The following is a 144,179-nucleotide window of genomic DNA, read 5'->3' as shown; positions in this document are numbered from 1 at the left end:
TTTTTTGTTGTTATATGATTTTTCCTTCCAATTCTCTACTTATCAAAAATACCCGCGGCAAATGAACGAAAAATTATCGGCGAAATCAAATTCAGATAGCCAATAGGAAGGCGATCAATATGAAAGAGATATTTACTACACTGAACAAATGAAAAGCGAAGAATTAAACTAAGATCGCAACAAAAAGCACGAACATTTTCACTTTAGAAGAGGAAATACAAGTGAGGTTGATTACAGTTCGTTAATTACAGCTTTCGGAGTGAAAATAACCGGCGCCAGTATCGAGTTCCACCGGCTATGACCTCATCTTGCTGTTCGTGTTTCAAGTCTATTCTTTCTGTTTCATTTGTTCAGTACAGTAGAGCCAGCACTTCTAACGCAGATTTGGCGCATAAGATCTTGTGATCACTTGTACTCTTTTCTTGTTTCTAAGTTTCTTCGCCTATCCGTCTGTCACATCCTTACGGCGACTTTAAGCTCATTGTTTTGAGTTGGTCCTAAGAGGGCAGCTGCTAAAATGCTACGCATCCAGCACTGTTCCAGCCTCAGTTCCCTGAATTATGTGCATTACTTGCAACATGTACTATGCCCGGTTTTATCCAGCAGTGCAGACATTTTAATGGTGAGAAAAAGAAAGGAGGAATTCGAATAATATCAGTTGTTGGTCTGTCACCCTGTCTTCGAAGAAGAGCAGTGAATTTATTTTCGTGTTTATCTATCTGCAGGACACTAAACTTCTGAACAAACTGTAACGCGTAAGCAGACTGTTTTCCGCACACCTCTGTTACTGCCTTTCCATCCCCAAGACCCCTTCCCCTCAAACGTAAAGTAGAATGCCGGCTTTTTCTGTACGGAAGTAATAACGTATATTTTGTACACAAGTCCTCTTCATTTTCCCAGAATAGAAAAATTCTGAAACCGCAACACCAGTCCTGGAAGGGCTAGTCACTTGTTCTTTTATTGCTTTTGGGCACCTTCTTTCATGGCTGGAGGGCAATAGACAGGGATCGACTATTCCGTTGGGACAGCTAAAAATATTAGCAAATGATATGCCTGTGGCTGCAACACTCAGTATAAGAGGCTCATTAAACGCAGGAGTGGGCTTTTACTGCGTACTAGAATGCCGGTCCGTACGTGCACGATCTGGAAGTCAATAAACTTCTATTTCCTCTTCGACTAATGTAAGTGTCATTGCACCCCTCCCCCCCCCCCCCCCCCCCCTCCGCCGTAGCATCGCCTCCATGCGGCCTGCTTCCGCCAGATGGATGCGGTAAGAGTGAAAGGGAGCACGACGGCTTGACACGGGTATCATGACACAGAGTAGGGCTGCATGCAGCCTTGTTCTGTTCCGTTTTGTTCAAGTGCAGTCAGGTGGTCGGTCGTGGCTTCATCCGAACAACGTGCACAGCCATTGTACTCTTTCTTCTGCGCAATAAGCGGCCTTGGATGGCGGGTGAAACGTCCTTACTCACGTTACAAATTTCCAGTGAACACGGAATCGGCCGATGTATCGGCCGGAGTAGATTCTCAAAGAGACAGTGGCGACGAATGGGCGTCCAAAGGCACGCATAGTCGCCTAGTTGATATGTAACAAACGTCTACCTGCAATTGATGGATTATTCCGTCTTGCTACTTGCTGCTCTTTTTGCGCACGCTGAACAAAGTGTCGGCTCAAGGTCCGGTCCACTCTAACAGCCATAGTCAACGGCAGCATAGCATCCACCGGAGTATAAACTTAACGACCGAAGAGAAGCAGGAATGGGTTGAGCACCGGTGTCTCCTGCAGGGTCGTGCTTTAAGCGAACCTTACGCATGGAAGAATGTGGCGCAATGTTTAGTTCATATCAACATGCATGCACAGTATCTTGGCCTGGGTTCTGTTGAGCCGTTCCACCAGGTCATAAGTCTGTGAGCGGTACGCCGTTGTATTACGTATATTGCTGGTGTGCGTCAGATTTAGCAAACCTTGAGCTAGGCGCTCCGGGAAAGCAGCCCGATGGCCAGGAATTATAACTGCAAGGACGCCGTGAAGCAAGAAAATGCTCACCCCCCTGTGGCCGGACGACGGTTTGCCGCAAACGCTCAAGATATCTGGTCGTAGCTGTAATTGTGCAAGTACAAACGTCTTTTTGTTGCCGTAGAAGCTGGGCTAGTAGAGGACGCCACTTCTAAGACTGAAGGACTGCAGCCCACGAAGAAATTCACGCGGAGCATGGGCATTGAAGCCATCCGGTACTCGATGCGCGGCGCTACTTCCGTGTCTGTCCTTTGAAGCTGCGGTATTTGCGATGCGTTAACGGCACAAATAAAAGAGGAATCTTCAGTGATTTCTTGCGAAGCCAGGTCCACGGGCGCGCTTGGAAAGCAATCTGCATCTTGGTTCTTCCGCCCAAACTTGTATACAACCGTTACGTCATATTCTTGAGAACGAAGGCTCCATCTGGCCAATTACTCAGACTGCCCGGACATCAGCTTTGTGCTGATTCATCCCTTTCTGTGAAATACTTTGTTTCCCGAACATACAACGCCAGACACTCCGAGCAGCGTATTTTGTACAGAACGCCTTGGGCCATTTCTTTAGAATGATGGTCTTACGGGCGACTCAGGACGGTGGTGGTAATCGGCTTGAGTATTGTTCGCATCCCTTTCTTTCCGAGAACACAAGCCGGGGTTTCACTAACACCTCTTACTCGTGGAATGCATTCGCATCTTTCCCTCTTGCATACGCTTGGGCTGGACGTGGAATTGTTTTGGTTGCGACTTTTTTGGTCTCAGCTCATACGTGGAATGGACGAACTGCGGTATCATTTTCTTTGGAGGCCAGCAAAAAATAATCATCATAAACGCTTTTACACTTTTACAACACGATGGAAAGCTGCCACCTGCACTCAACTCAGAGTCGGATCTATATCGGCAGCTTCCCCGGTCCTCAGTGCGTCCCCACGAACTCTTGACCAATCAGAGGCGGTGGCGTGACCGACGATGTGACCCGCGGCTCCTGCTGCTCATTCCTGCTAAAAAAGACCATTCGCGGTTATTTTTGCCTAATATGAGTTCGATATTCGAGTACTCAGCTTGAAAACTGTAGCCCGATTTTCACAGAAAGTGCTTTAGTGTTCCTTTAATGGCGGGGTGCGTCACATGTAGGATCTGAGCTGCGGACAGCCCGAGAGCTCAGAGCGACTGGGCTTTGCGATCATCGTTCTTTTCAGCTCGCGAATCGTGCTTCAACGTCTTCGCGGCCGTTAGAATTTCCCCCTGCGCAGCGGAAGCTCATTTGTCGAGTTAGGCGGCTTTGCTAGAGTTGCAAGGCTTCAAAGAAACGAAGTGCAATCACTGTCTTTGAGGAACGGTGACAGGTTGCGCCGAGATGTGCTATCCATTAAGTCACATTACTGATTCCGGCGACAAACACATAAGGTACAGTGTCGGTCAAAAGTTCGTAGGCCACAGGGTCTGCTTTTGAGCAGTATAATCAAGCAGTCGCGACACCCCCGAAGCTCTATATATCTGTAGAGGGTATTAAAAAGGTCGTTCTAACCTCTTACAATCTTCACAGCTTTATCGGCATCTTAAGGGCCAGAATATAACACTGAAAAGCAGACCCTGTGGTCTGGGAACTTTTGACCGACACTGTACATAGTAGTAGGCCAGTAGCTTTTAGTGCAAGCCGTAGCGCCTGACCGGTCGCCAAAGTTAAACCGCGTCGCGTGAAGACATGCCGGAGACAGTCATGGTAGCAGGCTTTGAAGAGCTCTTCAGAAGCAATAGGCTGCAGATGGGGGAACCGGGGAGCTCCTTCGGCTAGTGAGGGCCTCGACGTTGCAAGGGTCGTCCTTGGTTGGAAAATAGCAAGATGGTGTCAGGGGTGCATCGTGGTGGGAGGGCGTACAAGAGGAAGAGTGGGCTGTATCTGCTCCTCTCATAAGTACTGGTAGTGAAGACTTAAGCGGTAAAGGGCAGGTGTCCCAATTTTTGAGGTCTGAGTCTACAAGCATGGCAAGCATGCTGGTGACAGTTCTGTTGATTCGTTCTGTGAAACAATTATTATACACGTTGTAGGGTGTTTTGTGCGGGAAATTTAATGGGCACAAATAAAAGAGCTGTCAAGGACAAAGACAGTGAACTGAATGCCTCGGGTACTGTTTACTACTCGGAGTGCCCATGGCGAACGATGACAGAGTGCACCGTAAATGCTCACTCCCCTCTGTATTGCACTTTGAGCCATGAGAGAACATGAATTAAATAAATAAGTCTTCACCACTTCTGGAAGTGACATTACTACTTCAAAACGGCACAAGTTTTGCCAAGGGTTTTTCATGAGGCAGCCACATGGGAGCAGGACCCTCGTGCTATCTGCGCTGGATCAAGAAAAGATACACTTGTGTAAAAACGCAGGTCAGCGGACCGTGCATTCGACCGCGAAACAAGTGCAGCTCTACGTGAGGCAAGTTAACCGCCGCGGTGGCTGAAGGGTTTTGCCGCTCGGCTGCTGACGCAGAAGACGCAGGCTTGATCCCGGCCGCGCTTGCCGAATTTCGACGGAGGCGAAATTCTAGAGGTCCGTGTACTGTGCGGTGTCAGTGCACGTTAAAGAACCTCTGGCGATTGAAATTTCCTCAGCCCTTCACTACGGCGTCCCTTATAGCCTGACTCGCTTTGGAACGTTAACCCCTCATAAATAAACATAAACATGTGAGGCAAGTCAGCATAGTATAGTCAGATGGAATCATCTGTGGTCTCCTGCTTCGCCTGCGGAATTTACGACGTCCGATGCAGCAGAATGTTTTATTGCTCTTTGTAACACAACCCGCAGCTGCAGCCTATCATAAAATGGTAAAAAAAAAACGTGACAGATAGGATTTCAGGCACGCGAGCGTTGGTTATTTAGGATACAAAAAATAATTGTTCCCAAAATGTTTTTACTGACGGCGCATTTGTGAACAGGTAAAGCAAAATGAGAAAGATCAGAGGCTGGCTGCTAAAGGAATTCTGTGCCTTCACATAGTACCTCATAACATTAAGAAAGTTGCAAAAAGATACAATGTAGACGTGCTCTTCTCCGCGCCAAGCAAGCTATCAAAAATTTGTTCAGTGGTGGTGAAAAAGGAAAAGCCGAATTGTACTATCGAACACCACCTTTTGTTCACCCGGTGCACTACCGAGGCAGTTCACAGCATTCCACTCACTTGTAATAGGCTCTACATTGGTCAAACCGGACGTTGTTTTGATCAGAGAGCCAAGGAACACTACGATCAGGTCAAAGAAGGAAAAGGTAGTAATCTTGCAATTCACTGCCGAGATTATAAGTGCAAACCCATTTCTCGGAAAAGTAAGTTTCTTCCACACGGAAAGGATCTTTTTGAAAGAGAGATCATTGATGCGTATCACATGAGAAAAGCGGCTAGTCCATATGTCAGCACCTCATCCTTGTTTCTTGCATCTTCGTGATAATGAAGTGGCCTTTTTGGAAACAAATGACTGACTGGCACGAAGCGATAATAGCGTTGTACTTAAACTTGTTTTTTTTTTTAAGAAATATTTCGTTAGAAGTACAGCATTCGTCCTCTCCTGTGTGTTTTCTTCGTGTCCCCGTTCTTTTCGTGCTTCGAACGTGTTTCAAGATGGCTTTACCAAGTGTAGTTTGTTACTTTAGTGTTGCAGGCGGACCGCCAATTTTTGGTTAATTTCTGATGTACTAGGTTCATGGAAACATTAAAGGGCATGTTAAGTTTCTTTACTTGCTTCCCATTTGCTCGAGCAGCACACAAGTCTGCTTTTTTGCTGCCTTTTATTCCGACATTACTCGGAGCCCAGCAGTTTTATGTGTTTACCTTGAGCTGTGCCTGTTAATATGTTGTTTATGATGTCACCAAGTAGCGGAGTGATTGCACTTCTGGAGTGAAGAGCTGTAAGTAGGCTTAGGGAGTCTGCGTATAGTGTCCATGAGGTACTCACTTAATATTTTCTACTGCTATACAGACGGCGTAACATTCGACAGTGAAGACACTGTGGAAGACTGATTCTTCCCCAATTCCCTCTTACTACTGACCTTCCCACATAAACATCTGTTTTAAAACCATCACTATAGAAGTTCTAAAAGCTATTATTTTTTTCTTTGAGTGCAGTTCGCTCTGCAGCTCGCAGTGCGGCTCGCTTCTTTGAGTGCAGTTCGTTGTGTAGCTCGCTCTTTACGGAACTGTGTAAGTGTAAAGCCGCAGATTGCAGGAAAATTGCACCATGGAGGTAGTGGATCTCTTATTCGCGAAATGCCAGATAATGTTCCATTACGCCAAGATTCTGGCACATCTCTTCAAATCGCAAGAACAGTGCCCTGGTAACTTTAGGTTTGTTGATGAATGTAACTTTAGAAGGACATTTCGTTACAATTGGAGAGCAGGTGTGCTTTCGTAGTGATCTTACTTTAAGGACATATGCACAAGTTCGAGTGCACAAGTTAGAGGCTTACTAGGGTGGATGTCCTGTATGCACCGTACAAGAGCCGCAGGCCTGATTTATGCACTGGATCTGATATTTCAGGCACGACGGTCTTGCTCAGCCGTACACAACACACCCACAGTCGAAAGAGGAGCGTACCAAAGAGCGATAAATGTGCAGAAGGCATGTTCTATCAGACCCCAGCGGTTCCTTGAAAGCACTTTCATGCCTCTTTTGAGAGAGAAAAGGACCGCTGCTCTTTGTTTCTTTTTGCGGGGAAAACTTAAATATCTGCCCCAATTGCTAGTCGGTTTAATGTGAGTTGTATCTCACTCTCACGGGTTGATAAGCTGGAGGATGTGCATGCAGTTTGAAAGCTATCGACATAGACGGAATACATAGTGGACTTAAATTATTTTGGGTTTGGAATTCATTTTTATCACAAAGAGCATAGTGCTTAAAATGCACCGCTGAGATACGGCATTTTCATGAATGAAGTTCCTCGAATGCGAGAAACCGAGGCGTAGATGAAATGAATGGTTGGACAAGAAATCTTTCAAGCAGTTCAGTATCTTACTGCGGATACCAAGTTCAATTAGGTCGCGGAGAATACCAAACCTCCAGGTGGTATCAAAAGTATTCCCCATATCAAAGAAAACTGCCAGACAGTGCTGTTTAGGTATGAAAACTTCACGGATTGTGTATTCGAAGCGGACAAGATGGTCACTTGGTGAGCACGCTTTCTTGAATCCACATTGGTGGACGACCAGAAGTTCATCAGTTTCGAGGATAAATATGAACCTATTATTCAACACACTTCCAAAAGATTTTGCAAGACAGCTCGTGAGTGCTATGGGCCTGTAATCACCAGGGGAGGTGGAAGACTTCCCTGGTTTCAGGAGTGGGACAATAACTGTTTTTTTTCCTGGCGTCCGGTGTTTTTTTGGACATCCATAGTTTGTAAAAAAAATCTCAAAAGTGCCTGTACGGCCGGTTGTGAGAGATGGACTAGCATTTCATAATGCATTTCTTCAGAGCCGGGTGCAGTCTGTTGATCGCTGGATAGTACTCTATGGATTTCTTGAAGCGCAATTGGGTTATTGTAAGGCTTGTTTGTACTGCTGTTTGTTGAAAGTCTGTTTTTCTAGCTGCGTTCTTATATTTAAAAAACGACTGTGTGTAATGCAAGGAACTGGAAATTGTAACTAAATGCTCTCCTAGTATGTCTGCCTATTCACCAATACTTGTTTTGGTACCAGGAGGTGTCAGGAAAGGAATTGTGAAAGGGAACAAGTTGCCATTGAGTTAACGAACTAGCTCCCATGTTTCTTTTTCGAAAGGACTATACTATTTATGGACGATACATAGTTCTGCCAGGAAGTTTTCTCAGCACCGCGACGTAAATGTCGTGATTTTGCCGTCGCCTTTTTAAAATTGACAAGGTTTTCCTGTGTCGTGTATCATCGAAAAATTCCCCAGGCTTTATTTTGTTTTTTTTCCTTCTCTACATTCTTGTGTATACAAAGGCTTGTGGTATTGTCTTACCACTTTTTAGGAGTGACGAATCGCTTGGCGCGCGGCATCTATGATACACGTAGTGAATATTTTATTATTTCATCGGCACTAAATTTATCGGAAAATGATTTATTCAGGCTGGCCTTTTCTCGAGAGAGTGACCAGTTAGGTGTAGTTTCCAACGACGATGTTTTCTTGGGATGACTAAACGTGAGGTTGGTATGCTGACAATGACCGGTAAATTTTCATTTCAATATGGGTTGCTCAGGACATCCCATTTAAAATCTCTAAAAACTAATGATGAACTGAACTCTCATTCTAAGAGGCTAGTTTTTCCAGTGCTTGGGGAGCACTACGTTTGCTTGCCCGTGTTCAGCAGGCAGCCGATATTGCTCACAATAAGATCTTCTAAAATGCGACGTCGAGTATCTGTTTGTTCCCTGCCCTAAAAAGATGAGCAGGCATTAAAATCGCCGGCTACCACCTGTGGCTCTGGTAGCCGTTTTGGATGCGCTTCCAAGTCGTGAAGTGTTACTCTTTTATGTAGTTCAAAGCGATGGAACATACTGTGATGTTTTAAAATGAAGAGTGACTGCAACAGCATCATAATTAGCCGTCTGTTTTAATTTCGCGAGCTTCATTACCCCTCTGAACGACAATAGCAGCGACTCCAGAGAGTCTACATGCTTGCTCAGGAGAGCAAGCTGCCGGGCTAGTTGGTGTTGCACGTTGTGAAGAAGTCAGCGCTCGTGAACGCTTTATGTGTACTCCTCTGTCCCTCGTGTGCTGTTTTGCGCTGCCTTCTTCACTACATGCTTGCTCTCGGTCTCGACGAAAGACTTCATACTTTCATCTTCATACCTTCATATCTTCATATCTTCATCTCTCCACCTTTCCCACGTCATATCTTCCACCACATTTCCGGCCTTCTCACCCTCTCCCTTTGTTCACCTTTTTTTTCTTCTTTTCCCCTAATCCCCTACTATCACTTCTCGGAAACCATGACATTCCTGTTACCCCCTCCGCCCCCACCTTTTGGCTTTCTCTGAACTCGAGCCATTGCCCCCCCCCCCCCCCCCCCCGCCTTGTCCTTCCTTAGAAATGCCCCCCCTTTCTTTCTCCTTCCAGTGCCAGCCTATTTTGTTTGCCTTGTTCTCATTTCCCTGTGCCACGCTAATACTCTTATCTGAGTTTTACAGGTCCACCCAGCGCCCCCCCCCCCCCGTCGCAGCCCCTTCAAAGCCTTTGTTCATTACACACCCCCGGATATAAGTTTTTCCACTATAGCAGCTTAACGAATCAAGATTCACCTCCCTCCCCTTGCTGACACGCATCCCCTCTCACACCACTTTCCTTCCCCCACCCGGGGCCTTCCTCCTCGGAGCGAAGGCCCTATTTAATCCCTGCCAATGATGAACGCTTTGCCCAGAGGAAGACAAGTCCTCTTGTCGAAACGTTGGCTCAAGCAACCTGAGGTTTTCCCCTCCCTTGTTCATTTTGTGATCGCCAAGGACCCTCTACCACACCCTCTCTCTACCATGGATTCATACTTTTTAGTATGTTTTTTCTGTTGCGGTCGCAAATTGGTATCTTGTAAACAAAAAACGACTGGGGAAGTTAATTTTAAAAATTTGTTACATCACTCTAAGAGAGAGAGAGACTCTTAATGAAGAGCAGAGAATTTAGCCGGCGTTTAAAAATCGCTGGCATGCTACTCTGCGTAGGGAGGGGAATTTGGGAGATAAAGACAGAAGGAGAGCAGAGTGGAAGAGGTAAAAAAAAACGAGGATAAAATGCGGCCATGAAATGGGTACTAAGGATGCAATGGCGACAATTGATGTAACCTATGGAGTGATGGAGTGCATAGTCCGTCAAATGGGCTGACGAAGTTCACTGCATGAAGAATGCATGAAGGTGACGTGCAAGTGAGTTTAAAGCTTATCAAGATGTCCAATGTCTTTTAAATATGTGAATAGAAAAGTCATTGCAAGTCTCTGTTGCCTAAGGCAGGCTAAGGGACCTAAAACTTTGTCCATTGTAAGGGGCACTGAGCAGAGCTTCTGCATGCAATGTTCATAGTACGCACGCTCGGTAGTATATGCAGGGCACTCAAGCAAGATATGCTCCACAGTTTCTATCGCGGCACAGTTGTCACAGTGCGGACTGTCCATTTGTCTAAAACGGTATCGTAAGCCGTTTGTATATGCAGCATTAAGACGAAGTCGATGATAAAGTGTTTCCAGATGTCGAGGAATTCTGGGTGAGAGTCTTGATCTAAGATGTGGGTCGATTGAGTGAAGAAATTGGTACTGATATGTCGGCAAACTCCAAAGCCGATACATTTCTTCGGAAGCAAAAATTTTGGCCACCTGGGACGCATCAGATTTCGTAAAAAAAGTTCTAATGTATCTCCGATGTTGATGGCCCTTACGGGCCGCTTCATCTGCTTTTTCATTAGCCTGAATGCCACAGTGAGCAGGTACCCACTGAAATGTTATGCAGTGGCCTGCGGCAATAGCTAAATGATGTAGATATCCGATGTCCAGGGAAACTGGCTGGTGATTCGTTTTCTTCAGCAGGTTGGCCAGGATCTGGAGAGATGCTTTCGAATCGGTGAAGATAACCCAACGGTCGGCGGTTCGGCGCAGGATGTAAGAAACAGCTTCCTTAATCGTGGTGGAGCAGCGCAAAGGACGGGACACAAGAAACAAGGAAAAACGTACACAGGCGCTTGCGCTGCTCCACCACGATGCAACAGCACCAACTAGCCCAGCAACTTGCTCTTCTAAGCTTCCTTAATGCCGTGAAGCTCAGCTGTCGTAGAGGATGTCCTCCGCTGCATCCGGTAAGAAAGGGCATGGCCTGTTGAGGGCACATAAAGGCCACATGAAGAGGTTTCTTTAGTAGTTGAACCATCGGTGAAGATATGGGTGTGCTGCCTATATTCCTCCGTTAAGTAGGCGAGAGTAGTTTGCAGAAGCGCTGCCTGTGGCATGCGGCTCCTTGCATTCACACCTGGAACAAACTTCTTCACCTTTAGAGGAGAGAGTGTCCATGGAGGAAAGGCCAGAGGTAGTAGTTTCTGTGGCTGATTAATAGTAGGGATGGGCAGGAGCTGCACTGCCTGGCCAAAGCTAGAGTTGCTGTGAGTTAGGTGGACACGGTACAGGAAGTGCTTCTTCCCTTGAAGAACATGGCGGAGATGGGTACGCATAGTTTCCTGGGCGGCAATCACCTCTAGTGGGAGACATCCTGCCTCCGCTACTGTTCCCGATGCAGAGGAACCCTTTGGGAGGCCAAGGCATATTCGCAGGCAGTTGTTCCGTGCGGCAACGAGAGACTTATTGCTTGATGTAGATAATCTTTGAAACACTGGTAGACAGTAGCGCAAGGTTCCTTCAACGTAGGCTTTTTCAAGCAGAAGCATTGATCGGCAGTTGCTACCCCACCTTGTTCCCGCCATGAACCTAAACACTTGCGATGCTGCAGTGATCCTCTCGCGGAGTTTTTTTATCTGAGGTGTCCATGACAGATTATAGTTGATTACAACACCCAGGAATCGCTGAGATCGTACATATGGTAGCGATCGTCCGCCTAGGAGCAGCGGATATCGGGTCATCGTTTTTCTTGTAAACGCCATTGCAACACTCTTTTCTGGCGAGAGACGAAGCCCTCTGGAAGCCAGGTACATCGAAATGTGCAATAGCGCTCTCTGTAGACGTTGCTTGGTGATATAGTGCGAGCGTGATGCGGTCCAGATGCAGATATCATCAGCATAAATTGTTATACGGACCCCTCGCGGAAGGTTTTTTCTTATGTGTATAAGGGCAATATTGAACAGGAGAGGGCTGAGCACCGCTCCCTGTGGTACGCCCCTCTACTGCGTGAAAGCGTGTTGGACCGTTTGGAGTGGTCATAAAAATTTGTCGTTCTTTCAAATAATGCCCAATCCATTTGTATAGCTTTCCTCCAAGGCCAAGACTGGCAAAGGCGGCGAGTATTGCATGGTGAAAGACAGAGTCAAAGGCGGCCTTGATGTCTAGGAAAACGGCTGTCGGGATGTACCCAGCATGAAGGTACTCCTCAATTGATGAGACGAGGGAGATGATATTGTCAGTCGCAGACCTGTTTTGACGGAACCCGTTCATTTCTTGGGGGAACTCATTTCGGCTTTCTAGGAACAAAGTTATGCGTTTGCAGATCATGCGCTCCATGCGCTTACCTACGCAGCTCAGTAGGGCAATGGGCCGGAATGATGCGTAGCTTGTTGGCTGCTTACAGGGTTTCAAAACAGGCACAATTTTCGCCAGCTTCCATTCCGTGGGGACCTCACCAGTCATCCAGGAAGAATTGTAATACTCCAGGAGTCGAAGACGGGAGGTGTGGGGTAGCTTTGCAATGGCTTCATAGGTCACCTCATCATGACCCGGAGACGTGTGTCTATTTGTCTCCGCGATAGCTGTGGATAGTTCTTCCATTGTGAAAGGCAGGTCTAACGCTGGCACTGCCGCCTTTGGGATGCCTGATTGACCATTTGCGGAGAGTGTCGAATGCCCTGACCCTGCCGACAGTAGCCTGCAGTATTCTTCTGAGACTTCTTTTATAGATTTTTGTTCGTGAAGGGAGAGTGCAGCGAAGGGGTGGAGTTGTTGAGGTGGCGTGCGCATACCTCTAACTATCCGCCAAATATTGGTTACTGGTTGGCGCACATCCAGCGTAGAACAAAAGTCACGCCACTTTTGCCGACTGAGTTTATCCATATAGCGTCGAATGTGACGTTGTGCCCGTCGGCATGCACGTAGGTCATCGAGGCTTTTTGTGCGCAGAGCTTTCCTTTCAGCTCGCCGGCGTATAGCGCAGAGCCTTTGAAATGTGTCATCATTTGAAGGTAGGCTATCATTTTTAGTTGTAATTTGTGTACTCGCTCTCAGGCAATGCGCCATTGTTGATGCTAATTCCTCATTGCGAGTTGCCGCAGTAATTCCTCTGCTTACAGCGCCCTTGTATGCGTCCCAGTCTGTAGATTTTGTAAGGAATTTCTTTGGGTTCCTCTGCGCATGGAAAGCCGATATGAGGATTGGGTAATGGTCGCTTCCGCGTGTCTCCAAATCAGTGCACCAGCCAAAGTTGTGGGCGAATGAACTTGTGACAAATGTCAAGTCGATGCTGCTAGTAGTCGTCGGGCCTCGGAGGTAGGTGATGCTGCCATCATTTAATGGCTGAACCGAATGCTTGGAGAGAAGTTTTGCAAGCTTGGCACCTAGGGCACATGTATGTGAGCTGCCCCAAATTTCATTATGAGCATTGAAGTCTCCGCAAATAATATGCGGTGAGGGCGTCCTTGCTATCAAGTTATCAAGTCTCATAGCATCAAATGGCGTGCCTGGCTCAAGATATACTCCAATCAGAGTGTACTGTTGTCCGGCAATAACTGTGACTGCGCACACGTATTCATTGTCGCTGTGAGGCGGGACATCAACCGATGAGGCCGGGATATCCTTGCGAAAGCCTATCAGCAATCTGCTGACGTTATCTGGTCGTTGTGAATGATGGAAATAGTATCCGTGGAGTCGGAAAGTTTCCTCGACGCGTGATTCACAGATGACTATGAAGGGGAAGCGGTACGCTCGCACGAGCTGTCGGAAATCTGAGAGTTTAGAGCGTAGCCCGCGAGCGTTCCACTGGAAAATGGTGCATGTACGAAAGATGTTGTGGATTGTCAGCTGCGGCGAAGTTCTCGCTGTTGAAGCCATGATTACTGAAGTGTGGTATTACGCCCCTGCGGAGCGTAGGAGAGCGACACCAACGGCTCCATTGCAAGGACAGCTTCTACTTCTGGGAGTCCTCCTGACGAGGGGTTTGCACGGATAAGAGCCTTGATGGCTGCAAACAGCATCGGAATGAGTAGGCTTGTGATATCTTGTTCAGAGTTTCCGGTTTGCTGCTTGTCGCTGATCTTCCTGTCATGTTGTGGCGCCTTAGGCTCAGAGCGAGCGACGCTGTTTGTCGGGTCTTGTGCAGTGCGCTGCAGCAGCTTTGGTGAAGGAGAAGAATCAACGGACTTCCCACGCTTCTTTTTTACTGCATCAGCGTAGGTATTGTCAGGTGCTTTCCCACGCTGTGTTGACTGATTCTCGGAAAGAGCTGCCGTAGTCGTGAAAACCACTTCAGGGTTAGGTGGTGGTTCATGGCGCTTAGGGGGTTTCCCTTGTGTTTGCTCTGCCGTGCGAGCAACTGTGGCTGCTTTCTTTTTATAACACCCACCATAGGAAGCAGGGTGAGGGCCACCGCAGTTAGCGCATTTAGGTTGTGCTCTCGAAGTGCATTCTTTGTGCGAGTGGGGGCCAGCACACACTTTGCAGCGCACGGGGCCGTTACAATGTCTTGATATGTGGCCATGCCTCTGACATTTATAGCACTGAGTTGCTGCTCCGACGTATTCAGTTATAGGGTAACTACAGAACCCAAGCGTTACTCTTTTTGGTAGCGGCGCATCTTTTGCGAATTGCAGTATAACTGCGCGACGGCGTACCTCTTTGATCTTTCCACCATCCTCAGGAGTGTAGGCGGTTAGCCTCCTTGCTGAAAGGACACCTTGGTCACGTAGATATTCCTTCAGATCTTCGTCTGTGTATGTGACAGGTACATCTTGTATTTTGCCATAGCTTGCCATGTAAGAGTATGGGACTCGGGCCTCTACGGCCACTCCAGCCAGCTTAGTTACCGTGAGCAGACGGTTGGCGGCGGGCAGCGTCGATACTGTAACCATCAGGCTTCCATCCTTGTGAATGCGATGGCTGAGGACTTTTTCTTGTGCCGATGCTACAACCGCCGAAGCCACAGTGTTGGGGTTGGCTTTCCATAGGCTTCCTCCTTCCTCGGTGGGCCTGAAGACTACAGGAACACCGGTAGCTCTCTATTTCTTGTACGAGACAACTGTGAACGATGCTTGGTCCATGTCCTCTGGATGATCGGTCAGAGGCTCGTTGCTTGCTTGGTCGTCACGCAGCCTCTTGTTTGCCGGGCCCTGGTCTGTAGCCGCAACTACAGGGGCCGCTGGACCCGCCGCTGCCGCTGCTGCCATCAGTGCAGCATGGAGTTCAGCTGGTGGTGATGTTCCGTGTCGGCGTTGATACGGCGCACAGCGCCGAGGAGGCCGCTTGACGTGCTTTTGCAGGCGGCCAGGGACCCCCGGTCGTCGCACGTCGAGAACACACGCCACAAAAAAGTGAAAAACCTCTGAAGTGAGAAAATAAAGCCGAAAATTACGGACCGGTGTCAGACAGCCGGCCCACTAATCATCGTCTTCTTCTTCTTCTCCTACACCACTCTACCTATTTATGATTCCTCCGGAGTTCCATTGGATTAAAATCGTCATTTTCTTTGTTTTCTTGTTTTTTTAAGGCCGAGCTGAAGCTTAAGTTTTTGGCTTTTCGGATCCCGTTATTCTGACCCCTCATTTGCTTCGATGCTGGCATGAGCTATGCCGCCCAAGCGGGACGGACGTGCTAGGGGTTGCATCCATCACATCAGAGGAGGCGCTGCAAGCCCGCGAGGAAACCACGCGTGCGCCGGATTCAGGCCTCCCACGATGGGGAGTAGACTGGTTGTCCGCTCACTCGAAGGACGGACGGACCTTCTTGGGGGATGACAAGGCAGCTTTAGCTGTCCCCGCCAGGGGCGTGGATGGCCCTGCGTGCGTCCCGGTAAACGGGGCGTGGGCAGGCACCGGATTACGGAGTGATGCGCCACTCCTGCGCTCCACATCCGCGAAGTTTCTCCTGGCTTTGAAGGCGAATGGATTGGAAAGTGGAAATCATTTACGGGTCTCTTTGAATTAAATGTTTTGCTTTATTTGCAATGTCGTTATTTCCTTTTCCATCTTCCACAATGAGCAGGGCAACGAATACGATGGGTGTTCCCTCGCAGTTTTTTAGTGCTGTTAAAATTAAAACAGCGACAGAGGTTTGGAATGTAGGTGCGGACGCAGATTTTGTCATAGCCAACTTCAATAGATTCAGGGAATGTGCTGCGGGCGAAAGTGCGTACTAGGTGTTTGGTCGCTATTTCTTCGTAATATTTTCGTATTTTTATTCTGTGCACATTTACGCCACTTTGGTCAGTCAGTCTTCCCAGGATTTCTTTTTCGTTGAGCAGGAGAAAATCATTCTCAGAAATTACGCCTCCGACTGTATTCAAGGATCGGTGTGCGGTGACAGAGACAGCGATGTATCTGAAAGACACAATGTTTGGGACTTTTCCCTGTTGCGTAATATCTTTGAATTCGAGCAGTACGTCACCACTTTGTAGTTTTGGAAACTTGTAGCCGGGGCCCATGGCATTTGTCAGACTGCATCTACGAATGGGGATATCTTTCTGGCTGGTTGCTCCGTTAGTTCACTCTGGATGACATGGTATTTTGGGAACGTTTCATGTTTTCTCGTGAGGAACTGCGCAGTTGCATCGGTCCGCCCACTGTTTGTGAGGGCAATCGTTTTGTGGAAGAGGGGAGCCATAAAATTATGTGTTGTTCGGCTGTGGTGCCAGCCACCGAATCCGAAGCCCAACGAGGGGACGGGATAGGAACTTTCAAGCACGTCCTGCCCACGCCAGCTGTACACCACGACTATAACCAAGCAACCAAGCATGGGGCATATCAGGGTAGCTACTCCACCCAAGGTTAACCCTAGCCGCCAGGAAAAAAAAACACGAAAAATCGAGTAGAGAGGATGATACAGGGAAGTTGCGAGAAAGAATATAGGGAAGTGAAAAGTGGAGGGTAGGATAGGAAGAGATGACTGCCGATTTCCTCCAGTGGGGCCAGGCCGGAGGTGCGTTTATGCATACGGTGCGAAAATACCAGAAAAGTCCTCAAGGCCTTCCTGGTCAGCGCTGTGCAACAGCAACGGCGCCAATCTTCTGATCTTTGGCTGCTTTCGGGCGACTCAGCTGATCTCCTTGTGCTCGGCACAAGCTTTAGTATTTCTGTATCAGCTTGGTTGTGTACGCAATGTCCATATCTTAAAGGATTTTATGCCCTTTTAGCCAAGGTCAATTTCAAAGCATCAATCGTTTCAGCTGTTTCAGCTCTTCTCTCAGTGAACGAGATAGCACTTTATGAAGCAGAAGTACACACTGGCGCAGGTTTCATTCCGTTCGAAGGGCCACATCCTCCACGGGAAGAGCTGAAAGTACAACGTTGAGATGGAGTCGCGCGCCGGTAAAGCTGCAGCTGGCCGGCGGATTAATGAGGAAAAATATAGTACCTTTCCAGCTAGGCGCCTATATTTATGCGTTTTTCTGTCAACTTAGAGAAGTGATCTGTTCTTTTCCGTTTTCGGCATTCCTGGAAACGGCGTTTTGACTTTTTTTTTTTGGTAGACAATGAACCCTTGCTATTTCTAAAACTCCCTTTTTTTGCGTTCAACTGCCTAGTCGCGCTCTTCACAAAAGAGAACAAGTGCATGAGACAGAGCAAATAACATTTCCAGCGATGGTCCGCATGCCACGCTAGCTTTCTCCCACGACCCGCTCGAGCACCCTAAAAGCGATGTTTGCAGCCCGCGCGTCAACCAGTGTGCCGGAGACCAATTAATCACGACTCTCTCGCTTTCTAGAGAACACTTAAAGCAAAAGTTTGCAACTAGATTGTAGATGAGCCCAAGAAACAAAAAAAAAAACAGAAATAAAAAACCTATTTTCTGACCAAAAGCGCCGTTTCTGTCCTGCGTACCCCCTAACAGCGCAGTCCGGAGGCTCCGCCGTCCAGAGTCACGCTCGTTTAGGCCTGCGCTAATCCGTTAGGGGAAGAACCGGTGCTGCCGTCGGCAACTCTAGCTTCGCTTCCTTATAAATGCGGGCATAAACTCTTTTGCTGACCAGACATTTTAGTGCGAAAGCAATCATGCGCTCACGAACACCGACCAGGAACCCTGTCATCGTACATACGTATTTACGTATACGTGCGTTCGACATTGAGCCGTTGGCTAGCAACCCGAGCTTACCCGAGGGAAAGCTCGGGTAAGTTCAGACGAGCGTTACGCCAGCTGCACAAAAGGTTTGTCGGGAAGAGCAGCATGGGTCGCACAATCCCTACCGGTGGTTTTGATGAAAACAGCCGTCTTAACCGCTGCGCCACTGCGCTGGTTGTGGTATGAGGACTCGCCGCCATTTATGAACGCTAAGTAGAAAATGACCAATTCTGCATATGTGGGCATTAACCCACTAAAGGTATCGTGTCACTCCTTTAAGTCGGAGCTTAAGAGTCTGTTTACTACGTGATACACCTGAGAGTTTTTATGAACCGTGCATTCAGCAATCTTGAGGCGCATTCTGCTACCTCAGGAAGCTTGGATAACTACGTCGTGGTTTAAGGTTCTACCCCACTGTGGATCCTTCTCGAAAAAGAGGAGAGAAATATTGAAGGGCACCATGCGCGTATTTCTCTGAATACAGTCTTCACTCTCTCTGCCATTCCTTGCATTCATGCTGCGTACTTTTTTTTTATTTCCACTCTGGCGATCGTAATGCATACGCGCTTTTTGGGAATGTTGTAGATGGACTACGCAATGGAAAACGAATAATAACGCTTCTGAGAGAACTGAATAATCGGCGGCTTGAGCGATTTCTGACTGCCTGTCGAGTAAAAACAATGCATGCGAAGGCGGAGAGACCTTCGATGAAGTGGGCGGCTTCGAATACGTTAGGGATCGCTGTGGTAGCCCTTGTTATAGTGCAGGGAGGCTATAGCGGCAGTATTACATATCAGGCTACCTAACAGGCCGCAAACACGCTACTGTGGGAAGCCATGTTCGGAGCGGACACTGCGGTTGCCAACCAATCTTCAGCATCAGCCTAACGATGTCGACTGCAGAACAAATGTTTCTCTCGTATTCCCCCAATCAACCCTGTCTTATGCCGCCAGCTGCGGCTAACTTATCCCTGCAAACTTCCTAATCTCACCGCCTGCTTGACTTTCTGCCACCCATTGCTACACTTTCTTCTCTTGGTATCCAGTCCGTTACCAATAACGACAATCAGTTAATCTTGTCTTCGCATTACATGCTCTGCCTGAGCCCATTCCTTCTTCTTGATTTTGACTGCGATGTCCTTAATTCTTGCTTGTTCCACGACGTCCTCAGCTTTCTTCCGGTCCCTTAACGTTAATCATGTCGTTTTACTTTCCATAGCTTGCTGTGTTGTCTCTTATTTAAGTTCAACCAGGCTTTTCGTTAGCCTCCACGGTTCTGCCTCATAGGTGAGTATCGGGGCGGTACAGATTTTATACACAACTACTGCTAGCTTTTAGTGAAATACAAATAGGAAAATATAAAACATTTACTGTTGTGAGCTCTCCACGTGCGTTGCAATTACGGTGACGTTGAACCATTGAGCGGAACTCAAATAAACAATAAACAATAAGTGCATCGCTTTCCTCGCACTGCGACACGTTGCAAAAGTGTTCTAAATCGTGCGGACGCTATATAAACTGCTGCACATCCTACAAACAACCTGTGTGCTGTAGAAAATTGTGAGCAAAGAGTTTCTCTGTTGTTCTGGCTGCGATTGCACTCACAGTTGCTAGCTCAGCTGCGAGCGATGCGAGACTTGACCTGAACCCTGCTCTGGGTGCCTATCAGGATGACAGAGACGTAAGTGGCTGTTTTTTGTGACCCGAAAAGAATTTGCTTCGTTAGCAATATGCTCCAAGAAGAGAAAAATCAAAGCTTGATGCATGACCGCGCAGTAGGCGTAGTCCTCGATGAAAATTAACTTTTGCTCTTTAACGCATCTGAAATGTAAAGACCTGAGTACTGGCGAGCCTTGCTACATGACCGTCACCAAAACGCCAGTCCGTAATCTTGCAGCTGCCAGAATCACCGCGTTATAGAAATTTTGTAGCCTATTTTCTGCACCAGATTTGTTTCAATCCAACGACTACGATTTTTTTTCATTGCTATCGAGTCAGTCACTTCGATAGACAACGAGCATTGCCTTTGGCCTGCTAATATCCGCGCCCCCTAGGTTTTTCTTTTTGCATTTTAAGGTACGTTAGAACACCAAGAGCCATAGTTTGTCCTCTATCCCACTTTCCTGTCTCTCTGTTTTGGATAGAGACCTCATTTCCCTTCCAATCACTCACTGGGCAAACCTCGTTCTTCATTCACTGTCGATTGATAAAACCAGCTGTGCCGTTGATATAGACGAACAATGCCTAAAGATCAGTGTGGCTAGACGAGAACCTGCAGCACAGGAACAGTAAGCTGGGTGAAATGAAAAGGGCGGCACACTGTTCTCACGCAATGATGAAACACAGAAAAATCACTTCCCACGTAGGTCTTAAGAATTTAAGGATTGTCTTGTTAACCACAGAGGCCCCCTGAAGACGCAGAGAAGAGCAAGAGTATATTGAAGCGTCAAGTAAAACGCGAACAACAAAATTGAAGCCCGAACTGCAAAGCTAGAAGATATTTCATTAATGAGCGGGAATGCTAGCCCAGTTGATTTTCGCAACGAAGGCACTAAGGCCGTCCTTTTGAAGTGTGAATAGGCTACACCTGTATTTCCTCTCCAGTCGCTAAAATTTTTGAGTATGCTCGCGTTTCAGTTTTTTTTTTTTTTTGCGCGCTTAATATTGATGCGGGTAGACGACGACGACAAAGAGTGATGGCATGAGTGAGAAGAGTAGAAGACGACAACGAAGTTCGGACTGTGTTCTCGCTGCCGCTCGCAGCTGTTCTTGTCTATTTGTAAATATCTGTAAATATATTCTTTCCCGCAACATATTTGGTGGAGGTGCGGATTTCCCCTACGTCTACCGACGACGGAGCTCCGCAGCGGCCGCCAGTTGCCTTCACTCATCATGACCCACGACGCCGCCCAGCAAACCTCAGCCCCGGCCATGACATCACTCGTTCTTTCTCCCCCTCGTGACCCTGGGAAATTTTCTGGAACCGACAACACTGACGTCGACGACTGGATCAACATGTACGAGCGAGTGAGTACCTACAACCGCTGGGATCCGACCCTTATGCTCGCAAATGTAATATTCTATCTAAAAGACACCGCCCGGGTCTGGTATGAGACACACGAAGACCATCTCACCAGCTGGGACGTGTGCAAAGAGAAACTCCGCGAATTGTTTGGACGGCCGCTCGGTCGAACGCTTGCCGCTAAGAAGGAACTCGCCTCCCGAGCTCAAACAACTACGGAGTCCTATGTGTCGTACATTCAAGATGTGCTGGCCCTCTGTAACAAAGTTGACGCCAACATGCCCGAGTCTGACAAAGTCGGCCACGTGTTAAAGGGAATCGCCGACGATGCCTTCAACTTGCTCGTATACAAGAGCTGCACTACAGTCGACGGAATTATTAAGGAATGTCGACGCTTCGAGGAAGCCAAAAGCAGGCGTATCAGCCAGCCGTACACACGCCTCCCCAACACGGCTGCGACTTCTTCATGTGAAGACCTGCGACACCGGGCAACTCCAGCGCCCCCAGAAAATGTGACCCGCATCATCCGACGCGAGCTCGAAGCTATGTCCCCTGCCCCCCTGCATCTACATGATGGCGACACCCGCTTACCTACCATCTCTCTGGTACAAGCTGTCGTCCGCCAAGAGCTTTCCAACCTTGGTTTCCCGCCCGTCAGTCCTGTACGGTCTTCACCACCACCCGAAATCACTGCGATTGCTCCTGGACGACCTTCGTCCCCCACTGACGTCTCCCACTGACGTCTCCCGCAACAATATGAAGCTTGTCGTACCTGCAGCGGCTGCATCTCTGTGGAAATAAATGCCAGAAATTCCGTGTTCTGAGGCTTCCCTGTGTACAGAACAAAAATTGTTCGAAGTTTGAATCAATCCACATCTCTGCATAGCAACAGGTCTCATGTGCCGGTGTGGATTAGTAGCAGTGTAGATTCGGCGTTTTTTCAGGGCCGCAGAACCTTCTAGGTTCAACGCAGTAAAAAGGGAAAAGATCAGCACTCCGGAAAGCGCTGCACTAAACAACCAGCCGCGCCTTGTCCTGCACTGCTTTATTATACATCCTGTATGTATCTTATATATTGCCGCGAATCTTTGTAGCGTTTGTTTGTTGTGTTTATTTGTTCATGCTTCAAGGCTGCCGGCACGCCGTTTTATCGCTTCGTTTGTGACGCAAGACGCGCCTAGAATTATCTCGATTGATCGCATCCAGGCAGAGCCCATTCTGCTTTGTGCTGGAAAGTTCTAGAACCTTCCACGCTTTATCTCAAAGGTTCCCTATCAGCTTTAAAAAGAGCACGGCCGACAGTGGCGGGCATTCTGTCCGACGACCGCCGAGCACGCTTGTTGCTACGCCGTCGCCGAGTGATTCAGTTCTTTGCGGGCGCAAGTCAGCCCGAATAAAGAGTTCCGTTTCGAAGACATCCTCGTTGTTTTCCTGTTCGCCGGACGACAATGAGGACGCCTTCCTGGGACCCATCAGCTCCAGCTCTTTTGCACAACAGCAACGCTCAGACCCCGACATAAAATGCCTCATCGAATACTTGAAAGACAAGGCTTGTTCACCCCCTGCCTCGGGCAAGTGAGGATTGTCTTCGTTCTGTTTACAGAACGATGTCCTCGTGAAGAACTTTGCAGCGAACAAGACAGCCTACCTCCTTGTTGTACCTGTAAGTCTGCGTGGAGAAGTTCTTCAGGCCTCACACGACGAGCCGACAGCTGGACATCTCGGGTTTTCTCGCACCCTCCGCGGCATTCAAGACAAGTATTACTGGCCCCGACTGTCTGCCGATGTCGCACATTATGTGAAAACCTGCCGAGATTGTCAGCGACGAAAGACCCCTCCAACCCGACCAGCAGGATTTCTGAACCCCATTGAACCCCCCTCAAGGCCCTTTCAGCAGATCGGCATGGACTTGCTTGGCTCTTTCCCGAGGTCAACATCTGGAAATAAGTGGATCATTATAGCGACCGACTACCTGACCCGCTACGCTGAGGCAAAAGCCCTACCTAACGGAACAGCAGCAGAAGTCGCCAAATTTTTCGTGGAGAACATTCTTCTGCGACACGGCGCCCCCGATGTGCTCATCACTTACAGAGCAACAGCATTCACGGCGGAACTGACGCAAGCCATCCTCCATTACAGCCAAACCAGCCACCGGAGAACTGCATACCACCCGCAGACCAACGGACTGACCGAGCGCCTCAACAAAACCATCGCCGATATGCTCGCGATGTATGTCGATGCCGAACACAAGACCTGGGACGTCATCTTGCCTTACGCAGTCTTCGCCTACAACAGCGCAGTGCAGGAGACCACCCAGATGACGCCTTTTAGGCTCGTCCATGGCATAGAGGCCACGACCACGCTAGACGCCATGCTGCCGAACGTTACCAAAGAAGATAACGTCGACGTCGCCGCCTACCTACAACGCGCAGAAGAAGCCCGAAGACTTGCCCGATAAAGGATAAAAGACCAGCAGCGGACCGACGCCGCACGCTACAACCTACGAAGACTCAACGCGGAATACAAGCCAGGAGACCAAGTCTGGGTTTGGACGCCCATTCGCCGCCGAGGATTGAGTGAAAAGCTTTTGCGACGCTATTTCGGCCCGTATAAGGTTCTTCGTCGGCTAGGTTAATTGGACTATGAAGTCGTCCCTGACGTAATGACTGCATCCCAGCGACGCCGCGTACGACCAGAAGTAGTCCATGTCGTACGCCTAAAGCCCTATAATGCACGCTAAAGGACGCCGTGCTTCCACATTCGGTGTTTATTTTTGCACAATCTGTTTTTGATTGTTGATAGCCGCATTATGTTCTAAAGCATCGAGTCGATGCTTCTTTGAGAGGGGAGTAATGCCCCGAATCTTTGTAGCGTTTGTTTGTTGTGTTTATTTGTTCATGCTTCAAGGCTGCCGGCATGCCGCTTTATCGCTTCTATTGTGACGCAAGACGCGCCTAGAATTATCGCGATTGATCGCATCCAGGCGGAGCCCATTCTGCTTTGTGCCGGAAAGTTCTAGAACCTTCCACGCTTTATCTCGAAGGTTCCCTATCAGCTTTAAATAGAGCACGGCCGACAGTGGCGGGCATTCTGTCCGACGACTGCCGGGCACGCTTGTTGCTACGCCGCCGCCGAGTGATTCAGTTCTTTGCGGGCGCAAGTCAGCCCGAATAAAGAGTTCCGTTTCGAAGACATCCTCGTTGTTTTCCTGTTCGCCGGACTACAGTCACCACTACGTGACAATATCCTGTATATGTCCTGTATGTCTAGAAATAAACTTTCTTCAGTTAGGTTCAATTTTTCAATTCAATTTAATATAAAATTACACACTCGCGCGTTGATCAGTTTCCACAAGTATGACGGGGAGGCGCTTAGATGAAAAGTTTAGCCAACCACGAGTAAAAGTATCAGTTCATAAACAAGCCAAGCAACTTCGGTCCTTATAGTGCCAAATACAAAATAAAAAATGGGTGGCAAGTTTGATGCATGTCGGTCCTGCTCCAGACAAAAAGCAAGTTAACTAGAAAGATTTGGGAGGCATATCGATGGTCTCGGGTACGGATGGCGTGGAAACAACGCGCAGTCGATCTGGCTTTCTGGGCAGCAGAAGAAATTAATTTCGTGACGGCTGCCGTGAGTGTTGTGAGTGCGTCGTGGAATTTTTGTTTCAAGCCTTCATTTTATGTTGTTTATTTATTTCTTCGTTCTTCGTTGTGAAAATGTACAGGCACAGATATGCATCGGCGAGAAATGAAGCCGCTTGAAAATCAGCGCTTTCTTATTACGTGCAATATTTTTCGTCGCTTTTTGAAGTTAGCACACTAGTACAAATAAATATTCTCTAGTATTTATTAATTATTACTTAACCTGGACGCATGTGGTCTCTGACTTGAGTCACTAACTTTTTTTATATTCATTTTCTATCTTTCAGTGCTTCCCCTTCAAGACCCGCATGTACCAGGTCTACCGCAATTACAAAAGCGACCCATTCTTCGGAGGTGAAACAAAGTGCATCAGAGTCGGTCCAACGGGACCGCTCGTTGATTCTCAAGTAAACGCGACTTTTCAATACGGCTCCGATGGTGTGCTGTGCGTACTCCGTTTCGTTTATTTTCGTTTTAGTACTTTTGAGTTTCGCTTCATAAGCCATGAGCATGCTGGAGATCGCAGCCTGATTATGTCGTGTTTGTTGGTTTATGTCGGTTCAGGTTGGTTCGTGTTTCAAAAAGGAGGGCTGGACCATAAATACAGAAACTGATTATTTGGTACTCTTCTATAGGCCACTAATTCTGACCAACTTAACACTACAGAATTTTTCGCCACGTGACTTAAACTTGTACCGACTATCCCCGCTTACCATTCCTGCACCAACCTGGAGTGTTATAAATATAGGGACTCCTACTTTCCAACCTAGTGTTCATATTATATTTTTTAGCTGCTAACTGTGCGCAAGGAACGACAAAAAAAGAAGGATATATTTGCTTCAGTGTTCTATAAATCACTTATTACGGCGCCGTTTTTCGCCGAGAATATCGGTTTTTGATTCCCGCAGCTTGTGACGTAAAACGTAAAACCAGCAAAGCAATCGCTACTCCGTCATCTGCATAAACTCCACAAGTCTTGTGCCTTAGTTAAAACCGACTGTTCTTGGAGAGCACGTGACTTGTTGCGACTCAGTGTATTGGCCTTCTACAACACAGCCCACGGAAACCAAAATGAATACGCTAGGCTTAAAAGAGTGCTGTAATAAAATCCCTAAAACATACAGCAGCACACCTTTTCCAGTTAAGTCGTTGCTAAGAACCCGTGCCCTGTCTTCAAAAAAAAAAAACAGAATGCGCGAAAACTTTGTTTCCCAGCACTTTAATAAACTGGCAGGTGCAAAGCTGTAGCAGTTCAGATTTGTGAGCGCGAAAGAAAAGGGAAGAAGATAAAGATAGCTATTGCGATTAAAACATAGATACTCCACTGCCATAAGCAATAAACATACGAAGAAAGATTTTTGTGCCCTCCTTTCATAAAAAAGATTAATAAGTTTGTTCGACTCATCGTCCCACCCTATTGCAAAGACGCAGCACTAGGGCGCAAAGACTCAAAACACGTTCCCTATAGGTGCCGCGGTGTGCAGTTGTGAGATAGCGGCGCTACAGCCTGCCTCTGCTCAGAAAAGCGGCAATCATGAGCAACAACAACCGCATGTCTTGTGTCTTTTCTTCTTAGTGTAACAGTCTTCTTTGTGACTGCATTCATGGTGTCGGGGATTGCAGCGCAACATTCCCACCTGTCGTAAATGCTACAGGCAATGCACGTCTTCTGTAATTCGCAACGTCTTTGGTTTCGGCACCCTAAAGAATGACAGCTCATTGAGTATCGTGAGCATGAAATGAAACGCGAACAAAATAACTGAAACGCGAGCACAGTGAAATATATTATTAGAGGTTGGAGAGTAAATGAATGCAGGTTTGGCGTATTAAAGGGGTCTGAAACACCTTATGACGAGAGTACACAAACTCGCTCAATCATTAAACTCTCTTCTCATGAGCACCTTAGCTAAATAATACACTTTACGCGCAGCAGAGATTGGACAATTGCGCGCTAAAGTTGGCGAGCCCTTTCCGGCAACCTTTTGATGCTCGCGGCCTTCATCGTCGCACGCTCCAAAGTAATTCTGTTCAGAGATGGCTGTTGGTTAGTTTCTTTCAGGCGTCACACAGCTAACATGACCGCGTCCAGTCAGTTTGCTCCGGCGGGTCAGGAAGCTCCTCCCCCAGGGGAATTACCGCGCGCTTCGACGGGCCGGAGGAGTAGCGCCGACATTTCAGCGCGTAAAGAAGTTTCGAGAGGAGATGGGAAGACGCGAAGAGGCTGAAACTCAAGTTTTGACAAAAGATAACTCAGCTTCTACAAAATGCGTTAAAAATACTCTTGTGGAGAATATCCGGGAAGCGGCGTCCTTTAACATCTCAGGAATAGCGCACCTTTATTGAGAGCCCCTTTCAAAGCCTCTTTAACTAACGAAAGGTCTTTACGCCTTCGACACTAAAATCAACCGCTCTAGTTTCCTCCCTCCCTAGTTTAATATCTTATAGTCACCGCGCTTCCAGCTCTGCAGTTTGCGTTTCAATTCTATTGTTCCCTTTTCATTTGGCGTTCATAGCACACTGCAAGCTGTAGGTCGATATTCCGCGAGACCGTGGCTAATGCCAGACTGCGCCGCCTACAAGCCTTTTCTGCTGAAACTGAACGCACTGTGTGCTGTGTGGAGTAATGCGCTAATAAGCGCGTCGGGAAACGACTTATGGTCGTCGTGCTTTCTGTGTACGTTCTATTGTTTTTTTTTCTTTTTAGAGACACGACCATTACTGTGGTATCTTCGCCTGGATACACAGTCGGAAACGTGCTCGAGGTTGCGCCGCAAGATGGTGAGGCTGCTCCTCAAACTGCCCTTTCTTCGAAAAAAAAGAGACAACGGGAAAACAACGAGAGAAAGAGTCTCGGTGAAGCTACAGTTCACGCCGCCGATTAGCGTATGAAGCTGGTCACGGTGCCGCCTGGACGGCAAGACGAGACCAGCGAAAAAGCAGGAAAGGCAGTAGGACAGGAAACATGGGGAGGGCGTCTAACTATTGAAGCGAACGGGGACACAGAGAATAAAGACAGGCTTTCGAGGTGAGAGCCGTAATATCTTCAATTAAACGCAGAAGCAGGAGTCTAGAATTGCTTTGACGTGCTTAATGAAAGTTCCATTGGATATCCGGAAAAAGAGTGGCGGTAGCGTGAGTTAGAGCAGCTTGAGTCGGGCGCTTCCGGACATGAGTAATGAATTAAGAGCAGTTGAGGTATGCGGATTTTGCAGAACTTGCTTTTCATTTGATCTAAAAGAACGGGTGGGCTCGTTAAACTGGACTGTCGATTCCTCATTCGACGTAATCTTTCTGCCTGTCTAAACTCGGCTTTGTGAGAACGTCGCAACCTCTTTTTTTTTTAGGTTCTGTCCCGCCAGTTAACCTCACTGTAGCATACAGGGAATGCTACAAGTGCAAGGTGTTCCGACACAGCTACGTCGATAACGGTAACCACAAACTTTTTACTCCAGCACATTAAGGTTTCTCGGCGTGAGCCGTTATAAGTACCTCACCACTAGGTGTCGGGTGGTTGAAGCCCATCTAAGGTTAACGATCGAAGCGGGCAGGAGAAAAGGATGACATAACAAATGGAGGGACGACGTTGGGAAAATGAGGGAAGAGGTAGGGGTAGAAAATGGAGGGATGCCATTTCCAACAGACAGACTGAAAGAAGAGATAAACGCAGCACTGCAGATCGCCGCTCCCTGTCCCCACCTCAAAGGCCATCGGCCACTTAAGCCGGTCAGTAGGTTCTTGTGGCTCTCTCTCGCCTTATGCGACTGCAGCTAGGAAGCGAAATTCTCAACCATGCATCCCTCTTCGGCCATCTGGTGAAACAAAATAACAAAGGAAGGAACCAGCGTGCGTAGATAGCGCAACACCTTCCCTTTAATTGCCCGTCTGTTATTCCTCTAAAAAAGAAAGCAGGAAATGTAAGTGAATGAAAGAACATCTAAGCGCTTATAGTTAATATAAAATGCAGTCCTGCTTCGTTAACATGGAGACTTAAGTTTCCAAGCAAAGGTGCCCTTAAAGTGAGTCATCCATTACTAGGAATAGTGAAGATAAGAAAGAAACACTTTATTTAGAAAAAGATCTGGGGATTTAAAGTATAGCTCGTGCATAGTGGTGGGCAGTGAGTTGAAAATAAACAATATTGGTAGTGCATAATCCATTATCCCGATCATCATTGCCTCTAAAATAATGCCACGTATTATTGTAGTGTTTGTTCGTTCATGCTCAAGGCTGCAGGAAAGGGCTGTTATCATTTTTGTTCGTGACACGAGAAGCGACCAGTCTAATCTCGATTGATCGCAGCCATGAAAGGCTGCATCTAGGTTTTTCCAGATTACTGTAGATGATCTTGTCCTGCTATCTGGAAGTTTCTTTGCCGGCTTTAAATTGAGCGATGCCGCGAGCGGCGGGCATTCGTAGTTTGACGACCGACGAGCACGTTTGTTGCTTACGCCGCCGCCGAGTGATTCAGTTCTTTTGTGGGCGCAAGTCAGCCCAAATAAAGAGCTTCGTTTGCAAGGCTTGTTGCTGTTTTCCTGACTGCTGGATTACCGTCACTACAACGTGACATCTGGTGGAGGTGCTGGGTAGCCTTCCATGTACCGGACACCCCCAGCAAGTCGCGACGCCAGCCCTTCGAGTCATTCACCGAAGGACCTGAGTCCAGTCCACCGCGCAAGCCGACGTCTGGTAGGAGACGCACCTGAGTTCGGGATTCTGCCTGACCCTACCCGGAAACGAAAGCCAGCAGGAACGTCCACCATGAGCTTGCCCCAGCCGACGGCTCCAATCATTCTTCACCAGCCCCGGGTGCCACCAACCTTGGACGCTTCGCCTGGCGCCGACCCCGAATAATGGCTGGAACAGTTCGACCGTGTGGCTGCCTTCAACAACTGGGATGATGCTACGAAACTTAGGTACGTCTTCTTCGTCTTGGAGGGACCAGCAAAAGTCTGGTTTGAGAATGAGGAAACTAACCTCACGAACTGGGAAACCTTCAAGGAGCAGCTTCTAAAGACCTTCACGAACGTTGTGCGAAAGGAGAGAGCCCAGCAGCTGCTACATTCTCGCATACAACACCCAAACGAGACCGTTGCTGTGTACACTGAGGAAATGAAGCGTCTCTTCCGGCGTGCCGACGCAAACATGAAGGAAGAAGAAAAAGTAAGGTTGCTCATGCGAGGAGTTAAAGAGCAACTCTTTGCCGGCCTCGTCCGCAACCCACCGAAAACTGTCGCGGAATTTGTAGAAGAGGCATCCACGATGGAAAAAACTCTGGATGCCCGAGCCCGCCAGTATGACCGCCAGCAGCGCATTTTCTCAGCAAGCTGCCTGGACACCGCTAACAGCAATGACCTGCGGGATGTTATACGTCAAGTTGTGCGAGAGGAGCTCCGACGATTGCTGCCAATGGGAACGCAGCCGCAAATTTTATCGCTCACTGACGTCATCCGGGACGAGGTTCAACAGGCCTTGGGTGTGACGCCGACACCCACGCAGCCTCTGCAGCCCCCAGCCATGACTTACGCCGCAGCTGTGCGCCGTCCTGCCCCTCGACGACGGGACCCAAGCCCCTATCGCCCTCAGCCAGCTGCGTTGGACCGCCGCCCACTCGCCCCAACCCGCCCGTCCTACGAGCGACGCGCGCAGCCGAGGAAATGCGACGAGTGGAGAACTCCCGACCAGCGCCGCCCACTATGCTTCCACTGTGGCGAAGCCGGTCACGTCCTCCGGCACTGCCCATACAGAAGACTGGGCATCCGAGGGTTCTCTTACGACGCTCCACGACCCCGACCCGGCCAGCGACCAGCGAGAAATTGAGAAATTTTTGCGTCGGGAAGAATGCTCACCACCCAGACACCTATCACGTTCCCCGTCGCCTTCGTCTCCGCGCTTCGTATCTCGGAGCCGAGGCTGCGCTGTGCGTGGACGCTCCCCCAGCCCCCGAAGGTTAAACTGAATAAAGCAGCCTCTGGAGGTGAGGTTGCTTCTAAGCGCAAGGACAAAGATCCTCCACCGACGATAACTCCGACGACACCTCCGACGACACCTCCGACGACACCTCCGACGACACCGACGACGACAACACCGACGACAACACCGACGACGACAACACCGACGACGACAGCTCCGACGACGACGACACCGACGACGACGACGACGTCGACGACGACGCGGCCAGACTTGAAGCTTTTACCGTTGCCCAGTGAAGTACCGTCGCAGTACGCCCACCGCAGCCTCACTACTCGACGAAGCCGAGATCGTACACCGAAGACAACGTGCAATGCGAAAACGCGAACAAGTGACCTTGAAGTTATGATCGACGATCACGCGGTTACTGCCTTGGTGGACACCGGAGCTGACTACTCCGTCATGAGTAGGCCACTCGCTGTCCGACTCAGGAAGGTAACAACAACTTGGGATGGCTCGCTGATCCGCACCGCAGGTGGTAACCTGATTACGCCGTCAGGACGCTGCACCGCGAGAGTTACTGTAAATGGGAGAACCTACGCGACAACCTTCCTGATCCTACAGCAATGCTCGCGAGACGTGATTTTAGGAATGGACTTCCTGAATGAACATCGGGCGATCATCGACCTTCGATCCAAGTCGATCAAGCTTTCCACGGACAAAGCCATATCTGCAGCGACGACAGCGACTCATCGCGTTGCCTTAAACGTCCTTGACGAAGTACTGAGCGTGCCGCCCCGATCAAGTGTCCTCGCCTGCATAGGTACTGGAGACGTCGAAACTGCCGAAGGCGTCGTCGAGGGGAACACCCAGTTACTCCTTGATCGAGGACTGGGCGTCGCAAGGGGAGTCGCCCAAATCCGAAATGGCCAAGCCCAGGTGCTGCTAACCAACTTCACCGAAGAATACCGGCATCTAAACAAAGGTACGACGATCGCTTTCCTCGACGAGCTGGCAGACATCAGAGACATATTTGCCCTACCCGACCAACCCGTAGAACCATCTAACCAAGGCCATCAACCAACGTTTGATATCAACCCGGCATTACCACGGAGCAGACAAGAACAAATACGCAGTCTTCTTCAAAAGTACAGCGATTGCTTCTCATCAGCATCGAATGTGCGAAGAACCCGGCTTGCCAAGCACCGCATTGTAACAGACGAACACGCCCGACCACTGCGGCAGAGCCCCTACCGCGTATCGCCGATAGAACGCCAAGCTATCCGCAAGCAAGTAGAGGAAATGCTACGTGACGACGTCATCCAGCCATCAAGGAGCCCCTGGGCAGCACCAGTGGTCCTAGTGAAAAAGAAAGACGGCACCCGTCGCTTCTGTGTCGATTACCGCCGCCTGAACAGCATTACGAAGAAGGATGTCTACCCCCTCCCCCGCATCGACGACACACTGGATCGGCTATGCAACGCTAAGTACTTCTCATCGATGGACCTGAAGAGCGGCTACTGGCAAATTGAAGTCGACGAAAGAGATCGCGAGAAGACTGCGTTCATCACGCCAGACGGACTCTTCGAGTTCAAGGTGATGCCATTCGGCCTCTGCTCTGCCCCAGCGACGTTCCAGCGAGTAATGGATACAGTGCTCGCAGGCTTGAAGTGGCAAATTTGTCTAGTCTACTTAGATGACGTTGTTGTCTTCTCCACAAGCTTTGAAGACCACCTCAGAAGGCTTCGGACAGTGCTGGAAACAATCAAGTCTTCGGGCCTAACACTGAAACCAGAGAAGTGCCACTTCGCCTACGAGGAGCTGCTGTTCCTTGGTCACGTCGTAAGCAAGGATGGAGTTCGCCCAGACCCTCAGAAGACGGCTGCGATCGCACAGTTTCCACAGCCTAATGACAAGAAAGCTATACGCAGATTTCTTGGATTGTGCGCTTATTACCGGCGATTCGTCAAGAACTTTTCGCGCATCGCTTAGCCTTTGACCCAACTTACCAAGGCGGACGTGCCTTTTAAATGGGAAACGCCGCAAGAGGAGGCTTTCAAAGAGCTAAAGCGCCAATTACAGTCCCCTCCTGTGCTCGAGCACTTTGATGAAAACGCCGAAACCGAAATCCATACCGATGCAAGCAGTGTGGGCTTAGGAGCGGTGCTCGTTCAGAAAAATGGTGGAGAGGAAAAAGTTATTGCGTACGCTAGCCGTTCACTGTCGAAAGCCGAAGCCAACTATTCGACGACCGAGAAAGAATGTCTCGCCATTATTTGGGCCACGTCGAAATTTCGACCTTACCTGTACGGACGACCATTCAAGGTTGTGAGCGATCACCATGCTCTGTGCTGGCTAGCCAATTTGAAAGATCCCTCCGGCCGCCTTGCCCGTTGGAGCCTGCGTCTTCAAGAATTCGACATAACTGTAGTCTACAAATCTGGCCGCAAGCATTCCGACGCAGACTGCTTGTCGCGAGCCCCCGTCGACGCAGCAAGCGAAGAAGAAGACGACGACGCTTTCTTAGGACCGGTAAGCGCCAGCAGTTTCGCGGAGCAGCAGCGCTCGGATCCTGACTTGCAAAGCCTAGTTGATTATCTGAAAGGCAAGACCGCATCGCCTCCCCGAGGGTTCAAGCGGCAACTGTCGTCCTTCGTCCTTCACAATAATGTCCTCCTGAAGAAGAACTTCGCGCCGAACAGGACAGTGCATCTTCTTGTCGTGCCCAAAAATCTCAGGCAAGAAATTATGCAGGCATGTCATGATGAGCCGACTGCCGGACATCTCGGGATTGCTCGCACGTTGCACCGCATCCAGGAGAAGTACTATTGGCCACGGCTAGCTACCGACGTTTCCCATTACGTGAAAACGTGCCGTGAGTGTCAGCGACGCAAAACGCCTCCGACTAGACCAGCCGGACTCCTGAACCCCATACCACCGCCAACTAAGCCCTTTCAGCAAATAGGGATGGACCTCTTCGGCCCCTTTCCGGCCTCTTCATCAGGAAACAAGTGGATCATCGTGGCCACCGTGGCCACCGACTACATGACCCGCTACGCCGAAGCAAAAGCGTTGCCTAGTGGTACCGCAACAGAAGTCGCAAAATTTTTTGTCGAACAAATTCTCCTGCGACACGGCGCCCCGGAAGTGTTCATCACAGACAGAGGAACGGCGTTTACAGCGGAGCTGACGCAAGCCATTTTAAACTACAGCCAGACAAGCCATCGGAGGACCACTGCCTATCATCCACAAACCAAAGCACTCACAGAGCGTCTGAACAAGACCATCGCAGACATGCTCTCCATGTACATCGACGCCGAACACAAGACATGGGACTCCATTCTGCCCTACGTGATCTTCGCTTATAATACTGCCGTCCAGGAGACAACCAGGTTTACCGCATTCCAGCTGGTATACGGCAGGAAGCCCACGACAACACTCGACGCAATGCTCCCGCATGTTTCCGACGAAGACAACCTCGACGTCGCCGCCTACCTTCATCGCGCCTAGGAAGCCCGAAGACTTGCGCGGCTTCGCATTCAAGACCAGCAGCACACCGACGTCCGACGCTACAATCTGCGCCGACGAGACACGCATTACAAGCCAGGTGATCGGGTTTGGATATGGACGCCAGTTCGCCGCCGTGGATTGAGCGAAAAGTTGCTGCGACGCTACTTTGGCCCGTACAGGGTTCTCCGTCGGATCGGTGACCTCGACTATGAAGTCATCCCCGACGCCACGACAGCATCTCAGCGACGCCGCCCACGCCCGGAAGTCGTACATGTCGTACGCCTGAAGCCATATTATGAACGCTAAAGGACTCGAAGTTTCATTCTCCGTGTTTATTTTCATTTTAAAGCATCGAGACGATGCTTCTTTGGAAGGGGGGTAATGCCACGTATCATTGCAGTGTTTGTTCGTTCATGCTCAAGGCTGCAGGAAAGGGCTGTTATCATTTTTGTTCGTGACGCGAGAAGCGACCAGTCTAATCTCGATTGATCGCAGCCATGAAAGGCTGCATCTAGGTTTTTCCAGATTACTGTAGATGATCTTGTCCTGCTATCTGGAAGTTTCTTTGCCGGCTTTAAATTGAGCGGTGCCGCGAGCGGCGGGCATTCGTAGTTCGACGACCGACGAGCACGTTTGTTGCTTACGCCGCCGCCGAGTGATTCAGTTTTTTTGTGGGCGCAAGTCAGCCCAAATAAAGAGCTTCGTTTGCAAGGCTTGTTGCTGTTTTCCTGACTGCTGGATTACCGTCACTACAACGTGACAATAACTTGGTTATTTTTTTATTGCGACAGTATCTACAGTTTCATGCACTTGACGTGGTGGCGTCTCAAGATGTTGTCGCGGTAAAGTCCCGCCGTCCTCTCCATGTGCCAAATTAAACCAGGACACTTTGGACGTGCACTTGGCGTGTTCATCGTTTGCGGACATGGGCATTCAAGCGAGTGCATGAAATGGAGTCACTCGCGCATATAGTCAGTATTGCTTCCTTAGTGACAACCTCTTTTGCTATAAAGACGCAGGCGGGTGTCCTCATTGGCGTTTGCAGTTCTGCAAGTACTGTGCCCATATCGATAAGAACTGTATACTTTACTTCGACATTGTTAATATATAACAGGACACACTTAACTGTACGTACAGGTCTATTGCTGTAATGCTTCATTTTTCTTTTACGCAATTCCGCAGGCAACGGCTGCACCTACTGGGTGACTGGCGAGGGTCTGGGCGAAGACACCACCTGCTGCGAGTTCGTGTACGAGCTGCTCTGCGGCACTTCGCCCAAGTACCAGATGTACGACGAGAGCTGCCAATGAGTGCATTCTTTACGCTGTGTCCACGCCAAGAAAGCTCCGCACCTTATGCACAACCATTGAATCCTTTTGACTACGGGATGAGAGACCGGTAGGCAAAGGTCTATTTTCATTAAAAAATGTGCAATTACTGTACAAAATCTGAAACCCTGTGTAGAGGTCGTTCAAATAAAAACATTTCTTATTTTTTAACCAACATTGCCATGTATTTCTAATCACATACTAAAATGTTAACAAAATGAGACGGCTCCTTTTTTTCGCTTACATGGTTTAACAAATTAATCCGCTCGAGAAAGCACTTAAATAATCAAAAATGGCCAAGAAAAACCCGTTCAAAACGACGGTGACCGCAGCAAAATGTGCAACGACTGAGACATATCTTTGCAGCGTGTTTGCTGCAAAATCCTCCATCAGGAACCACCGCTTCGGTGGCCTATTGGTTTGAGCATCCGCCTCGCATGCGGAAGGTGCGGGGTTCGATCCCCAGTGCCACCGGGTACCCACTGATGATACAATGGGTACAAGCTTTCCCCTGCCTGCTGTTCGGCTTCTTTAGGGTGAAGTGCGACCCCACCTTGAGAAGACAAAAGAATACGTTGTGCGATGACACACACACGCACACACATACACAGTAGGAGTGCAGCAAATTTTAAATTTGTGATCACTAGCGAGGCACCTCCAGTAGCTGGCCCTCCCAGTTTTAACGACGCAGCTCTTCTTAGCGTGAAATGCTGACACGGCCAGTGGTGTGAACGACATCTCTACAACACTCTTCGCACGTCCGCGCCGTGATTGCGGAATCAAACAGACGCACGTCTATAGGCTATAATGAACTGACCTATAATACCACCGCAAAGTACTCCTGGGATATCACAATTGTTCCTGGACGACTGATGAGGTCCCCGCCGAACGGAAGCTGGCGAAAATCGCGCCTGTTTTGAAACCTTCAAAGCAGCAAACAAGCTACGTGTCCTCCCGGCCCATCACCCTATCGAGCTGTGTAGGTAAACTTATGAAGTGAATGATCTGCAAGCGCATCCTTTGTTTCGTCAAAAGCCGCAACGAGTATCACCAAGAAATGAACGGGTTGCGTCAAAATAGGTCTTTGACTGATAATTTCATTGCCCTCGTCTCATCACTCAAAGAGTACCATCATGCTGGTTGCATCTCAACAGCCGTTTTCCTTGACATCAAGGCTGCTAATGACTGTATTGCACCATGCAATTTTCGCAGCCTTGACCATTCCAGGCCTCGAAAGAAAGCTGCACAAGTGGATTGGACACTATTTAAAGGAACGACAAATTTTATGAGCACTCCAAGCGGTCCAACAAACTTTCACGCAGTGTAGAGGGGCGTACCTCAGGGAGCGGTGCTCAGCCCTCCTCTTTTTAACATTACCCTTGTACATATAACACGAAACCTTCCGCGAGGAATACATATAATCATTTATGCAGATGATATCTGCATTTGGAGCGCGTCACGTTCGCGCTGTAGCACCCAGCAACGGCTTCAGAGAGCGTCCCTGCACATATCGATCTACCTGGCTCCTTGAGGTCTTCGTTTCTCGCCAGAAAAGAGTGTTGTCATGGATTTTACAAGCAAAACGATACCTCGATATCCGCTCCTCCTAGCTGGACGGTCCAAGCTGGATGTACGAGCTTAGCGATTCTTAGGTATTGTGATAGACAGTAATTTCTCATGGTCACCTCAGATGAAAAAACTCCGCGAGAGTATCACTGCAGCATCGCGAGTTTTCAGGTTCATGGCGGGAATACGGTGGGGCAGCAGCTGTCGATCAATGGTTCTGCTTGAAAAAGCTTACGTTCAAGGACCCTTGCGCCACTGTCTTCCGGTGCTTTAAAGATTATCTCCAACAAGCAAGAGGATTCTCGAGGTCGTGAGGAACAACTGCCTGCAGATACGCCTTATCCTCCCAAAGGGTTCCTCCACATAACGAACAGTAACGCAAGCAGGCTGTCACCCGTTAGATGTGATTTCCGCCCAGGAAACTATGCGTACGCATCTACGCCATGTTCTCCAAGGGAAGAAGCACTTCGTACACCGATCTTAACCCACTCCAACTCTGGTTTTGGCCATCTGTACAGTTCTTCCCCATCTCTATTATCATTCAGCCACTGAAACAACTGCTTCTGACCTTTCCCCCTTGGACACTCTCGCCTCTAATGGTGAAGCGGTTTGTTACAGGCATGAATGCAGTGAGCCGCATGCCACAGGCAGCGCTTTTGCAAGCTACCCTCGCGCACTTAACCGAGTAATATATTCACCATACCCACATCTTCCCCGATGATTCAACTACTCAAGAAACCTCTTCCTGTGTCCTTTTTGTGCCCTCAAAAAGCCATATCTTTTCTTAGTCTGCAGCGGAAGACATCATCTACGACATCTGAGCTTCACGCCATTAAGGAAGCTGTTTCCTATATCCTGCACCGAACTCCCGGCAGATGGGTTATCTTTATCGACTCCAAAGCATCTCTGCAGATCCTGTCCAGCCTGCTGAAGAAAACTAATCATCAGCCCGTTCTTCTTGACGTCGGGTAACTAAATCGTTTGGCTATTGCCGCAGGCCACTGAATAACATTTCAGTGGATACCAGCACTCTGTGGCATTCTGGCCAATGAAAAAGCAACTGAAGTGGTTCGTAAAGGCCACCAACATCGTAGATACATTCGGACTTTCTTCACGAAATCTGATGCGTCTCAAATGGCTAAAATATTTGCTTCCAAAGAAACGCGTTTGCTATACAGCTCGCCGACATATCACTACCAGTTTCTTTACTTCATCGACCCTCATATCGGATAAAGACGCCCAACCAGAATTCCTTTCAATCTGGAAACACTTTATTACCTGAACGGTGCATTTCCAAACGGCTTGCGATACCTATTCGGTGAAATAAACAATCAGCTTTGTGACAACTGCGCTTCGACCGAAACTGTGGAGTATATCCTGGTCGAGTGTCCTGCGTATGCTGTCGTGCGTGCGCACTATGAATGATGCATGGATTAGCTCTCCCCAGTGCCTCGAACAATGAATAGTGCTTTAGGTTCCTTAGCCGGCCTTAGTCGATAAAGACATGCAATGAACTTTTTGTTTCCATATTTGAACATTGGACATCTTGAAAAGCTCTGATTTCACCTTGCATGTTACCTTCACTCATTCTTCACACAGTGAACTTTGTTAGACCATTTGTCGGACTATATGCACTTCATCATTTCATACGTTACATCATTACTCACCGATGCACCATAATACGCATTTAATAGCCGCATTTTATCTTTTCCTTTATTTATTTCTTTTGCTTTACATTTCTGTCCGTGCACAGGACCGAACATGGCCGAGTTCGCGCCGCGCGCTCGCTTCGCCCACCACGGAACTACGAAGATTTTGTTGAAGGCGATGCGTGGCGGCGCAGTACGCGGACACCGGGAGTTGAAGGAAAGTTTCGCGAATGTACGTTTCGATTCAGCTTCGTGTTCTCCCTTCGTTCTGCCTCTATGGTCACCCGCAGCGCAGTTAATTGTTTGAAAGACAGCGCTGTTGTGTCCCTCTCTTGTTCTGTGCCGTCGTTGCGCTGTAGTAATGAATGAACGGTAGCTAAAAGTATTTCATGCTTAAGAACCTCTAGTGCTGCTTTACTTGAAAGCATCTGAAAAGCATTTCCAGGCAGTAGTAAGTGAACCGTCGTTCCATCCAACATTAACTGCCTGAAATGTTTCCAACTGTTTAGGAATATCTGAAACACAGTTGTGCTTATATAGATGGAACTCCTGCAAACACGTTCCATCTAGTGAACAGATAGATCGGCAGAAGGAAATATCCTTCGATAGTGAAAGCAGTTTCATGCGCTGATTTGCTCATAAGTAGCATAGTTGGATAGATTGACACCGGCCAATGTGGCTGACATGACCGTGGAGGTGCGGCTAGTTTTGTAAACATTTGGCGCTAGAAGCTGCCCATGTGCTCATTTCACTCAGTCAAAGGCCCCGTCATTAAATCTTGCTGCGGCAACTACTGCACTTGTCTGTTACATCCGGTTTGTTAAAGAATACGCAATTTTGTTCGCTCGCTTTGTATGTAACTTGCAAAAACGCTGGAGTGGTTTCAATGAAATCTTTAAAAGTGCTTTAAAAAATCTAAATTTCGCATGATAGCTCTTCACCTTGGCAACAGCAATAATACTGGTTTTAATAGACCCTGTAATTTGGCAGTGTTATGCTGGTACTTGAGTAAAAAGGTAGTGCAAAGAAAGACAAACACAGGAGGAACACGTGACAAACAGAAGCGTTCATGTTTGTCGTGTCTTCCTGTGTTCGTCTTTTTTTGCGCTACCTTTTTATTCAAGTATGTGTCACCAACTCGCCCAGCAACAAGTTTTATTGATTTATGCTGACACTCTACACAACTTCAGAGAAGCAGTGATAATGGCAGGTCTTCTGAGGACACGCGCAGAGTATGAATAGAGGGCTCTTGTTCTTTTGTAGCACAGTGAAGAAACAAAACGAGTGGAAATTCTCTCGGGATGACATTGCAGTACTGTGATTCACCTTTGTTATGGTAGCAAGTGTAAGGTGCGATAAGTTTAAAAGCGCCGTAAATTCTTCAGGGCATACTGCTCTGCTGGGCCACTCATAGCAAGTAGCGGCGCCACTAACTTCCTCAACACAGGGCAATCATTCCGTAGGAATATAGGCATGTCATTCCGTAGGAAAGTATTGATTAAATGAATATGAATGTCCGATCGGACCATGTCCTGCTATGCAAAAATTATCAGCAAGTTCAGTGCCGCGTTACTAGACTTCAGTGTACAAGGATTAGTGCGGTAATATCTGGAAGAAGCTTATGAATACGCGTATAGCAACGGTACGAGTACTACACCTTCTGGCACTCAGAATAAAACAACCAGGAGTGATAACGACGCACTACTTATGACCATTGACTGCTTATGAGCGCTAAAAAATCCCTCCACCCAAAGGGGCAATTTACATTACCAAGACGAGATACCATTGGTGTAACATCGCCCCACCCCCCTCTGACATTCATGCCCAATGTGAATGGGGGGTGTATATATAGAATAAACGTGCACCCACTCATTTATTCAGTGCCAAAAACTGCTATAACGTCTAGGAAAGTGGCCTCTATTTGAAAAGAATGGTTAATGTCATATGCAGTGTCATGATCTTTGTTGTGTTGCACTAGAGGGCATTCAACGGAAACCGGGCGGAACAAAAGCGAAAAAAACTAATTCTGATGGAGTACACAAATTGTGAATTGTAGAGGTCAACTTCCCGAAGCGACAAGTGGGATATGAAACATGCCGTAGTGGAGGGCTCCTGGCTAAATTAGACCACCCGGGGTTCTTAGAACACGTGCAGAGATCTCAAAGCAGCATCGAAATACGGCCGAAGCGGATAGGATCGAAAGGATTGAAATCAGCAGCGAATGAGCCGCGGTGGCGGGTTCTGATGAACTGCTTCGCAGGAACACGGAGCAAAGAAATATACAATTGGCTGCGATCGCCATCTTTGTAGGGGGGGGGGGGGGGATTTGTTAAACAATGTCACCGAAATAAAGGAAGCGGCTTGATCTGCTTAGCGTTTTAGTATATCATTAGTAATACATAGCAACATTAGCTAAAAATAAAAGTTTTTATTTGAAAAAATTCCACACAATTTTCTACACACAGGGTTTATTCAGTAATAGCGTATTTCTGAACGTAAATAAACCCTGCCCATTGGTCTCTCATCCCGTAGCCAAATTGACGCAATCGTTGTGCTGAAGTTTCGGAGCTTTCTTGGCGTGAACACAGCGTAAAGAATGCACTGGTCAAATTTTTTAGGGGAATCCCCGAAGGTGGAGTAGATTTGTAATAAGGGAGTAATTACTCATTGGCATCCACCCGAGCGCAGCCATACGGCTACAAAGGAAAGCTATACAGCTTTCTCAGAAACTTCGTAGTTAAAGAAAAATTCGTCCTGGTCCGGGGATCGAACCCAGGACCACCGCTTCACCGGATCAGTAGCTCTACCAATTGAGCTAACCAGGACGGCAAGCTTATGGTAGGACGAGAGCGAATTGATCAATAACTCGAAGTGGGAACTGTGTTGGTCAAATTTTTTTTAGGGGAATCCCCCAAGGTTCCCACTTCCAGTTATTGATCAATTCGCTCTCGCCCTACCATAAGCTTGCCGTCCCGGTTAGCTCAGTTGGTAGAGCGACTGCTCCGGTGAAGCGGTGGTCCCGGGTTCGAACCCCGGACCAGGACGAATTTTTCTTTAACTACGAAGTTTCTGAGAAAGCTGCATAGCTTTCCTTTGTAGCCGTATGGCTGCGCTTGGGTGGATGCCAATGAGTAATTACTCCCTTATTAAAGAATGCACTCATTGGCAGCTTTCGTCGTACATCAGATCGTACACGAACTCGCAGCAGGTGGTGTCTTCACCCAGACCCTCGTCAGTGACCCAATAGGTGCAGCCATTGCCTGCGTTATTGCGTAAAAGAAAAATGAAGCATGACAGCAATGCACCTGTGTATACATTTAAGTGTGCCCGTTATGTATTCGCAATATCGAAGTATAAAGTTCTTATCGATATGGGCCCAGTACTTACATAACTGAAAACGCTAACGAGGACACCCGCCTGCGACTTTAGAGTAAAATAGGTTGTGACTAGGAAGCAGTACAGATCATATGCGCGAGTGACTCCATTTCTCGCACTCGCTTGAATACCCATGTCCGCAAACGAAAAACACGCCAAATGTACGTTGAAGGTGTCCTGGTATAATTTGGCTCACGAAGAGGACTTTGCCACTCCACCGCAACTCCCCGAGGAAGCAATTTGTTTTATTCAACGTCTGGACCAGTACGCAGAACAGTCACTGCCTTTATTATAAACAAAGGCAGGACGGCTGTATTCACGGGTGCGATTATTTAAATAAGAAACTCAGCGCCAGCACTACAACCGACCTCTGCCACCCTTAGTAATATTGCGAACTTCGTGGCTTTGAAGAGGAAAGAATAGCTCGGTGAATCAATCAGTCACTTAATATTGCCACTTAATATTGCGGTGGCAAGCAGGGCCTAACCGGTTCTACTTCTGAAGTAATGACTGCATTTTCTTTGCAATTTCAAGCACCTCTATATACCTAAACCCTTCATAATTCTGCACAGATCAAAACGCTACATTCGCCAATCTAACCTTCGACACGCACTGGATGGGTGCAGTTTTATTTTTTAGGTTATTAGGTTGTGGGTAGCCTGTTCTGGGTGCAGTCTCCTCTCGAAATAAACAGTCGCTTTCTGCTTTAAATTTAATTACGTAATTTAATTTAACATAATGGGAGTGCTTTTTCGTACGCTGCACAAAATCAAGCTTTATTAAACTCGAAGTGATTTCTCTTCTTTTCTACACGTGGTAACGATTGAATGAAAGCAACCATTTTTCACACGCACACGAAGGTTACGCTTTTATATTTGACAACAAGCATTCCCTGAGCACACCCGACATCGGGTAGGGCAGTCGTTTAACTCAAGAAAACGCATTTAAACACCAACACAAAAACCGAAAAGTGCTTGAGTGAGAAAATTCAGGCTCACCGTTATCGATGTAGCTGTGTCTAAACACCTTGCACTTGGCGCAGTCCCTGTACGCTACAGTGAGGTTAATCGGTGGGGCAGAACCTTAAAAAAAAAAGATCGCGACTTCCTTTCATAAGGGTGACTTTAGACAGGAATAAAAGATTTAAAACTGCACAGCGCAAAGAGTCTAAGAAGTCGACTTCAACGTTCCTGTCATCACTTTTCATGTCCTATGCAAATGATGTTCAGCGGAGTCAGCAATCTAAACGCTCTCAGTTCCTTACCCGCGACTGAACCACCACCCCCTGCTGAAGTGCGCACTCACTCACACTACCACCACTGCTTTTCCATAGATCCCGCGCAACTTTCATTAAGCATGCTAAAGCAATCCTACTCTCCACCTTCCTGTCTATGTGTTCAGTTGAAGATGTTGGGTCTGCCTCCTAGAAAGCCTGGCTTTAGTCTGCATGTTACCGTTGACTTCAATAATCAGACGCCCCGCTAATATTCCCTGCGCTGTTGCCGTGCGTGCTGTCTTGCTGGTAGCGTGTTGCTGTCCGGTGGTGCTAGGCGTGAACTGCAACTACATCGAGGTTCTTTCTGTTTTCGCTTTAGCGCTGCCCGTTCTCACTGAAGAGAGGGCAGTTTGAAGAGCAGCCTCACCGTCTTGCGGAGCAACCTCGAGCACGTTTCCGACAGTGTACCCGGGCGAAGATACCACTGTAATGGTAGTATCTCTGAAAACAATAAAAACGCACGTTGACCACACGGAGACACTACGCGATAGCAAGGCACGCTTATCAGCGCACTACTCCGCACATCACACAACGCGTTAATCCGCAGCGCAAATAGCGCATAAGCGGCGGTAGCCTCGGTCTCGTGGAATGTCGACGTACTTCCTCGGGGCGTACGCATTTCCAAGGCTGGCCTACTATCCTTCAGGGCGGCGAAGCCAAGTTGCTGTGAATTACAGCAGGCTTCCATTGCCTGCGACATTTATGACAGCTGGGAAAGTGGCGCTTCAGTCCCCGGCACCATGAGTACGTTACAAGCAAAATTGTAACACTAAGACGAAAAGACGCAGGACGTGCCCTACCTGTTGTTGCGCACAATCCTCGCTTTCTATTAAAGGTGCACTGAATAGGAATCCAAATTCGTCTTTTTACCATGGGAACTCAATCTGCACGTTCCGAGCGTTCTTAGAAACTTCGAATTATTATCCTCTGCGGCCGATTTTCCTAATTTAAATCGGATTAAACGTCCCGGCTCCCACCTTTTTTTTAACTCGCCGTAGACGGTAGGAGGAGGAGTCAACTAACGCGTGAAGTGCCTCTCAGGCAGTCGCGTGGCGGCTTCGCTTTCGCTTTTTTTTACCGTCTGCGGTGCCTTCAAAGAAAGGCGGGAGCCGGTACGTTTAATCCGATTTAGGGAAATTGGCCACACAGGAGAATATTTCGAAATTTCTAAGAATGTTCGGAACGTGTAGATCGAGTTCCCGCGATAAAACGACGTGTCCGGATTCCTCTTCAGTGCACCTTTAAGTATTAACAGACCGTCACGCAACTGTACTTTAGTGCGACTGTAGGGAACATTTGTCTTCAGCTTTCGCTTTCGTAGGCATTTGCAACGCGCAAAGCGGAGGTCAGAAGTCTCCTGCAGTGATGGAAGCCCTTCCGTGCTCCAAAAAGCCACAGTTCCGTTCCAGGAAGTAGAGTTGTCCCCTTCCTCCTTGCAACGAAAGCGGTCGGACGATTGACCGGAAAAGTTTTCACTTAATAATTTTTTCCCCTCAAAAAAGTACCAAGAATCTTCAATCATGACTCATTTTTGTGAAATATGTTTTTAATTTGACTAGCTTTCTTTTTCGTACTTATTTTGCTTTCGCCATCACAACACTCGCCTGCTATAGCTTTGCACGGGGTAGTTAATGAAGTTGGCGGCAAACCATGTTCTCACGCATTTTGTTTTTACTGACGACAGGGCACGGGGCCTTAGCCACGACATAACTCGAAACTGCACGCTCCAGTAAGCTTAAAATAATTGATTGTAGCATTCTTTTACGAGTGGAATTTCCGTTCTGGTTTCCGTAGGCTGTGGTATAGAAGGCGAATACACCGAACCACAAAAGATCATGTGCTCTGCAAGAACAGTGAGTTTCTGTTAAGGAACCAGGCTTATGGAGTTTCTGTGATTTGCGCCAGATGACGTAGCAGCGATTGCTTTGCTATTTTGAGAGTGAATGCGTCTTGCGGCGGTTTTGGTACTGACTGGTCACAGGCAACGGAAATCAAAACCAATATTCTGAGCGAAAAACAGTGCTGTAATAAATAATTGAAAGCACACTAAAGGAAACATAATTTAAATATTTGTCGTTCCATGCGCGCTGTTAGCAGTAAAAAGAAAACAACACAAAGGTTGAAAGTTAGCATTGCCTACGTCTTTAATACTCCAGGTTGGTGCAAAAATGCTAAGGGGGGTAGTCGGTAGAGGTTTAGAGGCTTAACATCTGTGCCGTGAAGGGGTTCATAAATACATGGCTTGCGAAACAGTACCAAATTAGCCCTTTCCAATTCACATTTCCGCTCTCTTTTTGTCAAACACGAAGCAACCTGAACCAAAAGGAACCAATAATTATGATAACAAACAGGCTGCGTTGTATCCATACGCTCATAGCTTAAGAAGCCAAAATAAAAGTGCAAAGAAGAACAAAAGAAATGGAGTACTCACAGCACGCCATCGGCGCCGTACGTAAAAGGCGCGTTAACTTGAGAGTCAACGATGGGCCCCGTTGGACCGGCCGCGATGCATTTTGCTTCACCTCAGAGAAAGGGTCGCTTTTGTAATTTCCATAGATCTGGTGCATGCGGGTCTTGAAGGGAAAGCACTGAAAAGTAGAAAATCTATATAGAAACGTCACAGATCCTATTCGGCGGCCATATGCATCCACATTAGGTATTGAATATGAGTACGTGCTGATTTGCAACAGTGAGATAGCTTCGAAAGACGACGAATCAAACGACCGGTGTAAAGAAGACGACCGGCATACGCGCGAGCCGCATGGCCATCGCCTACTGCGCACTCCTGGCCAGACTACCTGATCTCGGACTGCTGTTGACCCTGCTCCCGTTCCGAAGCTTTCTCAAATAAATACCACCTTACACAGGTAATAATGCAGGGCAAAATTTCAAGTGGCGTGCATTCTCAGCACAGCAGATTTATACGTGCCTTTTTATTCTGCAAAAAGAAACTAACAAAGAAAGCACGAATAAACATTAAATGAAAGCTTGAAACAAGAACGCCATGACGCATTCACAACTGCACACGCGTGTCTTTTGAGCGGCTGTCACCTAGTTTATTTTAGCGCTCTTGCACTCTTAGTGGCCATTCATCGCATTTAGCCGTTATGTGTTATGGCGACAGGTAGCCTGAATTTGTTGGGCCACAGCATAGAGGGTAACTGCGTTTTCGAAATTCTAAATACTGATATGGATATTACTTTTGGTGGGTGGATATTACACGCCTCGTAGTAATTAACGATCTTAACAGTAATAGTTATAAAGTTAACTATTCGATACTAGTTAATCATCCTGCTTTTTAGTGCGTCTTAGCTGCATGCTGATGTACTAGACCACTAACTATGCTATGCTGAAGAAATCGTTGTTATAACTTAAAAAACCTATTTTTAAAAAATTGTGTAAAGTCTTAGGTGAAACACCCTATATACACACATATGCATACATAACATATCCTTTGTCTTCAGCAGGACCGGCGTGCTGTCTAACTTTTCCACGCAGTTTGACTCGGTGCAATGATAAGCGAGCTATCTTGCTTTGTTCACCAAACAATATGTGCATCGGTCATTCCCTAAACCTTTCATTTATGCAACCTACCCGTAAGACCAATAAAAGCCGACTGACGCCTGAGTAATTTTATATACTACAGTAAAGCACGGCAGGACACGGCGATCGTGGAGTGCAGCGCGTTTTGCAGTTCTCACTTCGGACTTTTTGTCCGATGATTTTTAAGCACGCAAAAAAGCCCTCGCATCTCCACTGTGGCAAATAAACACCGGAATATGCAACCCGGCACATTTCAGAGATGAGGATTAATTCGAATTTCGTGTGATTTTTTATTCACCACAGGAAAGCCTCGGAACGCGGAATTTCTCTCATTGCTTCTGCACAGAGATGAGGGCGCTGCGACTTTTGCCCTTCTCAGCGTTATCTGGTAGCCTTTGTGGGTAACAAAGCTATTATTTATTGGTGAGACCCAAGTGGGAAGTGATTTTCCGGTGCTGCATCACTGTGCGCCAGCGCTGTGGCGCGCTTTTCATTTCACCCAGTTTACTTTTCCTGCGCCACAGCATTTTGTCTAGCCACACTGGTCTTTAGGCATAGTTCGCCTATGTTAGACGGCACTGCCGGTTTCATCAATCGACAGCGAATGAGCGATTGCAAGAGAAGTGAGGTCTCACTCCAAGACAGAAAAGGAGGAAAGTGGGATAGAGGACACACTATGATTCGTGGCGTTCTAACATACCTTAAAATGCAAAAAGAAAAATTCGGGGATATTAACGCGTAGAAGACATTACTGACGTCTTTCAAAGCGGCAGACTAGATAAAACGGTAAGCAAAATGTAATCATAGGATTGAAACAAAGCGGCTGCAGAATACAGGCTAGGAAGCGGTCTGCAACGTGGTGGTCTTGGCAGCTACGAGATACATGCTATGGGAGGCAATGAGAAATACTAGTGGTCTGCCTCAAAGTGCCCATTTGATGACGGTCACTTTATGTATGTGTCAAGACTCAAAGGGACTCAGTTCTCAACATAGTAGGTGCGTTAATGAGGAAAAGTTAGTTTACATTTAGGACTATGCCTAATACGCGCGCATGCATCAAGCTTTGATTCTTTTCTGCTTGGAGCATTTCGCTAATGAATACAATCCTTTTCACGTCACAAAAAACAGCCACTTACGTCTCTGTCATCCTGATAGGCACCCAGAGCAGGGTTCAGGTCAAGTCTCACATCGCTCGCAGCTGCGCTAGCAACAGTGAACACAATCGCAGCTAGAGCAACTGAGAGACTCATTGCTTACGTGATTTCCTGCAGCACACATAATGTTCGTAGGAAGCGCAGCAGTTTATATAGCGTGTGTTCGATCTAGGGCGATTTGGCCACGTGCCGCAGCGTAAGGGATACGTTGAACTTATCGTTGTGTTGGGCCTATTCCGTTGACCTGGTCAACGCGAGAGTTTTTGTGACGCACGTAGAGACTAAATATCTAATATTTTCTGATTCAAGTTTTGTTAAACGCTATTTGCAACCACGTTGTCACAAACGAGCACCTAGCGCCGATGTCATGAAGCAGAAGCAATTCGTCGTCCACGTCGCATCAGGGGACGTTTTGAGACCAAGGCTGGTAACGTCACGAAATATGCATTGACCTGGAGTTCAGTAAGCAGAGCAGGGCAGCGTACAAATCATCGCGCCCATATACACGCGTTTCGCACAACAAAAAGTAGGCGAGAAACAGAAACGGCACATAGCCAACCATCGCACCAACGAAGCGCACTGGTAGACGTTCTGGTGAATTAATGGAAAAACATCGATCATACGAACGAACAGGAAATTAGCTACGCAGCACGTCATCATTTCTTAATGATTTCGTGAATCGGCCAGCGCCGTGGCTTGTACCACTGGAGTAAACTCCAGTAATTTGCGTAATTATTGGTAAAACGGGACTGGTACCCCATCGCGAGCAGACCCAATATACCCTTTTTGGCCAAGCGGCTATTAAAATAATTAATTAGCAACCAAACGGCTGAGATTAAAATAATATCATGTGAATTCTGTCACATCACAATCGCTCCAAAAAGCAGTAATCTAAACAAAACTTGTTGTTGGCTAATTGGTAAACCATGCTTTCAGAGGAACCAGCACAAAAGAAGGACAACAGACAAGGACGAAGAAGGACGACACGGAGAGAGGCGCTGTCCTCGTCGTCCTTCTTCTTCCTTGTCCGTTGTGCTTTTTTGGTGCTGGTTCCTCTGAAAGTAATCTAAACGTGCCTAAATATTGGATATATAGCAGAGGGTATTTGTAGGGCAGTTTATTGGGCAGGGTCAGACTGCACTCAGCTTCGCAGCGGTGGCTCTGTGATTTGGTCACTCGACTGCCGAGCGTGAGTAGGCGGGTGCAATGCAGGCCTCGGCAGCCGCTTTTCGATGGAGGCGAACCGTAAGGTGCCCGTGTACTGTGCGATGTCAGTGCAGGTTCAAGAAACGCAGGTGGTAGAGATTATTCCAGAGCCCTCCACTACGGCACCCCACATAGCCCATGCCACTTTGGTACTTTAAACCCCAACCATACCATACCATACCATACCATACCATACCATACGAGGCCATGTCATGCAATGCCCTACCATACCATACCATACCATACCATACCATACCATACCATACCATACCATACCATACCATACCATACCATACCATACCATACCATACCATACCATACCATAGGATGCAGTGCCATACCATACCATAAGCGTATTTACCATACAGAGCATGAAAACATCTTTATCATGACGACAGAACTAAAACTGCAAAGTTACACTATTTTTTCCCTTTTACTGCAATGCACTCAAAGTTACGGAGGTGTGCAATAAAAAATGGCCGCTAAATGATAATGTTCAATAAAGATTTCTCTCTCTCTCTCTCTCGCAGCCTGTAGGCACTAATCAGTTCTTTCCTGTGTACGTAACATTCTTATCTGGTCCCAGAAGTGCCGTAGAGGACTGATGTACACCAGTCTGTCAATACGGAACAAACTCAATCGCTTAAGTTGAGCGACCTTCACTGCCTTAGAGCAGGGGTTCTCAAACTGGGTTCCGCGGAACACAGGGGTTCCGCGGGCTGTCTTCTTGTGTTCCGCGAGAACCCTCACCGGCCCTGACCCGGCAGCTGATATGAGACTGGCTCTTAGTGCTACTGAGCCACGCTTTGACTTGCTCTTAAAAGGGAAGCAGTACCACCCATCACATTAGTATTTGTATTAATCTGTGCAATAAACATTTAAGTTTTGCAACTCTCTCTTTGCAAAAATGCACTCGACAACATTGCTGGTAAGTGAAAGCGTGGGGGGGGGGGGGGGGTTCCCTGGAACTTATTGAAGGCTTTTGGGGTTCCTCCAAGCAAATAAGTTTGAGAACCCCTGCCTTAGAGAATCTAATGAAGATGCTTCAGAATGGTCTAACTGTGAATTCGAGGCTTATGAGAACCGCTTATACCGCTGAAACAGTGTCTTTAATTTGAAAGGGTAGCCCGTTGAGGCTTTCCAAGTTTCTACTTCACGCCTGACATTCTTCATAATGAGGACGCAATAAGCAAAACAGCTGGGAACGAAATCGTTTATTCGTGGCACGACCTGCGGAAATTAGCTTTTCTATCGCGAACAGTGGCTGCCATTGGTTTCGTTTGGCTTGTGGCGCTATGAGCGACGCTATTTCCAGCGTCATAGTCCCGTAATTTCAGCTTAGCCGCAGTTTTGAGCTTCTTTTACATTATTGTCATCCTGAGGCTAACTACGTACAGTCTTTGCCAAAAGTAACCGAGCAACAGGTTCTTGCTTCTCAAACTTATAACGGAGCATTTACAGCACCCTTAAAGACCGAACGGTGCTATAATGTAAGGTCAAGGTCTCACCTGTCTATACACAGAATCAGAGCTTAAGGGCTGCCATGAGTGCTTCGCTACGCGGCTAAGAAACAAACCACCCTGCCGGGTTACTTTTGGCAAAGACTGTACATCACAGAACAAAGCCCTCTCCACACACCGTCATTTGGCCCTGTCCTTTTATATGCATGACTACAAATAGCTGATCTGCTAAATCTAATAAGGGAATAATTACGCGTTGTTATGCACCCAAGCGTAGCCTTACGGTTGCAAAGAAAAGGTATACAGCTTCTACAGAAACATCGCAGATGAAGAAAATTTCGTCCTGGTCCGCGTTCAAGCCCGTGACCATAGCAAATGCTCAGGGAGGCGCTGGCCCCGGATTCGCACCCCGGATCAGGACGAATTTTTGTTAATAAGAAGTTGTGAATAAGAAGTTTCTTAGGAAGCTGTATATTCTTTCGTAGCCATGCGATGGCTGCGCTTGAGGCAATGCTAATGACTGACTACTCCCGTATTATAAACCTACTCCGCCTTGGGGGTGTCCCTTAAACATTGGGCCATCTTCTAAAGTTGCCGCTAGAGCTAGCAGCGTAAGTCGGAAGGCAGAGAGACATGAGGTTTATTCTTCACTTTGTCTTTTGCATTCCTGTACAATTTCCAGACCGGAGCGATAAAATCAGGCCCCCTGTAATCTCCTGCCTATACTTTCTTTGCTTAATTTCTAGGCTACAGCTATGTAGAAAAAGCCTCCGCCGGCCAGTCAGTTTTGAATGCGCCAAAAGGTAGATTTCATAGGTGACGGCGAGCTCGAAGGACAGGAGACTGTGCAGAGAGCCTGAAAGCATGAAAGTCTGGCGATAGCCTAGGGCTTCGGGCCTCAGGAGGTCCTTTGGACCCGACTCTTGGGGAGCAGCAAGCACTCTTTAGTTAGAAAAGTTGGTCTTCAAGCTTTTTTTCTAGACTTTCTTGACAAAGCTCGGGGTATGGCCTCATCGTTGGCAAATAAACACCCTGAAGAAAAATGTTTGCCTTCTTCTATCGTATTGTTAGGGAAGTGAACGAAACTCTAATGCACCCGCCGCGGCGGTTTAGTGGCTATGGCGTCCGGCTGCTGATCCCATGCTCGCGGGTTCGATACCCGGCTTCGGCGGCCGCAGTATCGATGTAGGTAAAATGAAAGAAAAAAACGTTCATGTGCTGTTCGTGTGTTCGCGTGCTAAATTAAACCAGAGCACTCCTCCAAGCGACGTTTCTCAAACCTCGCTCGTCGCTTTGAGTCGTTAAACTCCTCATATCTCAACTCTATTCTTTTCATAACACAGGCTGTTTCTCTGGAGGTCACCCAGGTTTTATTTTTTAGTTATAGACAAGGCCTCTACGGCCATGTAATGTCATTATTGGCGGAAAACAGAAATCAGGTCATGCAGTCGCTTTTAGTTATTAAACCCCACATACCACAACCCTAATCCTCCCATTATAAAGAGCCTGTTTCTCTGGTGATGACCCACATTTAACGCTTTTTGAGTTATACGAGGGGGTACCCAAAAGAAACCGGACTAAATTTTTCGGTCGGCAAAGCTTCTGTGGTACCGCGTTTTGCCACTAGGAGCGCATAGAACGAACATTCCAGAGTCAGTAAGCCGAGTGCCGTCGTTGAAGGAGGTCAGACTAGTTTAGGCAGAGTTTTAGAGTGACGACTGTTTTGTGTGAATGTCGTTTTTGCAATGGCTGATTTTAGTGAACAGCGTGCGCCGGTGAAATTCTGATTTTTGTTCGGAAAAAGTTGAACGGAAACTCTTGAAATATTAAGAAAGACGTACAAGGACGATGCTATGGGGACAACTCAAGTGTTCCTGAATCAAACCTGAATCAAAGCAACAATCATGCCAATGGAAAACTTCAAATTCACCTCGCCTCAAGAAAGCTCGTCAGGTGAAACCAAACCTCAAAACAATGCTGATTTGTTTTTCGACGTGAGAGGAGTCGTCCATTGAGAATTTGTTCCGCAGGGTCAGACAGTTAGCCAGGCGTTCTACTTCGTTGTTTTGAAAAGATTGGGCAACAGTGTGCAGTGGAAGCGGCCAGATTTGTGGTGGTCGGGTGACTGGTTTTTCCATCATTGCAATGCCCCTGCTCACACAGCCCTGTCTCTACGACACTTTTGGACCAAAAATGGCATGACCCCTATTCCTCAACCCTCATACTCTCCCGACCTTGCCCCGTGCTACTTTCTTTGTTTCTTAGAATGAAAAAATAGGTGAATGGAAAGCGTTTCGCTGATGTTGCTGAGGTGAAGAAAAAAACGACGGAGGCACTGTCAAGCATCACAAAAGATTAATTTAAACAATGTTTTGAAAAATGCAATGAAAGATTCGACAAGCATATTATTGCAAGTGGGGAATACTTTGAAGGAGATTGAAGGTCTGTGCTTAAAATGTGAACAAATAAGTTCAAACAAAAATAAGTCCGGTTTCTTTTGGGTACCCCCTCGTATGCATGGTTTATGCGGTATTGTGATAGTAGTACATACCGACGTCACAAATCAGGTCACTGTAACCATTAGAATGCGAGGCCTACACACATAAGCCGCGAAGGCGATGACTGCTTCAGCCCTCCTTCTCTTGTCTTGTCTCAAAAAGAAAAGATTCGTCTTTGAAACAGTTTGCCGCGTGTGGCTAAAGATTTTTTGGTTACTTGCTTTGTTTTAATACAGCGCAAGCATGTGCCACGGAACTGTATTTGTATACCTTCTGGCCAAGCAAAAATTTCTGTCGATGTGTAGTGCTCGTTCTGTCTTTATCCTAATTCTTTGTACCCCTGGTAAGCCCTAAGGTTTTGAATTAATAATTAACTAGTAAGCTAGCCGGTTAACTAATTTCGAATAGTTAACTTTTTGACTATCACTGTTAGGAGCCTAGAAGTTATTAGAGATGTGTAGCTAGCCGTGTGTAATAGCCATATCATGTTTCACAATTTCAAAGGCGGAATTACTTTTGGCATTGCGGCTCAAGAAAATTTTGCCTTCGCGAGCGTTGTTCGAAATGCGCATGTGAAGGCCAAAATTTTTGAGCCACAGCGTCAAAAGAAATGGCGCTTTCGAAATACTAAAAAGTGATACGCACGATACAAACATCTAATCGGAAGCAGGCGGCTGATTGTAGTATTTAGAAACTAACCATTATAAATGAATTCTGGAGCATACGGTAAACATGGTTTACGTGTTTTGAAATGTTTGCTCAATCTGGTATTAAAACGCCGCAGTAGCTAATTATTCACCTCGAAAAGTCCATTTTTAAAAAACTACGGTTCACATTCGCTGAAGAAGCATACGTATGCAGGATGCTGCACCGAAGGCATAGTAATTTTTAAAGACGCGTCGTTTAAGATTCAAAAGCCGTCTTCTTTTGTGCAGTATTGTAACCGGTGTCGGAGACGAAGAAACAACTATAGCGTGTTGACTACCTAGTTTATTTGCCTAGAATCTGAAGTCAACTTATTGTCTTTTACAGTTGAGCACCTCTTTGATTTAGAGATTTGTGCATTGCTCTGGCAGTAATCGTATTATTTTCAGAAGTTCCGAAACTGATTCTCGTCGCCATTGCACGACACATAATTTTTCACAGCAGGAAAGGAGAAAAAGTAGAGGGAAGTGAGACGCGCTCTCTTCCTTCCTTGTAAAAACTTATAAAATTTTATTCAGAAAGAGAATTAACAGATGTTACTTTCAAATGGAAGTAGGACCGGGAATTAATGTTTCTGGCAGAGTACACCACTTGTCAGTGTAGTTGCTACAAGCGGCGCTGCCTTTCCGCCACAGGTTGACACTTCTCCACAGGAATTAGGCCCGCTTTTGAGGGCAGCAACTGCATTAGTGGCCTCCTAACCTGATGCAAAGCGCGTACCGATCACATGCCTCCCCTTTCTGGAAAATGACCGGAAATCCGACGGCACAAATACTAGGGCCAAAACTAGGTGGTGCTAAACAGCCGCAAGCCTAGTCATAAAAAGTAAAAGGGCGAGAGTCGGTTCTCCACGCGATCACACCACATTATAGCGTGCGGAGATATCTATCACAGCTGCGAGCGCGCATGCGCGGACCAGCGCCGGGAAACTAACTGTAGACCAACCTCTTAGCTGCAGACGCCCGCGCCATAGGCCACGCAGACGTGCGCGCTAAAACATACCTGCATCAAAACATTAGGGTCCTACCCGGAAAGCGAGAAACCGCGGGAGGGAATGGATTATGCGTCACGTCAAGCTCTCCAGGATCTTTCTTCTTCCATGGCTTAGAAAGCTTCCGCCCGCAAGGTCGTCTTTATTTTTAGTGCGTAAGCACAACTTCACGGGCACAACTTCGCTAACTGGTTTCTATAATGCTTGACCTTGAAGATGACCAAGGGCAAACCATAAACAAAATAAATATTGCCGCGACTGGGATTCAAACCAGCGGCGGCGCGAACAGACCAGCTTCGCTGGTCGCTGCAAAATTAGGCGATAACTGACTGATTACGTCATTATAACCAGAATAAGAATCTGCCAGATACGGCGGCTCCATATAGAAAACATAACTTCGACCAGTTTGCGCAAACATTTCCGCGAAAGTTTCACGATAGTCTCCATAATGCACATTTTCGAGCACACACTGCATCCTCCAACAGTTAGGAACGCAACGAAAGACGTTTTAATCATGTTTTGGAACCAATGTTATCACAATTTAAGCGTCTGAAAATAATCGGTAACAGAATTACGCTCCAGGTCTCAGAAGAATAAAGGCGATGCTCAGAGAAACAGACTCCTTAATATACTGTTAGTGTGACACATAATGAAAATTTTCAGAAATATTAACGTGCAATTAGAAAATCATTATTTCTTACTGAATATTATACAATATATGTGCTATGCGTTGCTATTCTTCCTGGTCGAACGGTAGTCGAAGCGTGTGTGTCAATATCACTGCGTTCACCCCTTACCTTACCACCTTTCAATTTTTCGTATCGCTCATGGAAACGCTGTTTGGAGCTTCGCATTTCATTTCTACAATGTGCCCAGGATCGAGGGCAGAGCCATAGCTTCCTTCCGCGCCGAAGATCCCGGCCGCTGATTCGGTTAAATGAGCACGTCAGTTCCATCTAGAAAAATGCCTCCCATTTCAAGAGCGCTGTGGGCGGTGAGGGGAGACCATGAATAGGCAAACGAGCACATCGTTGAAAAAAAGACGCGCTCCTAGAGCTCATGGAAACCTCTTTCCAAGTGGCAACCCCTCATTCCAGTTCGCGCTGCGCACCTGTCACAAGCCTGCCAACGCTTTCTGGTGAGGCAACCGGAATGGCGAGTCCAAAATCAATTTTCATCCTGCTGGCTATTCCTTGGTGTTGCGTGAGTCGTTATTCACAGCCACAGGTGTAGCTGGAACTAGTGCGATGGACTTCACCTGCAGTACAGGCCCTCAGGCGCAGTAAGGCGCCCGACAAGCAATCGAAAAAATGCACGAAAGTTGATCAGAAAGTTATATGGGCTCTTGAAATTGACCCATCGTTGCGAAGGTGACGCTGCAGCGCAACCGACGCCATTCATTGGCGTTCCACGGATGATCGAGAGCATACCAGAACCGACAGTTACGTCTGTTACCCGGAATTACAGGCGCTACAAAAACAACAGAAGTGCGTGAACATTCACAATAGGCGCTTCAAAACCACAAATAGACAGTTTGAGTAATGATTTCAATAGTACTTAAAGTCACCGATACTTCGCTAAGTCGACATCTCTAGACTACTGCTTCAAAAAAACAAGCAAACTGAATCATTAGTAACGTCATTCAAAAAAGGGTGCTCACACTCCTGGATACAGTTTATAATGAACTACATTCCATACCTTATGGCTACTGACCGAATGGCGCGCGGTTGCCACGATCATGCGGCATGCGATGATTTTCACCATAGCCCCTTCTAATGTCAGCGTTGTCGTGCGTCGTTGAGAGGATAGTTTTGACGAACACTGTACACCAGAGGTACTTAGGAGACCCGTAGCTCCCACCGGGGTTGAAGACATGGTGTAATGGTTCAGTCCACAGAAGTGCAAATTCTCCTTCAGGACTGACATTTGATGCGATGCAACCACTCTAGACAATAGCTGCGCTATTTCTCCCAAGGCTGCAACTGAATTGTCCAATAGAATACCATTCGGCTGGAAACAATTGCATTTCCTCAGTACAGCACAGTTTCTCAGCAACCAGCAGCCTTTACACAGAAGCTTCGTGCCCTAGGACGCACTTCTTTTCTTCAGTGATCCAACTGACAATGGCAGTTTCAGCGCCTCATAGATCTCAACATACTCTTTGCACGGGAAGGAATCATCAGTTAATTTATAAAGACTATTTTTGAAAGTTACTTCAGTCTTCCTGCGAACAACCTGCATACAATAGCATCAAACCGACCAGCTCGTTTTTATGTGATTGCTTAGTTTAACGCGGCAGACTGCTGTATTAAAACTCGAAAAACAAGAGTTCAATCCCGGCCGCGGCGGTGGCATTTAAAGATTAAATGCTAGAGGTCCGTACACTGCGCGATGTCAGTGCAAGTAAAAAAAACCCACGGAGTAGAAATTATCCGGAGCTCTCCTCTACGGCGTGCCTCATAGTACGAATTGCTTAGAGACCTCAAACCCAACAAGCCTGCTGCATAAAGTGCGATTGTGCGGGGCCTAACTCCAGTTAGCGAGAATTCAAACGACGCAGGAACGAGCCACAATTGGTGCCCTATAGTCGGATACAAGTCAACAGCGGAGCGGAAGGTGCCCCTGGAAAAGCCTTCTAGCCAATGGCGTTGACCGATTCTCCCTTTTCACAGATCATTCCCCTTCATCGATCCGCTTGGGCCGGCGGCGGATGGCAGATGAGGGGGAAATAACAACTGCTTAATCGGGTTAATTACGGCGCACTGAAAACCGGTAGGTGCCAATGGCTGGAATGCCTTTCTTTAGGTGGTGGTGGAAAACATTTATTTACACATGCACTACTGGAGGTATTGCATGAGCTGACCCAGAGGGGGCCAGCCCTTACAAGTACTAGGTGGAGGTCCCTAGTTCGGGACCCCAGTGGCGTCGGCCGCCGCCCGGGCTCGCGCGACCAAGGCCCGTTGGGCCTGCAGGTCAGAGCAGCCGAGCAGGGTCGCCTCCCAGTCCTCCCGGATTGGGTTGGGGTGAGGGGGGATAGCAGGGTTGGAGGGGCAGGCCCACACCATGTGGTAAATGTCCGAAGACTTCTCCGCACAGTGCGGACAGCTGCCCGAGAAAGAAGGGTCGAAGTGTTTGAGAGCTGCCGGGCACATCAAAGTATTGGTATACAGGCGAAGCAGAAGCCGCTCCTCCGCCTTTGAGAGACCTTTACACGGGCGGGGATAAAGACCGTGGCCAGATTGATATAGTAAAACAATGTCTTTAAAGGAGTAAGCGGGAGTGAATTCGAGGTCCTGATCGTCGGGGTCGGGCATCTGCTGCTTTGGTCTTGTGTTGTATCCGACTACAGTACGCCAGTGGACCACGTGCGTGACGAGAGGACTTGCAGCGCGGAGTGACGAGTAGTGATAGGCGCTTTTTTTGGCACATGCTAGGGAAGTGCGCTTTTCGAAAAGGGCACACGGCGGCCGAAATTCGTTGAGCCCCGGCGTCGAGGGTAATCGCGGTATCGAAACTCTAAAAAGTGATATGGCTATTACTAACGGCTGGCAATAAATCTCTAATTGCATCCAAGCGGCTAAACGTAATAAATGAAAAAGTTAACTATTAAAATTAGGCGACCAGTTTAGTTAAGATAATTCGGCTGCCTTCTTATGTACGCCGACATTCTTATTGCAACGCCGTAGACGCCAAGTCTATATCTCAAAAAACCTAGATTTAAAAGTTATTGATTTCTGTCTCTGAAACAGACCAGCTGCTATAGTTCCACGCAGCTCAAGAACGAAGCGGCCAATTCCGCTCAAAGGAGGCCCTCCAGACAATGGAGTCGACAAGTTGTCGTGACGTCGCTGTTACTCGCAGTTGATTTTCTCCCTCGATCTTATAGAGATAAATTGTTTGATGATGATGCTTGCTGTGTTGTAGATTCGATATTCCTTAGTCACGTTGCTCGAGGACACTTCTGGAGATGTTAACTTTTTTTTAAGAATTAATAAAACAAAGAAAGATACAAGCAAGGAGAAAATTATGTACATTTGATTTACTCGTAGTTTTACCTGACGAAATCAGCCCTCGGTCCCACCGAAACAGCTGGTTTTAAACCCTACGTTCCCACCCTGGATGGGGACATTAAAAAATTAGGTAACTCCACAAACACCCACTCAATAAATTATTTGGAAAAAGAAAACAGAGTCAATCAGTGATTGGGGAAATAAAACTCATCTAGACAAACGCTGTACAAATATGTACACTTTCCACCATGCAGATTTCAGAGGATCCTCCCTTCCTCCCGCGAGCTTCGCGAACATTCTTGCTTTCTCGCGGGTGCGGGTTGTTTCAACCTCTGGTAAACTCAGGCTCGAACAAAGTAAATCTTCAAAGCCGATCTGTTCAGCGCCGTGCCTCACAAACTGTCTTTATGCACAGTAGACGGACAGACACCAACTCGTACAAAGCGCGCCTCCCGCGTGTCCCTTCCCTGTGCATGAGAGCTGAGGTTGACTCGTGCTGTCGAGCGTTCATCCTTAATGTCTGCAGCTAGCGAGGCAATGTCCCATTGTCCTAAAGCTGTCAACGAGCGCCACCATAGACACCCTACGCTTTGAAAAGCGGTGCCGCAGACATGGAAAAAAAGGCACGCGACGCGACGCGGATTACGATGGCACGTCGACGCCTACGTGCGGCCGCCTCTCGGCAAGACTTGCACGATGGGATGCGACCCGACGTATACACTCCTGGACGAGTTTAAACCTTCCCCGTATTCTCGAAATACTCCACTGTCCAGTTCCGCCTATCGCGCTAGGTAGCGACTGTGACTCACCCCTTTCTCTGCCGTTGTGCGGAGGGTAGACAAAAAAAAGAAAAATGCATACCGCCGCGAACTTCACTCTCCCCTTAAACCATGGTTATTATGCAGGGTGTCGCGCCAGCAGGTGCAAGGCGATTAAGCACTACATCATGACAGCCAGTCGACGGCACTGGCTGGAGGGCCTTTTTTGTATGGCATTCAAAACTTCGTTCGTGAGTTGTATCCGACTGTAGCCCATTATGCGAACGCATGGTGAAATCGGCCACCGTGTGTGGGCGCCAAACTGTCGACATGGATCCGCAAATCACACAGTGAAGAAAAAATAGAGCAAATGTCTATAGCAACAAAGAGTTTCGGGACTTGACTTTGAGCTTGGAAAGGCATTATCTCGCTAGAACGGCCGGACATGTACAAGCGCCGAAACAACGCTGGATGTGCTGTAGCGCACTTTCGTTTTTCGGTTTCGATTGCGGCATAGCGTCGAGTATTCAACCAAATTCGTGATAATAATGTTAGCCTAACCTTTTTTTTGCGTTAAGCCTCGCCTTGGCTCAAGCCTGGCGCAATATTTCCCTAAATTGCCTGTTGGCGCTTGCGGTGGTGCTATAAGTCATAGTGTTAAAGCTGTAGCTGATCGAAGAACGGATGAGGTTCATTTAGAACAATTTTGAGCATGTCCTATTTAGACAGCTTCACTGGCAAAATATTCCGTTTTCTGAAGGTGGTGGGCATAGTCGTAATGTCGAAAACATAAACCGCGTAAAAAAATAACTGGGTTTGAGACCGTGCCCACCGAAGGCCACCTAACGCACCTACGAGTGAAACTGTGCTCTTTTGTGCATTTCACTCATTCTATTTGTTTTTCACAACATGACATACACATTGCATTTCCAGTTGTGGAGTGTATTGACGCACAGTCGCGTTTAGCTGAAACGTGACATGCGACAAACACTTGCTCCTGGAAGGAACGGCACCGGTTCATAATGTCATTTTTTGTCTTATCGATGCGCCTACCGGTAGCCACAAAGATTTTTCCTCGCTAGTTCTCCCGCAAAGATTTTCCTAGCTAGCTCTCCACTGTGAAAAGGACCGCGACGTTGTATCTTGGCAACCTTCTTCAGGCAATACAACTGCCTATGAACATTGAAGATGGTCGCGGTCTTTACGTAGGGCCCATTGCTTTTCTCTCAAGGCGCCACCTTCTGTGTGTTTTTTTTTTGGCCGCTCACATATCTGCGCAAGAGCTCGTCAGGAAAACCAACCTTCTTTAAATGGCTAGCCTGGTTACTCGAGCTAGCCAACGGCCTTTGAGGACAGCTTCTTTAAGCGATTCCCAACACAAGGACACAACACCCTGCTCGATAATTCTTGAGTGCCCCCAGTCGTGGCTACGAAGTGGCTCAGCCCACAAAAGGAAGTACTCTTGGAAGGAAAGTCATTTCGCAAACAGAATCGGCGTCAAAAACTGGACACATTCATTCGTACGTCTCTTTACAGCCAAGTTCAATCAATCGCCGGAATACGCTCAAAATCTCGTCGACATGCTCAACCGCACTGGGACCTCACGTAAGCGCGAAGTCCATGCACCCATCTGTGTACCTTAGTACCTTTATTAGAACCTGTTCTAACTATGGCTGAAATGTCTCGGCCAGTCGGACAAGGAAGCTATCACTTTAGGACAGAGGCTACCCTTCAGAGACACTTCATAGGAATGTCCGTCAAGCAAAACATTGGTGGAGGCACGACCCACGGAGTGCCTGCTGCCTTGATACCCTCTACTCAGTGTAAGCAACTTTTTCTTCGCTTATTTGAGTGCGACCTGAATCATCGACGATTTTGAAGTGCGTGAAATTGGAATCAAATCTAGCACTTTGTGATCAAGCACCTGGCGTATACATTAACGCAGGAGATTAGTATGGCAAGGAACTTATGATTGTCAAAAACATAACACGTTCTACATTTGCGTTTATTGCACCTTCACAGTTGTAAGGTATCGCAATGGGAACGCTGATGTAAATGGCACTTAGAGCCCCGTCTCAAGCACACATTTCAGAAATGTCGCATTTTTGTCCCCCAAAGAGAAGTCGGTGCCAAGGGCTGTGTACTCGTCGTCTTCACCACACTTCTGGGAAGGCTTCGGGGCGCTCTTGAACTCTGTTTGTTCAGTCTGCACAAAGAGAGGACAAAAGAAGATTAGGTTGAAGAAGGAATAAGCGACTACCAATTTTGCGCCAGTGAGTTGGTAATGCTTAATGTGCCGCAAATTAAGAATTTCGTAGCATTAACGGTTGTTTTTAAAGTATCTGGCATACCTTGTACCAATATTATTAAGCATAAAATGTTAGTCCTCTGTAAGAATCCAAAATTCCGCTATGTTGAGAGATTAAATATGAGGTTTTAATATCACATGCATGATGATATAGGAGCTATCTTGACAGCCGCACGTGCACGGAAGCAGAACTTCCCTACGATGACGAGGACAAGGGATGGCACAAAAGATACATGCTGGGCACCTTTGTTTTCCTGCTGCAACTTTACGTGATATTTCTCTGCTGACGATAGAACTAATCCGTCAAAATTTCTTCTCAGGTAATAGCGACGTGAAAGGTGACGCGCATTGTTGTTTCTGCTGGCAACTTGAAAACATATTACTGGAACCTTTAATCAACAGGGGCACTGCTCAAAGAATAACAAAACAAGGAATGTGCTGCTCTTTCATGCTTCAGGTGCAACGTTTGGCAAACTGAAGATGGCCCGTTCTCTTCTACAATGCTCGGAATTGGGCACCTGATGTGCTTCATATTCGCATGGAGCATAAAAACTTGGCCTAATCATACTCATTTCGCGAAGTTAATAATTTGACGCTTTAATTTCTCTACTTACTGAGCAGCCTTAGCGGGATCCTTTCTCCCGCAGTTGTTCACGGGTTACTGCTTACAAATAGGTAAGGTAAAATAATAACATACACGTGCCATACAAAAAAGTTAAGATAAGCACGTTTGTTGCCTCGACTGGTCTGATCAACGTTGTGGGCACGAGGCGTGATGATCAAATAGTTTTTTGTTGATGTACAAAGGCAATTTTTTTTACTAGTAATGCGTGATGATTCTCTAAAACAACATTTATTCCAGCAGAACTTATCGTCACCTGCGAATCACGTTCTAAAAGTTTGGTTAATTGTCCTTGTTATTAGCAAGATGTCACGGGAGTGAGTGGAGGATTATAAAAAGTTCACTAGAGCCGCAGTGTCAATAAATCATCCACTGTATTCTTACGAGTCCGAGGTACAAACCTAAGCCGAAGTGGTTCGATTTAAGGTTTTTAACATCCACGAGAAAGGTGACGAATAAGGCGTTTGTTTTATATTTGATCGCTAATCTAAAATTGATTATTAAAGTTAACATCACGGCCAGCCTTAGATCCAAATTATATTCGCGAACATGTTACTATATTATCGCAAATAGTGTTGCAGTACTTAAAAGGGAACAATAGCGCGCAAATGAAGGTTAGACAAGAGGCAAGATAGGGAGAAGCGCTTCTTCTATTATCTTCTTTTGACATTATTGCTACTTTTTAAGTATGAATTACGAGCACGTGCAAACCTATTTTCCCCATAAATGTTGTGCTACATACGATTTCCCCTCAGATTTTGTGTCAGAGATTAATTGAGCGACGTATAATGGCAGAGGTAAATTTGCATAAAGGATATAGGAATTGACTTCCAGTGCTCCGAGTTCATACTGATAATAGCTGCAAATGCATCAATGACCTTAGTATGAAACGACTTGAGCAAAATACATCCCTCCCAAATCACGTCACTGTGACATGGCGTGTGCTCCTGCTTAAATATAGCTTACGTCGCAATTAAAATACCGAATTCATAAGCGCACTCCGGAATATTTTCGTTGACTTGAATAAAAAGTGAACTTCTTGGAAAGACCGGGGCTGACGTCCAAATGCGTCATTTGGGACTTCTCATGTGCATGATGTGGATTCAGGTCTGTTCTGCTACGCACCTTAGATTGCATTGCCGCTATATGCGATCTAAGTACTCACCTCAAATATCTTCCGGAAAAACTTGAAACGCCTCCAAAATGATGCGCAAAAAAAAGGCTTTTGCTGCGCAGTTAGCCCAAGTCGATTTCTACAAAGTGCTAATACCGCCTCCCTTTTTTCTTCCGGACGTGCAGTCTTTCATTTGGGTGCTGGAGATTTCGACTCAATAAAGAAGTATTCTTTAGGTGAGTTTTGTTGTGCAGACTGGCACCAAAAAGCAGTAAACATAGTAAAGATGGTCTTTGAACGCATTACGCTCTATCGTCATGAAAACACGTTTGCAGCACGCATAACATGCGAAAGTGTTGCGAATATTTTTCAGCTTTCGTGCCCGCCATCAAGGATGGCTGGTTGCGGGGCTGTGCTAATCCGCACGAGATCACGGCATGCGAGGCTGCATTTTAAGCAAGGCAGACAGAAACAAAGCCTGCTCACTGACATTTTCGTTCCCGACAAAGGAATGAGTGCCTCTAAATTAACTGGTAGCCCTTGACTAAGAGACAGGCTGCAAAAGGGAAAAGGCCTAAGTTGAGAACAAGCGTGTATCTTCGGATTTCTGCACACAATGCAAATGAGCAAGCCGGGAACTATTTTCAGAGTTCGCTCAACATATTTTCGTAAATTCGTTTCATTGCAGGGCCAGTATATTACTTACGCAGTACGCAGGACTGACAAGGGACGAATGCGATGAGCTTTAAGGCTGAATTTCTAGAAAGGTTTATATGGAGGTCTGCTTTCCTTGCGAAATTATTACGAACAAGACACTCGGAAGGTGACGCGGCCTATACCGACATATTACAACAATACGTTTCTTTCAATTCTTTTCTATTGTTTTCATCTGCAGCGAAGACTGTACGACTGCTGTCAAGCGGGGCGTGAGAATGCTTGAGACAACGACAAAGAGCGAGAAAAAGAAAAACGGTACGAAACTGAACTGCTGTTGTTGTAATACAGCAGCCCAGAAAATAGGCACTAAAAGTGAGTACTAAGCGCTGGCGTAGCTAACTCAAAAATCACTGGTTGTCGCGCAAAACGCCGAACTTCCCGTTCTAAAAGCGCTGCGGAGAGTTCAGTAGGAGGAAAAATAAATCGGGAATAATTGCCGCAGCTAACAAATCAACAACATACAGGTAGTCGCCGCCTGATTATAGCCCATCGACTTTGTGGGTATGCACCCTTTTATGAGGCACACAAAAACAACAAATCCTTCCTCTCGGTGCAGTCATTTAATTTGTCCTCCCTTTATTAGTAGTATACACTGGAGCCGCTGACCAAGGCGCTGTGTTCTCTGCTGAGCGCTCCAGTTCTCCGACTATTCACAAGCTCAGGTCAACTAGGGTTTGCTTGAGTGAGCTGTACGAAGAACAGTCCCAGCCTGATCATTCCGCGAAGCTTACCAGTCACCAGCAACTAAACACTGCTGCCAACGTGTTTCAGGAAGCAGAAAGGGCGTTTCGACTGCAGCATGGGTACCGCTTTTATGTAACGCAGTCAGGTGGAATGTTGTGGCAGTTGGATTCGATTCGTGATGGAATTAGCGCAAAAGACGTGGACACAAGAAGGAGGACAACATGGCATGTGCGTTGCTTTTGTGCAGTTTCGTTCTTTTTGTGTCCTGGTCCTTTGCAGAACTAGCTGCCCTATGGGCTGCAGTTCAATTCATCCCTCAGGAATCTGCCCATGACTGGGCAGTTTTCACCGACCCTAAAGCAGCCCTTCAACGCCTGCAAGCTGCACTACGCCGCGGGTCGCACGAACAACTAGTTGCAGAAATCCGCAAGCTGTACAATGACGCCACATTGAAAGGACATGACATAATTTTCTAGTGGCTGCCGGGCCACTGCGGTATTCATGGCATTCACCAGGCCGACGAAGCTGCCCGTTCTGCCCACAATGACGGAATCTGTGTCAATATCCCTCTAACGAGAGCTGACGCAGCGTGTGGGCTTCGTTCCTTGAGGCTGGAGCTCACACTTTCAGCCTGGAACACGGGAGAGTTCTGCAACCGTCGCCTCAGGGCATTGGACCCTGGACTGCGCCTCAGTCTTCCTTGTGATGTAGCGCGTCGTGAAGCAACATTACTGTGTCGTCTATGGCTCGGCGTTGCCTTCACAAATAAGTATGCTTTCCGGATTGCGATGGCCGACAGCCCTTCTTACGTAAACTGTGCCTGTGAAGAGACAATCACTCATCTCTGCTGTGAATGCCCTGTCTTTGTGACCGAAAGAAATAAGCTGCGCTGTGCTCTGGACCACCTTGATCCTCGCCCTTTCACAGAGGCCAAGATCCTCGGTCCGTGGCCACAACAGTCGACTGCCACCAAGGCTTACAAGGCACTGTTTTGTTTTTTTTTTTTGAGAGAGACTGCCTTGACTGACAGATTGTGACTGTGTGTCCCGTTCCTTCTCTCTTCCCTCTTTAATCCCCTCATTCCCTTTCCCTGTGCAGGGTAGCCAACCGGAATCCTTTCTGATTAACATCCCTGCCTTTACCCTCTCTCTGTATCTATCTATCTCTCCATCATAACTACCTTTATCCTTGAGCCTTCCGAAAACGCCCAAAGCACTCTAATGACGGTAAGTGGTAAGTAATCTACATAATATTGGGTTACACACTTCTTTCACAGAACACCTGGCGCAAGCCACATTTGTGTGCGCAACTTCGCAACGGTGCGCACGCAATCCCAGACACCGGATGTCGAAATCACATTTTTACCTGCCCATTTGTTGTAAAATTCTGTGCAGTAGTATCAGCACATTGGAACTGTACCTAAGTGTAACAGTTCAAATCGAAAATAAACACAGGTGCATCACACGTGAACATCGTGTTTGAGCACCACGTAGCAATACATGCATCGAGTGTGTAGAGCAGCAACATTCGTTCAACCACCCAGCAATTGGCTCCGACATAAAAGCATTGCGACTCCATTAATCTCACAGCATTTAGCATGGCTACACGCAATTAAGCGCTTCCAGTGCACTCTGAAAGACTGTATTTACCTCCAATTTCTTAGTATTTGGAAGCGCGAGTTCGCACTTACAGGGCGAATATTTCTGGGATAAATACAATGTATTCTTCCAAGCTCCTCAATTCAGTTCAGCCTTAAAATTGCGCGCTGCACCCGTGCAGGAAAAATGAATGCTTTGGTGCTCACCTGTCGCGAGACTTATGACAGTTCCGAGAAGAAGTGTCAGCAGTGCGCCGAAGAATGACATCCAATAGAAGGAGACGTGGTACAGCAGTAACGCCGTTGATCTGCGCACGAAGTTAGTTATTGAAGGTGAGAAAGAAGGAAAACATGGAAACACCCAGGAAATAAACCTTTCCACAGAGTATCGCCATCAAATTCTCATTAGCACTGACATGCAAATAGCTTATCGCCAATTTTGAGGCAACATTCACTAGAATAAAATGGTATTGTGACATGTTTTTAAAAAGGAAAAGAACCGAAAAGAGAGGGCGTTACTGTCAATTACGAGTCATCAAAACGACCGCATTAGGTTAGTCAGAGTCGGCAAACAGAAAGACGAAAATTAAATGAATATAAGGGTTTCAAGCTCCCAGATAACACCGTGGGCAGTGCGTTTCAAGAAGTCTTGAAAGAAAATTTACGCTCCACTTTAAACAATATTTACATGATCGCTTACATGTTGACCGCCATATATATACCAAGATAACTAGTGCGCCTTGACGTACCAGTGGACTCATTCATGTGAGACACGTCGTCGAAATACACTTTCTCTTCCAAGCTACACCATCTGTTTATGCGTGGTGTCTGTTCCTCATACATGTCCTCCGTTTTTTCCTTTTCCTTCTCTTCAGATGTCTCCATTGAAAATTACTCCTCCCTGAGACCTATCCCAGCCAGATCTATCTCCACCTCATCGTTCGTCGTCCCAGTGTCCAGTTTTTTACAGTACATGATTCCCCATATTAAGTCGACGGTTGATGTCAAACAGATTGTGCACGCAATCGAAGCCGCCTACGTAGACTTACACTCAAATTAACACGAGCTGGTGAGATTTCTGCAATGCAAGAAACTTTTTGCGACATTCAAGCAACATCCAAAACTTGATTTTTTTAATTTTTCGCCCAAACAGAGCAAAGGCTTGCCGAGTTTTATGCGCTCGCAAACTGCCGTTGCAAGTGCGATTTCTAGGCGAAATATTAGAAACTAAAAAGGAGCTGCTGAGTTACTTTTCTAAGTATAATGTGCAAGCAAACCGGACAATCACATTACACCTATCGTCGCGAACCTACACGATCCTTTTAGTTCTTCGCTCAGTGCTAATGGTATCTATAGTGACCTTGTGTAAGTTAACGCGTTAAGTGCATTCTTTACTCGTGTAATTGAAGAGGTGTCGTCTTACCACTGGCTTTCAGGAGCTCTCAAATAATCAGTTGCAACGCTAACATAATATCCTGCGAAAACGCATTTCAGCGTGAAGCTTTTACGCCAGTGTATGTCTGACATTGGCACTTAGCTGCAGGGGTAGTTCGCAAAGCACATACAAAACAGTTATGGTTGAACGCGCTGGGAAAACCACTCGACGGCGGTGAAGTTTCTAGAAATGGCTGGTCCAGCTAAGGTTGCGCGTGACACCAACCTTTCGGGTAGCAACGGGTCCACTGTTGCATTTGGCCCGAAAGTTACACCCGTGCTGTTGACGAGTGATGGGCAGCGGTCCACAGTTTTAGGAAGGTGAGGAAGTGGTGCGAGGTCTGAGAGAATCCTTCCGACTGTGTGCCATAGCTGGAGGCCGCAAACCAGCAGGGTTGCCCAACCGACGCCCTGAGATGTAAGGGGCGTAATGCGTACTGTGCCTCCCGCTGTTGTGTGGAGACATAAATCACTCGTTTCATGTTCAAAAGCAATGTTTGGAGGTCTCGCTGTGAGGAACTCTGGAGCGGGCGAAGCCCATCGCGTCGATTTTAAGGCATGAGCTGTCTAAAAAGTCTCCTAACGACGTCTTCCAATCCACCATTTTGTTAAGGAGATAGCATGAAGCCCACAGGGTAGGCAAGGAAGAAAAATGCGGGGAGCATTCGCTCGCATGCTAGCTGCAGCTATGCAACTCGCGTTGCAACTCGCTATGCAACTCGCAGCTATGCAAGTCGGTAAAGCCAGCATGCCAAAGAGAATCCCACCGTCAAATAGAATCACTCAGAGACATCAATCTCGCCACAGTTCGATTCCTATTAGTGATCAGGCATGGTATATATTATTTTACGATGATTATTTGATAATGACCATAGTTTTCACATCCATAAAAAATCGGGGCTCTTTGTCCTTAAAAAATGCGATAAATTATTTACTCTCCGCATTAAGTGACGCTGGCCGCGGAGCAAGAATTTACTGAACGAGCATATACAACTCAATTGCACTTACGTCTCAAACAGTGCCCCGTCTATGATGACTGCTTCTCGAAAGTCGTGTGCCTTTTTCAGCACTATGCCCAGAAAAGCCCCATGATAAGTTGTCTCCGAAAATCCCGACAGGGCGAGAGGCCCGCCAGCATGTTTTGCTTCACAACAAGCAACGGCACCCGCAAAATGTCTTCATATTTGAAGGCGAGAGCTTTACTACCCCCATATAGGAAAAAAAAATGTTCGGCGCCATCGACCGTATGAGGCATCGCAACTGTATAGCGGCCGGAGCACGCAGATGGAATGTGGCGCCTTGAGGGAGAACGGGAGAGAGCAGCCCCCCTCACTCCTCCCCCCGGACATCACAGGAGAAGCAACCTACGTCACGTGACCTTGTGGCGTCATCACAACCTGCCCACAGGATTGCGAGCAAGCTGCCCACTGTGGCAGGGGTAGGAGTTAAATTAATGAATGGTCGCGTGAGGTTCCCGGGAAGAGTAACCCGAGTCGCACAAGCCCCACCGATGGCAGCACCTGCCTGCCATCGTAGGGCAGAGGCGCATCGCTTAACCGATGGAATTAATGAACTAACTCTAGAAGGAAAGCTGCGCACTGAGCCCATGCAGGCAAGCGGGCAACACATGAACGCCGGCATGATCCAACGGTTTGTGTGTTGACAGCTGTTAAGACACTTGCTAAATCTGAACAGAGAACGCAGTTGGAACCTGGCAACGTAGTCCGTGGGAAGATGGCGGTATGCACAGTAGCTCTCGCCTGCTGTAAACATGCTGTAAACAAGAAAATCGTCGCGTTTGGAGCATTTCTGATGCTATGCATGTAGCATACCGACTCTCTCTTCCCATGGGTGCCTTGTTTCTTATGAATCATTATTTGAAGGCAAATACCGCGATTGTGACGCACTTGAAGTGTATTTCGTCCGGCGAGCGCGCGGGATTTTGCATGTCCTCGGTTGCCGAGTGCGAATACGCGTCGGAAATTTGCTTTGGCCCCAAAATGACTAACACAATTCCAGAACGATAGTTCGGGCTTCTCTCAACGGAACCGTTAACGAAGACAGCATAAATGACGACGTTCACAAATTTTAGTTTCCTTTCGGTGCCATCTTGTGGACGGAATTGATGTGGACGGAACTAGCTAAGGGAAATAGGTTACTCCGATCCTTTTCAGTAGCACTATAAGGCCAACCGCTATACGGAAACTCCTTTTTAAGCAAATACAAGAAACAACAGCCAGTGCTTTACGAAATCCACAGCCTCTGCATAATTATGTTTTAAAGTGTGACCTGCACTAGGCGGTGCCGTTAACTAGACCAGCCGTTAAAAGCCGTGCCAGGCACCGTGAAAGTATGCGTGTCGCTTGTGTGCAGGACCGTACAAATGCAGCTGTGAGTTAAATTTGTCTCTTAAAGGAAGAAAAAGAAATAAGCATGCGTGACAAAATATATATACACGGACGCCTCTCTATTTTGTCCGCTAATTAAAGCATGCATCCATGCGTGAGACCCAATGCGTCCACGGGCAGGCACAAAATGAAATGCCATGATTCGTCAGTGCACTTATCATGATTGAGGAAAAGTACAATTACACCATACGGGGTCCAATGCCCGCACATGGTACTTATTGCGCCACAGCGCACCGTAATAAGATACATTGTGTGAAAGTAGTCCATTATGTATTGAGTACAGCCCTTCGCGCTTTCACAAAATCAGAGAAAACACAATGCATTACACCAACCAAGAACGAGCATACCTTTGAGTTTGCCCATGGCGATGAGATGGCGAGAAGAAAGAGTCCAGCAAATGGGCCCGAAGCAGAAGAATAGAACGACATGAAGAGCTGGCGGAATAAAGACATACGCGTAGAAAAGAATTAAAAAGTGCAGCCACGCTCGCAAACAAATAAGATAACTCACGTACCTGTGCTGCCGTGCCTATGTAGGGTACTGCGATCGCAAAGATCGTCATAACGGTGCCGCTGCCAAACGCTGAAATGAGATATGTTGCATTAATGATCAGCTGCAAAACATTTGTCATTGTTTTTTTTTACAAAGAAGCATCCAGCAGGCGTCGGCAGCCAATGGAATAAAAACTGCTGGGGACACCTGAACTCCGCCTTAAGGATACGATGCGATAGCGTAGTGAGTTAATTACCATATATGCAGAGTTGGTCATTGTCGACATTAAATTCATAGATCACTGGGAGACCTCATACCTCTCCTGGCGCAGTGGTGCAGCGGTTAAGCGATGCACCACTGTCCTGCGATGGCAGGTGCTCCCAGCGGTGGGCCTTGTTCGACCCAGGCTGCTCTTCCCGAGAAACCAATCATTAATTAAACTGGCACCTGCCACGGTGGGCAGTTAGCTCACAATCCGATGGGCAGGTTGTCATGACGCCGCAAGGTCACGTGAACTAGGTGGAAAACCTGCCTCCTAGGTTGCTCGTCATGGGAGTTTTCGTTCGCGGTCAACGACGCCGGCAACGACGCAGGATTTTCTGCAATACGAGCTCCTTAACGCTATCACGTTAAAAGAGAAGGTAATGCATAGCAGAAATAGAGCTCGTTACAAACGTCCAAAATGCTACGACCAGATTTCTGAAATTACAACGCCACTTGTTATTACCGCAGTATTATATTATATTTAAATTTATTTATTTATTTATTTATAAATAAATAAATAAATAAATAAATAAATAAATAAACAAATAAATAAATAAATATATTTAAACCACTCCAAAAGATACGGCCCGACTGATGTGTTTCATAAAAACTGACCGCAAAATCGCTGCTCTCTTGCTTTGGCATTTAGTAAATAGAAAAAGACATAGGGAATGTCTCACTTGCAACCTGTTGTGTCCCCTTATTGCTTTTGTGTGTGTGCGCCCCCGCATCCTCCTCCTAACGACCACTCGCATCCTCCTCCTAACGACCACTTGCCCCTCGTCGCACGCTGTCGCCAGATGCCCCCCCCCCCCCCCCCATGGTGCGCCCCCGCATCCTCCTCCTGTTTTGGGAAGCCACTCCCTCCCGTGGACGCTTCTCCGCTCCCTCCTTTCTTCGGGCGGCCAGTTCGGCTCCTGCCTCGGTCGACGCTGGTCGCACCCTCATCGGCTTTAAATAAACGAAGTCTTAAAGTACCGTGTGCGTCTTTCGCTGCATTCAACACAGCGACCGGACACGACAGTGGCGACGAGAAAGTGGATTCGACCCGCGCTACGCAACGCTATTGACAAGCCATGGCTACGCGAGGGTTTCCCAATCAGATACCAGAATTCAACGGCTCATCGTGGTCATCGTGGGTTGGACGCCTTCAGTTCTACTTTGAAGCTAACAACATCACAGACCCAGCCTTGAAGAGGGCCAACCTGCTGACGCTGTGCGGGGAGCAGACCTACGATACTGTCTGCGCCCTTATTCAGCCAAGCACACCAGCGGCAGTGTCTTACGACGACATCGTAAAAGCGCTGCAAAAGCACTACGACCCAAGGCCATCCGAGGTCTACAGCCGGGCTCGCTTCCAACGACGAGATCAACTGGGAGGAGAAACTGTGAGCGCCTACGTAGCCGCGCTCAAGAAGCTCGCTGCCGACTGCAATTTTGGAACGCTGTCGACAACAGCTACCGGGCAGGAGGGAGACGCAGCTTCTTCTGCTAACACCACCATGCTTCCCTTGGACGTGATGTTACGCGACAGATTTGTGTGCGGACTGAGTGACGAGTCACTGCAGCAGCGCCTGTTCGCTGAGAAGGACCTCACATTCAGCAAAGCTTACGACATCGCCGTTCGAGCGGAGAGCGCCGGTCACCAGCAGAGAGGGATTCGCCGGAACACCGAGCCGGTACACCAGACAAGCAACCAGGTGCGCAAGCCTTCTGTTGTTGTAAAATCGGTCAAAAAGGCACAACGCTGCTGGCGGTGTGACGACCAACACAACCCCCAGGGATGTCGATTCCAGTCAGCCACGTGTAATTTTTGCCACAAGCGAGGGCATATCGAAAGAGCATGCATTACGAAACGGAGACTTGCCAAGATAAAGTCACCTTCCCAGCCTAATCACAGCGTCAACGCCTCAGAGAATACGCCGCTATCTGATCTCCATGGAACAACATCAGCAACACCATCTGTGTTGTACGACCTGAACACCATGAATCTCGGCACGCGACCGAAGATTGTTACAGAGGTAAGCGTACATCACCAGCTGATTAAGTTCGAGGTGGACTCCGGCGCAGCCTGTACTCTGATCAGTGAGGACACGTTCCGAACTTCATGGCCATCTGACGCACCCGCCCTGCAACAAGACGACACGCACCTGCGAACGTGGTCAGGACAGAATCTGCCACTATTGGGCTCTGCCAACGTGCAGGTTAACTACAACGGCCAGACCCATACGCTACCTCTGCTTGTTGTGAAGGGCACAGGATCAAGCCTTCTAGGGAGAAACTGGTTTTCTCCACTAGGCGTGATGATATGCGGCATACACCAGACGCCGAGCCAGAACATGGTTGAGCAACTGCAAGAGAAATACGAAAGAGTATTCTCGGAAGAGATTCCAGGAAACGAAGGGCCCCCGGTCACACTGGAGTTGTTGGACAACGCGCAACCCAAATTTCTGAAGGCCAGGCCGGTGCCGTTTGCTCTCCGAGATTCAGTTGAAAAAGAGTTGGACAAACTGGAGCAGCAAGGTGTCATCGAGCCGACGCAGCATTCAGAATGGGCCACACCACTTGTCGTAGTTCGCAAGAAGAACGGAACCATACGCCTCTGCGGAGACTACCGGAGCACCGTCAATCTTGCGACTAAAGCGTCCTCTTACCCGCTACCGACACCTGAAGAAGTATTCAGTGTACTGCGTGGCGCAAGAGTCTTCAGCACATTGGACCTCACCCAGGCGTATCAGCAGCTGAAGGTGAGCGAGTCAACTGCTGAATTATTGGCAATTAACACACTGAAAGGCTTGTACAAAGTCAAGCGACTGCCTTTTGGCGTAGCTGCAGCCCCGGCCATATTTCAAAAATTCATGGAGACAGTGCTTCAGGGCATCCCAGGAGTTTGTGTCTACCTTGACGATGTCATCATCAGTGGCACTTCCACTGAAGAGCATGCAGTGCGCCTAGAGCTCGTTCTCGAAAGGCTAGCAAACGCTAATTTGTGCATAAGCAAATCGAAGTGCTGTTTTGCGGTGCCAGAGGTGCAATTTCTGGGACACCGAATTGATGCGGAAGGCATTCACCCTACCGAGGACAAAGTGCGAGCGATCACAGAAGCACGAGCTCCAACAAACAAGCAGGAGCTACAGGCTTTTCTCGGACTCTTGACGTTCTACGACCGGTTCTTGGAACAAAGAGCTACCGTGGCCAACGACTTATACCAACTCCTTCGGAAAGATGTGACATGGACATGGTCGCCACGCCATCAGCAGTCATTCGATGCCCTGAAAGACCTGATTCGAAGATGTACAGTCCTCCGCCACTACGACGAAAGGAAGCCTCTGCTTTTGGCTTGCGACGCATCACCGTACGGAGTCGGCGCGGTTCTATCGCAAACTGACGAGCAAGGAAGGGAAGCTCCCATCGCCTTCGCCTCACGTACGTTGTCGCAAGCAGAACGCAACTACGCGCAACTTGACAAAGAAGGGCTAGCCATCGTCTACGCGGCGACACATTTTCACCAGTACATTGCCGGCCGGAAGGTGACCTTTATAACCGATCACCGACCGCTATTGGGCATTCTGGGACCACAAAGGCCTATGCCACCAACTTTGTCTCCGCGAATGACACGTTGGTGCATCAAACTCTCAGCGTACGACTACGCTCTGGTCTACCGCAATGGGAGTAAACATCAAAACGCCGATGCGCTAAGCCGTCTGCCACTAGACGCAACTGTTGACGAACCATTTCCACCAGGAGACGTTCTGATGTTCGAAGCACTGCCAGAACCTCCGCTTACAGCAGGCACAGTTGCAGCATCTACGCAGAAGTGCGCAGCTCTCCGGCTAGTTTACACAGCTGTTCAACAAGGCAACGTGCATAAACTCAAAGGGGACAACTTCGACGCTTACCGCAGGCGAGCTACAGAGTTGAGCACCCATCGCGGCTGCATCATATTTGGGTCCCGAGTTGTGATGCCGAGAGAACTACGCGCACAAGCTATGTCTCTCATCCACGCCGGACATCGGGGCATCGTTGCAATGAAAAAGTGTGCCAGAAGCTACATGTGGTGGCCTGGCATTGACAACGACATCGAAACAGTGGTGCGAGAATGCAAGCCTTGCCAGAGCAGCCGGAGCGCCCCGCCGAAAGCTCCTGTCCCAGAATGGGAAAAGCCAGACACACCATGGCACACACTGCACATTGATTTTGCAGGACCAATTGAGGGCTGCACTTTCCTTGTGGTCGTAGATGCCTACACAAAGTGGCTTGAGATAAGGCAAATGGGACAGACGACTTCGGCAGCAGTCATTGACAACCTCCGATCACTATTTGCAACGTTCGGCCTGCCGCGCAAGGTAGTGTCGGACAACGGAACACCGTTTGTGTCTGCGGAGATCCTCAAGTTTTATCGCGACAACGGGATCTCATCAGTTACATCGGCCCCCTACCACCCAGCGACAAACGGACAAGCCGAGCGCTACGTAGCCGAGCTAAAACGCGCCCTTGAAAGAGATCAGACAGGCTCGCTGCAGCGCCGCCTTGCGCGCTTTCTCTTCAAGCAGCACACGACGGTTCAGAGCACAACAGGCGAGACCCCCTCGAAAATGATGTTCGAGCGTGAAATGCGAACCCAGCTCACAGCCATCCTCCCCGAGCCAAAGGCAGAGACGTTCCGGGAAGAAAAAGCAATTCCGCGCTGCGGCACGCTTAATGAGGGGCAGCGCGTCCTCGCCCGACAGTTTCTGAAAAAGCCACGCTGGGAGGAAGCTACAATTGTCAGACGCATAGGCCTGCGCTCTTGGCTCGTCAACATACATGGCACAGTAGCACGCCGACATCTCAACCAGCTGCGTAGATTTACGACGCCGTCTGAGAGCTGTCCGCCAGCGGAGAGAGCACGTGCACCATCTTCCCACATAGCCTGGCACCTCTTCCCGGAAGAAGAGACTTCGCCCAGGACAGACCTAGGAGACACAGCGAACAACAGCCAGCCTACAAGTGTTTCTCCCCCGAGCGCACAAAGCCAGCGCGCCTCCACGCGTGAGCGCCGACCCCCTGCACGATACCAGGCAACTTTCTAAGGGGGAAGGAAGTGTTGTGTCCCCTTATTGCTTTTGTGTGTGTGCGCCCCCGCATCCTCCTCCTAACGACCACTCGCATCCTCCTCCTAACGACCACTCGCATCCTCCTCCTAACGACCACTTGCCCCTCGTCGCACGCTGTCGCCAGATGCCCCCCCCCATGGTGCGCCCCCGCATCCTCCTCCTGTTTTGGGAAGCCACTCCCTCCCGTGGACGCTTCTCCGCTCCCTCCTTTCTTCGGGCGGCCAGTTCGGCTCCTGCCTCGGTCGACGCTGGTCGCACCCTCATCGGCTTTAAATAAACGAAGTCTTAAAGTACCGTGTGCGTCTTTCGCTGCATTCAACACAGCGACCGGACACGACACAACCGAAGCCGGTTCAGTGAACAGAGGATGATTTAGCAACATGCACCTAAGCTCCATACTTTCGTTCAGTCCAGAGCGAGAGTTCATCAGAGCTGGTGCTCTATGTTGACAGAAGAGGTATATTTCCTGCTGCTCCGAGCAACCGCCCCCTGCCCTCTTTACACACAAAGCTCTGAGACTGAACTGAAAACTAGGCACACAGACGAGTGAGACAAAAACTAAACGGACAGTTCTCTGTAACGCATGCTGGATCTAACGGTCGGTTAACAGTCTGGCTTAAATCTGGTCATGGTATTAAACATCCAGTCGAGGAGCAAAACCAAGCGAGATGAGTAAAGCATGATCCTGTTTGAACATGGTAATGTTAATGTCTGACGCAGGCAGAACTAGTTGCGACTACTCATAAAAGCATCTCAATTCAGTAGACTACACAGCTGTAAAGCACGTAGTCCTTTACATCACTTGTTCCAAATGCCCCAAAAAATGTTGTGCGTTTAAAACGAAAGCTCTGGTGCAGAAAAATATGCAGTAGCGTATATAATGTTTCCTGGTGACTACGGTGGTCAATGTTTATGCTTCGCTCTCAAATTCTTGGAACTGAGGCGGAAGCTCAAGCCAGCAATCTAAGAGCACGAACTATGCAACCGTCTTACATGTTAGGACGGTTAGTGTGCTTTCTGGCCGCTTACTTTTCGCACAACAGAGATCCACTTGAGAGAAAGAATGCACCGCTTACCTAGAAGACGCATAACTGTAGAAGCTCTGTCCTCCGTCACCTTCACGTATGGTGTCACTATGTCGATGTAAAATGTGGCAGCGTGCGAGTTTACAATCGATGAAACCGTGCTGCGGAAGATCAAAACAGACTGCACTGTATAGGCTGCAAAGTGGATGAAGCCTGCCCTAAGTATTGCCTTAACGGCATGAGATGTGCGACTGCTTCGACATACGCACCGTACGGAGTCGATCACACCTGTCTAGAGCGCTAGAGCGGTGCCGTTCGGTGGAAATAATGCCAAATTCTAAAGAAGACATTGACTTTGAGTGATAATACTTGCGCTGGGGAGAAGCCTAATAGACATGTGCGCACCACAGGAACCAGCGCCTTACCCCCCGTAAAGCAGCTGCGATAAGATTTAGCTTCATTTGCTAGACAAGTGTGATCGACTCTGTACTCTATGTTGAAGTTGTGCCATATGCTGTTAACACTGTTCCTGTCTGCAATAGCAGGCTATGCAGTACTGCGACGCTCGCTTACCACCAATCTCATGACAAGAATCCCTGCACACAACTGGCTTAACTCCTGTGAGAGACTTTCTCTGACCCATAACGAACTTAAGACGGTTATTAAACAGCATGTCTAAGTGGCGAATAACTCACTTAAGCAGATGGTTGCTGTTTTATATTTTTTTTTGGAGGAGGGGGGAGAAGCGTAAAGGAATAGTTCTGTCTGGTGTTCCTTTTTTTGTAATGCAAGCCTTCAAAGTGATGTTAAAATTTCTAAACACGTCTTTCTATGTGCTTCGTGCCCCCGCTCCATAGATTCGCAGTTGAAACAAACAGCTAGGAGCAAGAACACTATCAAAACAATAGTCCGCACCTAGAATAAGGTAAATCATACAATGAGATGGTTATTTTAAAAAACGTAGTAGACATTTTTGGGCCTGGATTAATGGAATCGCATTTTCAATACTGACGACTTGCAGAGCGGAGGCGAGGGCGGAAACTGTGAAAGAAACATTTGCGGAGAGAGAGAAAAATTTGGCTCTTTACGACGTGTTTATTTCGCTAGTGCAGACACCAACGTTTCCAAAAAGCTATTTGCACTTACTGACACATGATTTTAAACAGCCTAACAATAATTATTCCGTAATTCCAGAGCACGTTTTCCAGCAAGCTGCTGCACCGCACCTTGTGGAAGCCCCAACAAGTCCAGCCAGGAAAAGGCCCCTCAACAGTGCGATATCTGAGAGGCTTCTCATCATATAGTGCGGCACAATCTGTAAATAAAACAGCCAGGTATTTAGCGTGAGCACGTTGCTGAGTCATGCAAGCGACATGGTGCACTTTAAATTGCCTACAATTAAACTAACTTTTCGTTGGCACACTGAAAAGAAAACTAATGCAAACTACAACCTACGCTATCCTTATGCATTACCTTTCACCAACATTCCGAAGTTGTTTTTGTTTTTTTATTGTGCGAAAAGAGGACCGCATCGCTGAGTAAATCGCAAATAAAGTTCCACAAATCCTCTGCCCTTTACAATCCCACAACACGTCAATATTAATTTCATGGCGTCTGCCCTCCGGCGAGACTCTCTCGGCACCATAGAAATCTCTCAATCAGTCAAAAAAAGCTAACGGAAAAAAATACGGCTTTTATCAACAAATGGAGCTGCCATGCTGTTCACTGCCGCCACAATCACCATTATATAGGGTGTTTCACTTACAGGCTTTACACAATTTTTAAAAATAGTCTTTTTGAATTAGAAGAGCGCTTTTTTCAGCACAGCACTGTCACCGGTTTAGCACATCAGAACACAGATAAGACGTGCTAACTAGCAGGCTGGTTAAATAATATCGAATCGTTAACTTTTTACCTTTTACCGCGACGCTCCTTAACTTCTCACCTGTGTGTAGCGCGCCGTAATGAATATCCATATATCAATTTTTTGAATTTTGAAAACGCCGTTATACTCTGGGCATTGTGCCCCAACAGATTTTGCTACACCACGCCAAAATAAATGCGCTTTCGATAAGTCGCAGGCACAAGAACCACTCCAGTGCTAGTAACTAAATGCTAAAGTGCTAGTAAACAGCCAAATTTGTTCGGAGACAGCGCCCAGGGTAAGCGCGTTTTCGAAATTCTAGAAAACTGACCTGGATATTACTTACGATAGCCAACACGCCTCTCAGTAATTAAGGATTGTAACAGTGACAGCTAAAAAGTTAACGATTTAGTATTAGTTAACCAGCCTTCTAGTTACGACCTCTTAGCTGTATCCTGACGTGCTACACCGCTAACAACGCTTGGACGAAAAAAGTGGTGTTGTAAATAAAAAAGGCTATTTTTAAAAAATGCGGAGTCTTAGGCGAAACACCTTGTATATTGCGATGCAAGCGTCCTGGCCGTTCCAAAAGAGCACGAACGGCCGAAGAGCTTGTGCCTGACTTGCGCTCCTTACGTTGCTGCACAAGACGGCTTCACACAGGCCGACTGTACGCCATGCAAAGCTAGCAACGCCTCGCATTCTCGTATACGCAGAACTCGTCGTGGTACTTTCCTATTTTCACGGTACTTCATGTTAAAATAGCTTTACACATAATGTCGATGGGCCAATCATGGACGGCGAAAAATTCAATCGACCAGGAGATGTTACCGAAATACTTCGGGAAATTCGCTAAAGCTTCGCTTTTACGTGACTTAGTGACGTATTTCAGCTCAGTTGTCGGCAAAACCACATATTTACAGACTTTGGTCATTCTGTGCACAACCAAGCTGGACTTAGCATTCGCATTAGTGTCCCCTACGTTTGCGGCTATTTTCATTAAAGGCTAAACTAAAAATAGCAGCCCAGCCCACTTTATCATCACGATTTAATAGCATGTAAAGGCCCTTACGGGGAGGGGGGGGGGGGGGGGGCGATGAGGTCGTTACAAAAGGGAGAGTGAGAAAGGTCCGTAATGCATGCAGGCTTCATTTAGCTAGACTCTGGACTTTTCCCTGTGCTCAAAATGAAGAACAAGCCAATTATGAACACTAATGGCCAGAGATTTCCGAACAATTTCAGTACACTTAAAGAAATGCATGGAAGAAATACGTTCACTGGAAGTGTACAAAATATTCAAAATGGTGGTGGAAACCGCGGCTGCAAAAACCCCCTGGCTGCGGACAGGAAGTCGGAAGCAGAATTAAGTTTTGTGAAGGAAAGAAACCATAGCAACTTCGATTTGCATGGCATCACTGACGCGGCCACGACCTGTACTACAGTTCGCAAAGAAAGCGGCTGCTTATTACGAGTGCTTCGTACGTGCTAGCAGCTTTCTTACCTTGTACATTTATTCGTACCAGTCGTCGAGCAATGACACGCTACGCGTATGACATGCAATGCGTTCTCGGCGTGCAAGCCATTCCTTCATACCATCTGCAATCATTAGGTATGCCCTAGTAAACCTACGCCTTTGAAGTTATTGCACCTTCCTCCTCGTAGCTTCCTTCAATTGAGTGGACCCTAACCATTAGCGACAGCCGTTTTTGCTCATGGCTTGCTTGACATGGGAGTTCCGTTCTCCTTGGGATGGATTCCTAATGTGTGGCTATCCTCTACTCGGACAAGTCAAGGCCTGGTGGACTCCCTCTTAGATATTATGATGCAAGCGAAGCTTGCCACAGTTCTCCTAAAGTTGCACGCACCCACTCCTACATGGTTGCACTCGCAGTTACACCAACTGATGAGGTAGTCAACACTGTGAGCACACGAAGGCGGCATGCAACAAACGACTAACGTTGAGAGTGAGCTGGTAATGTTTGGTAAAACTTGCTCGAGAAGGGTTCATTGCATACACTGATGCGCAAACGTTACCTGGTCGTAGCTTTTGATTTCTCCTAGCATAACTGGGTCGCAGTCTCTGAACCAGTAAATAATTGATAAGCCGGTACAGTCTTCGATGACGAAGAAAAGTAGCACGAACAACGATCCACCGATGGCTATCCTGAAATAATGCGAGAAACAGAATTGCAGACGAGCCATAGGACATGTAGTTCAGGCCCTATGGCGCCAAATAAAATGAGTAAACCATACCGTTTAGCTGCTTTAAGAGTACTTGCAGCCATAAACCTCTGTACTGTCATTTGGTCGAACGCAGTGCGAACAAGGCAGACAGGCAGCGCTGCCGCTAGCCCACTCCACACGTTCTCGTCATTCGTGAGCGTGAGGTTTGCTCTGTGGATAAAGGAATCAAGAAGGGTTCTTGCCACACGTTGCTCAAGAGATGCGAAACCACATATTGGCTCAGTGCAGTAAGGGATCTCACTGAATGATCGTCGTTTGTTACTGGCAATGAGAGTTTCGTAGTGATTACTACAGAGAATAAACAAGCCGGAAAAAAGAATCGGTCTCTTCCGCACCGCAGCCATGACCACAGAATAGAGAGTCAGGTTATAAGGAAGAACCCCTCCCGCTCCATTGATGTAGCGCGGGTGAGCCATGACTATATTCGGATAAAATTCAAGAACGCAGCGGTAAATACCTCCCAAACGAGGCCCTCTAGCCAATGGCATAGCTCTTCTGTCATGACGTCGCGGTCAAGTGCCTTGCAACTGCCATGGCCGCTACCATGGCCACGTTGACAGGTTTCGCGAGAAGTCAACAATATTCGTTCCTATAGCTAACAAAAACGCAAACCGAAATTGAAGTACACCTTCTTCCAACATCCTGAGTGGCGTTACTTGTACAGAAGCGCCGCGGATTGCGCTGAATGGGCCATTTCGTGCCGTTGTTCAAAATGAACGATTTGAATAGGTGCGGTAAGGAAAGGGGTAATTATACTCGTGACTCGGGGGGGGGGGGGGGGGGGGGGGGGTATAGACCCGCTGACCGATTATTCACCGGCGATTTTTCCGTGTCAAAACCGGATTCTCCCTTGGTTTGAAACGGGGCGAGACTTAATGCGGCGCTGCTGGCGTCCTATTTCGTCTCTCTCCTCTGATTATGTCGTATGTGCTATGACGCCGTGGTGGCGCATCCTGATTTTCGCGCTTCGTTAGTTGTGCAAACATCTACCTAACAGCTCCTTCACGACGCTTTTGTGTTGCAAAAACAAGCTGTCATCCTTAGGAAGGTATTCAAAGCCACCGACATTTAAAAAAAATGCTTTTAACTCGATCCGTTAAAACGATTGTTTTATTGAATTGATTGATTCGTTGTAAGGAAGGTGAATTCAGTAACCTCTAAAAAAAACTCTGAAAAATTGTGTAGCGGTTATATTTTCGCGCAGTGGTGATGGCAATCCGGCGTGCAGGACGAGAGCGAAGAAGGCTTGCAAACGAAACTCTCGATTAGGCTGACTTTCGCCCGCAAAGAACTGAATGACTCGGTGGCGGTGTGGCAACTGGCGTGCTCGGCGGTCGTCGTAAAGAATGCCCGCCGCTCTCTGCCGTGCTGAATTTAAAGCTAATAGGAAACTGTCGAGATACGTCGTGCAAAGTTACTACAAGGTTCTGGAACAACGTAGAATCGGCTGCGCCTGGATGCGATAAATCGACATAAATCTGGTCGCGTCTTGCATCACGCACAAAGCGATAAAGTGGCATGCCGGCAGCTTTGAAAAACAAACAAACAATACAAAGATTCGGGGGCTATATCTTAGCGGCATAGTTCGTTGGAAGCAAGCTTCAGTATTTTGTATAGCGTGCCGCACATTTCAATTTCCAAGAGTTCAAGCTGAAAGAAGCTTTAGAAGCGAAAGATTAGTTCATCCGTTTACGCTCTGTGTATGCGACAATCTTAGAACGTGACTTTTTTGTACGATATGTGGTCGTCAGCTGGGAAGAGAGCTTCGAACCTGGACATCCTTAACTACGCACAAAAAAATTAAGTGTCCCTTTTAGTGCTCAAAAACATAGCGCACTGACAACTACTGCAAAGATTTCCAAACTTTTACCTGAACAGGAAATCTTTGAAGTCAGGAGCAGTCAGCGGCCTAAGCGGAGGACTCACTCGACCCGAATCGTAGATGACCTTAGCAACGATGACGACTGGCGAAAGGAACATCACGAAGGCTTGAGCGCAGTCCGCCCAGACAACGCTGCGCAGCCCTCCCTTTGAATGAAAGTGAAGTAGTAATTACCACTGCGAAATCAAGTACACTAAACTACAAAATAGAGGTGCAATAAAACTTACGAGCTTTTAAGTATACACAGTTCACGTTGCACGTAAATTTGAAATGAGGACTTTCTCCATAGCAGGAATAACCGTAACGCTAATATTTTCTGCCTGCCATACAGCAAGTTGACCGAAGGGGCACAATGAAAATGTGGGCAAGTGAATTTCGCAAGATAGCTACAGGCAGCAAATATACAGCATGACACAATCTTTACCACAGCTATCGGGCCAGTAACTATATTTTCAGTGAAATACTGTTCCACGCCCATCAAGAAGCACGAGTGATATCTGCAAGCGTGCCTAGGATGTAGCTGATGCACTGTTACGACCTGGAGAAAAAATTCTTAGAACTCTTTTCCCGAATGCGCAGTCGACCAAAGCATACACAGTGGTCCAACTCAGAGCGCGCAGTCGTCAGAGCACAAGGCACGGTTTTACGCCCACGATTATTACAAACATCTTCTTCAGGGAGGCGTATGAGTCCGCAATTTATCCGCTATTGCCTCTCTCTCTTTCAAACACGCACACGCAAAGGTTAGCTGTAGTTCTCCAAGCCATTTCACCCCTTTGTTATCCTTACACCTGGCCTCGCTACGAATGTAAATTCTATCGCATGTCAGGAAGAGCGCAGTAATATCGGCACCAATTTTTTTCACCTAGCGGACATGCCTCGTTCAACCTCTAAGTAGATAAGGCTCTCAGAATACAAATTTCGGGCGGTTTTTGCAAGCGATGTAATCTCGTAGGGTCATAGAGAGAAATGGAGTTCTCAGTCAAAAGTACAATCGTCGTATTAGAAATAGCCTACCGAAGTAGATTGCCTTCAGAAGTAGCGAGGAACTGCATGATCGGGTTACCAAAGTGCATGATGAAATGAACCGAACACCCACACCGCCCCACTTCCAATCCTTCTTCCCAGAATCCACGAGACCATTACTGCCGCGGTCAACATCGAATTGTTATTTTGTTTCACTTGAGCTCGAGCAACAGGTTATCGCCTTTAATAGATACCAGCATCCCTTGCTACCTAGCTTACAGTGGTGGACATAGAGCTGCTTATTATGCCTATTTTTGATTTAATTTGTTTCTTAATACAATTTTGCATTGAATAGGAAATTCGTACTTAATTCACCGGAGCGTCGAATTTGCTTCCACGATGTCTCTAGAATTTCTAAATTCGTTCATATGACCTACTAGCTGCGATACGTCTTCGCTATTCTCCTTCGTTTAAGCCGCAAGTTCGACGTGCGGAGTGCGAATGGGTCACCATAGTTTTGTGTGGCGAAACACGAAAAGGCACCCTCGACGCGGTATGCACTTACCAGTGCCGTGTAAATAGTGCCCGCTGCACCAATGGCCAAGTTGGAGTAATGGAGAGGCACTGGAAACACTAAAAACAGAAAAAAAGCATCGATGGAAAGGAAGACAGGGTAACAGGATTGGCTGCACTTCCTCTCACTGTCTCAGTTACTCATTGATCGCTACGAGCCGCAGAGCATATCATAGCGATTTTGCGATAAGTAGGTGCGGATATAGAACCGAAGCTTACGCTGAATGACCAAAGGTGCGAAAGTGAATAATTCCACGTTTTTATCTGTCATCCCCAGAGGTTTTATCGTCCGTAACCTGCACCAGGGCTTTGTGAGGCATCGTGGCAGAAGTCTCCGTATTGACTTCTACCACATAGCGACCTGTCGTATTCACTGGCATAGCGCAACACGAAGGCGTTTTCGCACATTTCGCCAATCAAAAGGTAGCCGTCAGGGCCGCGGGATTCGCTCCTACGACTTCCTTACAGCAGCCGAACTTCTCTAGTGCACCACCTGGGCTATTTTAGCTGCCATATACTCAAAAACAAGTCTCGTTTTGGCTCATAGCACACGGCATGTGACAGTAGATAAAAAGAAAGATGCGCCTGCGTGTGCCGTCGGTGATGCTGGGATATGCGACCTAGTTGTGAAGGCATCGTTTAGTTGTAATTGCACAATGGCTCAGTTCGCCTTCGTTTTCCTTGCCAGGCATCATTCAGAGCGATGGCGCTAGACGGGTGACTTTCTCTCAGCGTAATTAAAAAAAACAATCCTGCGAAGCGCCTGCGATGAACGATTCAACACCAGGAGGCCAACAAGAAAAAAAATTGATCTCGCCGCATTAAGACACTAGGATGGAAAGAAAAAGATACATGTGACGGCGCTCGTGAAACGTGGCGCTTCCGCGCTGCAAACACTTTAGGAAGAAATGTGGCTCTGGAAAAATGAAGGTGGGGGCAGAGTCTTCACTCAGGGACCAGCCAGCTTGAGCGTTCAGAAGCTCTGGATGCAGCATCACAATCATTTCTATGCCTATGTGAGGGTTTTCGTTCGCGCACCCACAATTCCGACAAGTAAGATTGCGATGTAGCAGAAGGCACAATACTATTCACTTCAAGCGTTACGATACGCACTGACCCCCCCCCCCCCCCCCCCCCCCCCCACCTTTATTCCCTCATTATCTTTTCCAAAAGTGGGGAGGAAAATGTTTCCTCCAATGCATCGCTTCACTATTGCCCATTTCTAATCAATCACCATAGAAACTCAGTACCGTAACTTGTGGGCACGCGGACAGCACGGCGCCAGCCATGTCTGACAAACACCCTGTTCTACTGCTTGAGGTCCTGCTTTCTCTCTTGGTGCACGGTGGCTTCCAGCTCGGCAGTGAACCCAATCCCAACTGCCTCATCGAAAGCCGCTATCCTGCGGCCAACCCCGTTCAACTACAGGCTGACATCCCTCTGCCGCCAGGCGACGCAGAAGCGCTCCTGGCAATCCTCGATAGCCGTTTCTTCACGTGGCAAGCTGCATCATCATCTACACACTGGGAACCGCCGGATATAAACCTACAGCAACGCCCTGCACCATTCAGTGGGCACGCGGACAGCACGGCGCCAGCCATGTCTGACAAACACCCTGTTCTACTGCTCCAGGTGCGTAACTGTATTTCTGTATACGCAAAAAAGAATGCAAATCGTTGCCTGTTGCTGTTCCCGTGCCCACGGGTTTTCTTTCATATATTATCCGAGTGTCTAAACAATTGCCTTCTGGTATTGATGTCGGGAGATGTTGAAGAAAACACCGGCCCCTCGACACGCAATGTTATCCGTCAAGATTCGAAAGATAGCCCCCCCCCCCCCCCCCCGATAAAGTCAAACCATCTACGACTAATACTTCAGAAGTAACCTCACAAAACGACGAAATACTGCGCATCCTCCAGGTGCTACAGGACCAGTCTGCTTCAATAACAGCCAGTAATCTTGAAATGCAAAAAAGTATTGAAGAAGTCCGTCAAGGTCAGCAAAAAAATCGAATCGGTTCTCGGGAACTTGGGCAGCAGGCTTGCGGACGTTGAGCGCAAGGTGGAAGCCATAGACAGTCTTAAAGAAAATATGGAACACACTATCAACGATCTTAGGAAACAAAACGAGCTTTTGCAATCGCGTATGAACGAACTCGAGGACAGAAGCCGGTGAGAACACTTGTTATTTCACGGAATTCCTGATGAAACCGAAACATGGGCACAGACCGAAGAGAAGGTGCTAAACTTGCTCGGTAACCAGATAACTTCAGCTGACATTCAGCGCGCGCATAGAATAGGACAACACCGCCCCTCCCGTAACCGCCCCGTCATAGTAAAATTCGCCAGCCACAAGTCAAAGGAAAAAGTTTTGCAGTTAAAAGCTAAACTAAAAGAAAACGAAATCAGCATAACTGAGGATTTTTCACCAGCGACTCGTGAAACCAGAAAGAGGCTGATCGAATATGCTAAATCCCTACCAAACTTGCCATTTTTCAAGCTTAAGTACAATAAGCTAGTCATCGATAACAAGTGCCTTACGTACAATCCTATTACAGATGTTATATCTGAGTTACCCTACACTAGCCCAAAACGTTCTGTCACCCGTAACCCGCTTCCTAGTCTTGCACCCCCGCCTGCCTCTTCCAAGGAACAAAATGCGTTATCATGTGATTAGCGGTTACAGAGGGGCAGTGGCTGCCACTTTCCCCCAACACACGTGTCCTTCTTGTATACCAACATAAGAAGCGCAATCAGGAAAAGAACTGAACTTTCATCCCTTGTTGATTCATGCTCTGCTGATATCTTAGTACTAACCGAAACATGGCTTCATGGGCACATTCGCGACAGCGAAATCCTTGACTCACCTAACAAATTTCAATTTTATCGTTGTGATAGGAATGCAAGGCAAGGCGGTGGCGTCCTTATAGCCATTAACGAAAATTTCGAATCTTTCGCCATTAATGTCACGACCGGATTAGAGATAATATTGTAGCGTGCAACGCCAAAAAGAACACCCGCGCAGAGACGAAAAACCTGCGGCGGTCCCCTAGTGGTTCGAGCGCGCGCGAGAGAGCCAACTAACTTCTTCCTCTTCTAGCGCATGCGCTACTTCTGTCTCTTCTTCGAATGCATGTATCACTGCCCCCCTCTTCTGCAGCATCGACACGATGCGGCTGGGAGTGAAAAGTAGGCGAAAGGGTAGAACACAACTGCAGTGGACCGCAGTTCAGTCAGGTAGCCGGTCGTGGTAAGGCTTCATGCGAACAACGTGTACGACTTCAGTTCGGTGCGACCGGCGCGATGAAGAAGCTGTCGGGGCGGGAGCAACTGCATAAGTCACATCACTGATGCGGCGCACTACTTCGTAAGGGCCGAAGTATCGGCGCAGCAGCTTTTCAGAGAGCCCGCGGCGACGAACAGGTATCCAAATCCACACAAGGTCGCCGGGAGCATAACTGACGAAACGGCGTCCACAGTTGTACTTAGTGGCGTCAGCCTCCTGTTGACGGTGGATGCGCAGGCGGGCCAGTTGACGCGCTTCCTCAGCACGCTGAACGAAGGTATCTACGTCGATGTCAGCGTCACACTCGCAGTAAGGGTCGACGGGCAACATAGCATCCAACGGAGTGGTCACCTGGCGACCGAAGACAAGCTGAAAGGGGGTCAGTCGGGTTGTTTCCTGCAGGGCGGTGTTGTACGCAAACGTTACGTACGGCAGAATGGCGTCCCAAGTTCGATGCTCGACGTCAACGTACATTGATATCATGTCGGCTAGTGTGCGGTTGAGTCGCTCTACCAACCCGCTTGTCTGCGGGTGATACGCCGTAGCACGTCGGTGGCTCGTGTGCGCCAGAGTCATCACGGACTGGGTTAAGCGGGCCGTGAAAGCAGTTCCCCGGTCAGTAACAACAACGGCGGGTGCTCCATGACGCAAGACAATGTTGTGGACGAAGAACTGCGCCACTTCAGCAGCAGTGCCTTTGGCAAGAGACGTGGTCTCAGCGTACCGTGTGAGGTAGTCAGTCGCAACGACTATCCAACGCTTTCCAGACGAAGACTTCGGAAATGGGCCAAGGAGCGAAGACTTCGGAAATGGGCCAAGGAGGTCCATGCCCACTTGATGGAAAGGGGTCTTCGGTGGATCGACGGGGTGAAGAAATCCGGCCGGTTTCAATGGAGGAGTCTTCCGACGTTGGCATTCACGGCATGTTTTGACGTAGGCCCGCACCGATGGGAGTAACCTGGGCCAATAATACTTTTGTCTAATCCGCGCGAGTGTACGGCTGACTCCAAGGTGGCCGGCGGATGGTGCATCATGACAGGCACTCAAGATCTCAGACCGCAGCTGTGATGGTACGACGAGTAGGAACACTTCTTCGCTGTTGGCAAAGTTGCGCTTGTAGAGAACACCAGACCGTAAAGTGAAGGTGTGAAGCCCTCGAAGAAAAACACGCGGAATGGGAGCTTCACTGCCTTTGAGGTAATCGATGAGCGGCGCCAACTCCGTGTCCGCCCTTTGAAGCTGCGCCATTTGGGTGGTACTAACAGAGCCCAGGAAAGGAAAATCATCGGTGGTTTCTTCGGTATTGATTGGGATAGGCGCGCGCGACAGACAATCCGCATCCTGATGCTTGCGGCCAGACTTGTAAACTACTGTTAAGTCGTATTCTTGCAAGCGTAAGCTCCATCTAGCCAAGCGTCCTGAGGGGTCTTTGAGGCTCGCCAGCCAGCATAAGGAGTGGTGGTCGCTTACCACACGGAAGGGTCGTCCGTAGAGGTACGGTCGGAACTTGCAGATGGCCCATATCACTGCAAGGCATTCTTTCTCCGTCGTAGAATAATTGGTCTCGGAGCGCGTAAGTGTCCGACTAGCATAACTGATGACCCGTTCTGCACCGTCTTGCCACTGGATCAGTACTGCACCAAGGCCAACATTGCTGGCGTCAGTGTGGATGTCCGTGGCAGCATGCTCGTCGAAATGGCCGAGTATCGGAGTGCTTTGCAGACGGCTGCGAAGCTCGACAAATGCAGCCTCTTCGTCGGTCCCCCACAGGAAGGGCGTGTCGTCACGGGTCAGTGCGTTCAGCGGTTCCGCGATTTTCGAGAAATCTTGAATAAAGCGCCTATAATAGGAGCACAGGCCTAAAAACCGGCGAACGGCCTTCTTATCAGTTGGGCGTGGAAAACCTGAGACGGCAGCGGTCTTGTCAGGGTCCGGGCGAACACCTTGTGCGCTGACAACGTGACCAAGAAAGCGAAGTTCCTCAAAGCCAAAATGGCATTTCTCGGCTTTGATGGTGAGTTGCGCGGATTTGAGCGCTTGCAGCACAATGCGCAACCGCTCCAAGTGTTGGTCAAAGGTGGGCGAAAATATAACGACATCGTCCAGGTACACCAGGCAGGACTGCCATTTCAAGCCGGAGAGGACAGTGTCCATCATGCGTTGAAAAGTGGCCGGTGCTGAGCACAGACCAAATGGGAGCACTTTAAACTCATAGAGGCCGTCAGGCGTCACGAAAGCCGTCTTCTCCCGGTCTCTCTCGTCCACTTCGATTTGCCAGTACCCGCTTTTAAGATCCAATGACGAGAAGTATCTGGCGTTCCGCAATCGATCGAGCGCGTCATCTATCCTGGGCAGCGGGTAAACGTCCTTTTTGGTCACGCTGTTAAGTTTCCTGTAGTCCACGCAGAAACGCAGAGTATTGTCCTTCTTTTTGACAAGAACCACAGGCGATGCCCACGGACTGGTGGACGGCTGAATGACATCGTCTGCAAGCATCTCGGCAACCTGATTCTGAATGGCTTCTCTCTCCACCGGGGAAACACGATATGGGCGCTGGCAGACGGGTCGCGTAGTCTCGTCAGTGATGATACGATGCTTGGCGAGTGGAGTTCGGCCGACCTTCGAGCACGTAGCGAAACAGTCCGCAAATTCTGCCAAGAGGGCCGACAGAAGATCCCTCTGAACCGACGGCAAGGCAGGATTTATTCTGACTGACTGAAGAACGTGATGTGGGCCAGCATACTCCGGAGAGGGTCCTCCCACGGTGCACAAACCTGGAACCTCAGCAACGTCGTGGAGGAAGGCAATAGCCATGCCTTTGGCCAGGTGCTGATATTCGTTGGCAAAGTTAGTCAGGAGGACGTGGGTGCAGCCGTCACGTAGTTGGACGAGACCTCTTGCAACGGCAAGTCCCCGCTTAAGCAGCAGTGGACTATGGCTGTCCGCTAGGCCCTCGTAGTCATGAAAGAGGTCGTTCCGCACGAGCACCAGAACACTGCACCGCGGCGGCACCGTGACGTCGTTCTCGACAATGCGCAGAGCGTTGCTGCAGGGATCACGGGAGTCAAAGCGCGCCACGGCCTGTTTGGTCGAGAACGTGACACGTGCCTCCTGAAAGTCAATCACAGCGCCGTTCGACTGCAGGAAGTCGATCCCCAGAATCAAGTCTCTGGAACACTCGGGGAGTACGACAAATTCACCAACGTACGTAAAACCACTAATCCCAACTCTAGCCGTGCACTTGCCCACAGGGGAAATTAGGTGGCCACCAGCGGTGCGAATGGGGGTCCCCGTCCACGGTGTCAGAACCTTCTTAAGTTCTCCAGCGAAGGCACGGCTCATAGCAGAGTAATCAGCACCGGTATCGAGCAGCGCGGTAATGTCAGTGCCATCAATTGTCACACGCAAATCGGATGCAGCGTATCTGATACTGTCGCTGCCTCTCTCTGTCCGGGTATCGTCGGCTCGAGGGTTCCGCGATGGAGGATCTTGACACGTCCCGACGTCAGCGGCCTTGCCTCCAGAGGTCGCTGATGTTAGTTTTCCCGACGCGGACTCGGCGAGCGACGGCCAGCAGAGCTACTCTGGCGGCCAGGGCTGGAAGAGCGATAACGGAGAGGCGAAGGGGAACGGGACTCGCGCCTTCCAGAGTAGGCAGGGTTCTGGCGTGCCCAGAGATGCTGTGCAATCTCATGCGGTCGTTCGCCGTTCTGAGGGCAGGGTGCGTCGGGATGGAAACCGCGAAGACCCACTTGGCGGTACGGACAGGCGCGGTAGAGGTGACCAGGCTCCCCACAGTGGTAGCAGAGAGGCCTGCGGTCCGGTGTACGCCACAAATCCGACTTGCGAGGGCGTGGCCCAGCTGTAGCAGATGCGGTTGCAGAATACGCGGCGATGTTACTCACGGAGGTCGACGGGGTCACACCGTAGCCAGGCACGCTTGCGTGACATGTGCCGATGTTGCTCACGCCAGGCGTTGGGGTAATGGGACCGTAGCCTTTCGTGCGACGGAGAACAGATGCGTACGTGGGTCGGTCATCGAACCGGGATGGCGCTTCGGGGACAGGAGGTGCCTGCGCAGCCTGTCGCACCTCGTCCCTGACAACTTCGGACAGCGCTGCCAGCGGCGCAGGTGCAACCTGAGGCAGACGGATCCGTTGCAGTTCCTCCCGGACAACGGAGCGAATTAATTCACGCAAGGTGTCTGCACTGCCGCCGAGACACGACGAAAAGCCTTCGGGCACCATGCAGTTGATGTCCCGGTTGTACTGGCGGGCCCGTTGTTGCAGCGTCGTCTCCATTGTGGTCGCCTCGGTTAGAAATTCCGCCACCGTGCGGGGTGGGCTGCGCACGAGGCCCGCGAACAGCTCCTGCTTAACCCCACGCATGAGATGGCGCAGCTTCTTCTCCTCTGTCATGTTGGGGTCGGCGCGCTTGAAAAGACGGGCCATGTCTTCGGTGTACATGCGCACGCTTTCGTTCGTGCGCTGATTTCGGGAGGGCAGCGCAGCTTCAGCCTTCTCCCGGCGGTCAGCGTTGGGGAACGTAGCCAGGAGACTCCGGCAAAACGTCTCCCAGGTGGGAAGTGTAGCCTCGTGGTTTTCAAACCACGTCCGAGCAGACTCTTCCAGGGCAAAGTAGACGTTATTCAGCTTGCGCTCGTCGCACCAGCCGTTGTAGCGTGCGACCCGCTCGAACGTCTCCAGCCAGTCCTCAGCGTCTTCGAACTCGTCACCGTGAAAAGATGGCGGTGTTTGCGGTGGGTGGCAAAGGATCGGCGCCAGGGGCCTGGTGTCAGCGGCCATGGCAGTTGGACTCGACGGTAGAGGCTGGATCGGCGGCTGGGTCCTGGTGTTAGTGGCCATGTCGGTTGGACTCGGCGGTCGAGGCTGCGTCGTCCTTGTTGGCGGGGGAAGGGGCCCAAATTCAGGCGACTCTCCGCGGAGACGGCGGCTGGGTCGCTGGTGAACCGGTGTGAGGTCCGTAGTGACGCTGTACGGAGTTTGCAGGTCGGGAAGCGTACCCAGCACTGCTCCACCAAACTGTAGCGTGCAACGCCAAAAAAGAACACCCGCGCAGAGACGAAAAACCTGCGGCGGACACCCAGTGGTTCGAGCACGTGCGAGAGAGCCAACTAACTTCTTCCTCTTCTAGCGCATGCACTACTTCTGTCTCTTCTTCGAATGCATGTATCAATATGGGTATATCTGGAACTAATGCACCGTCAATTCATTATAGGGGCTTGTTACCGCGCACCAAACGCATCGTCGACGTTTGTTTCTGAGCTTCATGACAGTATCAACATCGTAACTACACGATTTCCGACAACACCTATATTTTTACTGGGCGATTTTAATCTTCCTGGCATTGATTGGTCAGTGAGTACTGCTTCTATTAATTCAACTTCCTCTACTTCCAAGGAATTCAGATTTTTTGTTCGTGCTTTAACCTCACGCAAATAGTTACACAACCTACCAGAATAACGGCCACCACTGCTAATATATTAGATTTAGTCCTGTGCTCGAGCCCTGAATTATGTTCAGAAATAATATACCTGCCAGGGCTGAGTGACCATCTTGCATTGAATTTTACTATTAACATACCCAAACAAAAGAGAGTAAAGACAACTAAAACACTGCGCAATTATCACCGTGCAGATTTTACCCAAATCAACAGTGATTTAAGCCTCTCTTTAACAAAGTTCCTAGAAGGCTTCGAGCAACGCTCTGTTGAAACGAACTGGACACTCTTCAAGAATAAGTTTACCGAGCTTATCAATCGATTTATTCCCATCCGAAATATCTCGTATAATCCAAAGGCACCTTGGTATACCTCATACATTAGGCGCTTATCTAACCGGAAGAAGCGCTTATACCGGCTTGCTAACACCTCATGTAGTCAGTTTCGTTGGTCTTTATATCGTACTGCAAACGACGCTTATATTTCAGCAGTTAAAAACGCTAAAAAAATGTTTCTTGCGAAGACTTCACCCCATATATTGGTAGATAATCCTAAAAAGTTCTGGAAAGTTATCAATCCTACAGACCGGTCTAAAATTATTTTAACAAGCGCTAATGACGAACCTGTTCCTGACGATGAATGCTCCACTGTATTAAATGATGTCTTCTCCAGCTACTTCACGAAATCCCTGTCAAACGACTTACCTTATTGTTGCGCCCATAATTATCTGCCAATGTATCCTGTTATAGTCAACCCGGATGGAATCGCCAAAAACATAGACGGCCTGAAACCATTTTCAGCCGCCGGCATCGACTGCATTAACTCAAAATTTCTGAAAAGCACTAAGATATATTCCTCCATTATTCTTTCTAAATTATTTCAGCAGTCTCTAGAAAATAGCGCGATGCCGGCAGACTGGAAGATAGGGAAGGTGATTCCAGTACATAAATCTGGAAACAAGCACTCACCTTACAACTACCGGCCTATTTCAATCACCAGCATCCCCTGTAAGATCCTAGAACACGTTCTTTTTTCACATATAGCAAATTTCTTAAGAGTCAAACTCGTTTTTCATCATGCACAACACGGTTTTCGTAAGTCATATTCATGTGAAACGCAACTTGTTCTCTTTACTCATAAATTGCATGCAATTCTTGATCATCGTTCCACTGGGGATTGCATATTTTTAGAATTCGCCAAGGCTTTTGATAAAGTTTGTTACCGGCTTTTGCTACTAAAACTGCGCATGATAGGGCTCGATACTGACGTACTAAAATGGCTATAGTGCTTTTTAACAGATCGTCAGCAGTTTGTAGCAACTAATGGAACTAACTCACATTTACACCCCGTTCTTTCTGGCATTCCTCAAGGTACCGTGCTTGGGCCCTTACTCTTCTTAATATTCATTAATGACCTGCCTGATTCTGTTACATCATCAATTCACTTATTTGCAGACGACTGTGTCCTTTTCCGTGAAATAATAACTGACGATGGCGTACGCGCAATTCAAACTGAAATTAACAACATCTCCTCTTGGTGCAAAGCATGGCAAATGGCGCTAAACGTTAACAAGCGTAAATTCCTGCGCGTATCAAGGTCATCTAGCAACTCACCTACGTATCACCTTAACAATGTAGCTCTGGAATCAGTAGCGTCATACAAGTACCTAGGCATTCATATCGCTTCTAACCTTAGCTAGAACAGTCATGTCGAATTCATTGTCAACAAAGCTAACCACATGCTAGGCTACTTAAAACGGAACTTTCGCTCGGCCCCTTCTAGTACCAAGCTTCTCTTTTACAAAACGTTAGTTCGTTCGCAACTTGAATACGCATCTTCAGTTTGGGACCCGGGCACTACTGATCTCATTAACCAGCTAAAAATGATTCAAAATAATGCAGCTCGTTTCATCTTCTCTAATTATCACCGCACCGCTAGTGTATCCTCAATGAAATCTAATCTCAATCTGCTACCCCTCACATTTCGTCGAAAGCATGCACGGTTATCCCTCTTTCAAAGATATTTTACCATGATGACTTACACGGTAAATTGCTCATTCCGCCTTCATATGTATCATCACGCGTTGACCACGCTCACAAGGTTGGCATAAATTCATGCAACACTAAATGTTTCTCCGATTCATTCATACCCCGCATATCTAAAGACTGGAACCGCCTTCCCTCTTCCGTTGCAACAATCGATAAATTTTGGTTTTCAGTCTGCCGTGCGCAATATAGACCATGCGAGTTTTTCTTAACATTGTATAAAACCTACCTCTCTTCCTGTGTGTTCATATATTATTTCATTTAACCACTGTGTACACTCAAACGTTATCGCGAATTTCATTGTGTTATATTAATTAAGTGTTATGGGACTTTGTTTAGATCATTTCTTAACCAAACTTAACTGCCACTTACAGTATTACTTGTATGTTCTTGTTGTTGTGCATATTTTTGTTTGTTTATTGATAAAAACCCACTCCCCCTCTAATGTTTTTACCCTGAGGGTAACAATAAATAAAATAAAAATTAAAAATCCTCCGTATAGATATAATGCTCCCGCATGAAGTATATTTCAGCTACAAAGACAGCACTGAAGAAAGAGTGGGGAGGAAAATGTTTCCTCCAATGCATCGCTTCACTGTTGCCCATTTCTAATCAATCACCATAGAAACTCAGTACCGTAACTTAAATCCTCCGTATAGATATAATGCTCCCGCATGAAGTATATTTCAGCTACAAAGACAGCACTGAAGAAAGAGTGGGGAGGAAAATGTTTCCTCCAATGCATCGCTTCACTGTTGCCCATTTCTAATCAATCACCATAGAAACTCAGTACCGTAACTTAAATCCTCCGTATAGATATAATGCTCCCGCATGAAGTATATTTCAGCTACAAAGACAGCACTGAAGACAGAGTGGGGAGGAAAATGTTTCCTCATCGCTTCACTGTTGCCCATTTCTAATCAATCACCATAGAAACTCAGTACCGTAACTTAAATCCTCCGTATAGATATAATGCTCCCGCATGAAGTATATTTCAGCTACAAAGACAGCACTGAAGAAAGAGTGGGGAGGAAAATGTTTCCTCCAATGCATCGCTTCACTGTTGCCCATTTCTAATCAATCACCATAGAAACTCAGTACCGTAACTTAAATCCTCCGTATAGATATAATGCTCCCGCATGAAGTATATTTCAGCTACAAAGACAGCACTGAAGAAAGAGTGGGGAGGAAAATGTTTCCTCCAATGCATCGCTTCACTGTTGCCCATTTCTAATCAATCACCATAGAAACTCAGTACCGTAACTTAAATCCTCCGTATAGATATAATGCTCCCGCATGAAGTATATTTCAGCTACAAAGACAACACTGAAGTAAGAGTGGGGAGGAAAATGTTTCCTCCAATTTCTCATCCGTGGCTAAGCCTACTATACTCACGGTAAACATCGATTGAATACAGACTGTTTTAGACATTCGTTTTTTCCGTTAGCCATTAGAGAATGGAATAATCTACCATGAAGTGTAACCAGCTCATGTTTAGAAGAAAATTTTGAGACAGATGTAGCGCACCTACGAGCTCTACAATGTGCATAATCAACACCATTGTCGTCAGCTCCAGTGCTCTATCTTAAGTAATGAAAATTGTTCTTTCTAGCGGGTAATGCATCATGCTGTTCTTATTTTTTTCTTTAATAGCTACTCCCATGTTATTGCTCGATTATTATTATTATTGTTATTAACCTCTCAGCCTCTGTTAACATACAGTTGTAACGCTGTGTTTTATGTACTTTCTCTGTTGAATTTTGTTTTCGCCCTTCCTACGATAATTCCGATTGGGATTGGGAGTATTAACTAAATAAATAAAATAAATAAATAAAAATACTGCGGCTCTGCAGCCAAGGCTACGCAAGAAAGGGAAGGTGACGTGCCTTTGTCAGCGTGATGTGTTAGTGCGGCAAGAAGTCCGGCCAGTAAATGAATAGAAGGACCCGTATACGTTTTGGGACACATCCTGTACAACGAACTCACAGGACGGTTACCACTGTGTAACGCATTCAGCGACAGTTGTTGAGGTAGTACTCTCCTCCTACTTCCACTGTCTGAGTTCTTCCCATGGCAGGCAACCTCCTGTGGTGCAATCCTCCGCACTCGCCATGCACTCCCTCTTCGCTAACCGCCCTCCAGATGGTTCCCGCAGTAACTACCTTCCACGTACGCACTCTGCTCTCGCCATACTACCTTTCCACGGTAACGCGGCTGCTTCAAAAGTAACCACCGTCCCGGTGGTTCCATTGGCAAACCTTTTGCATATTCTTACGCAGTTGGCAGATCCCCCTCCTTCAATGATCACCACCCGGATCACCACGTTAACCCTGCCACTACTTCCAACATAACAAGCCTCCGGATAAGGTAGTAACCACCCTCCAAGTATGCATTCCTCTCTTTTCGCCATACAGTCCTTCCTTCCACGGTGACCACCCTCCAGTTGCGCATTCCGCCGTTCTTGTCATGCTCTCTTCCTCAACCATAAGCCAGTGTTCCGGTGCCAAGCACTTACTGGTTACTCCGACTACTCCGACTACTACTACTACTACTACTACTACTACTACTACTACTACTACTACTACTACTACTACTACTACTACTACTACCACCACCACCACCACCACCACCACCACCACCTCGACGCGAAACCCAAGAACAGCGGCTTAACAGGTGTCTCTGTAAAAACATTCTTCGCCCTCTCCCGATGGACTCGACGCCCCTCTCTCTGCTGTCGTCTAATTACGGGGGTCGTCTAATTACGGGGGTTTGACGGAGTCATTCAATGGTTAAAGGTGAGAGAGGGGTCCATTAATTTTGTGCAGTCTTGTTGGCCTTAGTTTGTTGCCGTACTGTTGAGGACTAGATTTTGCCGCGGAATGATACTCGCGCTTCGGTCCCACAGCCTTGAGGAAACAAAGGGCTGTCCCCTTCCCTTTCCTGCTTAGCCTTGGCTTCGGAGACCGAGACAGTTTTTTGGCACCACCGAGAGGCTGAAGGTTCCAAGGACTTGGCCTCGGTTCCCACACTGCGGACCGCCTTTCGGCAGACACGGCCAAACACCATGCACGACTAGACGCAGGTAGGCCAAGACCACATGTGCACGCATGCCCACTTCGCAAGCCCAGCTAAGATCAGCGCCGGTGCACATGCGGAAGTTCGTTCAGTGACAACCTCCATAGTGGACATATCTGAGTCACAGTGACAAAAAGAGATGCATGCGTACACTGCTGACAGTGATCAGAATTTTGCAGGTCGTGTGCGCGGTGTTTTCGAATTAGTTGCTTTAGTTGACGTTGCTCGTTGTTTGAGCGCTGCAAGCAGGCCCGCGAGGTGCTTTGCTTTATATTCGTACAATTTACAGAGGAAAGATTGCACAATGAGAGCAATGACGCCACAGGGAAAAGCAGCTGTCATGAAGTCGTGCGGGGATGGTAGCGATGGAAAACAGGCGAAAATGTTAGCGATACGCGAGTGCCAGTGTATCAGCGTCGCACAGCCTTCTTTTTCAGGGCACTGCAACAGCTGCGCGCTGAATGAGAACTTGTGTGATGTGTACAACAACAACACATTTTCTTTTCGGTCTCCTTGCCTTTTCCCGCGTGTTGACCGGTCGCTAAAAATCAGTAATAACGGCTTTTATGAGCGGAAGCTGACGGCCCGGATTTGAGGTACGTCATAATGGAGAGAAAAGTTTTAGCGCTTGCAAACGAGGACGAACACGAAGAAGACAACAAGCGCATTTGCAAGCGCTAAAAATTTTCTCATGACATACCAACTCGCCTGAAAAGCCACTCTGATCAGGTAATGGAGAGGTACGGGTAACTTTAGGCGACACGGAATTCTCTTACGTCCAATGACATTGCACTGCACATGGCCGATTTTGTATTTCACCTCCATCAAAATGCAGCCCGCCGACCGCGGCAGATCCTGGGATGAGTGTATTTTGATACGATCAGTAATCTTTAATATCGGCATTTTTATAGTTCTGTTAAGGTAGAAGGTGCTTAGAGAATACCAGGTTCCTCTATAGTATAGTATGTCGGGTTTAGCGTCCCGAAGCGACACAGGCTATTAGGGATGCCGTAGTTGAGGGCTGCCGGTTAGTTAAGGCCACCTGGGGATCTTTAACGTGCACTGACATCGCACAGCACACGGGCGCCTTTTGCGGGTAAAGTTGCTGTGTAGTAGTAGCTGTTTTCTGGATCGAATGTATGCGGGACTCTGTTCACGGTAAGGCAACCTGTGTTTGCCAACGCGCTGGACACGCGTAGCCAATTAACCCAAATTTCCGAACAGCTGACGTAGGTGTAACACGCACTGCCACTACACCTGCGCTGGAGGACCTGCGTGGAGGTTCGTGAGCACCTATGTATAACCCACTCTCCGCGCTTGTATTCTCGCTTTCTATCAACCTGTCAAGATTTCCGCTTTTGCCGTGTTATATTCGAAACGTGCGGTGTTTTAGCGTCCTGTATATAGGTCTGGGGTTCGATACGAACACTGAACTGAAACACCAGTGCGTAGTCTTTCGATTTGCTTTGACTTCTGGTCAGTTCCAAAATGAAAATCGGTTGTAAGTGGTGTTGAATTGCTTCCTCTTCTAGTGCAAATGACATTTCGATCTCGATTCTGCTCCCAAAGATACCCACTGGTTCATGTGCAGTGCATACTATTCAACATTACCCAAGTGCTAATAGAAAAACTGGAGCACAGCGGCACGCTAGAATATAATTTTAAGGTAACGTAATGTTTATCTTCATAAGAGAGAAAATTCTTGGTTACGGCGCCTTTATTACGTTTTCAAGCACAGAGGGCATGAGAGAGCATCAAAACACGCACAGAGCCGTACAAGAAGGGCATTCTGCCTCAATTAACTTCCTAGAGGGCTCCTTCATTCCTGACTACTCTTCAGCTCTCAGACAAGCGTGCCAAATCCAAATCACTCCTTGTAAAATCGCCAGCTCTAAACACAGTACGGTTTCCAGTTTTCTCTTACTGACATTCTCTTAGCAACAATTGCAGGTATGAGAGCGCGCGAAGTCTTGAAGAACTGGATTACTCGGTCATTCTGGATAAAGCAGCAGCATTCGAGTGGCGCTGCGCATACTGCAAGTGGTGAATGCCTTAAGCTTGAATCCCTGTTTTACGCTTCAACAGAAGCTACGCTTTAGCTTGACTAGGGCAGGGGCTGGTGCTCCTGCATGAGCCGGATAATGCCATAGATATCGGTTATTTTGTTCCCCTTAATGTTCTTTTGTTTGGCGTCACTGGCACGCAGCCTTTTTGTCTGGCGTGGCAGATACTACTTGGTGCATGTGAAAAAAAACTTCTTCCCCTGGCTAGGCTGTGCGTTCCGCGCTGCGATAGCCACAGAAAACGTCATTGCAGGCTGCCTACAGCAACCCTCACGCCCAAATAAATATCCAATTGAGAGCCTTGCGCATGCAATTTGTCTGTGCTGGTCTGCCTGTCTTCACCACTACTTTGCTATATTTTGTTGGCTGGCTGGTCGCATCAAAGACGACATTCTCATCATAGCGGATAGGAAGAAATACCTACTTGTTGATACTGCAATAGCCGAGCTGTAGATTCCTACTGCACCAACAGTTTGCTGAAATGGGCCACATTACAGGCACTATTAGAGTCGCACCGACCAAATCATATGCCTTAGTTCACACCAAGTATCTCAAAATAGCGAGGAATGCCTGTGTATAACGAAGCAGGTATATAATCTGGTTAAGAAACTTTGCAGCTGCTTATTTATATACTTCATTACAAGAAGTAAACAGCATCTATGGCGGTCCTTTTTTGTGCAAGCACGTTTCGGTTTGGTTTGGTTTATGGGGTTTAACGTCCCAAAGCGACTAAGGCTATGAGAGACGCCGTAGTGGAGGGCTCCGGAAATTTCGACCACCTGGGGTTCTTTAACGTGCACTGACATCGCACAGTACACGGGCCTCTAGAATTTCTCCTCCAAAGAAATTCTAGCCGCCGCGGCCGGGTTCGAACCCGCGTCTTTTGGGTCAGCAGCCGAGCACCATAACCGCTGAGCCACCGCGGCGGCCTACAAGCACGTTTCGTTCAGTCTTCTATCACTGCAGGAAACATTTGTTATTTCGTCCGAAACTCTGACCAGAGATTTCGGCACAGTAATCCCCTTGGGTAGTGATTGTACACTCTATATGATAACCAGCTCGCAGCAGCAGAGTGTAAGCAAAGAGCACGATGCAAGAGTTTCTGCAGGCGTGCTATTTTCACGCTCTCGAGAGACAGCCACACAACTATACCAGGTGTTTCACCAAAGACTTTGCCCAACTTTAAAATACAAGGTTTTTGAGTTAGAAAAACAATTTTTCCGCATATCACTGTCAGCGGTGAAATACATCAGAATATAGCTAAAACGAGCTAACTGGTTTGGTTTGGTTTATGGGGTTTAACGTCCCAAAGCGACTAAGGCTATGAGAGACGCCGTAGTGGAGGGCTCCGGAAATTTCGACCACCTGGGGTTGTTTAACGTGCACTGACATCGCACAGTACACGCGCCTCTAGAATTTCTCCTCCAAAGAAATTCTAGCCGCCGCGGCCGGGATCGAACCCGCGTCTTTCGGGTCAGCAGCCGAGCACCATAACCGCTGAGCCACCGCGGCGAGTAAAACGAGCTAACTAGCACACTGTTTAACAAATAAGGAATAGTTAACTTTTTAACTATTACTGTTCTGCTCCTTAATTATTGAAAGTCTTGAAGCCCGCCGTAAGTAATATCCATATCAGTTTTTAGAATTTGAAAACGCGGTAACCCTCGGCGCTGTGGCCCAAGATATTTTGGCGATTTCTGTGAGTTACGTGCACTGGAGAGGTTGCTTTGCCTGCAAGATTCTCTCAAGCGCATGTATTTTGGCGCGATGTAGCCAAACTTTGTTGGGCGACAGCGCCGAGGGCTACAGAGTTTTCGAAATTCTAAGAATTGATATGGATATTTACTACGGTGGGCTACACCCCTTTCAATAATTAAGGAGCCTAATAGCAATAGTATTAGTTGACCAACCTGATAGTCAGCATGACTTAGCTATGGTCTAATGTACTACACCGCTGACAATGCTATGCCGAAAAAAGCCGCCTTTTAACTCAAAAAGCCTATTTTAAAAAATCTATAAGTATTAGGTCCCGCGCTCATGGTTTCCATTCCTCTGTAAACAGGTGATGTTCAGCACATTTTACGTTTACTAAACGTGAAAAGCTAGCGCAATATGGGTCTCATTTCATTTATTACTAATAACGCTGTCGTGTTGGCCCCATGTTAGCCAAAGGTAGCCAGTAGAACGAGCCGTGCAGCGCCAACCAGCAAAAGGCACTATCTTCAAGGCTCGGAGCACTAACGCTAACGTAAACTGTAGACCGCAATGAGGCTGTGGCGCGCAGTGGATTAGAATTGAGTCTTTCAGCGCAGGCGACTCCAGTTTAATTCTGTTCTTGGTGTTCAGCTCTAGGTCCTTACCTTGTTTTCATTTTCTTTAAAATATATATTGGCTGTACTTTACTGTTTCAGTTAGATGTTAATCCTGCTAGCACCGCCGCGTTTTCTTTAAAAAAGTCTTAAGGTACACTTTCTTTTTCTTTTGTTTTTGCTCTCGATTTTCCCGGTCAGTTCGTATCAAATTTTGTCTTTTAAGCTCACATTACGCAGCATCATAATACCTAACTCTCTGAAGAGTGTTAGAGCATTTGCGAATGCTCGCCAGATATTTTTTGAGTCTGCATGCCTGGTCAGTTCGTAAGCTCTGGAGTCTCGTGGCTGTGGCGGCTGCAGTTCAAGAATACAGCGTCCCAGCCTCCGGAAACGCAAAGGATTTGTTGAGCATGAAGCCCACAGAACCACATTCCACCCTTGAGCTTAGTGTTGCATCACGTTTGGTTGCCATGCACTCTGAGGGTACTTGGTTCATGAGCTCCATAAGCATGACGAATCAGGCGTCACGGTAAACTGTTAGTCGCTACGTCATTTTTAGGCGCGGTTAAAATCACTTTGCCACAAGTATTTGTGCAGCTATAATCGGCGACGTCGCGCGGCCAGTCACGGAGTTAAGCAGAACATATGAAACAGCTGCCACTAAGAGCTAACACATGGGAATGCGTCCACAGTCGATCCATTCCACCAGTCGCAGAGGACACTATAAATCCGCTATGTGCTCACTCTGCCAATATAACACCGGTCCTGAGGTTTATAGTGGCTCGCCGACAGAGTGACAAGTAAGGTTAGTTGATTAGCTGTTTAATTGGCGCGCTCCCGTCACTCGTGAAGTACATTAAAGAGCATTCTTTTCCTGCGCAGGAAGAGCACTGGTAAATTAAGCTGTGTTTGATAGCGACGCGACTTGAGAGAAGCCTAAAAGCGTAAAACAATTTTCGTTGCCCATTACGCAGCGGGACTACTTACAAAAAAGGAGCTGCATTCTCGCGATCACATTGCTTCGATAAGGCCCGCAGCTGTGATGCGTATGTTTCGAAGCTCCATACATGTAGACGATGTGACCCGCTAACCTTTAAAGCGCGCTTTCTTTCTTGTATGATATATTTGTTTAAGTCACAAGGTTTCCATGCTTGTAGAAAGACGAATGGGCACCAGGACGGAATACACGAATAAAACTTTTCGCGAGCCACTTTTCAGACTCGCGCTGTGCCCATCAGTGTGAATCCACAGGTGCCTTCGTTGTAGTAGAAACAAAGGTAGTCTTGCTCCTGAGTCCGGAAATTGACTGTTTTCCGCCCAAACGATTTGTACAACATTTGATTTTGCAACAAAATGCTAGCGAACGAATGAAGAGTTTCCGGAACAAAACGTTGCTTTTTATTGAAACAATTGTTGACATGGCTCGAGCGTTCCTCTTGCTTGTGGCTACACTGACTGGGACTTGGACACTGGGCTGAGCGCGCAGATGTACTGCCACAATTACCAGTGGAATGGTGTACTAGAATAAGTATGGGAATTCTGATAGACATTCATAAGGCTTCCGAGTGCCGTTTTGATTTGATGACCTTGATGCGAAGACAATACCAGCTGTCTTGACAATCGCTTCTAATTTCAAGGCCACAGTGGAATATTGCAAGGCGCTGTAGAAACATATTGATGGTGGTCTAACCTTCCGCCTCATAGCAAAATCGTGGTTTTAAAGTTCTTCCAGAGTTGGCACCGAATAGTGAAAACTACAGTATTAAACCAATGGGGCGCGTTTTTGTCAATAAATATCAAAAACTAAAAGCGTCCGGAGGTGGAAGGGGGGGGGGGGGGTGCGGATATGTTCACTGCTATGGTGCAACATGCGACAAAACTGCCTGCATTTATAAACAACTTCCCGTTGAAAAACTGTGCTGGTAAAAAATTTCTGGGCATGAATATTTCAACACTTTACTTACGCTGAGGACGAAGTAGACCATGCACGCTGTGATGCCAACAGTGTTGTCGAATCGCATGCGCAGATACTTTATTCAGAGAAAGAAGAAACGAAGTCAACAACAAAAAACGCCTTGTCATCAAGTGCAAAAAGGAATCTTGAAAGAGTACAGCAACATATGAGTACGCCTGATTGCCTGCTTCGCCAAGCAAGCCATGCTCTTGAATTTTCTTGAATTTGAAAGCTCGCAACAAAATGGTGAGTGTCCTTTGCGACAAAAAACGAAACGTGGATGGCGGCTTTAATTAGCTGCCTACCGCGGTATGTTTGATTACAGTGGAAGGCGTCGCAAAATAAAGGAGCAGAAAAAAAAAAGGTCATGCATGCAGCCCGGTGTCGAAGAACGGCTCAAAGACTAAAAATACACGTTCTTGATGTATACTTTAGCCGACCAGTGAGGTGTTTAGACACAGCGCGGCAACACAGGTCCGCTATGTTTCACACACTTCGTGAATTTTTCTCACTTGTCCTTATTTTGACAGACTGTCTGCAGTGCAAAACATGTGCCTAATTACGAATTGTTTTTCCTGACTTGTCTTAAACAAATTGCCAATGAGTCCGCATGCCTGCGTTGTAAGCTAAGTAAAAGAATAATAGGAATGCTAGGGCGCTACCGTGGCTGGCCTCAAAGTAATGCCGCAATACCGCAAAGTATGGGGATACACCAATTTTGAGCGACACGGTAGACTTAATTCCACTGAAAGCTCTGCTGGAACTGTTCATGATGAGAGCAGGCCAGTTAATAAACATGGCTTGCCCGACAGGGCGCTGAGACTAGAAAACCTCTCCTAAGCAAGCAGGCAAGACAGATGTCTTCAGCACTCTCAAGAACCAATATAGCAGTTACTCAAAATTTTCCGTGTACATTAAACCGCTTTGAAACTCACATGAAACACAGACGTCACACGCAGGCCGTAAAGCAGAGGGACCAAAGCATAAGCTGCCAGCGCGGCCGCAAGCGGAATGCCGGCCAGCACCCAGTCCACGTGCAAGCCGTGCGCGTAGTGGTGTCCCACGAAGCTCACCACGCCCAGGGCATTGGCCACCGACGCCAGAACCGAGACGGCCAGGGCGACCTCCGGTAACGTGCGGCCTCCGAGGAAGGCCTCCAGCTCGCCGGCGTCGCCGCTGCTGCCGTCATTTGACGCTGCCTGCGAAGTCGGCCCGTAGTGTTGCCGCCTGAGTTCCATGGAACGTCTCATATCCTACATACAAATGCGTCGCCGCGGTGGCTAAGTGGTTACGGTGCGCTCGGCTGCTCACCCGAAAGACGCGGGTTCGATGCCGGCCGCGGCGGTTGAATTTCTTTAGAGGCGAAATTCTAGAGGCCCGTGTACTGTGCAATGTCAGTGCACGTTAATGAACCCCAGGTGGTCGAAATTTCCGGAGCCCCCTACTACGGCGTCTCTCATAGCCTCAGTCGCTTTGGGACGTTAAACCCCATAAAACCAAACCAAACCTACATACAAATGCACGCCGCAGTGAAAACCAGCCGGAAGCACTGCTGGTTTTATATGAAAGAGTGAGTATAGGTGTTCAATATTAACCATGTCCAACTTATCTTGCAGAAAAAGAGCGAAACATTTCTGCCACGTTTCGTTCTCAGAAATAATGATGCAAAGCGGGCAGCCATCCTTGGCTAGGTGTTTTTGCGGAAGAGAACTGTTTTTTTTTCTCCTGAATTTGCTTGACAAGTTTTTTCATTCCTAACCGTTTGCACAGTTCTGTCGCCACTGCCTTAGCTTTTTTAGGATGTAATTATTCATTCTATTTAAATTCCTTTTGATTGCTTGGGCGGCTTTCCTTCGGAAAACGTAATGCGGTAAAACGGCAAAACGAGAAGATAAAACCCCTTTTTATCTTCCGTAAGGATAGAAAAGCGGTTATTGCACAAAAATCAGACACCACCTGTCTTGACCACAGAGAGCGTTCAAGAGCGCCCACTCCCGGGCACATGCAGCCATTCTTCTCATCTTGCAGTTCGAATCTTGCTGTTTGTCGGACCGTTGCAAATTGTCCCGGCGCATCTAGGCTCAATAGAGCACTTTGTCCAGAGTCTGAGGGTGCGAAGTACGTCCTTCGGAATATCGGCGTCACCTTGAATGCGGACAGGTTTGCAGGGGCTCACCTTTTTCTTGACGGGCTGAAGTGCTCGTAGCCGAGGTAGCAAAATATGCCACAGACCCTCAGTATATGTTTCAGTGGTATTTCTGCCGTAAGCGCGGAGACGAGGATCGGGACGCAGTTCTTTTCAACACAACAAATTTTTTCTTGTTTGTTTTTTTAAGCCGTGCGCCGACATTGTTAACGCGCCCATGCAACCTTTAAGGGTACAGGCGTGCAAGTCTGCGCAAAGATATAAACGTGGTAAAAGTTTGAGAATAAATATTGATTTTTTATCAGCATCATCAACCTAACTACATCAACTGCAGGGCAACAGGCCTCTCCCACATCCAGTTAACCCTGTCCTGTGACAGCTGCGGCGACCTTATACCTACGAACTTCCCAAGCTTCATTCACCCACCTGCTATGCTTGCTTTCTCTTGAAACGTTAACTTAAAAGGCCACGCTTATCTTGCCTTCGCATTACATGCCCTGCCCATTCCCATTTCTTCTTCGTAATTTCGATTAAGATATTGCCACGGTCGAGCGAAGACGAAGCAGTACAGGTGAAAAAGAAGTGGAAGTTGGGTCGGTAGGACACCATCACCATCCTCATTATCACAGAGAGCTGACTTGGTACGCCTGGCATGCCTGGCGTGAACGACCTTCAGTAAAGGTTTTGCGCCCGTAACAATATTGTAACAAAGGTAACAAAGCTTTCGCGCCCGCACCCATTCCGCTCTCTTCATGTCTCTTGACGTTTCGCCTATCATTTTGCTTTTCATAAGTCGCTGCGCTGTCCTCAGTGTATGTTGACCGCTATTCTTTAGCGTCTTCGTTTCTGACACATAAGTGAGAACCGGTAGGATACAGCTGTTGCTTTATCAGCTGTAGGTACAGCTCTTGAGGGATACTGGTAGACTGGCATTCAAGACCTGAGAGCAGCTGCCAAAATGCACTCCACCTCTTTCTTATTCTCCTAGTTATTTAAGTATCATGGTCTCAATTTGCGGTCCCTACCTGGACTAAGTAGACGCATTCCCTAACCACTTCCATTGCTTCGCTGTTTGTTGCAAACTGTTAAACATTTCTTTGAATTTTTTTGTATTAATTTTTGCACCTTTCGTTCTGCAGTTGTGCTTTCTCTGTCTAAGTCTTCGATCTTGCTTTGCGATTTGACCCTGAGTTGCTTACCGAGCCAATGCCATCATCAAATCGGAGACTGCAGAAGTACTCATCATCATCATCATCAGCCTGACTACGCCCACTGCAGGGCAAAGGCCTTTCCCATGTCTCTCCAATTAACCCTGTCCTTCGCCAGTTGAGGAACACCGTATCCCCGCTGACTTTTTAATCTCATTCGCCTTCCTAATTTTCTGCCGCCCCCTGTAACGCTTGCCTTCTCTTGTAATCCACTCCGTTACCATTAAGGACCAGCGGTTAGCTTGCCTTAGCATTACATGCCCTGCCCGAGCCCATTTCTTCCTCTCGATTTCGACCACGGTGTCATTAACCCGCGTTTGTTCCCTCACCCACTACGCCCGCTTCCGACACTTATTTTTCTTTTCATAGCTCGCTGCGTTGTCCTCAACTTAAGCTGAGCCCTCTTTGTTAGCCTCCACGTTTCTGCCCCATAAGTGAGTACCGGTAAGATTCAACTGTTGTATACTTTTCGCTTGAGGGATATTGGTAAATTGCCATTCATGATCTCAGAGAACCTGCCATATGCGCTCCGCCCCATTCTTATTGTTCTAGTTATTTCCCTCTCATTATCCGGATCAGCGGTCACTAACTGCCCTAAGTAGACATATTCCCTTACTACTTCCAGCCGCTCACTACTAATTACGAACTGCTGTCCTCTTGCTAGACTGTGGAATATTACTTTGGTTTTCTGCATGGTAGTTTTTATCCCCAAGTCTTCCCAATCGAGCTCTCTGGATATTTCCTGTAAACACGGGGTGACTTGCACTCTCCCACTGTTTATAAAGTATGCATGTAATATGTTGAGAGCTATTCGAGCTTTCCATTTAAAGATAATTGCAGGTCGTATGCGTGCAGCTATGACAGCAATTTGCGCCACCACAATTTGAGAATTAGCAGAACTAGCTTAACTGCTAAGCGCCGCCGACTCCAAAACGGAGCTCGGTCAAATTCAATGAACAATGTGGGGAATGTAGACCTGTCATGGGTAAGTGTGTGGCGTACAACTGTAGATTGCTTCTGTAGTTTCTTCATTGAACTTCGTCATTTCAAAACAGCTGTACTACTTCTTGTAATGACGCGCCAAATTTTGTTCACGTAGTTTATGCGGCACGTGCTAGAATCGTGCAGCTGTACGAGCGTGTTTACTGAAGGTGTGTGTAGCTTTTTTTGGGTACTCTAAAACATATTTAAAACAAGAAAATGCCCCATGAACATTATGCGGGCATAGAAATGTCACCCGGCAGCAAAAATGTGTAGACACGCCATAAAGTACATTTCTGGATGTCATAATTGTAGAAAATACCCCAATTCTAGTGCACATTGAGGCTGCTACTCGGGAGAGTTTGTGAGAAATTGTTCACCATCCCTCTAAAAATTTACGCATCACAAAAATGACCACCATCTCTTTTACATAGAGCCGCCGCGGTGGCTCAGTGGTTATGGTGCTCGGCTGCTGACCCGAAAGACGCGGGTTCGATCCCGGCCGCGGCGGTTGAATTTCTTTGGAGGAGAAATTCTAGAGGCCCGTGTACTGTGCGATGTCAGTGCACGTTAAAGAACCCCAGGTGGTCGAAATTTCCGGAGCCCTCCACTACGGCGTCTTTCATAGCCTTAGTCGCTTTGGGACGTTAAACCCCATAAACCAACCAACCATCTTTTATATAGCCCGTACGCCCGCAACTGTTAAAAGTCAAAACATGTGCGGCTGCAAAGAAATCCGCGAAGGGTGCAACCCTCATGACCAATTATAGGGTGTAGCAAGCAAGGCTGGCATACATTTTTCAAAGGGGGGGGGGGGGGGGTCACAGACCCAGGAACGTCCTCTTAGAGGTGCAAAGTTCAAAGTTTAGGACAGCAATAAGCCACTACGCGCAGGCACACGGGCTTAGAGCACTGCACTGGCCTCAATTTGATGCCCGAGCCCGGCCCGGGCCCGAGACCTCAAGCCCGAGCCCGGCCCAGGCCCATGGCTTCAAGCCCGGGCCCGGCCCCAGCCCGCTAAATCATCGCTCTAGCGAGCCCGGCCCGGCCCGTGGATCCCGGAGTGAGGCCCAGCCCGGGCCCGGCACGGCCCGTTTCACAGTAACGCTTGAGGTATACTGCTCACTCTGAGCAAGTAGACTGCTGCTACACCGATAAGGAACTGGCCGACAAAGGTTCTGAAACCGCAGTATGGCTTCCAGAAAGTTGGTTCTTTTTAACCCAGAAGGAAGCGATGAAGAGTAGTGCTCGCCAGGCCCGTCTTTGGATAGTGATCTCGTGTAGGTGGGCAAGGATAAACTCGGAAGTTCCGAGAGCTAAATAAAAAGGGCTGCATACGTGCGTAGTAGTCTACTTTGCCTTCCCCCATGATTTTAATCAGTTATATTCTGCCGCCCGCGAAGTGTAAATATTAAAGCTGCCTAGCAAGCAGTACGATGACATTTTTTTAGTGAGCACGATCTCACAGGTTGAGCTCATAGCCGAACTGGTCGCCTTTCAGCAGAAACGACAAGCTAAAAGGCTTGAGTATTTCACGGAATGTGTTTGAAGACTATAAGCGTCCTAAACTAATATGTTCTTCCCAAATGCATTTCTAATAGCGTATAAGTATGTTTTGCAATTACGAACGATCAATGGCCAATTAAGGCCGGTTGAATTTTACTCTTCTTGCACCGCGGCATGGAAATAAGGAAATAAATAAGTCAATGAATAAAGCTTAGTTTTTTTCTCGGCGTGTACTATAACTCATAGCTCATCCGTGTCGCTGCTTCAATGACGTAGTTGTGTACTTCACCCTGCAATAGTCAATGAAAAGTCGGACACCAGCCATTTCTGTACGGACCCAAGCCCGGCTCGGGCCCGCAGCTTTAAGCCCGAGCCCGGCCCTGGCCCGCAACTTCAGGCCCGGGCCCGGCCCAGGCCCGGCAATATAAATCATGTCCCGGCCCGACCCGGCAGTGCACTACACGGGCTACCACGGTTCCAACGTGAGTGTTGCTTTTTTCGTTGAAATCACCTGACAAGCCCGCATCACCGCTAGATAAAGTTTCATTTACATTATTCGTACGCGACAATGCCAAATTTTCAGTGTAACTGACTCGCAGTAGGCATAATTTCCAGCTTATAATGAGCAAAACTCCGGTCACTTTCAAAACAGAGGTGATGAGTAGGGGCGATTTTTGGACAGGCTTGTATGGCTCCTTGAGGTGTCACAGAGTCTAGAACGTAACGAAAAGAAAGCTATTAGAGCTGAACTTTCTCTTCCCGTCAATTCGCCATTATCCGTACCCCTCTCTCACATTCTCGTGAGGCTGGCTAGTCTCAAAATAGCCGACAGATCAGCCTACATTGATGACTGGAATAGGACAACTTCGACGCTTAACGGTGCGTCCCAGTGGAGTTTTTTTTTTGTTTTGTTTTCTCCTTGTCATTGGCTCGGATAGGCAGCGATGGTAATAAAACGTCTAGACCCCACATCGTAGTGAAAATGCCCGAGTGCAACGTCATTTACGTTTTTATGAAAGCAGGAAACTTAGGAAATCTAGAAATAAAATTATAGAGCGGAAGGTACGTGGGCTTTAAAGAAGAATTAATTACTTAGACTTCTTTTTTTTACGTAGAGCGCTGGGCGGTCCAGAGGCAAGATCATTACTCCTTTTCGTACGCTTCCAAAAACAGATTCTGCTGTAACACAGCTATGCACTGCGGTAGTGACACGGCCATGTCGATGATGTGAATACGTACTTGACCTCGTTGACGAGAGAAGGAGAAGTAGAGGCCCACCAAGTATCCCGCCGCCGTGAGCAAGCAAAAGACGGCCGTGTCGGCGGCAGCCAGGCTCTCTTCTGAAGACATCTCGCTGTTCAGATGATTTCAGCAGGAGCCGCGTGCTACTTCCGCTGGACTTGCTTTGAGAAATTGGGGCTTGGGCAAGCAAGCTCGTCACCTTGCTTTGTTTTACGTCTCCTGCGAGTAGAAGAAATGGTTACACCGGCAGTCCTTGGTCTTCGTAGCTATTTAAAACATTCCTGACAACAAGCATTTCACGAGGTTCAAGACGCCACCTTTGCTCTTACAGCTTTGCATGCGGTATACGAATCGCGCGCGATATGAAACCGGTGCTCCAGTTTGGAGTAATATTTTCGTCGAGCTCAGACCAACTATTTGCTCACTGACATATTCATTAAGTAAATAGGCACCAAACTGGGCAAGCTGGTTTTGAATGATCCCTTCGCTACAACCAAACGTGGATGAGTGACATGAACTAGCGTTTCGTTCGTGTTCTGCCCTTTATTTGCGCCTTCCTGCTAAACACGGCGCAGAACTGATGGAATGGCCTTACACTCATTAAAGCAGTTACGTCCGATGCCTAGCTGGGCCGACTTAACGACTGCGATGCGTGCTCCGACGAGGGCGCCACAGCTCTACGCTCGGAAGTGCTTATATGGAGTAGAAGTTCGACGCGCTTTACTAGATCGCTTTTAGAGCCTTGTGACGGGATTTTGAAAGGGGCGGAAGGCGTGGGCCCTTTCACAATGCGCGTAGCCTGGCAAAATGCAGGTGGCTGCATTCGCGACGATACGCAGGATCACAACTCTTATCACTCCTCAATGCATCTGCGGCCGTAAAACAGCGTGCACGAAGCTAGTCAGTTAACAGGGCCATAAAAGCGAGTAACTAAACCAAATATGCGTGCATGTGGGTACCTGCAACTCAGTTACCTTCCGCAAAACGGGCATGTTAGTTGGAGCACGCAGCGTGCTTAGTAGTCATAAATCTTTTGGGATTTTATTGCAAAGGAAAGGACATGCCATCATTGCAAAATGAAGGATGAATCAGCAGGTGGCACTTCTGAGCTAGACGAGAGAAGCACCTGCACGCATCGTTTTTGTGCTCTTCTTACGTTGATAAAACCACGGCTCTATTCATTTGGCCCCCCTTGGAGATGGTGCACGTGGAGGATTAAGAATTGCTCAAATGTAAAATTAGAATTGATATGTAAACAAAAATGGTGAATACATCGATAATTCCGCTAAAGTTGATGGATTGGTTACAGAATGATAAAGAAAAAGAAAGGAATACCGACATGGAGGCAGCTGCCACCATCCCGTTTCAAAGGCGACGCTGCTAACACAGACACTCGTCCGTCCGTCCGTCCGTGTGTCCGTCCGTTCATCCATCTATCCATCCAATGCGTCATCTGCAAGGAAATTAGAAGCAAGCGGTCTGTAATGTGACGAGTTAACGTCTCGCAGCTGCACTTGCATTATTAAGGATGACGCATTGGAGGGGCGGGATTATTTTCAGCCACCTGGGGATGTCTTCTCATCTTCCCTCTCGACCTATGGCCCAACAGGTTTAGGTTTATAGGTTTATGAGGGTTTAAAATCTCCAAGCGACTCAAGCTAGGAGGGATGCCGCAGTGAAGCTCTCCGGAAATTTCGACCACCTAGGGCTCTTCGACGTGCACTGACATCGCACTGCACACGGGCCTCTGCGGCGGGAATCGAACCCGCGTCTTTCGGGTCAGCGGCCGAGAGCCACTGCGGCGGGCCAACAGCCGAACGCCAACGCCGCTGAGACACCCAGGAGAGTTGAAAAAAAAAAACCTTTCTAGCGCAGGCCTCCTTCGTAGCTCGCACTGTTGCGATAAAATAAAATTTGTATATCTAAGATTACAGAAAAACCTAAAAGCAGTAAAGACATGAAATTTGTAAGTGGCGTTATCGCGTCACACCCTTAACACGAAGCTTAACGTGTCCCCTCGAAATGGAATGTAACCGCTGATACGTCGTTTACTTTATTGCGCTAGCGTTCAAGCCCGCATTCGCGGAAAAAGCGGTTGGGCCTTCTGGCAGGCGGCCCACTTGCCTAGCTTATATACCGGGTGTTTCACGTAATTTAAACCAAGGATTAAGAAAACTGTGGCGTGCAGGATTGGATTGAAACCAACGACACATTTTTTCACAGTCTAGTGGCGCTCCAGAGATTATTTCTGATGTTCCAATTAATTAGGTACGATAATTATGTAAAATTTCAAATATTCACTTTAGGGTCACGTGCATTTTGTTAAGGTTTAGTGGGCTTTAATAAAGAACCAAGCCAGTTTTTTTGTAGCACCGTATACGTACTACGTGGCCCTGTTTTCCAGCATTTAAAAGCAGCCCGCGAAGTACGAAAGACCACGTGGCTGCGCTCATTGTTTTCCACATGCGCTCCCAAGCGCGCTTTGAATGAAGGAACGAAACGTTTGCGCTCGCTGTGCCCAAGTGAACGGCCGCCACTCAATTCGACGAGCTGCAAAATGATAAAAAAAGGAGGATACCCAGAAATACACGAATTCACTGCTTTCCCTTCCTTCATGTTTTGTTCGCGCGATGTTTCAATAAAAGCCCAGTCTGAACTGGCTGTGGGTGGCCTACCTCTCACTTAACGCTGCACGCTTTCGATGTTCAGGAAGCACATGCTGAGGCACTTTCAAGACTATGCCGAGAGCGGCGTCTACCGCTCAATTCGAGACGGTGAGCGCGCAGGCTTCGTTCAATCAGAACGCGCTTGGAAGCGCTACACTACGGTAGCGCAAGAGCGCAATCACGTGATTTTTTTCATATTTCGCGGGTTTTCTTTATGGTTGATGGTTTATGGGGTTTAACGTCCCAAAGCGACTAAGGCTATGAGAGACGCCGTAGTGGAGGGCTCCGGAAATTTCGACCACCTGGGGTTCTTTAAGGTGCGCTGACATCGCACAGTACATGGGCCTCGAATTTTTCCTCCAAAGAAATTCAACCGCCACGGCCGGGATCGAACCCGCGTCTTTCGGTACAGCAGCCGAGCACCATAGCCACTGAGCCACCGCGGCGGCTTCAGGAAGAAAGGACCACGTAGAAGGTACGTTGGTAAAAAAAAAATGCATTGGTTGTTTCCTAACCATCTCTAAAGATTGATGAAACGCACGTGACCGTAAAGTTAACAGTAAAATTTTTGCATAATCAATCTTAGCTAATTTACTAACTAGCAACAATTAAAAAATAGTCTGAGCAGCGCCACTGGAAGGGAAGCAGTATGTCTTTGGTTTGACTCAGGTGGGGTGCGCGTTTTTTTTTTTAATCCATACGGTGCGCAGTTTTCTCACAATCCGTTGGGCCCGTGTACTGTGCGATGTCAGTGCACGTCAAAGTAACCCAGGTGGTCGAAATTTCCGGAGGCCTTCATTACGGCGTCCCTCATTAGCCTGAATCACTTTAGGAATACCCCATAAACCTTAAGGCGAAGCTTAAGTGTAAGGACGACCGCTGAAAAGTTGGGAAGGAACCATAAACGTATTTCCTGTTCAGTCACGGTGGAAGCCGCCCATCACGGAGCCCAACAAGGGGACAGAACAGGAACTACGAGAAAGTCTTGCCCACAACATCTGTGCAGCCTACATATAAAAAAATTATGGTGCAATTCATTGTAGTAAGCCAACAAGGTCTACCCTAGCCACCAGGAATGACGTTAAAAAAACAAAGAAGGAAACAAGAAGCTGGACAGTTGGGAAAGAGAGCATACTATTCTGAGGGCCCTTGCGTCTGCTTACATGGAGTAATGCGAAATCTTGTGTTTTGAGGAAAAGGCATTTTTTTTAGGAAAGAAAAGAGCGCAGTAGCTCTCAAATCTCGACGTCTCCGTGGACACTTGAATCGCGCTTAAAGCATGCAACTTAGATAACTTGTTGCTGGGCTAGTTGGTTTTGGTTCATTCTGAATTATTTAGGGCGCAGACAGGACGAAGGTAGAAAAACACAGGAGGAAGGGCCAGGCGCCTCGTCCTGTGTTTTAAGGCGAAAGCCTTGAATGGCTCATTCTCCGGTTCTTCCGTCCGGCGTTACATCCAGCGCCTGCGGTGACTCATCGACGAGCTCAGCTGCCAAAAGGTGACGTCATCTTCGTCGACAGGTGGAGCTTTCGGCGCGGCGGCGTCGAGCGCTGCTCCGTCGTCAGTCGATGTGCGGCAGCTAATGGAGCAGGATGGCTCCCAAGCGGTGCAGTGATTCCGCGCCAGGTGGTTCGGCTCAGCAGAGGAAGGACGACTCTCCGATCACAAAACGGCGAAAGCTCAACGAACGCATGCAAGAGCGGTGGTTGAGCGAGTCGCCGGGCAGCAAAGCCAGGGAGGCTGAACGAAGGCGTGAACAGCGTGAAGCCGAGGATTCGCCTAGCGCACTATAGGCTGCCAAAGTGCCCCTGTATTTTTTTCTACCTTCGTCCTGTCTTTGCGCCCTACGTAATCCAGCATGCAGCTTAGGGTGCGAACCCCTGTTGCAAGCTAGCTTCCAACTTCACATCTCGACACCTCAACAGCACCTTAAAGAAAAATGTAGGCTCAGAAAGCATGCAATTGAAGGTGCATATGTCATTGTTCCGAAACCCTGTCGCAAGGTAGCCTGTCATCATCATCGTCATGAGCCTGACTGCGCCCACTATAGGGCAAAGACCTCTCCGATGTCTCTCCAATTAACCCTGTCCCTCGCCAGTTGCGGCCACCGTATCCCCGCCAACTTAATCTCATGCGCCCACCTAACCCTCAGCCGCCAAATCCTGCTGTGGTGAGGGAATGTGTTGCCGGTTCAGGTCACCGAGATCAGGCTGGTCACCGAGATCACCGAGATATGCAATTCCATCGACACACGGAGTTTTTTTTAAATTGAACCCAGGTCCTCTTTCACGCGAGGCGGATGCTCTACCTGTACGCCATCGCTGCCATCCTGCTAACTTGACTAAAACATGTAAGCTATGTGCAAAGAGAAATGCTATGACACAACCCAGAATGCTGTACGATGAACTGTAGCTCAAACTTTTGGTAAGTGTATTCGGGAGTACTACCACCAGATTTACGTAAACCGGGATGACATCGCTGGGATTTCGTCGGCGCCTACGTTATCTGTTGCTCGAACCAGCGTGATCGCTTCGGCGAACGCGGTTTTGCGTCTCTTTCCATCACTCCCCTTCTCTCCTGTGCAGTCATCACTTTCTAAGTTTTGCGTCGTCCTGTCACGACATCTCGCTCACCAGCGGCCCGGGTTCGATTCCCTCTTAGACCCCATTTTTTTATTCTAATGTCTCATAGCTTACATGACATATGACGTCATATAACTGATGACGTCAAAAGAAAACAACTTCCGGCGTCAACGTAGTTATCTAATGCTCTCACATTAATAAATTAAAAGATGGAGGGGACCATAGGAAAAGGAGACTGCCGAATTCCGGCGGTTAGCTCAGCCCAGATGTGCCGTCTACGGGAAGCGCGGCCAAAGTGCTGTGTTGCTTCCTCCCTGGGCTCGTTGTTGGCTCAAGCAGCGCGGTCCCCTTTCCTTCAGACATAGGCAAGAGCCGCGCAAGGTTAGACGTGGGTGGGCTGAGACCACATGCGCTCGGAAAACCGTGGTATCGCAACTAACCATCACTTCCAATGTTACAGAGACACATGCGAGGTGCATAGGCAGTTGCAACGAAATTGTTCTTCGCGTATTATTTTTTAAATTATCGGCTCCTAAGTTCGAGGTGTCGCCCAGACACGAGCGCGGCCCTTGGTAGAGTGTGTACGGCACTACGTCGTCACTTTTGCACAATAGTTTGGGTTCCGACTGCTGAGAGTCGGTGCCTCGGTAGCACATAGCAGGTGGGGAAACGATGCAGTCGGCCACGAGGGTGCATAATCGTACCTCGCATACGTCATCACGCTTTTCCCTTCCACTCTTCCTGCATCGATAAGAGGAGGCTCCGCACGTGTCGCAGCTGTTGCACCGTGCTACCAGTACAGGAATGTCCTACCCACCGAACCAGTCACATATATGTGCGCCTGTAGCGCAGGCAGGGCGGCATTTATGAACGCAACGACTTACTAGCTTGCAACCGGCCGCACGTACTTTGAAATCGGAATATTCCTAAGGCATTTTTCCCCTAAGTTCCTGTATGCATACTTGTATACAGAAAGTTTCGGGCAAGCACTTTCTAGGGTTAATTGCTGATTATTTAGCAACTGCACAAAGAATAAATAGGCTTCCTTTCTTGTGTTTGTTGCAGTAGATATAACTAGATGTGTTTCATTGGCTAACTAGATATAAAGTGTTTTGGGTGGGGGTGGTAGCGGTTTCTTCATCAAAGATTCCCCCCCCCCCCCCCCCAACATTAAAGGACGATTTAGCGTGGTTAGGCCAAATGCAAAATAGGTGCGCGATCACTTCGATTTCGACTGGAGGCGCAATTTTGAAGGTCAGGCAGGCTTCAGACAAAGATAGAAGAAATCGGCGAGTGGTGGCGTTAGTGCTCAGTAACTATGGGGCCGGTCAACACAGCTTAAGAGGGCAATGCGATAACGGTGTGTTGTGGATTCATTGCGCTGGGATGAAAGTTGGTGAAGACGATAACATCTACAGCACGTTGCGAGAAACTTGTTGTTAAGCCAGCAGCACGTGTACGATTCCGCAGCAGTCGTATTTTGCACCAGCCAACTAGACAGGTATTGCTTCATGAGCGTCGCCGCGTGGCTGCCAAACGAGTCTCTAAGCTCTACAGTGGTGGCGCGCGGTCGCAAGCACAGATACAATAGTTACCGAGTTCGCAAAGCACTACACCTCTCTATTTTTGCTGCCACTTCAAGCTCGGTTAGATGATGTTCATGTAGAGCGCTGGGTGTGTATGACTGTGCTGCTTTCTGAGGTTTGCACTGCTGCAATAACTGGACCTTTAACCTTTGGTGAATTGGAAGGTGTAATTGATCGAATGCCACTTTTGAAAACCCCGGGACATGACGACCTCTCATGGTAATTTTACAAGACGTTTAAATTCATTTGATCCCCTCTTTTACTCCTAATTTTTCAGAGTAGTATCCATGTTGGGCCCTCTTCGTTATGCTGACCAGAAAGACCCCGGCCACGGTGGCCAAATTTCGACGAAGGCGAAATTCTAGAGGCCCGTGTGCTGTGCGAGTTGCTTTGGGACGTTAAACCCCCGTAAACCAAACCAAACCCTCTTCTTTAGCCTCCACGTTTCTGCCCCATAGGTGAGTACCGGTAAGATACAGCTGTTGTGTACTTTTCTCTTGAGGGATATTGGTAAAATGCCATTCATGATCTGAGAGAACTTGCCATATGCGCTCCACCCCATTCTTATCCTTCTAGTCATTTCCCCCTTACGATCCGGATCAACGGTCACTAACTGCCCTAAGTAGACATATTCCCTTACTACTTCCAGCCGCTCGCTACCAATTACGAACTGCTCTTCACTTTGAACATTACTTTGGTTTTCTGCATGTTAGCGTTCAGCTTAAGTTAAGGACAACAAAGCGGGCTATGGAAATAAAAATGATAGGTGTAACGTTAAGAGTCGGGAAGCGGGCGGAGTGGATGAGGGAACAAACGCGGGTTAGTGACATTCTCGTAGAAATCAAGAGGAAGAAATGGGATTGGGCAGGGCATGTAATGCGAAGGCAAGGTAACCGCTGGTCTTTAAGGGTAACGGAGTGGATTCCTAGAGAAGGCAAGCGCAGCAGGGGGCGGCAGAAAGTTAGATGGGCGGATGAGATTAAGAAGCTTGCAGGTATACGTTGGCCGCAGCTGGTAAAGGACAGGGCTAATTGAAATACATGGGAGAGGTCTTTGCCCTGCAGTGGGCGTAGTCAGGCTGATCATGATGATGACTCATGTTGGATTTTTTCCGCCGTCATTTGCAGAAACTCATGATCGCATACTACCAAAAACTGTTGATAACGGAAAACTACGATTCGTACATTGATAAAGACCTATTACGCTTTCTAACGTTGATTATAAGATTTTCGCTAAAGTACTCTCAAATCGGCTACTGCTTGGAATGTCTGCTTTGACTGGACCTCATGAAAGTTGCGGCTTGAGGGAACGGTCAATACAGTCTAATATACATGTTGCGCGCACGGTGTTGCAATGTTGCAGTGACACTCATGAACATTTAGCAGTGCTGCAAACTGTCCTGGCAAAGGCGTTCGATCGCGTGTGCCATTCATTTCTTTTTTCGGTTTTAAACCACGTCAATTTTGGTTAAATTCTTTATCCTGGGCTAGGCCTTTGTTACGAAAACTGTTCTACGCGCTTGATTGTAAATAGCTGCCTCTCAGTACTCTCCCAGAGGGCGCCAAAACATTAGAATAATTCTTTATTTCTTTATCCTTTATTCAGAAATACCCGGCTGCCAAAGGGCGTATAGCAGGGGGGTTACAACTTGGACAAAATGAAAATTAGTACAGCAAACTTGGTTATAGGAAAATCGATTCCACTCTGCCACAGTTTTTGCAAAAATGAATTAGCGTAAAGGTTCGTTCTAGAGCGGTATTCTCGAATTTTAGTCATGATCAGTTCTTTTAGATTTCCACTGTCGTTGTTGAAAATAAGTGGCCATTGTCTTCGGCGCGAGGACAGCGCTTGCCATTCCAACTCCCTTTTCATTTCAGTGCAGCTCTCCACTCGCTTGTACCGCCCCAGAATGAACCTCTGTATTCTTTCGATTTGATCAATCAAGGTTTTCTGGTGAGGGTCTCAAACACAACACGCATACATCAGGATCGGTCGAACGTGTGAAATATACGCAGTGTTTTTCAGGAAAAAGGGTGAGGATTTCAGATTTCGCTGAATGAAATTTAGCGCCCTGAAAGCCCTTGAAAGAACATTACTGATATGGGCATGCATTCAAGAAACAGATGAAAAAGTCACTCCCAAATATTTATATACAGCTGACTTGTTAATAATCAGAGTCTTCGAACAATAGCAAGTGTCTATCTTTTTTCTTCGTGAAGGACAGATAGGCACATTTTTTTGCATTCAGTTGCATTGTCCACTTCTCACACCATTATCCAATATTACTAAGGTCAGTTTGTAAATTAACAGAATTCTATTCATTTTTAATCTTTTTGTACACGACACAGTCGTCAGCGAACAAACGTAAACGTGAGGATATCCCGGCAGTAATATCGTTGATGTAAACTAAAAATAATAGCGTCCTAAAACCGTGCCTTCAGGGACTCCCGATCTCGTTTCAACCCAAGGGGAAGTAGCACCGTTTAGAATGCCACATTGTCGACGCTGGGATAAGTGATTGGTAATCCAGTTGCACACTTCCCGGTTAATATTTGTCATGTTAAGTTTGTGAAGGAGCAATGGCTGAAAAAACGCGTCGAAGGCCTTCTTAAAATCTAAAAAAACACAGTCTGTTTGCCCGTTTTCATTTACCTCAGATATTAAGTCGTGATAAAATTAAATCAGTTGGGTAGTACAGGACAGTCTCTTACGAAACCCATGTTGCTCCTCAATTAATAGCCCGTCCTCTAACAAATGTTTCATTGTATCCTTGTATAAAATATGCTCCAATATTTTGCAAGAAATTGATGTTAAGGATATATGCCTATACTCGTTTACGTTCTTTTTCCGACACCCCTTGTGAACTGGGACTACATGTGCCGATTTTCAATCATCCGGTAGCACGCCAGTAGAAGGAGATTTGGTGTACATGAGATAAAGGTAAAATGCGACTGGTCATGCACAGCGCTTCAACACGCGCGGAGAAATACCATGTTACATTTTTGTTACGTGTTACATTTTTGTAATGGTCAAATTCATTTCAGTGTGCTTAATAGGCTTCTTTTCAAACTTTTTGTAATGTTGCATATAAACGTTAGAATAACATTCCCTGAACGTTGATGAAACATGTAAAAAACATAAATGTAACATTCTCGAAAACGGTGAAGCCGGCCTGCTCAAGCATGCAGGCCCGCAGGTTATGATGGCACACACAACGCTTTGTAAAGACCAGCAACGAGGGCGACACTTCAGCTCCACTCTACAGCACAACATGCGACACGTATTCTCTCACCTCCGAGCGAATTTCATGCAGTGAAGCTTATATACCCACAACTGGAGACGTCCCGTGAGTGATGTAGGCGAACGGGCGCAAAGTACTGCTAGCTATAAAGTAAAGACGCCAAAAACCACACACACTTTACTTTACAATGAATTACCAACCAGCCCAGCAAGAAGTTCTCTAAAAAAGGCGCTCTGTCCCGTTCTCTTGTCTTGTGTGTGTGTGTGTGTGGTTTTTGGTGCCTTTATTTTACAATGAATTACCAACTAGCCCAGCAAGAAGTTCTCTTATACTGCTAGTTGGAAAACATCTTTGCGGTAAAAACAGTGGGAAAAGTTATGGAAATCAGTGCGGGGACTATATTTGTAATGGTGTTTTATAGTAATCAGACTAACATTACTATAACCTTTAGAAGACTATAATAACACAGCGTTTTCTATATAACTTGCAACGATATATGTCAATTTTTAGCCTTAATGTAACATGACAATGTTACATGTACCATTACTGCAACTTTCACAGCGTTTTTATAATAAAATTCTTATGTTCGGTGCTACCTAGGCTATTAAGTAAGGTTCCCACTGTTCCCGCTCTTGTTCGCAATATACTTGGAGCCATTTTACATAAGTATTATGAACAGCAGAGCTGTGAGCGGTTTTCGTACTATGTATTGTATTGTATCCGGTTTAATGGCACATAGGCAGCTAAAACCAACATGCGCCAAGCACAAGATATAGGAAAAGTTCCCTGCGAAATTTCATAAAAATTTCGAAAGTTATCGGTGATGTACAGGACCTAAAAAGTTTGCCTAGTAATAACACAGCAAAAGAAATTTAGAAATGGCTGATTATAAAAGCTTTAAAAGGTCAAGTAGCTTCAGCGGCTATCTCTGGCTGGACATGGATCTCGAGGCTCCCAAATAATCAAATAAAAAACCCGGCATTTTGCTCAGGAATGAGAAAGTGGCTGAGGTGCGTCAGGCAAAGCACCAGGTCAGGATTTATATTTTTTAAAGAAAACCTCCTTCTGCTAAAAATATAAAAACACAAGACATGTCCACATTTGCCTTAACACCTAATAGCAGAGCTGGGTGAAAAGGGTTATAAAACGAAGGAAAGCACTTTCTCCTTAGTCTTTCGAGTTTCGAGCCTGAAAACAAAATGTGATTAACTGCAAGTTCATATTTCCACATGTAAAAATTGTTTGTCTTGTCAGCAGAGAGTTCTGTGTAAGGCGTGTGTGGCCTACACGAAGACGGCAGATAATGTCTGCCTTGAAACGTTCCTGGTGTACACATGACTTCCATTAACCTAAAATGGTTTTACCAAGTGTAGTTTCTGGCCCAAAAGGCGCGGGTTCGATCCCGGCCGCGGCGGCTAGAATTTCTTTGGAGGAGAAATTCTAGAGGCCCGTGTGCTGTGCGATGTCAGTGCACGTTAAAGAACCCCAGGTGGTCGAAATTTCCGGAGCCCTTCACTACGGCGTCTCTCATAGCCTCAGTCGCATTGGGACGTTAAACCCCACAAAACCAGACCAAGTGTAGTTTGTTGTTTATTTTGTTGTTCCAAGCGGAATGCCAATTTTTTTCCTTGCTTTAAGAGGCACTAAGTTCATGCAACCTTTATAGGGCATATTTGCGTTTTTAATTTGTTTCCCACAAGCTTCACTCTAAGAACTGATACTCTCTATGATAGAGTATACCGGCTACTGCACTCTCTTTAGCAGCAGTTTACTCCGCCTAAATTCCCTAAGGAGTGAAACGCCTCCTTCGGTAAAGAGTAAAACTGCGAGCGCACTCCCTCTAGGGCCTGAGGGAGTTGGAGGTTGTTTATTTTCTTAGCTTTTGTACTGCAGCGCAGCCATATATATAGTGACCTGTGACTCGCATCTCATGCAAACTAGTGATAAGCAAAAACAACCAAACAAGAAAGTGCGCTGTGCTCCGCCCACAGAGCCAGACCTTGTACATAACCGATACGTCCAGTGTACACTTTGGAGATTATTGCGTTGCATTCATACAGCATATTTGATTTGATTTCAATGGATTTTACGTCCCAAAGCAACTGCACTGACATCGCGACATCCCAAAGCGAAGTGCACTAACATCGCGCAGTGCATGAGGCTTTGGAGTTTCGCATTCATCGAAATGCGATTGCCGCGGGGTTCTGAATAGTCTATACCATTCAGCGAAGTCATGCACTTCCGTAGAATGCGTTTAAGAAGAGACTGTCATGGTAACTGTCGCAATTTATCCTAAACATTAGTTTATTGCTGTGTGAATATATTTTATGCCCTTCGGAACCGCCATTAACATTTTGCAAAATCTATTTCAGCACAACCTCCAAGAAAAAGCGGTTCGCAGAAACGAGCGATGCTTCTGTCACTTCTGTCAGATCCCGTAAACCTTCGCGGTCGACGGCGAAACATTAGTCTAAACACTTTATATGGCATTCCTACTACGGTATGAATGATCGACGAGTGCTCTAGGGAAGCTACACATCATTTTAATACGAATAATAGTGCATCAGGGCACCAGTTAACTCGTTCGCGAAGGGCGAGTCAACGCACTGTGCACCATGAAATTGCTGTCGAGTAAAGATTTACCGTGGCGTTGTGGCGTTCAGATGTTGCCTTTACTGTTTCATCATTTACTGAGCTGTGCCAACTCTAACCAGCCAGCGATCTACCAATTTAGAGAACAGAACTCGCGACATATACGCACGAAACTGCCGCTGAACTCAAAATGTTAGCATATATAACTACTGAAAAGCATTACCACTCGTCTCAAGTATAGGCGAGACGAAGCTGAGCTAAGGGCACTGCTTCAAACGCTGATGAAGCAGGAATGCAAAGAGCCTGGGAAATGGATAGAAGATGTCAGGAAAACAAAACAAAAGATAGAGCTTATGGAAGAACGGCGTTATCGCGGAGCACTAGTGAGGGCAAGGGCGGAAGACACAGCTGCTGGAGAAGCGCCATCGAAACGTGCTCTTGGTCTAGAAAAAGCGCGCGCTGAAAGAAATCACATCGATAAAATAGAATGGGGGTATCTTATCGGCAGACACTGACCACATCAAAGAAGCCTTTAATGAATACTACCAGAGGCTTTTTTCAGCGACTACTGTAGACGCAGTAGCCTTTACGCATCAGTTTCTTGGTGCAATGCCACGGCTTGACGAAGAAAGCAAAAAGAAAATGGAACTAGCAATAACTCACAGCGAGGTAGAGCACGCGATAGATCAGTTAAACGTAGGAAAATCACCAGGACCAGATGGATTCAGTGCGGCATTTTATAAAGAATTTAAGCATGAAATTGCCCCAGTGCTGTGTACAATGTTCAATGAAGCCTATGAAATAAACGTATTGCCTCCGTCTTTTGGGATCTCCCATACAGTGCTCATACCTAAAACGGATGATATAGAGAAATTACAATTGGTTACAGCGTATCGACCCATAGCACTCACTAATGTGGACTACAAAATTTTTATGAAGGTACTGGCGCGAAGACTGCAGACAGTGATATCGGATATTGTTGGACCCCACCAGACATGTGGAATCAAAGGGCGCTCAATTTTTTCCAACATTCACAAAGCGCGCAGTGTGCTTGAAAGCTGTGACGATATCAATGGGCGAGTAGCGATGCTTCAGATTGATCTCGAAAAGGCATTTGATTGTGTTTCCCACGAAATTTTGTTTACCGTTTTAGACCATGTGAACGTCGGTTCAGTTATCCGTAAGGGTGTAGCCCTGGCGTATCGAAACTGCACGACAAGACTGATTGTTAACAAGAGTCTGGGGGCTCCCATTAGCTTGCAGCATTCGGTGCGTCAGGGCTGCCCCTCAGCCCTCTCTTGTTTTGTATTTACATCGAAACGCTGTGCATGAAAATCATAGAAAACAATAGTATTAATGGCTTTAGGTTACAGGCAGCTGAAGTTAAGCTGCTGGCCTATGCAGATGACGTTGCAGTATTTACGGTTGATCAGGGGAGCATAAGTGAAGCTATCGGGTGTGTACGCGCGTTCAGCGAAGTCACAGGTAGCGGGGTTAACTGGTCCAAGTGCCTTGGGCTCTGGCATGGATGGTGGCCATCCCACCTGGACCATTTCGCCAACGTACCGTGGGCGACGACCCCGGGCAAGTATTTGGGCGTTCCGCTCGATGCTTATCGCGATAGCGAGGAGTATTGGAAAGAGCAAACTAAGGACGCACGTGACCGAGCTGGGAAATGGAAAGGCACCAGCCTTTCAATTTTCGCCAGAGCTACAGTCTGCAATCTTTTTTTTATTAGCAAACTCTGGTATGTGATGCAGGTTTTGCATTGCTCGCGTGTGAACGTTCAGAAGCTACACAGGATTTTTGCAGTTTTCATATGGGCGTCCCAATGGGAACGTTGTAGCAGAACGAACCTGTTCCGGCGGGTAAAAGACGGGGGGCTAGGGCTAGGGCACCTCTTTTTAAGGCAGCTGGTGAACCGTTTTTTGTTTTTTCGCGACGTCACAGACCCGTTCTTGCGCACCGTGTGCCAAGTGAAGCTGCGGCGATTGCTGCCGAAGTTTGTGGTATCTACAGAAGAGCTCTCTGGTGGAACTTTTGGTTACTACAAAGAGATTGTAGCAAGCGTTCGGTTTCTTTCGGCACGTTTTTCCACCGATTATTTGTGGAAAATTAAAAGGAAAAAGTTGTACAATGATCTTTGTGATATTGTTTTCCCAGAGCTCATGTACAGGGCCTTGTACAGTGGAGGCCCGGGAGGGGATGTTTTACAAAGGGTGAAGAAAATGCAGGTGCCACCAGGAGTAAAGACTTTCTTTTTTAAGTTACACACCGGGACGTTACCAGTTAAAAAGTTTCTAGAGGGAAAGGATTTATTTTTACCGTGGGGATCAATTTGTAAACAGCCTGAAACAATAGACCATGTTTTTTTGCATTGCTGGGAAGGGGTTTATTTTTGGGACGTGTTACAAAGGACCATAAAGGAAGAGCTACCACTTGACGCGCACGGAATTCGCTATTTAAGCACTGATAATGAGGATGGGGCACCTTTTGATCTCATAATGCTCTTGGGCCTCCACTGTATATGGCGGTCCAGAATGGCAGGCTACCATTGTGACAAAGACGCACGACAGGCCCGAATTTATTTTCGGGAAAGCATGGACTGGTTTCTTGCAATCCAAAAAGCAGCTGCGGAGCCTCCCGAGTGGCTCTCAAGACTAGAGCCGTTGTGTATGTTGCGGGAATTTTAAGCTGACGAAGCCAGTCTCGTGCTGGCTGCCCACGACAGTGTCGTATGTATATAGCGTTATGTGTATTTTTGTTGTGCAATGTCATGCGCCAAAGCCAGGCAATAAAGAAAAAAAAAGTATAGGCGAGAGGTAGCGCACTCGGCTCGCAATGCAGAGTTTCCCGGTTCGAATCCACCCTCCAGCGCAGCTTTTCTTTTTTCCCAGCCATTCGTAATAAAGGAGTGTTTCTACTCCTGCAGAGGGAGTGCGCCAAGCAGGAGTGCGGCGACTCTGGAAAAAGGTGTGAAATATGGGACAAGCGTATACTCCATCGAAAGGAGTTCCCCGCACTCCTTTTGTTCTTAGAATGTTGAGCAGCAGACAAATCTGCTCTTTCGTTCCCTTTTATGCCGACATGACTTGGCACCCAGCAGAGTTTTATGTTTTGCCCTTGAGTTATGGCAGTTATTACGTTGTGTATGATGTCGCCAAGCAACGGAGTGATAGCATTTCTACAGTTAAAGGCTTTAAGTACATGTAGCTAGTATGTGTAAATTATACTGTTTGCGAGATTCTCATTTGCTATTTTTTCTACGGCTACATAGATGGCGTAACATTCGGCAGTCAAGGTAGATGCACACTGCGGAAGTCTTACTATTTCATTCCAAATACCTTGTATCACTGCGCTTCCTACGTAACCATCTGTATTTGACCCCGCCGCGGTGGCTCCGTGGTTATGGCGCTCGGCTGCCGGCCCGAAAGACGCGGGTTCTATCCTGGCCGCGGCGGCTGAATTTCGATGGAGGCAAAATTCTAGAGGCCCGTGTACAGTGCGATGTCAGTGCACGTTAAAGAACCCCAGGTGGTCTAAATTTCCGGAGCCTTTCACTACGGCGTCCCTCATAGCCTGAGTCGCTTTGGGGCGTTAAACCCTAATAAACCATACCAAATCAAACCATCTGTATTTGAACCATCTGTATAAAAAGCTGTGAAAGTGCTGTATTTTTGCACGAGTGTAAGAAATTCTTGTATTACAGCTTGTTGTGGAAGCTGTTTTTTGCGGAACTGTGTAAGAGTGAAATCACATATTGCAGGGAAATTGTACCATGGCGACAGTGGATCTCGTCTTCTAGCGATGCTTGGCAGTCTGTCTAGCACGCCGAAGTTTTGCACATCTGTTTAAATCGCAAGAGCAGTGGTCGGGTAGCTTGCGGTTTGTTATTAGAGTGTTCTAGATGGACACTTTGTAGTGGTAACATAGATCTTTTTGCTCTGAACGGAGTTTTGGAATGTATGAGCATGTGAGCATGGCTCTTCTGTCTGTAAGCAGCGGTTCTTTGGTTTCTACATACAGATTTTTTGTGGGTGACGTGATGTACGCTCCAATGGAAAGACCCAAACCTAAATTATGTACTGGATCAAGTCGTTTAAAAGGCAGAATGGTATACATCCATAATCTAAGGTAGAGCCTAATACAGAGCGATATAATTGCAAAAGACATGTCCTATCGAAGCCCCACTGTTTCGGGAGGGTACTTTTAGTATATTCAGGGATATAAAAGCTGTCTTTTTGAGGCTGTTGATGTGCGGTAGGAATGTGGTTTTTTTTTGCTTAAAAGTCGTTCCAAAAAATTTGTGCTCATCTTTTACTGGTAGTAAGACTTCATTCAGATGAAGGGTAGGATTAGTGTGCAGTCCTCTTCTAAGCAAGAACAGCTAGTGAATTCCGCGTGGAAAACTTTAAACCATTTTTATCTGCCCATGTCGTTAATTTCTTTACTGCCAGTTGTGTTTGTCTCTCGCATGTTGCTACGTTTGAGGGCGTGCAGGTTTCTTGGAGATCATCTACACAGACTGAATACATGATGGACTTCGGGATTATTTTTGTTGTGGAATTCATTTTTACAACAAAACAGTGTCGTGCTTAATATACACCCCTGAGGTACTCCATTTTCCTGAATGAAGTTCCTTGAGAGGGTTGAGCATAGGCGTACATGAAAGGAACGGTTGCAAAAGAAGTCATTTATGCGGTTAAACATCCTACGACGCACATCTAGATCCCCTAGGTCACGCAGGATCCCAAACCTCCAGGTTGTATCACATGCTTTCTCCACATCGAAGACGGCAAGACAGTGCTATCTGCGTATAAAATTAAAATTGTTTCTTGATTGTGCTTTCGAGGCGAATTAGATGGCAGTTGTTGAGCATGCCTTTTTAAAACCGCAGTGATGCATGTCGAGGTTCGCGGGATTCAATTACAAAAGTTAATCTGATATTCAGGACACTTTCAAAAGACTTAGCGAGACAGCTTCTAAGGACTATGGCCCTATAGCTGCTAGGGGAAATTGGTGGTTTTTTAAGTATCAGGAATGGCACTATCACGGTTGTCTTTCACTCCTTAGGTATTTTTCCTTCTATGAAAATTTTGTTAAAGAAATTCAAGCGTGCCTAAACGGCAGGCTGCGAAAGATGGGCAAGCATTTCCTCGAGAAGGTTTTCCGGCGCACAGTACTCTGTTTCTTGGAGAGTAATTGACCTCCTGTATTGTTCGTGTCGACCTCCACTCATTGCAAGTCTTTGTTTTTCGGCTATACATTGTGTTTTAGAAACGACTGCGTACAGTGAGACGAACTGGAAACTGCAGCAAAGTATTCCCCAAAAATGCCTGCCTGTTCCCTCAGGCTTATATGTTAGCCAGGTGTTGTCAAAAGAGGAACTGTGAACGGTGAGAGGTCGCCGTTTAATTTTAGAATCTGCTCCCACATTGTTTTATTTGTGATTTGACTGTCAATAGATAAGACATATCTCTGCCATGATGCTTTCTCAGCACTGCGGCGGACGTACCGAGCTTCAGCACTGCCTTTTTAATATTTACGATGTTCCCTTTCTCGGGTAACTGCGCACTTTACCCCAAGATATATTCTGTTGTGTTTTTGCTTCCTTGCAGTCTTTTGCCCACCATACTTTCTGGTTTTGACGTACCACTTCTGAAGACTGAGGAATAGCTAAGCGTGCGGAAGTTATGATTCAATTTGTGAAATTTTCATGTATCTTATCGATGCTAAGATATTCTAAAACTATTTTTTCTAAAGTGGCTGTTGCTGTAAAAGGTTGCCAATATACTAAATAAGCTTCCAACGTAGCGTTTTTTTTTTGGATGAGTTCCTGTGCAGATGTTAAACTGATAAGTACGGGGAGGTGAAGTTGTCGACGACCTCCCATTTAAAATCTCTAAAAGTAGACCACGAACTAAGAGACAGATCTAAACAGCTATTTTCCCCGCGGTTGGGGAGCAGTATGTGGCTTCTTCCGTATTTAAAACACCACATTATTTGTGAGGATAAAATCTCCGTTCATTCGGCCCCTGGAGTTACAGCGTTTGCATCACCAAAAAGGGGAGTCAGCGTAAAATCCCGAACTACCGATATGCCTCTAGAAGATCATGAATCAGTTCTCGCAGAACATGGACTGTCAATGATAAAATTTGGATGAGGATCTAGAGAGCAGATTGGTATTTTTTTTTGTAGCTGACAATGCTGACCGCAACCGCTTCAAGTTTTGTTTTCAGATTGATTTCTTGAGCAGGGACGCTGCTTTGAACGATAAATGCGACGCCTCCTGAGAGTCTATTTGCCTGCTTGTGATCGCGTCTAAAAGTTTTGTTTCAAGATATTCAAATTTTGTGGACTAAGATTGGTTTCCTGAAGACATTAAGCTACAGGCAGCATTGACACTAAAATATATGCTATGTCACTGTAATCCCTCAGCAGACCTCTACAGTTCCATTGAGCTTAAAAAGTCATGTTTATGTTTTTGGGTGGCAATGAAAAAGGCAGTTTACTTGTGCTCTGGGCCCGTTATGACGACCCTGTCTTTTTTTTCGCTCAAGAAATCTGCCGCTGTAAAGTAGGTGGGTTGGGAGTTACACCCATAACCTCACCAGCGGCGCTGGAAGACCGCTAGTGTAGAGGTATTTGGAAAGGAATAATGGTGCCAGGACTTACTTTCGGCAATGCGGTTCTGTGCTTAAGGGCAGAAGTTCAGTCGAGATTAGACGTAAATCAGAGAGCTGTTGGAAGATTAGCACTAGGTGCCCACGGCAAAACCACAAACGAGGCAGTGCAAGGGGATATGGGCTGGGCATCGTTCGAAGCACGGGAAGCTAAGAGTAAAATACTGTATGAAGAACGCCTGAGGAAATTGGACGATAACAGGTGGGCAGCTAAGGTATTTAAATATTTATACAGAAAGAAAGTTGACTCACAGCGGCGGAAAAGAACTAGAAAACTAACGAGTAAGTATGCAGGTCATGAGGACGGAGAAAGAAAGAGCATTAAACAACAGGTTAAAAACGCGGAAGTTGAAAATTGGATGAATTAAATGGAACAGAAACATAGTGTAGAACTATATCGATACTGGAAAAGGCAGATCAGGAAAGAATTTTTCTATGATAACTCAAGAGGCAGTGCCCTACTTTTTGAAGCTAGGTCAGGGTGTATTAGAACGCGCAGCTACAAAAAGAAATTTAACGAAGAAGATGACACATGTGCAGTGTGTGGTAGATCTGTGGAAACAATTGAACACCTCATAATAAAATGTTATGGTATCCATCCGGATGTCGATGCAGGCGCAATCACTCTTCCTGGGGCCCTAGGGTTTAAAGATAACAATGGTCATGTAAATAAATCTGCAGTGGAAGTAGCAAAAAGCGATTGGAGGATTGGTAGCTGAAAAGCAGAGATGTGGCGTAAGGCTAGAATTGTAGGAAACCGTAGGTAATGATGATGGCGATTCTTAATGAGAATTGCCAACACAGTAAGCAAAAAAAGAAGAAAAAGAAAAGAAAAGCTGAGCATGGTGGCAATTGCCACCACCCCGTTTAAAAGGGGGCGCTCCCATCCATCCATCCATCCGTCCGTCCGTCCGTCCGTCCGTCCGCCCGCCCGCCCGCCCGCCCGCCCGCCCGCCCGCCCGCCCGCCCGCCCGCCCGTCCGTCCGTCCGTCCGTCCGTCCCTCCGTCCATCCGTCCATCCGTCCATCCATGTGCGGGTTTCAGGTCTCCCCAGACGGCGCGAAGTCCTGCGGAATGCCGAATCATGGACCGGCGCTGCCTGTTTTGGAGATGGCAGAGCAGCCTTCGCTGTCTCTACGTGGGGCATAGATGGCCCTGCCATAGGCTCGGTGAAAGTGGCTTCGGCAGGTGCCTGAGTGCAGTGTCGCGCTCCGCTCCTGCGCATCACATCAGCGAAGTTGGGTTTTACTGTGAAGGAGAATGTGTTGGTGAGCTGAAAACGCCTTCTCAACTTTTTAAATGAAATGTTTTCCTTTTTCTTTATGGTGATTACCTCTTTTTCTTTCTTCCACGACGAGCACGTCCTGCATTATGTAGCATGGTCTCTTTCCCAGTTTACACAGCGTGGGGCAGCGTCACATTCCTCAGAATGGTGTTCATTCGAAGCGCGTTTCGCGCAAGTTTTTCGACCGCGGCAATTCTGTGAGCCGTAGCGGAACCTCGATGATTGAAACATCTGCGAGGGTTGGGTATTACATTACCTTACATTACCTTTACATTACCTTTCAAATATCCCACTTCGATTGTGTCGGGCAAAGTGCTGGTGTTGAACGTGATGATCAGGTGTTATCTGTGTATTTCCTTGTTATCTTTCCGGATCTTTATTCGCTGAACGTTTATGACTTCCTGGTCAGTAAAACCTTCAAGCATTTCATTCTCAGAGACGTGTCCAAAATCGATTTCAGAGATGACGCCTCGGACAATATCCAGTGGCCGAAGTGACGGAGACAGGGATTTCCCCTACGCACACGAGGTTTGAGAGTTTAGAGTAACTGACATTGTCACGCAGTTGTAGAAGTTAGTCACCGCTGGCCATTTTTGATACCTTGTACCCAAGGTCTAAGGTATCTGTCAAGCACTTTGCTAGCAGGAAAGGGAATATAAGTCTTGCTTGTTTGTCTTCCTTTCACTATGCATGACATAGAATTTCGGGAATGTTATATTTCTTTTTGAAAATGTCACCTGCTTCCTCCGCCCTCTTTTGAGAGAGCGATCATATTTAGAAAGGTGGGGGAGCAATAAAAAATTAGTTTTTCGGCCACGGTGCCAACCACCCGCTATGGAGGCTAACAAGGGGACGGGACAGGGACTTTGAAAAGCCCTGCCCACGCCAGTTCTACACTGTAAGTATAACCGAATATGGCTTAACGCAGGCTGGTTAGCCGCAAAACGTTAACCCTCGCCGCCTGAAACAAGGAAAAATTCAAGAAGAGAGAAGAAGACAGTAGAGTTGTGAGAAAGGGATAGGAAAGTGATAGAGGAGAGGATAGGAAAAGGCAACTGCCGATCTACAGGAAGCTGGGGCCAAAGTAGTGTGTTGCCTCCGCCGAGGGGCCTTAAAAGCCCAAACTTTTGGTATCGCCTCAACCACAACGATCCCCATTTCCCCGGACACAGCAATGCCATGCACGGCTAAACACGGGTCCTCGGGTGCGTGCGGACGCACTGTTCCCCATCATCCTCCTGTGGATGCTCAGGAACCCGTGGTGTCGCAACTCACCAACATCTGCAAGCTGCAGAAGCCCCTGCGAGGTGAGGCTCGGTATGGCGGGGGGAGGTGCAGAAAGAGGTGTTTTTTGCATGCCCTCAGAGATTAGCTGATTTCATCTGGCAGAGGCGGAATGCAAAGAGCCATAAGTCAACCAGGTGGCGCACGTTTACCGGAGAACTCCTGCGTCAGATGCGTCTACAACGCAGTACAGAGCCGTCGTTGCTTTCCGGCAGCTGCCAAGAGCGCATGTGGGTTCTGCTGGGCTATACATTTCGTTGTGAACACCACCTCGCATATGAGCTTGAAAGCAGATGTCTCTTTCTGCCTAGTTGATGTATTGCCCTTTGCGTTGTGCCACTGCCAGATGACATGGGATAAAGGCTAAGGGTATAAAAAAGATCTCTTTACCCAGACCCCCGCATCAACCCGAGCCTCAGTCGCTAGGGTTGATGCTCAGTCGATGACCCGAAGGCGCACATCGAATATGCCACCAGGTCCTCAAGGGCAGCTATCAAAGCATGGCTGCACTAGGGAATCTGCTACGAAAGCGATGAGGAAGCGCGCCACCATGATCCACTGCAGAGTAACCATGGAGTACCCTAGTGTTCCTCCAGTTTTGCGTATGTCACTACAAATATTAATAAAAATTATTTATTTGAAAAAATGACATTGTACAAATACAAGCCTGCCCAAGCCAACAATGGCCTTGTGGGGCAGTGCTCGGCAGAATGGAGCAAGGAGAACGGCACGGTCAATCAATACTGCACAAGAATCAGAATAAAACTACGGAAAGGCACTAAGAAAGGACGGGAAAAAAAGAAAGGAAAAAAGAAAAGAAACAAAATTACACATACACATCAAAGATAGCAGATTTCACTTCTTTCCGAGTGCTGAAAGATAAAACATTATCTGGCAGGTCGTTCAACACATCTGGTACATAAAAGGCACGGACACGTTTACCACATCTTGTCCGTACTCTGGGCAAGATAAAGCGGTCGCGTGGACGTAATGCTCTGGCGGGGACATACGGGAGACAGAATCCATTGTTCCATATATACGAGGTCTGTTACAGAAGTATCCGACCTTCTGCCGAAGAAAAAAACTGGCATAGCTGGAGCGTTGGAAACCTAATCACCTTCAAAGTAGTGTTATTGAGGCTCCACATACTTCTCCCAGCGGTCCTGCTATTGTTGGAAGTATTCCGAAAAGGCCCCTTTCGGAATAGAGTTTAGCTCAGCTGTCGTTGCAGCCATAATGTCCTCTCTTGTCTGAAATCGCGCTCCTTTCAATGGCCTCTTGATTTTGGGAAACATCCAGAAGTCACAGGAGGCCATATCAGGAGATTAAGGAGTCTGCTGAACTACAGCAGTCTGGTTTTTAGCGAAAAAAGTGTGAATTTAGTGCGAGGAATGTGCAGGAGCATTGTCGTGATTGATGCGCCACTTTCCTGTTGACCTCAACTCCGGTCTCTTGCGCTGCACAGCACCACGCAGGCGACGGAGGACATCCCTGTAGTACTCTTTGGTCATTGTTTGACCCTGTGGGGTGCGTACGCGTGGTGTACCACGCATAGGGAGTCAAAGAAAGCAGCCAGCATCACTTTCACATTGCTGCGCACTTGGCGGGCCTTTTTTGGTCTTGGTGACGTGGAATGGTTACATTGTGACGACTGGAATTTCGTTTCCGGGTCGTACTTGTACTCCCAAGACTCGTCAGCAGCGATTATGGTGTTGATGAAGTCGGTTTCACTTTTGTGGAATCCAGCATATCATGTGAGACTTCAACACGAAGCTGCTTTTGCTCCAAAGTGAGCAGCTTCGGCACGAATTTCGCCGCATCTCTCTCCAACGCCAAATCTTCGGTGATAATGCAATGTGCAGAAAAATTGGTGATGTCCACTTCTTCCGCAATTTCTCGGATAGTCACACGACGGTCCCGCATCACCACAGCGTTCACTTCGGCGATGACCTGGTCATTTCAGCATGTTGATGGTCGACCGGAGCGTGGCTCTCTCTGCACCGATGTGCGGCCGTCTTTAAACCAATTGTACCATTGCTTAATCTGTGTGCTGCTCATAGCATTGTCACCGAAAGCCGTCTGAATATTCCGAATGATTTCCACTTGGCTGTCGCCTAGTTTCTCGCAAAATTTGATGCAGTAGCTCTGCTCCTGTCGCTCCGCCATTTTCCTTGCAATAAAAAATCGACGAGAGCACCGCGCACTGCCTCACTGAAACGATGCGTGCCAGTGACTGACGCTATTGGCAGGCGGGAAAAAATTTGTGCATGCACACGAAGGTTCAAAGTAGGCTGGTGCAAGCGTGCTTGTTTCAAATCCATCAGGTTTTCGCAAAAAAAAATTAAAGTCGGATACTTTTCTAACAAACCTCGTACATAAGGATTACAGTTTCTTTGAATAATAGCCTGAACGAAGGCATGTGCGAGCATGAAAAAAGACTGGAATTGTTAGTAATGTGCACACCATAGATCACAGCCCGAATTATAGATTTTAGTAAAGAATTAACTTTGTTGCGCCAAAACACTGAACAGAAATAAAAAAAACAGTTTCCATATCGCAGCACACTGTACGACAATGCATGTGCTATTGTTTTCCTTATGTAAATTGGGCATAGTGCTTTAATAGAATATAGCAGGCAGGCTATTTTGCACAGCCTTTCACAAACATTAGCCAAATGAGTGTTCCAGGATATGTTAGAAGCGAAATGGACACCGAGTTAATTGACACTTGAGAGGTATGGAATAGGAGAGCAAGAGCATTTGTTACACAGAGGAGAATGAAGAAACGCTGGAGTGATGACAGAAACAGAATTCAGCGGATCGTGAAAACAGACTAATTTAGTTTTATTTTGTTTAATAGAAATTAAGTTGTTACGGTACCAACTGATAACATTCACAGTGTCAGTTTGTAATTTAGCCACGGCTTGATTGTAATTAGTATGACGAGATACTAAAAGCGTGCCATCTGCGTATTGAAACACCCGACAGTGAAAAATTGCTTGACTGAGATCATTAACGTACAAGTTCAATAACATCTGCATGAAGCAGATGCCCCTGCAGGGAGAAGGAAGAGGTGCCGTAGTGGAGGGCCTCCTCTAGCAGAGCATCAATTATTTGCAGATAGTGGGTGCAGTCAGCAGGCAGGATCAAAATATCCTTGTTCTTCTGTAGACTTGTCAGTGCTCTTTGCTCTGCAGGTGCGATAGGGTGTAAGGAGTGAGTGCCACCCATCGTCTGTATACGCCCGACGAAGACGCACGCTAAAGCATGCGCCGGAGACTCACGCAGCGCGTAAGTGGCAGAACAGCAAGAACATGGTCGGCGTCAGACGTTATTCGTGTATGCTGGCATCCCCGGTTGCCAGGCTTGAGCCTCTGCCACAGAGGTCCGGGCTACCAGGCCTGGACGGACCCTCATCGATAGCCTGCGCCATCAGACCCATGCCCCCCTGTTTTCTACCCTCCATTCACATTGCCGGCAGCCTTTGAACACAGGTCGCCTCAATCTCCTCTGCCACTTCTCTTGGATACATGATTTGGGAGGGGGGGGGGGGGGGGCACTCCCGGGTCCAGCAGCCGTTACGGGACGGACGGACGGACGGACGTATGGGTGGGTGGGTGGGTGGGTGGATGGGTGGATGGATGGATGGGCGGATGGGTGGGTGGGTGGATGGATAGGAGCGCCCCCTTTGAAACGGGGTGGTGGCAATTGCCACCATGCTCAGCTTTCCTTTCTTTTATTTTTGACCAACTGTGTTGGCAATTCTCATTAAGAATCGCCATCATCATTACCTACCGTTTCCTACACTTCTAACCTTATGCCACATCTCTGCTTTTTCAGCCACCAATCCTCCAATCGCTTTTTGCTAACTTGCACTGCAGATTTTTTTTACATAACCATTTTTATCTTTAAACCCTAGGGCCTCAGGGAGAGTGACTGTGCCTGCATCGACATCCGGATGGATACCATCACACTTGAGTATGAGGTGTTCAAGTTGTGTTTTGTGTGTTTTGTTTTGTTTTATGGCGCATAAGCGACTAAGGCTATCATGCGCCAAGCTCAGGGTATAAAATTGTTTTATATAGGATGTTGTACAAAAGTCTAAATGAACGGCGGTGTAAATGGCCTAAAAAGTTAATTCCTGCAACCTAGTAAAAATATGAGAGAATTGTAGAAGTGACTGATGGTAAAAGCTTTAAATAGGGTCGGTAACCTCAGCAGCCATCCTTGGCTGGACAAGGATCTCGAGGTTCCCACCCGATGGAATAGGGACCTCAGCCATCTTCTCAGGAATGAGACAGTGGCTGAGGTGTTTCAAAAACAAGTAAGGCAAGATGAGGTATGTCAATAAATTGTAAAGCACGGGGTTAAATGCATGTTTCTAGAATTTATGTGTTAGAGTTGTTGTAACCTATAGTTCGTTTAGAATATTTGCTTCTTGTAAAAAGTTAAATGTGCAAGACAAGTCGACAAGTGCATTCTCTCCCAAAACCAGTGATGGATGAAAAGGAATTTGTTCATTGTAAAACCGTGTGAAATGTTTCTTCCTCAGTGTTTCGAGCTTTCGACATGAGTATAGCAAATGGTTCACGGTGAGGTCGTCTCCGCATGCATCACATATAGGTTTGTCTTGTTTTGTTAGTATGAAGTTGTGTGTGAGGTGTGTGTGTCCTATGCGAAGACGGCATAAAATGACTTCCTTAATGCGTTCCTGGTGAGTACATGTTTTCCATTCGCCCAACACAGGCTTAACCAAGTGGAGTTTATTATTTATTGTATTATTCCATGTTGCCTGCCATTTATCCCTTAGTTTAAAATGCACTAATTTCATGTAATCCTTAAACGGTAAATCTACTTTCTCGATTTGTTTGTTCCGGGCTTGAGCTGCGCATACGTCTGCTCTTTCATTTCCTTTTATACCGACGTGGCTAGGGACCCAACAGAATTTGACGTTTAGTCCGTGGGCAGTGGCTGTTATTATGTTATATATGATGTCGCCGAGTAGTGGCGTGACTGCATTTCTGATGTGAAGCGCTGTGAGTACACTGAGCGAATCTGTGAAAATAACGCTGTTGCTTATGTTCTCATTTACTATTTTCTCTACCGCAACCCAGATGGCATAACATTCAGCAGTGAAGATGGATGCATACTGCGGAAGTCTTATTATTTTTTCCCATCTTCCTTGTACTACGGCACTTCCAACACAATCGGCTGTTTTTGAACCGTCAGTATAAAAAGTTTCAAAGCCACTGTACCTTTCCTCGAGTGCGAGGAATTCTTGGATGATGTGTTGTGAGGGAGTTTGTGTTTTTCGGAACTGTGTAAGCGTGAGATCGCAGTCGGTGTGAAAATTATTCCATGGGGCAAGTGGGTCCCGTCTTTGAGCCATGTTAGGTAATGTGTCAGCTATGCCAAGATTCTGGCATATCTCTTCGAACCTTAAAATCAGAGGCCTGGTAGCTTGTGGTTTGTTCCTGAATATTATTCTAGAAGGGCACTTTGTTACGATGGAATAACAGATGTGTTTTGGCAAGGATCTCACTTTGAAAACATATGTACATGTAAGGGCGTTTCTTCTGACTTCTAGTGGGGGTTCATTTGTCTCGACGTAGAGACTGGTTATGGGCGATGTTCTGTAAGCGCCGCATGAAAGGCGAAGGCCTGAGTTATGCGTAGGGTCTAGTTTCTTCAGATAAGATGGCCGTGCTGATCCGTACACTACGCATCCGTAGTCTAAGATGGAACGTGTCAAGGAGCGATAGATGTGTAGGAGGCATGCTCTATCAGACCCCCAGTGTTTTCGAGACAGTACTTTCATTATGTTAAGTGATTTAGTGGCTTTCTTTTTTAGGTTATTTATGTGGGGTAGGAATGTAAGTTTTCTGTCAAATGTTACGCCCAAAAATTTATGCTCCTTTTTAATAGGCAGCACTGTTTCATTTAAGTGGAGTGTGGGGTCGGTCTGTAAGCCTCTCTTCAGTGAAAAAAGAACGGCGACTGTTTTTTGAGGGGAAAACTTGAAACCATTTTTTTCAGCCCAAATTGCCAGTTTGTTTAACGTCAGCTGTATTTGTCGTTCACATGTTGAGAGGTTCGTGGAGGTGTACGCTATTTGGAGATCATCAACGTATGTAGAATACATAATAGACTTTGGCATTATTTTCGCAAGAGAATTCATTTTCACAATAAAGAGAGTTGTACTCAGAATACACCCCTGGGGCACTCCATTTTCTTGACTAAAATTTTTCGAGAGTGTTGAGCCAAGGCGGACTTGGAATGAACGGTCAGAGAGGAAATCCTTTATGCAGTTTAGCATCCTGCCGCAGATGCCTAGATCTGCAAGGTCACGAAGAATACCGAACCTCCATGTGGTGTCGTAAGCTTTTTCCATGTCGAAAAAAACTGCCAGGCAGTGTTGTCCGTGAATAAACGCCTCTCGTACTGTATTTTCAAGGCGGACTAGATGATCGGCCGTTGAGCACGCTTTCCTAAAACCGCATTGATGTATATCAAGCAGTGTACGGGATTCAAGGACGAACATTAACCGGATATTAAGAACACTTTCAAAAGTTTTGGCAAGACAACTTGTGAGCGCTATGGGTCTATAACTACCGGGGGAACTTGGTGGCTTTCCGGGTTTAAGGAAAGGTACAATTACTGCTTTCTTCCATTCCTCAGGTAGCTTCCCGGAGACCCATATTTTATTAAAAAACTTTAAAAGTGCTTCTACGGCAGGTTCTGAAAGATGGGCTAACATCTCATAATGGACTTTATCAGGCCCGGGTGCTGTTTGCTTTCCGGTGCAGAGTACTCTATTGATTTCTTCAAACGTTATTAAACTGTTGTATGTCTCATTCAACCTGCTATTCGTGGGAAGTCTTTGTTTTTCAGCAGTGTTTTTGTATTTTAGAAATGAGTCGGTATAGTGGAGGGAACTAGAAACTTGAGAGAAGTGCTCTCCCAAAATGTCTGCCTGTTCTTTGATGTTTGTTTGTCTGTCGGGGTCTGTCAGAAAAGGGATTGTGAAAGCGGAGAAGCACCCATTTAATCTACGCACTTGTTCCCACATTTTTTTCGACGTAATTGAGCTCTTTATTGATGACACAAACTTTTGCCATGATTCTTTTTCAGCTATGCGGCGTATATACCGGGCATTAGCTTTCGCTTTTTTAAAATTTATAAAGTTTTCCTGCGTTGGGTATCGTCGGAAAATCCCCCAGGCTTTATTTTGTTTCTTTTTTGCTTCTCTACATGTTTGTGTGTACCAGGGTTTATGGCTTGGTCGTACCGTTCCCGAAGTCTGAGGAATGGCTAACTGTGCTGCAGCAATAATACATGAGGTAAATATTTCGTTGAGTTCATCTATACTAGAATACTCTGTGGATATTTTATCGAGGCTGGCCTCAGCTCGGAAAAGTTCCCAGTCGGCTAAATGAAGCTTCCAGCGGCGTGGTTTTGTCAGGGTTACTGATGGTGGTGATGACATGTTAATGATAACTGGTAGGTGGTCGCTTCCATACGGATTGTCTAAAACATCCCAGTTAAAATCATTAAAAATAGAAGGCGAACTAAAAGACAGGTCTAAACAGCTCATTTTTCTAGTGCTGGGACTGCAATACGTTTGTTTCCCTGTATTTAGTAAGCAGACATTGTTGCATAGAATAAAATCTTCTAAAATACGGCCTCTAGTATCTGTTTGTTCACTGCCCCAATAAGAGGAATGCGCATTGAAATCACCGACTACCAGATACGGCTCTGGTAGCTGTTGTAAAAGTGTTTCTAAGTCATGCAGTGTTACTGATAGATGCGGCTGTAGATATACCGAGCATATGGTGATGGTTTTAAAATGGAGGACGGTGACTGCAACAGCTTCATACTTGGTTTTTATCTTGATTTCACGGGTTGCAACTCCACTCTGCACAATAATAGCAACACCTCCGGAGAGCCTATCAGCTTGCTCTCGGTCGCACCGAAAGACTTGATACTTCTTTAGGATATTCTGGTGTTTGGGACCTAAGTTTGTCTCCTGTAGGCATAAAGCCATAGGGGAAAATGTGTTTAGAAGTTCTTTTATATCAGAATAGTTATTTAATGCTCCACGACAGTTCCAATGTATAAGGAACGCCATGTTGGATGATTTTTGGGAGTGTCGTAAGGAAGTTATAGTAGAGGATTTGGGGGTGCCATTACTGGGCTCTTGTCTTTTCTTTTTCGCTCAAGCGAGCTGCGCCGCCGCTGAAGCGGGGGCGAGTTTGGCGTTGTGTCCATCGCCTCGCTAGAGGCTCTGGAGGTCCGCGGAGAACCCACGGGTGTGCGGTTTGTAGGCCTCTCCCGACTGGGGGAAGCCTTGCGGGCTGCCAACCCGGAGGCCGGCGGGCCCTTCTTCGAAAGTGGCAGAGCAGCTTTCACTGCATCTGCCCGGGGCGCGGATGGCCCTGCCCCAGGCTCACTGCATGTGGCCTGGACAGGTGCCGAAGCCTGGTGTGATGCCCCGCCCCGTCGCACCACATCGGCGAAATTTGTTCTTGCTGTGAAGAGGAATGTGCCTTGTGTTTGACTGAATCGTTGACGTGCTTCTTTGAAAGTTATGTTTTCTTTTGTTTTGATGGTTATTATTTCCTTTTCTTTTTTCCAGGTCGGACACGACCTCGAGTACGCGGGGTGATCCCCTTCACAGTTAGGGCACTGCGGTGCTGCATTGCAATTTTCAGACTCATGATCGTGTGATGAACATTTAGCACAAGTTTGGCGGCCACGACAACTCTGGGATCCATGGCCAAATCTCTGGCACTTGAAACACCGGCGAGGATTTGGGATGTATGGTCTGACTGCTATTTTCATATAACCTACCTCTATGGTTTCGGGGAGTTGGCTGGACGCAAAAGAGAGAACTAAGTGCTTTGTTGGAATTTCTTTGTCATCTTTTCGGATTTTTATGCGCTGGACATTTGTGACATTCTGGTCTTTGAGACCTTCCAGCATTTCTTCTTCAGTCAGGGTGAGAAAGTCTTGTTCTGAGATGACACCTTTGACAGTGTTGAGGGATCTGTGGGCACTGACGGAAACAGGTATTTCTCCAAAGGTTGCTATGTTTGAGAGCTTGGAAAACTGTGTTTTGTCTTTGATTTGCAGTAGTAGGTCCCCACTGGCTAGCTTCGACACCTTGTAGCCAAGGCCCAGTGATTGTGTCAGAGACTTGGAAACTATGAAAGGAGAGATGATTCTTGCTTGCTTTTCTGTTACTTCACTATGTACAACATGGTATCTGGGGAAGACTTCTTTTTTTTGCAGGAACTGCGCAGTGACATCGGTCCGCCCTCGTTTCTGAGGGCGATCATTTGTTTGAGGAAAGGAATCCATAAAAGAAAATTGTTATTCAGCTGTGGTGGCAGCCACCCACCATCGAGCCCAACACGGGGACGGGACAGGAACTTGCACGCAAGTCCTGCCCACGCCAGCTGTACACCTCAACTATAACCTAATATGACTCAACTCAGGGTAGTTGGTCACACACGGTTAACCCTCGCCGCCAGGAAAAAGAGGAAAAAACGAAGAAAACAGGAGGAGACAGGAGAGTTGTAAGAAAGAGATAGGAAAGTGAAAGATAGAGGGGAGGAAAGGAAAAGGCGACTGCCGATTTCCCCCGGTCGGGTCAGGCCGGAGGTGCCGTCTACAGGAAGCTGGGGCCAAAGTGGTGTGTTGCCTCCGCCGAGGGGCCTTAAAGGTCCAAACGCTCGGCATCGGCTCAACCACCAGGATCCCCTTTTCCCCGGACACGGCGATGCCACGCACGGCTAAGCGCGGATGCTCGGGTCCGTGGTGACGCATTGTTCACCATCATCCCCCTGCGGGGATGTCCCTGCGGATGCTCGGGTTAACCCCGTGGTGTCGCCACTCACCAACGTCTGTTCAAGTTGTATCGACCACACACTGAGCATGTGTCATCTTCTTCGATGAATTTCTTTTTGTAGCTGCGCGTTCTAAGACACCCGGACCTAGCTTCAAAAAGTAGGGCACTGCCTCTTGAGTTATCAGAGAAAAGTTCTTTCCTGATCTGCCTTTTCGATTATCGATATAGTTCTACACTGTTTCTTTTCCATTGAATTAATCCAATTTTTAACTTCCGCGTTCTTAACCTGTCGTTTAATGCTCTTTCTTTGCTCTACTC

At 47.4% G+C, this 144,179-nt stretch overlaps 3 protein-coding genes and 1 pseudogene across 3 annotated transcripts; 1 reads left to right on the top strand and 3 right to left on the bottom strand.

Moving 5' to 3' along the window:
* The first annotated feature begins 16,747 nt into the window (after window positions 1–16,747).
* On the top strand, window positions 16,748–35,316 carry LOC149362401 (uncharacterized). The gene is made up of 7 exons (XM_089568293.1): window positions 16,748–16,801; window positions 18,409–18,445; window positions 19,531–19,604; window positions 24,877–25,034; window positions 27,294–27,367; window positions 27,934–28,017; window positions 35,189–35,316. The coding sequence occupies exons 1-7, from the start codon at window positions 16,748–16,750 to the stop codon at window positions 35,314–35,316; spliced, it is 609 nt and encodes a 202-aa protein (XP_089424419.1).
* Window positions 35,317–41,708: 6,392 nt separating this feature from the next.
* Window positions 41,709–47,993, bottom strand: LOC149362400 (uncharacterized; annotated as a pseudogene).
* A 17,815-nt stretch (window positions 47,994–65,808) lies between these two features.
* On the bottom strand, window positions 65,809–112,200 carry LOC149362399 (sodium/iodide cotransporter-like). The gene is made up of 15 exons (XM_089568291.1): window positions 112,090–112,200; window positions 105,945–106,208; window positions 105,020–105,085; window positions 101,168–101,219; window positions 84,808–84,875; window positions 83,265–83,422; window positions 81,404–81,544; window positions 81,185–81,314; window positions 78,513–78,601; window positions 77,338–77,447; window positions 70,924–70,991; window positions 70,757–70,843; window positions 68,243–68,424; window positions 66,775–66,875; window positions 65,809–65,888 (listed from the first exon to the last, which is right to left on the bottom strand). Exons 1-15 carry the CDS (start codon window positions 112,198–112,200, stop codon window positions 65,809–65,811), a joined length of 1,707 nt encoding a protein of 568 aa, XP_089424417.1.
* A 25,824-nt stretch (window positions 112,201–138,024) lies between these two features.
* On the bottom strand, window positions 138,025–143,756 carry LOC149362398 (uncharacterized). The gene has a single exon (XM_089572998.1). The coding sequence runs from the start codon at window positions 143,369–143,371 to the stop codon at window positions 142,172–142,174; it is 1,200 nt and encodes a 399-aa protein (XP_089429124.1). The 5' UTR covers window positions 143,372–143,756; the 3' UTR covers window positions 138,025–142,171.
* Window positions 143,757–144,179: the final 423 nt, after the last annotated feature.

Source organism: Amblyomma mixtum, chromosome 2 (genome assembly GCF_055824585.1).
Source record: "Amblyomma mixtum isolate Tamu chromosome 2, ASM5582458v1, whole genome shotgun sequence".
Taxonomy (NCBI): domain Eukaryota; kingdom Metazoa; phylum Arthropoda; class Arachnida; order Ixodida; family Ixodidae; genus Amblyomma; species Amblyomma mixtum.
The sequence above is the reverse complement of the archived record's forward strand: the minus strand, read 5'-3'. Positions and strand labels throughout refer to the sequence as shown.

Bases quoted from the DNA above. Each gene is read 5' to 3' on its own strand.
- LOC149362398 (XM_089572998.1), bottom strand. From the start codon at position 143,371: ATGGATTCCTTTCCTCAAACAAATGATCGCCCTCAGAAACGAGGGCGG.
- LOC149362401 (XM_089568293.1), top strand. From the start codon at position 16,748: ATGACTGCCGATTTCCTCCAGTGGGGCCAGGCCGGAGGTGCGTTTATG. The intron at 18,446-19,530 runs GTACTTTTTTTT...TTGCACTCACAG, and splicing joins ATTCCTTGCATTCATGCTGC to TTGCTAGCTCAGCTGCGAGC. The intron at 27,368-27,933 runs GTGAGGCTGCTC...TTTTTTTTTTAG, and splicing joins CGAGGTTGCGCCGCAAGATG to GTTCTGTCCCGCCAGTTAAC.
- LOC149362399 (XM_089568291.1), bottom strand. From the start codon at position 112,200: ATGTCTTCAGAAGAGAGCCTGGCTGCCGCCGACACGGCCGTCTTTTGC. The intron at 105,086-105,944 runs GTGAGTTTCAAA...CTCTGAATAAAG, and splicing joins GTGTGACGTCTGTGTTTCAT to TATCTGCGCATGCGATTCGA. The intron at 81,545-83,264 runs GTAAAAGTTTGG...CTTTATCCACAG, and splicing joins TTCAAAGATTTCCTGTTCAG to AGCAAACCTCACGCTCACGA.